Here is a 116,924-nt window from a genome sequence, read left to right on the forward strand (position 1 = left end):
ACGCATCAGACAAAAGACATCGGCTCTGGAATCTGTGGGAAAGATATTCTCCACTAGTGGAAGCAAAAAGAAACTTCTATCGTTAAAACACATAATCAGCCTACGCTAAAACATTCACAAAAAGAGCCATGAAGCAACAGTAAGCCGCAGGCCCCCTCCCACTTCGGCCGCAGTGGTGGGCGGGGCTTGATTCTTGGCCACGCCCCTTGCGCCTGGTCCCCGAGGGGCGCGGCCCACCCCAGCCACTGGCCCGGGCGCTGGGCGAAGCCGGTTTTGCCCCTCCTTCCCTGCTAGAGCGCGGAGGGACAGTTCTTGCGCCTGCGCTGGGCGCCTCAACTCGACCGCCTCCCGCCCGCGCCGCCAGCCCGAGGCCCCTTTGTGCGCCTGCGCGCTCGCGCTTCCGCCCTCTCGCGGCGCTCGGCTAAGGCAGTCTGTCTGTCGGACTCTGTCCTTGGAGCACAGAGAGGCAAGGCGACTTCGGAGAGCCAGCCGCCCGATTGTTTTCTTTTCCCTCCCTCTCTCCCGTCCCACATCGCTATTCACCCCTCTCCCGCCTTTGCTCGCGCAGCCATGGCGGAGCCGTCGGCGGCCACTCAGTCCCCATCCGTCTCCTCGTCATCCTCCGTGGCCGAGTCCTCTGCGCCCGGTGGCGGCGGCGGGAGCCCGGGAGCCTGCCCCGCCCTGGGGGCGAAGAGCTGCGGCTCCTCCTGTGCTGGTGAGGCGCGCCGGGGGACCCCGACCTCGGGAGGGTGGGGGTCCTTCGGGGTCAGGGACTGCAAATCACCCTCGCGTACTGGAGGCTTCAGCCCCCGGGAAGGAGCGTTTGGCAACAGGGGTAAGGGGGAGGGGAGCGTCAGGTCTTGCAGGCGGTGAGGAAATAACGGGGTGTGAGGAAAACAGGTTGGGGGAGGGGAGATACTCTCGAGAGTGGGCGTTAACGCCGAGACTGGGCAGGTGGGGAAAGACACGGGTTCGGGGGGAGCCGTCCTCTGAACCGGAGTGATTTAGTGGAGGATTAGAGAGATTGAGCGGATTGGGGCAGGTTGGTGGTAGGAGAAATGACTCCTTACGATTTTGAGGGGATGGTGGTGAAAGGGTTGGGTTGCATTGCAGGTTTTGCAAACAGGTGTTGACATAATCAGCCATTCGTAATCTTCCAGAAAGCATGGATTTTTTTGGTTGCCCGTGGGAAAGATGAGGAAGTTTAATGGAAACACTGAGGTCGTTTTCTATACTGTTTTCATCTGCCTTTAATTTTTTGTGGTCAGACACCGAATGCCCGATTTTTCTGAGGCGTGATGAGAATAGCTCAGGGAAGATTTGGGAGGGAGCTGCTGATGGTCCAAGATGGATCCGTGGCTGCATCTGCAACACAGCCTGCTCTTCACTGGCGCGGCGTGGGGGTGGGGACACGAGGGTAGCTGCTTATATTCTAGAAGATAATAGGTAGAGTCATGCCAAGCCATCAACATATTTTAATTTCATGCTTTTTGTCGGCTATTATTGATCGAAATATAACAAAAGGGGGTGTTTCCCGCAGACAAGGGGGAGGGGGAGAAAAGTCAGACAAAGCAGGGGCTGGTTGAACCCCCTTCTCCTCCCATCTCTGTGAAAGACTAGGAGGGAAGCTGCAGGCCGCTTTCAGTTTCCATTGTATAATGCGTCTGCCTGGTGGTGGGAGCTGGCTGGCAAGCTCCCCTCGTGCAGAGATCTGCAGTGCAGATGCCTTCTTGAGGGGGAAAAAAAAAAAAAGCACCACGAGCAGGTGGTGGTTCTTAAAGGAACTCAGTCTTCCAAGAAGAAGACAAAAAAAAGCTTTTTGTCTAAAGAAGGGCCATAAGCTTGGCAGAGTACAGATAATTTTGCTGTTTATTTAGTTACCTTAAAGGATTTTGAGACGTTTTAAAATGCTTCATCGTCTCCTTTGCCAGAATCTTGGGTTGATTGTTCTAAAGAACAAAATTGATCTTAGCTTTAAATATATTCTCTACGTGTTTTTCGAACAGTGGATTTCCACGTAAGAACTTTGGTACTCATTTGGATTTTCCAGTGTGGTTATGGCCATTTCAGTCGAAACAGTATCAGAGGAAGCTTCTGCAAGGCCAAGATTAGCTGTCCAGATAAAGGAATGAGGCAGCAAATTTAGAACCCTTGTCCCCTTTAAACTACCACTGTTTCTCCTCCAAATTTTTGTGTTCTGGGCAAAGGTCCAGATGAACAGCAGCTTCCTTATATATTTAGCAACTTGGTGTTTTGGCTCTAATCACGTGTCATTGGTTACTCTTTGGTTGTTGGCCCTTTTGTGCATACCTTTTGATTTTTCTTGGTTTGAAATTTTGATACAGTTGAAAAATAAATTAGATACTCTTTCCACCTTAAAGTCTTACCCACTGCAAATATGTATTAATATTATGTAAAAATCATTAATACAGTTTTAGTGGGTTCAGTGCAAGATCCTCATTTGTCAGGTCACTACTGGAAAAGTTTAGCTTAAGACACTGCAGTGTATAGTCATCATTTCATTGCAGAAGCTCTTCCTCCTTGCAGAATGCTTTCTCCATCTCTCAGAGGAAATGTCTCAAGCTTTTGCACCATGAAAATGAGATGAAGTCTGTTATTCCAAAATTTGACTCATTTAAAATGGATTCTTAAAAAATATACCTTGTTTTAAAAATCTGTAAGTGTTGATGTCAGCCTTTAGCTTCACTTTCATTCACCAAGCTCCACTTGGTTTTAGAGACTTTAAAAAATAAAAAAAGAAGAGGAAGTGGTCACTTGGTGTCTGCAGGAGACAATTGTGTCTTGACTGACCTGTCCAAATTTTAGAGATTTAGTTCCTACCTAAAGGTGATTAGCAATAGCACTCTCTCTTCCAGTGCATCGGGTGTTAGTGCAGCTGGCAATGATGTACGCTTGGAGAAGGTCGCTTGGAGAAGGTCGCTTGGAGAAGGTCGGGGCCAGGCTTGGCTTCCCAGATTTCTGCCTTTGAAGTAAAGCGAGGATTTCAAAGGCAGAAATTTGAGGTTGAGGTAGAAAATACGTAAATAATTAGTGCTCTTTTCAGGATGAGGGTTGCCTTATTAGACATCAAGTATAGATACCTGTCTATTGTCTGAAGTTTAAAAGTGCTTTAATAACTTGTTGTCTATAGCCTTTGAAATTCTATAACTTGCTAGAGACTGTTCTTTATTACTGCTCTGAAAATCATGGTGTTAAAATAAAGCTACATTTCTTGTGTCTGTTTGTGGAAGTTAGCTTAAAGCAAAAACAGCTTGGACAAGTAAAAACTATTTTAATGCTTTAAATACTTCTTTTTCACTCATGAAACTGAGTTGTTCTGTGTACTTTTTAAGGCATCATTTTTACGCTTTGTTCTAACACGTCAATCAATCATATGATTATGTAACTTGTATTTTCAGTCTTAACTCTTAAGTAAAAAAGAACTCTGACCACCTGTTCAATACTGACATCTGTATTGTATTCATGTCAGATTAGCAGTGACAGTATAACATGGTGATAAACACACAGACTTGAGCCCCAGAGACACCTAGATTTCAGTCCTGTCTCTCTCGTTAATTGTATGACCTTGTGCACATCCTAAACCTCAGGAATGTGACCTAGACAAATTTGCTTTGCTGCCCTTAGATCCTAACTTTGATTGAATAATGATACCTAGTACTTGATACATCTATTTGCAGGTTTGAAACACATAGATACAAAAAACAGTTGAATTACAAGTGAGAAATCATTTAATCTTCCTCCCAGTAAAGGATGCTCTTATATCTTTTTCTGCTTTCTAAAAGCGAGTCAGTTGTTTCAGCTTTTGACCCCTCATATTAATAAGAGCTGCGACTCCTTTCACTCACCTGATCTGTTAAAGAAGTTGGGAGGGAGCCAGGATGTTTCATAGGTCGCTTGGCATCAGTATGCTTAAATACTTTCTGCAGCATTCTGACCATAAGTATAGTTATGATACATTGTGAAACTCCTATCAGTGGAAGCAAGAGTACAGGAGACAGCAAGAATAGTCATGTCAGTATGGTTCACAAATGCCTGTTGACTAAGGTGGTTTTTATTCCCCAGGAGTAGAAGATTTCTTTTAATGCTGTTTTCTTTTAGAGTCAGTTCACAAATAGTTTAACGACTATGATCAAACAAACCAGTCTACATATATTTAACACTTAACACCTTCCTTAAATTGAAATCTCTTGGGAATTGTTTATGTAGTAGCTGGTAAGAACATCAGTGTTTTTATTTTTATTATTTTAGTGATGGTCTGAAAACAAAATAAAACTAATATTATTGCTTTTATTGTATTCTGTGGTGAGGAAGTTATATACTGGTCCTGATATAGGAGGCACCTGTTTAATCCTGTGCAGGTTACAAGCATTTGTAAACAAAGCTTGGTAGTGAAGGAATTGGTGACGTGCCATTGAAGGGCCAGGGGAAAGTTAAGGTTTCCAGTTTTGTGTGAGCCAAGAGGTTGTTTGTTCTTTAGAAGGGCACTTCTCTTTAGACTAGCCATAAACCTAGAATTTACCATTTTTGTAATTCTGAGCAGAATTACAAAAGCTCCAAATAAATGGTTAGCTATGCATATTTGTTGCGTGTACCTAGCTTATAGTTTGTGTTCAACTTTATTGTTAATGATGAATTTATAACTGCCTCCTAAACTGTACAGACTTGTGAAAAATATATAAATTTCATAGGAAAACTTTTAAAATAAAAACTACCAAGTCGATATTATGTTCATATCATTTAAGACATTCAGGAGTTGTGCAGGAGACTGACAGCTTTTATTCTGTTTATTCATAACAGCTATTCTAGAATTAATTTGGATCATTGGGTATGTTATAGGTGTTTTGAAAAAGTACGTATGCTACATAAGTTTAGCTGTAATCAGTATTGCTTGTGATTACATCATTGAAGTCTTTTACTGCATATCTGACTAGTAACATTTGTTATTAGAGTATGACATGTTACTCTGTAATACTGCAATTTCAGAGAGAATCCCTTTATTTCTTTTTTTTGGGGGGTGGGGGGCGGCGGGGGAGGCTACACTGAACGGCTTGTGGGATCTTAGTTCCCCGACAAGGGACTGAACCCGGGCCACGGCAGTGAAAGCGCCGAGTCCTAACCACTGGACCGCCAGGGAATTCCCAGAGAGAATCCCTTTAAATACTGTATAGGATTTGCATTTCTGTTTTACGTTTTGGGGGGGGGGTGGTAATTGTTACCAGTTAGCCTCCTCTTGTGATGGTCTCTTTAAATTTCAAAGAAATATTCGTATCTGTTTTTTCCAATCTACTGGTTTAGTTTTGCCTGTAAGCACATCATCATAACCTAGTGGGGAGGGGGGTAGGAGAGTGGCAAAAGGAGCTGTTTGACTTGTTCCTCACTGGCAGTTTGCCCTTGAGGGTATATTGAAGGGTATTCTGAAAAACATATTTAGCAAAACTAATACAGAGCCACCTGAAGGCATTTCATCAGTGAGCATTGTCTTCTTTTTACATAAAGGTGGAAATATTTGATTTTTTATACCTTACCTTTGTGTATTGCTTTATGGTTTAATTTGTGACCATACATTAACTTAATTCAACAAATGTTTGAGCATACATTAAAGCTCTTTGTTAGGTGCTGTGCGTACAACAGCTCTCTAAGAGGCTGTATTCAATAGGAGAAAGACTTATATTTTTTATCTGTGAGGTGGGTAGTGAAATAAATCTCACTTTACAGATGAAGAATCAGAGAAATTAAGTGATATGCCCAAAGGTTTGTGTCTGTGAAGTTGAAGATAGGATAAAACAGGGATTGAGGACCAACTCAGTTCTTTCAAATATGTACACTGCCTCTCTTTGAAATTTGAAACAACATGCGATAAAAACGGTTTAGTCACCCTCTTGAATTCAGTTACTGGTGAACTGAGTCCAGTTAACTTAGAAACCGTCACTTCTGGTCCCATGGTTCCTAAGCCGGGTGCCTTTTTGCTCCAAAGTTCTACAGAAACATCTCTTGTCAAGTTCACCAGTTATTTTCCACATTGTTAAATCCAGTGGTTACTTCTCTTCCTCATTTTATTTTATTTTATTTTTTTTAATTAATTAATTAATTTATTTATTTTTGGCTGCGTTGGGTCTTTGTAGCTGTGTGCGAGCTTTCTCTAGTTGTGGCGAGCAGGGGCTACTCTTCGTTGCAGTGTGCGGGCTTCTCATTGCAGTGGGTTCTCTCATTGCGGAGCACAGGCTCTAGGCGCGTGGGCTTCAGTAGTTGTGGCACACGGGCTCAGTAGTTGTGGCGCGCAGGCTCAGTAGTTGTGGCACACGGACTTAGTTGCTCCGCGGCATGTGGGATCTTCCCGGACCAGGGCTCGAACCCGTGTCCCCTGCATTGGCAGGCAGATTCTTAACCACTGCGCCACCAGGGAAGCCCTCTTCCTCATTTTAAATGCCCTTGATTCCTCTCTTTCCTTCATACAACAATCAGCAAATCCTATTGATTCTGCCTTCAGAATATATTCAGTGACTACTAGTTTTCTCAAGTTCCAGTGCTACCACCCTGGTCCAGGCTGTTATCATAGCTCTCCTGGATCAGGAGAGCAGTAGAGGCAGTTGCCTCCTAAGTGGTCTCCAGACTTTCTCCCTTGGCTCTCTTCAGTCTTTTCTCTGCACAGCAGCCAGTGTAAGCCTGCGAAAAATTTAAGTCAGATTATTTCACTCATTGGCAAATGCTCCAGTAGCTTCTGATCCCACTCAGACTGAATGCTGAAGTCCTTAGAAGGCTTATGAAGCCCTACAATATCTGGTCCCAGCCTCCCCCTTGCTCACCCAGCTTTAGCCACACTGATCTTGCTGTTCTTCACACCAGGAATACCTCTCTACCGCAGTCTTATTTGCTGTTCACTGTGCCTAGAATGCTCTTCCCTCATACATTCTTGCAGCTCTTCACTCTCTCACCTCCTTTAGGTCTTTTCCTGGCCACCTGATCTAACTTGCACAAGAGAAAACACACCTTATAGGCCTTTCCTGCTTTATTTCTCTTACCACTTGTCATAATCTATCTTACAGTATTTGACTTATTTATTTTGTATATTGTCTGTCTGCCACGGTAGAATATAAGTTCCATCAGAGTGGAGATTTTTGCTGCTTTATCTATAACCCTGAGCCTATTTATATTGGTAAACAGTTTCCTCTTTGATATGCCTTAGACAACTTATTTTTTAGTGGAAATTAATATAAAGAATTTCTTCTCCGTTTCATTCCCCAACCAAGTGGCATTTCATGTAGTCCTTCAGTCCTTTGATTTTTGCTTCTCCAGTCTCCAACATCCAATGACCAAGTACAGGCCATTCTGTCCTGTCGTATCTATCCCCTTATTCCTATCCTCACTGCCTTAGTTAAGCCCTCATGTCTTGCCAAGATTATGTAGTAGCTTTTCATTTAAGTCCATACTCTACCCTGCTGCCAGAGTTCTCTTTAAAATACATGTGATATTGTGAATCCCTTACCTTCAGTGATGCCTCATTATACATAATATAATCTAAATTTCATTACATGACATTTAAAGCCATTTGGAATCTGATCAGTTGTTCCTTCTCTCCAGAATGCCTTCCCCTGTCTTGTTCACCTAATGAACATCTCTTCTGCCTCTGCTGCATTCCCATAATGCATACAGTTTTACTGGTTTGTCTTTTTCAGTTGCTTGTGCACAACCATCATCTCTGTGCTAATACAGTGCCTAGACCTAGCTACTTGAAGATAACGTTTGATTTAATTAATAGTATTTGAGCATTAAGGTTGCCTTTTTTGGGTTCAGTTGCCTGTAGCATAAATGTGGCATATGAATACAACATGGTTTTGTAAGTTAGAAGACCTCATGCAATATTGTTGCAAACTACTACTTTTTATCTGTGTTCTGTATCAAAATAGATGCTATTGCATAAAACTTTGTATGTCGAAATTTTCCATTAGGAGGGGTGTCAGGTGGAGATGAAAGGTTCATAGGATCTTTTTTGTCATCAGGCTTATTTAGCATTTGGATTTTCAGATTTGTTCAGTTGGCAGAGATTTAATGTTGCAGATAATTGCATACAGAAGTGAACCCATCTGGGGGGCTTCCCTGGTGGCGCAGTGGTTAAGAATCCGCCTGCCAATGCAGGGGAGACGGGTTCGAGCCCTGGTCCGGGAAGATCCCACATGCCGCGGAGCAACTAAGCCCCGTGCGCCACAACTACGGAGCCTGCGCTCTAGAGCCCGTGTGCCACTACTACTGAAGCCCGAGCGCCTAGAGCCCGTGCTCTTCAACAAGAGAAGCCACTGCAGTGAGAAGCCTGCGCGCCACAACAAAGAGTAGCCCTCTCTCACCGCAACTAGAGAAAGCCCGCGCACAGCAACGAAGACCCAATGCAGCCATAAATAAATAAATAAATTTAAAAGAAAAGAGATGAACCCATCTGGAAACATTAAAGAAATAGATAGAAATGCTTGCTTTAACAAGGAAAGGCGAACTGTTTTTCATTTGTAGGAGTAAATGTGATGCTTCATTTTAGGATAATTAAAAAGTAGTGAATTTTAAAATTCTGGTCTTGAGTTACTGAATTACTGCCTCTTGTCCACTAAATTCTGCCTTGGTGTTAACATGTTCCATGTCTGTTGACTAAATAGTTTGCTTTTTTTAACTGAAGTGTAGTTGATGTTCAATATTATGTACATTACAGATGCACAATGCAGTGGTTCACAATTTTTACAGGTTATACTCCATTTATAGTTACTATAAAATATAGGCTATATTCCCTGTGTTGTATTTAGATTAGTACTTACGGATATAGTGATGGCCCAGTCCTTTAAAGCAATCTTCTCATTTTAAGTGTATTTCTAATATTTGTGAAAACATTTTTATAATTGCAAGAAAAAAGATGTTAAGTGAAGATCAGTATATTTAGGGGCACTTTTGGAGGGTTTTGTTTTTCACGTGCTGTTTTAATTTTTTTTCCATTTTTACCAATGGCAATTTATATTCTGTTTGATTATTTTTCTTTTAAGGCCAAAGGTTGTAGTGAAAAGCAAATCTCCCTCCTGCCCCAGACCTCAAAGTCCCTTTTGTTGCCAGTTAACAAATGGAGGCACACTGTATGCACTTCAGTACTTTAGGTTTTTTTTGTTTTTAATTAATTTATTTATTTTTGGCTGTGTTGGGTCTTCGTTTCTGTGCGAGGGCTTTCTCTAGTTGCGGCGAGCGTGGGCCACTCCTCATCGCGGTGCGCGGGCCTCTCACTATCGCGGCCTCTCTTGTGCGGAGCACAAGCTCCAGACACGCAGGCTCAGTAGTTGTGGCTCACGGGCCCAGTTGCTCCGCGGCATGCGGGATCCTCCCAGAACAGGGCTCGAACCCGTGTCCCCTGCATTGGCAGGCAGATTCTCAACCACTGCGCCACCAGGGAAATCCCCAGTACTTTGGTTTTTAATTTAATATATCAACATATATAGCTGTACCTCATTGTTTTTCATAGCAGCAAGTATTCCATTATTTGGATGTAACTATTTAAGTAGACGTCTATTGATGGCTGTTTAGATTATTCCTAGATTTATAACCAGTGCTCTTATGAATATCCTTATATACATGTCTTTGTACATGTATGCAAATATATCTGCCAAGTTAAAGAATATGTGCAGGAGGTGTCAGAGAAAGTTTATGCATTTAAAATTTTGATATATGTTGCCAAATTTAGAGAAGTGTAATTTAAGAGATGGAAGATTTCTCATGTTGGTCCTATTTTCCCAGTGGATTAATTGTGATTAAAAGTATTTAATCATTAAAAGTATTCAGGGTCAATTTTACATATTTGCCAACTATAATGTTTAGTACTCATATTCGTGACTGACTCCTCAAAATGAAGTTGAAAATGGTTACAAGCAAAATCAGTACACAGATCCCTGTTTTTCCTTTCCCACATGAAGTTGCAGGCGAGCATTATCTTTCTTGAGGTTATACTTGTTTAAAAATGCTAGGGGTTCCTCTTTTCTTCCTTTGCAGGTGAGAATATTTGACCAAAAAATTGAATTGATTACCTTTTAGAAATGCATCTTGAAAATGAAATAAGGTTTTGCTGCCAGGTGAGTGAAAACAGTAATTGGAAGTATAGATTTGGGTTTTCTCATCTTGCTTAAACCCAGTGAAATTAAGGTGCTTGGCCAAAAAAAAAAAAAAGGAAAGTTAAAGTTCAAATTCCTGTGTGAGGTTGTCAAATTCTCACGCTGTATATTTTCTTTCAGATTCCTTTGTTTCTTCCTCTCAGCCTGTATCTCTATTTTCGACCTCACAAGGCAAGTCTGTCATTTTTTGTGTGCATTAATAAAAGAAAAATGTTGAGAAAGAGGCTGTAACTGGGGATACAAGGCGCAGGTTTTCTGTTACCCCCAAATCCCCTAAAATAAAAACCAAATCCAAGCCAGTGCTTTCTATTTAGCAGTTTCTAATGGATTTCCCGTAAAGCTTAATAAAATAGAATGAGGCTAGGTGGACCCTTTAACATAGCATAAGCTTTAGGTGTAGTTTTGAGTATTTTTTAAAAATTAAAAACTTGCCCACAGAACTTGGAGTAGATAGAATTGTGGCTCAGAAAACACACCACCTCCAGAATGCATTTGACCTATAGATTTGCGGTTATGTAACTGGTTTGGATAGGTAGTAGATTTGGAAAAACTTTTAAAGTGTGCTTCCACTGAACTAATACAGTGTCCTAGCTAGAATACTTTAGTGTGAACCTATCTGAGATTCGTCCCAAGAGGTAGGCCAATTCCAAATTGCCTAGGAACATTGAACAAGTCGGTTGAATTTTTGGCAAGCAGGGCTTGTTTTCCTAGAGATTAAGTTGTGGTGTTTTGGGGGGGTTGTTTGTTTGTTTTTAATCTGTCAACCAGTGAGGAAGGGAATCAGAGTCGTTAACTCTATGTTTGTAGGGGAAGCACTGCCAAGAACCTGGAAGAGAGAGTGTGCTTCTTTGATTTGCGCTAATAATAAAGTGCTGTTTCATTTGTGCTGTTGTGCTCCTCCTCTAGTATAGGTCAGCGGAAAAGCATTATTTGAAAAAAGGTAATTAAACTCACTAGATAGGTCTAAGAAGCCTTGTGCAAAGAGTTTATTGTCCTAGCTGGAATGCAAAGTCTGGGTGCTGGTTTGTTGGGAAGACTTTGACTTTATAGGAATAAAAACATAAATGGGATAAAATGAACATAGTAAATGCTTTTCAGAGTTTCTGCTTCTTAGGAAACATGATAGATAGATAATTTGTTGCTTTTAATTCAGACTGATAACATTCAGAGTCCCCAGCATTTCTGTAATGTGCCTCATTGTGTGAATTTGGATATCTTCTGGGTCAAATCATGACCTTTGAAATTAAAAAAAATTGTTTACATTAAAAGATATTTTGTGAATGTTAGAAAGTAACTCAAACATACAAATTGATCCTTGACATCTGGAACCCAACCAGATTTATATTTCTAAGGGTTCTTTTTTTTCCTCATGAGAAATTCAATAATTTAGGCAAATAGGTATTACATTTATTCTACTCTGGAAGATAAATCAGTAAAAATATCATAGTGTAAATAGAACAAACAATTGTATTTTCTCTGTTGTATTTCAGATCTTCTAAAATACATTCTTCATAGTCACTTTTTTCATACAGAAAGGGAATAATTAATATCCTAAATAGTGTAACAGTACAACCTAAGCACAACATACCTAATGTTTAGAATGTTGAGAAAGATAAGTGTCATAGTTTAAAAAATTACTTTAATCCCTGTTAGGAGAAATTACATATACACTCAGGTAAAATGGAGGTAAATAAAGAGGATTTTTGTAATTTAAAATGTTTAAGTAGGCTTCAGTTTCAGTGAGTATGAGAGTTTGTTAAAGAAAATAGATTTGTCATTCTTCCTTTTTCTTATAGTTATTTTGACCAGTGCAGATTCAGGATAGTCTTATTGTTAAAAGGGTATTGCATTGTAAAGAAGCATTTAAAAATCTCATATCCCTGAAGGTGTTCCAGTGTAGCCTCTATTACCAACATTTTCTCCTGCAAAAAAACATAATGGAAAAGCAACCCAGTTGGTGCTCTACTTCATTGGCAGGTCTAGAGATCAGCCTATTCAGTTTTTTGAGGGCGCTCCTTGGCAAGTGATTAGGTGTGTTCTAAGGTAGCCAAGTCTGGTAGCTTCTAGTCTGCCTTAATAAAACTAAGGGAAAGGAAGTTGTTGGTATATTTGGTTAACTGGATTAAAACCCCTGGAGAGAATAGCTAGGACCAGTTCCACCCAACCGCAGGCCTTTCAGAGTGACTGTCACCAGCAGGTACCTTGAGTCCATCATTGGCACTAACCCAACTAATCTGTCTCTGGCTTCCATATCCCTTAGCCATTTAGCCTTGGAGGATTGTGCCTTACTTTTATATATCTAAACCGTATCAAGCAATATGTAGCAGTAATTAAATAGGACATTTTCATATTTAAGAATGACATTTTTAATCCTGAAATATATACTTATCATTATTGGGCTTTAAGGAGATGCATGTACTGAAAGTTGTCTTTTTTTTTTTTTTTTTTTTTTTTTTTTTGGCCACACCTTGCGGCTTGTGGAATCTTAAATTCCCCAACCAGGGATCGAACCCAGGCCCACCGCAGTGAAAGTGCTGAGTCCTAACCACTGGACTACCAGGAAATTCCCAAAGTTGTCATTAATTTGGACTGAGAAGAAAGGGCAGTTAAATCTTTCAAAAGGAAATTATGTAATCTTTATTAAATTGTACTACCTTGAAGTATACAGCTACTTAAGCTAGTAAATTAAGCTTTTTGAAAACTAACGAATAGATTTGTGATGAGAATATCAATGGAATAATCAGTTCCTTCTTAAATAAGTTGTACTCCTGAGTAGGTGCTTTGCAGTCTTTTGCTTATTGAGTCCTTTTTTCTCATCAAGCAGAGTTTAATTTCAGCTTAATCCCCAAGCATCTCAAAATAGAGGAGTAACTTTTAATGATGTTTTCCTGTACTGTTAAATAAGAATATTAACAGAGGTATAGATGTGGTATGTGGCCAATTTTTTTTTTTTCCGAGCTTTTACTGTGCTCAGTACTTTATGTGAATCATCTCATTTAATCCTCACAGCCAATTTTATGGAGGAAAGGTACTACCTCTTTTACTAATTGAGGAAACTGGGGTTTAAAATGGTGAAATAACTTGCTCAAGGTCACGCAGTAAGTGACACACCTAGGACTCCACCGTCCATGCGCATAACCACTACCTACAGTAAAGATGATATATTAGTTGTATTTTAGGGTTTACAGGTATTTTTAGAGATGTCATTTTGAGGTTAATGTTAAAATCATGAGAGCAGAAGAGGCAGAAATTACTATTTTAACCATATTATTGCTATTAGTGATGTAATTTAGTATCATCTGGGGGATGTACTCCATCAGACACAAAATCAAACTGAAATTTGGTTTCTACTTTTGAGATCTTTGATAAAAAGTGGAGGCTGGAAAATACTACAGTTTTCTTTAGAAAACATTGGAAGAAAAGTGGGTGAAAATAAGATTAGAAAGAGAGGATCTACCCACCATGTAGAATTGGAAGTACATTTGCAGTAATGAATATTTGTGTTCAGTTTGAGTAATGCAGTAGGCATCTGGAATAGGAAGTTAAGCACTGAACTTTGGGGCAAGCGTTGAGGAGAAAAAATATGCCAGTTACAGCCTTTTTTTAAACAAAAGCAAAACATTTTTCTTTGTACAAAAGAGACTTTTTGTTTAGGATCTAGCTTGGCTGCAAAGTGTCTGCTGGCTAACTTCCTATTTTGATGCTTTGGCTGAAAGTTGCTGATACTGTTTTGCACGATAATTTGTCTTTCCCTCTTGTTTTGTGAACATGAGAAAATTCAAGTGTAGAAAAACCTATACCTGAATATTTCAAGCCTCCCTTGTATGAATATGCATAGTATGTATGTGAAAAAGTAACTTAGTGGTTTACTATAGGCTGGCACCCTTTCTTCACTGATGTGTATGCTTTTTCCTTGTTACAGGTATCCTTTGAGTTAAAAGAAATGAATTTCCTGAGGGGGGGGGTAGTAACCAAATGGTAACTCCAGTATAGCATAATTCTAAGGTATTCACTCTTTTAAGGAAGAAGTCTCATATAACATTCATTATTGCTTACTTGTTTCTAGATCACATTGTGTTTTCATTATTAAGTTATAAAACACTTGAATAAAAAAGTACTAAACCTTTTTCTAAAAGACAGTTTGGGGAATAAGAAACAAAGTAAAGAGAAGGGTGTTTTTTGTTTGTTTTGTTTTGTTTTTTGCCACGCTTGTGGGATTTTAGTTCCCTGACCAGGGATGGAACCCAGGCCCACGGCAGTGAAAGTGCCGAGTCTTAACCACTGGACCGCCAGGGAATTCCCTCAAGTTACTGTACTTTAAAATTAGTATATGGAAGTATTTAAAGCAGGCACAAAAGGATCACCCCTGCCCTATGCCCTACTAACCTGTAAGTTGTGCTCCTGGACAAAGAGAATCTGTGGTGAGTGAGAGTGAAGAGTGCCAATCTCTACACCTGTGGAATTTTTACAGGGCTAAAGTTCTGAAGTACAGCTTGGCTTTTCTACCCCTCGAAAACTAATAAAACGCTGTAAAGCTGCGGTTCCCAAACAGGGTTCATTACTGGCAAACTTGTAATGTAGATTCCTGAGCTCCACCCTACTCAGTCAGAGGGATAGAGCCCATGAAGTACTAGTAGTTGTTCTAAAGTTTGAAAAGGACTATAAAAGATAGTGCCAAGGGCTATTTTTATACTAGGTTGTTAAATTGTTCAGCTAGTTGTACGTTGAACTAAAATATACTTTGATGATAGTAAAGATCATTTGCTGAAACATTTTGTTAAGGAAAAGTTCTTTTATCTTTCAGCATTGACTTAGAATTTTTTATATGTTGGGTTGTACTAAATGTCTTTATCCACATAGTACTTTGCACAATTCTTGGAATATCACAGGCATTTGGTTTGTACTAGATGATTCAGAAGTTGCATCACCCAAAATTTTGAAGTAGATAAAAGCTCTTTAAATTACTTCCTTTTATTTATGGCTGGTTGGAGGGAAAGTGTCTAAAACTCTAAATGAGGATTTTCTTTATTATATACCACGTGAAGGTGGTTGTGATTTGGCACTATGCCTTTTTTCTCTCCCCAAACAAAAAGGCATATGGTCTGGAGTCTCTATGTTAGGAGATACTTTTTGGAGAATATGGTGTTTGGGGACATTTTTTGAAGATTTATTAAGTGCCAGATCCTGTTCTAAGCACTTCACATGTATTAACTCATTTAATCCTCACAGCAGTTCTCAAGTTAGGTGCTTTAGTATCCCAATTTTCAATTTTCAGATGAGATTAAGCAACTTTAAGATTAAGGAACTGAGATTAAGGCCACACGATTAGTAAGTGTGATGAAAGGATTTTGTATCTTTTTGGTTTGGGGTTTTTTTTTTTTTTTTTTTTTTGGCTGCATTGCGTCTTCGTTGCTGCGCGTGGGCTTTCTCTAGTTGCAGTGAGCGGGGGTCGGGGGGTGCTCTTTGTTGTGGTGCGCGGGCTTCTCATTGCAGTGGCTTCTCTTGTTGCGGAGCACGGGCTCTAGGCGTGCGGGCTTCAGTAGTTGTGGCACACAGGCTCAGTAGTTGTGGCTCACAGGCTCTAGAGCACAGGCTCAGTAGTTGTGGCTCGCAGGCTCTAGAGCACAGGCTCAGTAGTTGTGGCGCACGGGCTTAGTTGCTCGGCGGCATGTGGGATCTTCCCGGACCAGCGCTCAAACCCATGTCCCCTGCATTGGCAGGCGGATTCTTAACCACTGTGCCACCGGGGAAGACCGGATTTTGCATCTTTTAATAGGACTTTTTGGTTTGGGAGTGGTCTAGAAATTTAGAATATGACTGCCAACTTAAATTCCTAGTCTTATTTAAGATAATATACTTAAATGGAGACTTCTGAATATTTAGAGTTTAAGAAGAAATTGAGTAAGCAAGGAGCTCAGTACTAAATACATTTGGGAACATTCTCATGATCGTTGCGGGGTTATGACATTTTTCATCTCTTACCATATATTGATTCCCTTTTTGACAAATCTATTAGATGTGTAACTCTTGCTTGTATAATTAGAATAATGCTATATTTTTAAGTAATTAGACTTTTTGAAAATGAATGTGCACATTAAATTGCATTATAGCAAATAACTAATCTAGAAAATATTCATAATGAGATTTTTGACATTTGTTTTGAGTAATGTTGAAAATATCTTGTAGTGCATGTGAAGGGCTGGATGTTTTGAAAAAGGAAAGGTAGTAGACGTTTTCTGAGATGTAAGATAATCCAGAGTTATTCCATCAGGCAGTTTTGCAGGGTATAGTATTTTTAAAAACTAACACCCTTCAAACTCCCTGGAGTTTTCTGCTGTTTTGCCAGGTACAGACTTTGACTAACACTAATGACTATTAAGTGTCATACTGACTAATTGGAAGAGTCTTTACTTATGGGAGCTTAGTTTCTAAAGGCTTATTAGATTCTGGTCTTTGTTTTATTTAATGTTTTCATGCCATTATAAGTTCTTTACTTCCAGACCAGTTTTTTCCATTGTCTTTGTACAAGTCAGCTCTGTTCAAGTTTGTGAGGGTTTCAACTAGCCAAATAAACTTCTTTCCATTTGCTGAAATTCTAAACAAGATAATTATTAAAATTAAAACAAAGATGAGGATGCTAACTTATTTTGCTACATGTGGAAAACCTTGATTGACAATCATGAGAGCTAATATCTGCATCTCACAATCACTGAGGAATGAATGCGACATCATACTCTGTTTACCCCCTAAACCTGTGCCCTGAAAACACTATCCACTCCAAGTATTAAGTCACAAAATTGTTAGGGAACATGATTAAAGTTCTTTTGTATATATAATAGTTACATCATATTGACAGATCTTTAGTAAAATGTTTGAAGTCTGTCAAGCAGTCATGGCATTCAGTACAGAACTTGTTATTCTGAGAATACGATTTCTAACCTAATCTTCTAGCTTTACCTCAGATTATTATATACCTAACTCGAAACTTTTGGAGTATTAAGAGTTCAAGGAGGGACTTCCCTGGCGGTCCATTGGTTAAGACTTCACCTTTCAATGCAGGGGGTGCGGGTTCAATCCCTTGTCGGGGAGCTAAGATCCCACATACCTCTCAGCCAAAAAACCAAAACAGAAGCAATATTGTAACAAATTTGGGCTTCCCTGGTGGCGCAGTGGTTGAGAATCTGCCTGCCAATGCAGGGGACATGGGTTCGAGCCCTGGTCTGGGAAGATCCCACATGCCGCAGAGCAACTAGGCCCGTGAGCCACAATTACTGAGCCTGCGCGTCTGGAGCCTGTGCTCCGCAACAAGAGAGGCCGCGACAGTGAGAGGCCCGTGCACCACGATGAAGAGTGGCCCCCACTTGCCGCAATTAGAGAAAGCCCTCGAACAGAAACGAAGATCCAACACAGCCATAAATAAATAAATAAATAAATAAATAAATAAATAAATACTACTTCAATAAAAAAAAAAAGAAAAGAAAAGGTGTTACAAGGTCCCCATCCAACAGTCTCAAAGTTTAAAAAAAAAAAAAATGCAGGTTATTGATCAGTAAATTTAAAAGAAAAAAGTATATTGTAACAAATTCAATAAAGATTTTTTAAACGGTCCACATCAAAAAAATCCTTAAAAAAAAAAAAAAAAAGAGTTCAAGGAAGTTAGAAAAGAAACAAGGCTTAGAAAACGGAAAAGTTTGTGTCCTGACAAAGCAAAACATGTCTACCATGATTTTTTTTTTGGCCGCACCGTGTGGCTTGCGGGATCTTAGTTGCCTGACCAGGGCCCACGGCAGTGAAAGCACCAAGTCCTAACCACTGGACCGCCAGGGAACTCCCTACCTTGCTTTTTTGGTTTGTAGTACTGTGTGCATTCTTTCATTAGCATTCAGTGTAGGTTGCTTTCTTTTTCATTTCATCGAATCCACCTCCACATCATCATCATTTTACTTATTGATTTTGCTTATTTTCTGTCTCCCGCTCTGTATTGTAAGCTCCACAAAGGCAAGGATTTTTTTCTGTGTTGTTCACTGCTTTTAATCTAGTTTCTAAAACAGTGTCAGGCACGTGATAATGGCACTCAGTAATTACTAATGAATTTTACTAATTCATTTTGTCCACTTGTTTCTGTAAAATGACAGGTCTAAATCTTCTGAAATCTCAGTCTCTATAAAACATAAGCGGAGCCTTCCCTCTGAGGTGGAGTCAGTTTTGCTCACCTCAAGGTTCCATTCCTGTTTGTTTGTTTGTTTTTAAATTTTGGCCGTGTTGGGTCTTTGTTGCTGCGCGCAGGCTTTCTCCAGTTGTGGTGAGCAGGGGCTACTCTTAGTTGTGGTCCACAGGCTTCTCATTGCGGTCGCTTCTTCTTGTTGTGGAGCATGGGCTCTAGGTGCACGGGCTTCAGTAGTTGTGGCACATGGGTTCAGTAGTTGTGGCTCGCGGGCTCTAGAGTGCAGGCTCAGTAGTTCTGGCGCACGGGTTTAGTTGCTCCGCAGCATGTGGGACCTTCCTGGACCAGGGCTTGAACCCATGTCCCCTGCATTGGCAGGCGGATTCTTAACCCCTGTGCCGCCAGGGAAGCCCTGTGGAATATTTCTGATTTAAATGTAGGCCATAGTTCTTTAAATTTCAGGTTTTTAAAAACATTTTAACCTACAGTGGTGAGCTTCATTTATCCTTAATCCAATCTTGCTGAGTATCCATACTATACAGTGATAGATGCAAGCCATGTTTACTGCATTAGAACTAAATATGAATTACAGCTTACTTCTGTCTCACTGGTACAGTTTGTACTACCAAACTTTATTTTTCCTCAATTTACAAAGACTTTCCCTCCCCCCCTCCCACCCCCCCCCCACCCCCCACCCCCCCCCCCCGCCTCCGATGATTACAGTTACACTGTTCTAAAAGTCAGAGATCCTATTACATCAGATTTCAGTGATGTGTTAAAATAGGGGAACTTTATCTGGCATTTGGAAACATTTTTATAATAGTGGAATTTTATTTCTTGCAATAAGATATTATTTCTTTTCATCTTTATAAAATGGTTTTGAATAAATCATAATTTTGCTTTTGTCTGGTTATTTTTCAGCTTCTCACTGAAAAAGAGCATAAGCTGAGTAAAAGTAATCCCAAAGCTTTTTCTCTTTCACATCTTCCCAATTACTCATTCACACTCAAGGAAGGCATTGCTGTCCTGAGCCTACTTAGGTCTCATCTGACCAAGCTGAATCTTTGATTCATTCATTTGGAACTATTTATTTAAGACCTACTTTGTTCCAACTCCAGAGATACAACAGTGTGTAAGAAAGATAGTGCCTGCCCTTGGGACAGTTGTTTTGAGCTTTTCCCCAGTAAAAACTTCCTAGATTGGTTAGTTGGAAAACAGTGTGGTAAATCAGTGGCTACTGTGATATTAAAAACTGTTAAGACTTAATTAATGTATTGCTTTTAGGGAGATATTTTCTGTTTTAAAAGGATTTCTGAAGTTTACTCTTCTTCATAAAGGAAACCAGTTTACACAGTTCAGTTTTGTTGGAATTGGCAAGGTGGTGCAAGAGATTTTGGAACAGACCAACCTTTTCAGTGCCCTTTAGTTTAAGACATTGAGGCCATCTGTACCTGGGGCCCATCTTCCCTGTGGATGGAATAGACTACTTCCAGTCTGATTTTTAGGCTTAGGAGGGGTCCGCTATATCTCTGGGGGTGGGGGGGAACTCTGGTCACTTCTTTTTTTCCTTATCAGACTGTCATACTCTAACAGTGGTTTTATAGAAGGTGTGTGTCCTGAATTGTTCCCCCTACAGATGAGAGCATATCAGTACTTCATAATATCAAGTTGTTTGTTTTATATGGATTACATTGTTTCTGTTGAATAGCTATACCAAATACCAAAGGAAAAACACTTCCCCAGATTATCCATCTTACTATACCCTTCTTCATGCTTTACCATTAAAGGGAAAAAGTAAATTGAAAAGTATTTTGTCTTGAAAATTTTTTGTCTTTTGCAATTTGTGGCATGATAAGCCTTTTCTGTTTCACTGCTGACAATTTTATGCATGTCTTATAGGATAACTGTTGATCATTGTTTTGTTATATATTTATGTGTGTGTATATATACATCCTGTGTGTATATATACGAATTTAAAAAATAAAAAGCATGCTGCTTGGCCTGACTAGCTAATGTGTAATTGTACCTGGTAAACAATTGTTTTTTCTTTGATATTCTGACCATAGAGGGATTGAGCTCTCTTTGCTCTGATGAGCCACCTTCAGAAATTATGACTTCCTTCTTTTGTTCATCTTCTGAAATATATAATACTGACCTTACAATACTACATGGAGAAACAAGCAAAGTGTTAGGCAGCCAGCCTATTTTAGCCAAAGAAAGAAAAGACTGCTTGGCTCTTCTAGATGTGAAAAAGATGGAAAAGCCTCAGGAGACCAGTAAAGACATAGCAGACTCCCCAGTTTCTGTTGCAGAAGGAGTTCACTGTAACCGTCCTTCCATCCCAGACAGTTTCCCAGATCATCCTGCTTTTCTCTCAAAGGAAGTTGGTCAAATGCAACAGCAGATAAATAAAGATCAAGAGTCCAAGAACCCAAATGAGGTACCAAGTAGGGACGACAGAACTGCCTTGGATGCAGATGACAAATTCACTTTGCTAACAGCCCAGAAGCCACCCACTGAGCAGTATAAAGCAGAAGGTATTTGTACATATTCCTTGTCCCCCTCTGAAGTTTCAGGAGGTGGTATTATGGAAAAGGATTCCCCTGAATCACCATTTGAAGTAATTATTGACAAAGCAGCATTTGACAGAGAATTTAAAGACGCATATAAGGAAAACGTAAATGATTTTGGTAGCTGGGCAGTGCACACTGATAGAGAATCACCTGCAGACATTTCTGAGTCTAATGACAAAGTATTTCCACTGAGAAATAAAGAAACAGGGCGTTCCCCAGCTTCTGCCTTGCTCACTAGGCAGTTTTCACACACAACTGCAGCATTGGAGGAGGTATCTAGATGTGTAAATGATATGCATAACTTTACTAATGAAATATTGACTTGGGATTTGGTTCCCCAAGTAAAACAGCAGAGTGATAGATCTGACTACATCACAAAAGCTGCAGGACCTGACATGGGTGAATATATTTCAGAAATTCCAGTTGTAAGTCTTAAAAGTAACACTCATCAGAAAATTCCTGTATGTTCTATTAATGGGAGCACTACTATCCCTAAATCAACAGGTGATTGGGCAGAAACATCTCTCCCACAGGAAAATGCTATGCCAGACCGTCTCAACTCTACACAGGAAATCAGTATCAAAGGTGTGCGAGGCAATGTGCAGAAAAGAGATGACACACTTTCAGAGTTACCTGGATCTCCATTTGAGAAATGTGTCTCTCTTGGTTCTGGAGTGGCCACAGTGAAAGTGGTTTTACCTGATGGCCACCTGAAAGGTGCAATGAACTGGCAGACCTCTGTGTTGGGAGAAGTGACAGAGGCTGGTAGTTCTGGTGAGTCTGATGACACGGTGATAGAGGACATCACAGCAGATACTTCATTTGAGAGCAACAAAATTCAGGCTGAAAAACCTGTTTCCATCCCAAGTGCTGTTGTAAAAACAGATGAAAGAGCAATCAAAGAGATTCTTAATTGTAATAGGGAAGACAAAACATCTGGAAACTTTGACGGGTCCATCAGTGACTCTGCGCCACGACAAGTTCAGCCTGATGTTCTTGGAAGGAGTCCAGCTGGTGAGGCAGCATGTTCACAAGTACCTAATATGAATGTCACGTCAGAAGATGTGAAGCAGTCAGATAGTATGAGTGTAGTTGCTCCTGAAAAGCTTGTTGCAGCTGAGAACCCAAAACTTCCTTCAGAAGCATCTCCAAAGGTTTTTAATGATAAGACAGAATTCTCACGAAATGTGACAACCTCTGCCTATTTGGAGTCATTGCATGAAAAAAGTGTTAAAGATACAGATGATTCTTCCCCAGAGGACCTGATAGCAGCCTTTACAGAAACCAGAGAGAAAGGAATAGTAGGTAAAGGTGAAGGAAATACCTTCGAAGCAACATCAGAGAAAACTAAGGACTTTAAAACAACTCTTCCTGTAGATGTTTTACATGAAAGTGAGTCAGGTGGTTCTGAAATTGAAAACATAGAAGGCAAATACAGTGAACAAAGCAAAGAAACAGATAGGAGTGAGCTTCTGGATGTTTTCCCTACCCAGGGTACCCCAGTGGCATCTCTTGACTTAGAGCAGGAACAGCTCACAATCAGAGCACTGAGAGAACTGAGTGAAAGGAAGGTTGAGAAGTCCGCTTCTGCACAGGATAAAGTAGAATCTCCCGAAGAAATACTCAAGCAGACTTCAACATTTGCTCCAGAATCTTGGCCACAGAGATCCTATGATGTCCTAGAACACAAAGATGTCAAGACTGGATCTGATCTCGGGATTTCCAAGAAGCCCACTATTACCAAAGAAGCTACTAGGGTAGATATCACTTCCAGCCTTAGCAAGACTGAACTGGTAAACAAGGATGTCCTAGCAAGACTTCTGACAGAATTCTCAGGTAACTGTTTACATTAGAAATACTGCATGTGGTTAATTCTGCTATGATTGATTATTTAGAGTGCTATTTTTTTAGTCTCTGATCTATATCACCAAAATTATAGCTAGAATAAAAATATACAGTAAAATGGGGAAAGGTAGATTTTTTTTAATGGTTGCTTGATTTGGTTTTCTTATACAAATATTTTCCAAAGCAGTAGACTACTTGTTAAAATTAATATTCTCCTAAAGAAAAAATTTTATGGTCCAGTTTTTTCAAGGTTCTCCTTTCCTTATACGTTGGCCCTAGGGGAGATTGCTGCTTTTAAGAATATCGCTAGGCTCTTATTTATTTACAAAGCTTATTTTTAAATCTCCGTAATAGTAGCACCGCTTGGCACTTGGGTTTTTTGCTATGGGCCTTGGAAAATCTATTTAGCAATCAAAGATAAAGGAATCCCTGCTGGGAAGATAGTAAATGAAACTTTTAATTAATTTGATCTTACACCACAGAGATTTTATGCTCTGAAAGTAGGTAACCAGTATTGTAGTACAACTTTGTGAGTAATACTTAAGAGAACTCATGCTTTCTTCTACTTTGGACCTTGTTTATCGTGCTTCAGGCCAAAACCCAATATATGGTACTAGAAGCCCTTCCCCTTGTCTTCTATTTATTTGAGTGATTACTTTCCTAGCAGTTGGCCTTCAGTTAAATTATTTCAAATGCTGTCTGTTCTGGTGTCTTAGAAAGTGTAATGAAAAAAGGATATATAAAACCCTCCAAAAGTGACCCGCAACCTCTAATCTGATACCAAGGTCTGCACTAACTGTATGGTCAGTGTTAGGTGCTATGTAGGACTCTGTGGTTTTCCAAACTTTTTAAACAATAGATCCCTTCTTTCAAATGAAATCATATGCAGAGTTATAATATTTAAAACAAAAATCAGATTTTTGTTAGGATAAATTTATAAGTGAGATTATACAATTTACCTTTTTTTTTCTGTAAAGGTTTTTTTTTTTTTTAATTATTAACACCTTTAATCATTATTTATTTGGCTGTGTTGGGTCTTCGTTTCTGTGCGAGGGCTTCCTCTAGCTGCGGCAAGTGGGGGCCACTCTTCATCGCGGTGCGCGGGCCTCTCACTATCGTGGCCTCTCTTGTTGCGGAGCACAGGCTCCAGACGTGCAGGCTCAGTAGTTGTGGCTCACGGGCCTAGTTGCTCCGCGGCATGTGGGATCTTCTCAGACCAGGGCTCGAACCCGCGTCCCCTGCATTAGCAGGCAGGTTCTCAACCACTGCGCCACCAGGGAAGCCCCTGTAAAGGTTTTATTATGCAGAGTAAGGAGGGGGGCTTAGTCCTTAGCAGCCACTTTCCTCTCCTCATAGTATCCAGAACACTGCCCAGCTCCTCCTGCAGGGCACTCCTTGTAAGGAGTGAAGCCCCACGCCTCTCACAGCTTGTCCCTCACTAACTTGCTTTGCTTGGTAAGGTGCCCTGCTGGCATCTGTGGGTCACCTTCCTTGCTCACGTTCTGGGTCACCTTGAAGCCCATAGCCATGGGCTGCTGCAGAGCCATGGCTGCTGCCCTTAGTGCCTGCAGCAGAAAGGCACTGTTTACTTTTTATAAAGACATTTCCTTACTGAAGACCATGGACAGATTATTTAATCTTACTAAATTTTAATCCTTAAAATAGAGGTAATAATGGTGCTTACTTTATAATAATAGTGAGAGGGTTACATGTGAAAAGACAGGTAATGCGGGGCCTAGTATATAGTGAATATTCATTTAGCACCAAGTACAGGACCTGGCATATAGTAGGTACTGGATAATTATTTGTTAGTGAATGAATTGTTAATAATTATCAGTGAAAACATCGAGGCTTTTTTATAAACTCAAAAATTTGAAATGGCAGTTACGGATAGCTGTTATACTCTAGTAATTGAAGATTGTTGAACTTGGATAAAAGAGAGCTGAATTATTGTTGCTTTACAGTGCCTAGAAGTGTGACTTTAAACAATTACATTAATCACCTTTTGGGACCTCAGTTGTAAAGTGAGGATGTTGAAGTAGGTGATCATCGATATCATTTCAATAATATGATTCTCTGACTCTGGTATATTCTAGCTTTCTTCATGAGTTGTTGTCAAAATTCTTAAAGGTAATTCTTTTGAGTGATGAGGCATGTAGAAATTAGGCAACAATCCAGAGTCTAATTCTGGCAAATACCTGCTTTAGTGTGACCTTAGACAACTGGCCAGATTGGTTTGGCATCTTCCTGTGTTAATATTGTGGTAGTTATTTTGCCCTGCTTCATAGTGTTGTAGTAAATAAAGTACTGTGTACTAATTATCAGTAAATCTCAACTGAGTTATTTAATTTAGTATGAGAGGTAAAAAGGGGTATGGAAGTTTAGGATATTTGTCACTGACCAAATTCTGTGATTAGTAGATATTTTTAGATGATAATTAACAAAGACTAGTATAATTAGACCAAGAAGCTAAAAGGTCTTCCTTAAGGTTTCAGAATTGAAAACCTTTTAAAATTGTCTTCATGAATAAATCTTTTAAAATATAAACTATAGCAAAATATACCAGAGTCTAGTTCTAAGTAGTATATCTCAGTAGTCTTCCTTTCTAAAGTAAAACCAGTTCTGTAATTATGTCCTGCCTAAAGTTGTTGGGGAAAATAGGCAAAAGAAACAATGAAAAAATTAATGGTATTTTATTTTTCTTTTGCTGTTTTATGGTATATATGACAGTATATAACAAAGAACTAGAAATGACCTAGCAATTTTGTTTCTAGGTATGTATTCTAAGTTAAAAAAAACCAAAAAACATTTATGTGCAAAAACAACTACAAAGATGTTCTTTGTAGGGCTGTTTATGATAGTGGCAGATATCTCAGTATCTTAACAATTAGAGATTGTTTGAGTATCTTTTAATATATCTGTGCAGTCGAATACTACATAGCCATTGGAATTGTTATGGGTTGGTGTTTCATTTTTTTTTTAAGAAATGGAAAAATATAGAAAAGTACAAAAAGACATACACTTGTATTTCTATATATTAGAATTAACTCTATTAATTGTTAATTAGTGATCATATTTGCTTCCAAACTAAAGGACCCTTTGATTACCACCTGACCCACTTCTTCCCCTTGCCCAGAGGGTAACTACCGTCAGTGGAGCTGATAACATCCTTCCACTACATTTTAAATTTGTGCATGTGTGGTATTGTTTTGTACTTTTAAAGCTTTACTAATATTATTTTTGTTACGCAACTTGTTTCATTCAACATTAGGTTTTTGTAACTCTTTTCATGTTGAAATATGTATAATTCTATTTAACAGCTGTTAGTAATCCATTTTATTACTATGTTATTTCCCTTTTAATTAAGATTTGGATTATTTTCCATTTTTTACTATTATAGACAGTGCTGAAGTCAACATCCTTGTACTTGCCTGTTTTTACACACATGCACATATTTCTCTAGGGTCGTTGTGCCACTGCTTATCAGTTTCACTTCTGGGTATGTGCCTTATTTTTCTAGTTACTGTCAATTTGCTGTCAAAGTTGAAGTTTCTTCTGTTATGTGAAAATGTTCATAATTTATTAATAAAAACTATTATTGAATATAGCAGAGTTTTTATTACATGATGAATGCTTAAAGTAGAAAAAAAACAAGTTAGAAAACAAGGTTTTCAGAATATTACCTACTTTGGTATCATTAAAAGTGAATCTGGGGACTTCTCTGGCAGTGCAGTGGTTAAGAATCCGCCTGACAATGCAGGGGACACGGGTTCGAGCCCTGGTCTGGGAAGATCCCACATGCCGCAGAGCAACCAAGCCTGTGTGCCACAAGTACTGAGCCTGCGCTCTAGAGCCCGCGAGCCACAACTACTGAGCCCGTGTGCCACAACTACTGAAGCCCGCGCACCTAGAGCCCATGCTCTGCAACAAGAGAAGCCACCAGCCCCCCGCTCACCACAACTAGAGAAAGCCTGTGTGCAGCAACGAAGACCCAACGCAGCCAAAAATAAAAAGATAAATAAATAAATTTATTTCTAAAAAATAAATAAATAAAAGTGAATCTGTATACTTACACACAGTGATTCTGAAGTAAATTTTTAAAAACAAGATCACGATGACTTTTCTTGCAATATGGCCAAGTAGGCTTTCACTGGACCTGATCTTTCTGCATGTGACTATGTCCTCTGGACAAAATTGTGGGGGCAGCGAGGGAGCCCTGGAAACACTGGAAAACAAGCAAAAGCAGACAGATTCTGAAAACGGGCTGACACTTTCAGGAAGAGATAGCATGAAATTAATTTTCCATTTTTACTGCTTTTAGCCAGAGGAAGGCTGAAGTTGGCACCTGGCAGCTTGGTTTAAAACTTAATAGAAAACTTACCAGAGGAAAGAATTCAGGTCAGCCACAGCCATTCGATCACTGAAAAGTAAGGGGAGGCGGAGTCCTGGAAAGGAGAGATCTAGAGAGTGACAGCCTAAAATTCTGAGTATAAGCTCTCTATATAAGCTTCTGTTTAATCCCTGAACCACAAAGATAAAAGAACTGAACTAAGATTTGAGGTATTGATTGCCCAGAGAGTTTGCAGTTTGGGTCTAGCCAAATTTAACTGCATACTAAAACAGAAATATCAGTACTCTCCAGAGGAATATAACAGAGCCCAGAGGCTATACAGCATAATATTCACAATGTCCAAGATATTATCTATAACTACACAACATTTTAAAAACCGGGAAAATATAACTTAGTCTGAAGAAAAAAGACAACCAACAGAAACTAACTTCATATGTTAGAATTGAGAAACAGGTTTTAAGGCAGCTACTATAACTGATCAGTTGAAGTAAAGGAAAATATTCTTGCACTGAATGCAAACAAAGGAAATCTCAACTGAGAAATAGAAACAAAAAAGAGCAAAGTGGAATTCTATAATACAGCAGCTAAAATTAAAATTCACTGAGTAGCCTTAACAGTAAAACAGAGATGATAGAAGAGTCAGTGAACTCGATGATAGATGAACAGAAAACTACCCAACCTGAAGAATAGAAAGAAAAAAATATTACCAAGCTTCAGAGAATTTTGGGACAATATTGTAAGAGCTAACATGTATAGTTGGAATCCCAGAAGAGAGGAAAGTGAGAGGCTGGAGAAGAACATATTTGAAGATAAAATGGCAGAAAAAAACCCTGCAAATTTTATGAAAAACATATTTACTGATTAAAGAAGCTTAGCAAACACCTACTAGGATAAGGATGAAGAAAACCATACCTTGGTACATGTGTCAGAGGTTCCCAAGACCACTGTCAAGCTCAATGATTTGCTAGAAGGACTCACAGGATTCAGAAGCTGTTATACTCACTGTATACAGCAAAAGGACACAGATTAGAATTGACAAAGGGGAAAGACACATGGGATAAAGTCCAGGAGGAACCAGGTGCAAGCTTCCAGGTGTCCAGTAGAGTCGCACAGAGCTGTCCTTAATTCTCCCATCAAGGACACATGACAGCATGTGCAAAGTGCTGCCAACTAGGGAAGCTCACCCAGTCCTGGGTGTTCAGGATGGCACGCAGTACCCCCATGACTGACCTCAGCTACTCAGCCCCCAGCCACCTAGAGCAAGAACAGGTGTTTGCCATAAATCATATTGTTCAGGTAGACTTAAGTGGTCATGCTGCTACAGCATGGCCCAAGGCCCCAGGTATGCAAAAACACTTATCAGCCGGAATATGCCAAGGGCTCAGAGTTCATCTCCCAGGAGCCAGGCAAAGGCCAGTCCTGAAGACAGACCTTTCTTTGGCATGTTCAGGGTTTGAGCATTCCAGAACTGCCAAGTTAATCCTTTCCTTCCCAGTATGTCTTAGTCAAATTGCTGAAACGAAAGATAAGGAGAAAACTGACACATATAAAGGAATGACAATTATAATTAGAGCTTACTTCTTACCACTAACCACAGATGCCAGAAGACAGTGAAATAACATCTTTTAAAGTGCCAGACAGGGAAAAAAGTCAACCAGGATCTCTGTTCAGCAAAAATACCTTGCAAGAATGAAGGCAAAATAAAGACATTTTTAGATAAAAGAAAACTAAGAGAATCTATCACTAGAAACCTGTACTACAAGAAACAGTAAAAGAAGTTCTTCCGATTGAAGGGAATTGATACCAGATAGAAACTTAGACCTTCAGGAAAGAATGAAGAGCATTGAAAATGGTAAATAGCTGAGTAAATATAAAAGACTCATTTTTTTCCTCTTCTTTAAAATATGTAAGACTGTTTAAAGGAGAAATTATAATGTATGCAGAGATTATAATGTTTATTTCATATGACAATTTATAACAAAAGACAAGAGTATGTGAATCTATACTATAGCAGGGGTTCCTACATTTTTTATGAAGTGGTACAATATTTTAAGTAGATTGAAAAGTCAAGGGTGTATGTCTCCCAAGAGGTGGGAGACTTGGTGCAATCACTGTGTTAGTGGACTGAAGACCACAATCAGAGTGACAGACTGCATAAAAATGCAAGACCTACTTATATGCTAACTATAAAAGATATGTATTAAATGTAAAGACACAGAAGTTGAAAGGAAATGGATGGAAAAAGGTATACCAAGAAATATATAAATGTATGCCATGCAAAAGTAAGCATAAGAAGACAAAGGGTATTACCAGAAGTAAAAAGTGACATGTTATCATGAGAAAAGATATCAAGACGTCTTGACAGTTGTAAATGTATATGTGCCTAATAACAGCTTCAAAATAAATGAAGCAAAAATTGACAGAATTAAAGGGAGGAATAGGGAGTTCTTTAATCATAATTACTGGTTTTAATACCTCTTTCTCAGCAATTGATAAACCAGCTACACAGAAACACAAAGATCTGAACAGCACAATCAACCACTTTGGCCTACATGATACTTACAGAACACTGTGCCCTATAGCGGCATAATACACATTCTTTTCCAGATGCACAAGGTATACATTCACCAGTATAGACAATATGCTAGACCATAAAACAACTCAGTAAATTTAAAAGATTAAGGTCATACAAAATATGTTCTCAGACCATAATGAAATAAAAACTTTAAACAATGAAAATAAGATACCTAGGAAAATTCCCAAATATTTGGAAACTAAGCAAGTCACTTCTATATAATCTGTAGCTCAAAGAAGAAATCATGAGAAAAAAATTTAAATGTTTTAAACTGAATGATAGTGAAAATATAATATATCAAACTTGTGGAATGTAGTGCTGAAAGGGAAATTTATGGTTCTAAGTGCATGTATTAGAAAAGAAAAATATCTAAATTCAGTGATCTAAGGTTTCAACTTAAGCTGGAAAAAGCAAAGCGCATCCAAAGGAAGTAGAAGGAAAGAAAGAATAAAGATAAGAGCAGAAATTAAAGGAATAAAAAACATTAACAAAGCCAAAATTTGGTTCCTGAAAAAGATTAACAAAATTGATTTCTTGACTGATCAAAAAAAAAAGCAAATACAGATTACCAATATTAAGCATGAAAAGGGGGTTATTTCAGATCCTACAGGTATTAAAAGGACAATAGAATATTATGAAGAACTTTATGCCAACTTAGATGAAACGAATTCCTTGAAAAATACAATTTACCAAAGCTAACACAATTTCTATTAAATCCATTATTAAAAATCTCACCAAAAAAAGTCGAGGCCTAGTGGTTTTACTGGGGAGTTTTTTCAAGCATTTAAGACAAAAGGAGGAGAGAACACTTTCCAACTCATAGACTAGTATATGTATAGTAATACCAAAACTGGAGAAAGACACCACAAAGAAAATTATAGACTAGTATCCCTATGCAACATAATAAGATGAGAAATCCTTCACAAAATATTAGCAAATCAAAAAAAAAAAAGTTAGCAAATCAAATCCAGCACTCTGTCAGATACAGAAAAGGTATTTGAAAAAGCTCAACATCCTTTTCTGACAAAAATTTTCAGCAAACTAGGAATAGAAGGTAATCTCCTCAGTCTAATAAATGATATCTATTGAAAACTATAGCTGACATTATGCTTAATGCCAAAATATTGGACACTTTGCCGTAACATTGGATACAAGGCAAAGATGCTCACCCTCCCCGTTTGTATTCAGCATCGTACTGGAGGTCCTCCCCTTTGAATTAAGACAAGAAATAGAAATAAAAGGAATGACTATTGGAAAAGAAGTTGTTAAGCTGTCTTAATTTGCAAATTACATGCTTGTGTACATAGAAAATCCTAAGGAATCTATTGATACAAAGCAACTACGAAGACTAATAAGTGAATTTAATTTAGCAAGTTTACAGGATTTTAGGTTAATACACAAAACTCAGTTTCGTTTGTTATATACTAGCAACAAATAATCAGAAAATTAAAAAGTTTTAAAGTTCCATTTACAATAGCACCAAAGCATAAAATAGGAATAAATTTAACCAAAAGAAAAAAATGTGTAAGACCTCTATACTGAAAATTACAGAACTGCAGAGAGGAGCTCAAGAATTGTCTAAGAAGAGAACCATGCTGTGTTCATGGATTGGAAACCTCGATATCGTAAAGAAGTCAGTCCTACCCAAATTCACCTATGGATTCAGTACAGTTCAAAGTCCTAGAAGAATTTTTCAATAGAAATTGACAAGCTCATTCTAAAATTTCTTTGGAAGTACACAGACCTAGCAAATCCAAAGCAATCTTGAAAAAGGACAAAATTGAGGGCTTGGAATAGTCCAAGACATTATAAAACTCCAGTAATAAAGACTGTGGAACTTGCAAAAAGTCAACAAGTAGATCAAAGAAACAGAGAATCCAGAAATAACACATTGCCAAAAATTTGGCAACTTAGCACAACTTTATTATCTCACAGTTTTCAAGGGTCAGGAGTCCAGGCATAGGTTAGCTGGATCCTCTGCTCAGGATCTCACCAGACTGAAATAAAGTGTGATTCTGAAATCACCAGGTGTGAACCAGGGTTGAGATCTCATCTGAGGCTCTGGGTTCTCTTCCAAGCTCACTGATTGTTGGTAGAATTCAGTTCCTGCAGGTTGAAGGACCGGATCCCTCTTTTCTAGCTTGCTGGCGGTGGGGCGGGGCTCGTGCTCAGCACCAGGAGGCTGCACTCAGATCCTGGTCTTGTGGCCCTCTCACAACATGGTAGCTTGCTTCTTCAAAGCTGTCAGAAGAATTTCTCTCTAGTCTGCTGCAGGATCTTACATAACTGAAACTTAACCACGAGAGTGACTATCCCATCATATTCACAGGGTCTGCTCACATTTGGCGGTAGGAGGAAGTATTATATAAGGCATGTACACCGAGGAGTAAGAGTCTTGGGGCCATCTTAGCGTTCTGCCTACCACAATCCCTACTTCATATGATATGCAGAAATGAACTTAAAATGGAACATTAAAAACTAAAATCATGAAACTTTTAGAAGAAAGCGTAGGAGAATATCTTCATGACTTGGAGGTAGACAAAGGTTTCTTAAGTCACAGAATGCACTAGCCATAAAATAAAGGACCGATGAGTTAGACTTCATCAGAAGTAAAACTTGCTCATTAAAAAGACACCACTAATAGGCAAGCCATTGACTAGGAGAAAGTATTTACAAAACATGTGTCTGATGAGGGACTGGTATCCAGGAAATATTTAAAACTACATTTCTACAATAGTGCAAACAACACAATAAAAGAAATTGGGCAGAAAAGATTCTGGTACTTTACAAAAGATATACAAATAACCAATAATCCAATGAAAATGTGTTCAACTTCACAAGTCTTCACGTAATTAAAATAAAAATAAGTTATCACTACACATCCACCTGAATGGCTAAAATTAAAGACTGACAACAACTAACTCTCAAACTATTGGTAAGAGTGCAAAATAGTACAGATATTTTGGAGAAAGGTTGGCCAGTTTCTTAAGAGAACTAAACATGCATGTGTCCCATGACCTAGCAACTCCACTGCAGAGAAATGAAAACATTCATACAAACACTCGTATATGTTCATAGCAGTTTTATTCATCACAGCTCAAAGCTATTCATCGATGAAGGAGTAGATAACCTGTGGTATAGCTAGTTATCTTTTGATACTTGCAACAAATACGGATGAATCTCAGAAATTATGAATAGTGGAAGCAGCAGTACAGAAAGGATTCATACTGCATGATTCCATTTATATGAAATCGTAGAACAAGCAAACTATTCTATGTAGGGAAAAGAACCAGAGCAGTGGCTACTTCTTGACGTGTTGGCTGGGAAAGAACATGAGAAAACTTTTTGGGGTGATGATAATGTTCTGTAGTTTGATAGGGTTACATAGGTGTGTGCATGTGTCCAAACTCAGTGAATGTATTGTATATTTCATCGTATGTAAATCTTATATCAAAAGAAAAACAGTAAATATTGAACTTTGTTAATGATATGCAAGCTGAAGATGATTTCCTGATATTTGTTATTTACTTTGAAATATATTTTAAAAAATTGGGCTAGTGAATAAGAGGAACAGATACATAAGTATAGTAAAACATTAATGATCATGGTGATGGTTATGCAACAATGAATGTACTTAATGTCACTGAACTATATACTTAAAAATGGTTAAGATGGTAAATTTTATGTTACGTATATTTACCACAGTAAAAAAATTAAAGTAAGACATTGCTAGTATTGAATAAAAATCTAGGTAGTGATTATATGGGTGTTCACTCTAAACTGTTTTCAACTGTGCTATATGTTGGGAGGAAGTTAAATGTTGGGGGGAATAAGGCAGAGTGGAGAAAAGCTGTCCCAGTTACCGACCAGATTCCCATTTTTTCCGTGAGGGAAACACTCAGTAGAGCTCCCAGGAAAATAGAATGAGATCTCAGAAGTCAAGGGTATGTATATTACCTAATACTTCATTTTTAAAATTTCTTTTGCTTATTACTGGTAAAGATTTTAGAGACTATGAGCTGTTTTTTAGAAGAAAATAATTTTATCACTTATTACGATAGTCTGAAACCATGTCACTTACCTGCATTACTTAACAGACTGTCAAAGAAGCATGCAAGTCCAAGTGTATTGTAACCATAGGAGAAGTGTCATGTTACCAATAACAAGACTAGCATCGGAAGATTGAATTAGAAATAAATGTGTGCAAAGGGCATAAAATCACTTTTTAAGTTTGGGCTTTCACAGTTATTAGCAATTAGCTAGTGTTTTGTTTAATTTTAGATTGGATCTGGTTATCTTCTGCAGACTTAAGTCTACACTTTCTTAGTTGGAGAATGAAGTAGTTTTCAAACATGTGCAAATAACCAACTGTACCTAGAAGAAAAAAAAAGGATAGAAAACTAAAGCCAGAGTTTTGTGCCTTTATCCTTTCCATCATGATTCAGCACTGCATTTATTATCTTTAATTATATTCTTTAGATAACTTAGTTCAAAAGTTCACATTTTCAGATCCACCTAGTTATTCTGTTGGGCAAGGGTAGTCAAGGCCATTTTGTCTTCTGTGCTTTTAAAATCTGAAATTGAAAGCAAGTGGGGTTGTTAGGTTATTTTAATGAATGAAAAACTTTTTTCTTGACAGTCTTTGAGAAGAATGCTAGCTTGAAAGGGGTTCCTACAAATTTCTTTGGCCTGCTGCCAGGTGCATCCGTGGCCAAAGCATGTATGTTTGTCTTTGACAGTGACAGTTTTGTATTCTGTCAGTGATCCTTCTGTGCCATTTTGAGCGGAGTGTCTTTGGTAAGCATAAATCTGTAGTAGAGCAGACTATTAACCCATTTCAGCAGCCACAGAATTTGGATCTGAGTTTATAAACACGTTATCCACAATGTCTTCTGCAACTCAAAAAGTGGCTTCACTTATTATGAACTATTAATGCAAAAGTGACCAAAGAAAAGAATTAATCAATGTGAAAATGTCTGCATACTTTTCTTTACATAAGTAATTATTCATATAAAAAACTGAACTGCCCATTCCCATTTCCCCTTTTATTACTGAACAGTTTTTTGTGGTCATAAATCCTTTTTTTATTTTTTTTTCCTTTTAGCTCTTTCAGTTACATTTAAATCTTAGAGATGTATATTTACAAATTTTGAAAAATTAGTGCACAGAAGATAGAACATGTTGTATGGATGCTTAGTTGGTGATTTATTCTTGAAAATGAAAAAGCTGATAGACTACTAAACCTTGAAATTTCTTGCACATTTATTCCTTTTCAGAATAAGCATTTGAGCAGCCTTTCTTTTCTTCCTTTGAGGTGTATACTTGGGAGAGTAAAGTTTGAGAATGGCTTTGGGAATGGTTGAAGTTGTCATGAAACCAAGAGATTTCCCCAAATTTAGGAATGAAAATCAATGGTGCTGCTGTTCTTTGAATTGGCAGGAACCAATTTTTTTCCCTCTGCCTTGAGATTACCTTTGGATGTGTTAGTGCCCTCTTTTGGTGTAAGGACGGTACTGCATCTTTAAATAATACGGGCAAGAGATAGACATCCTTAAAAGTTTTTAAAATAAAAAGTATGCTCACATTATAGAAGATTTGGAAAATAGAAGGAATGAATCAGTCATAATTCTACCAGCAATATAAACACTCTTGGTGAATACATACATTCATTGTCAGATGCTTTATCTGCCATTAGCAAAATAATTAAGGTAACTGAGAAATTATTGACTTTACTTACATAAACTTATACAAAAAAGCTGTATTATATATTGATGGATTCTAAGAAATACTTAGTACAGCACAAGACTTTAAACATATTGAAACATAACTAGAAAAAAGGGTCTTTCAAATGAAAATAAATTTTAGGTCATGTGATAATAATGATAAAGTTATAACTGGAAAGTAAGGAAAACACTGACTTTGCACTTCTGAGAACTTTTGGCTTTCATTTTTTTCCAGTACCCATTGAACTAGCTTGGGTCAGTACTCAGGACTTTGGAAGAGGCTAGCCAAAGCTTAATTCTGTCTCTGGCAGGTAGTGTACTAGAGTGGCAGTTTGTTAGCCCACTGGCTCTCAGTTAAGATATTCTTTTCCTGTGGATAGATTCAAGGAGGTAGACTTTGTCAGGCCACAGTGTTTGGATGTGAGGGTGAGGGAGAAGGAGTGGTGAGCCCTGTTTCCCTAACTCTGTCTTGGGTTACTGCATGGAGGGTAGAATAAATGGGGTTTGAGGTGTTATGAGATGCCTCTAAGTGATCTCTTCTGTTCCCATGGCTTTAGGTTTCCACCTCTATGTCGAAACCTCCTGAATCTATGCTAGTCCAGCCTGCCCTGTAGGCCCACCTGTCATATTGCATTTACCTCCTGGCCCTCTGCCGCCCTCTGACCTTTCACAGGCCTTTCTCTTTATTTAATCGTAGTGCTGACAGTGCAACTTCTTTTTCATTGGAAATTTGATGTGGAAGCTTGGTATGTAAAATAGATCAAAGGAGCTGATTTGGTTGAAAGGGTCCCTAGTAATCCCCCAATCTTAATTTCTTAGTATCATAGCAACAAAGAGGAAAGGAAAAAAACTTTACTTCTCTGTAGCAGATTTTAACTTTAGTTCTTCAATTTTCCATTTTAATTGTAGCAGGAATTGGCAGTCAAATGAATAATAATAATAGCTAACATTTGTATTACTACCTAATCAATAGTGTTCTGAGCACTTCTACAGATTAACCCATTTAATGCAGGCAGCATCCCTAAAAACCAGATACTGTATGATTCCATTTTGCAAATGAGGAACCCAAGGCACAGAGAGGTTAAGTGTCTTGCTCAGAATCACACAACTAGTAAATGGAAGAGGATGCAAACCCAGGCAGTCTGGAACAGAGTTTGTTCTTTGCTGTACTTGTACTGACTCTAAAGCTGGGGATAAAGCGTGTCACCAAGTAGGGATCTGGAGCCAAGTGGAAGCCAGGGGGCATGAAGGGGCTCCAAAGAGAAAACTGGAATAAACCCTAAAATAAACATCGCTCAATTCACAATTGTACCTAAAGCTGGATCTAATTAATGCCTTTCATAATCATCTCTGATGTTGCCTTAGCATCCAGGACCATAGGTTGCTCATCTCTGACACAGTAACCAGATTTCTAGAGTAAAGTTTTCTTTGTTGGTAATTTTTAAATAAGATTTAATCTTTGTAAGTATGTGTACATTTGTTGTTTATAAATAGTACTTCTGAGTCGTTTAAGGGGTTGGGAAACTGTTCTGTTATTTATCAGACATTTATAGACGATACAGCGGTAAGCTTGGGCTGGTTAGATTATTATGAAGTCTGAATTCATAGTAAAAGACTTCAAATTAAAAAGGTTCTACTGTACATTATTCTTCCTTTTCCTCTGATTCTGTCTCATGCATAATTGTTAAGTTTTTAATTTGTTAGGATAACCACTTGGAGACCAAAAATGATATATATTACCTCGTGGTCATTTACGTTTTTTTAAAAAAACAACTTTATTGAGGTATAATTGCTATGCAATAAATTGCATATATTTAAAATATACAATTTGATAAGTTTTGACATATGTACACACCCATGAAACTATCACCACAATCAAGATGAACATCTCCATCACACAAAAATTTCATTGCTCCCTTTTTTAATCTCTCCCTCCTGTCAGACAACCACTGATCTGCCTGCTGTCACTAGATTGGTTTGCATTTTCTAGAATTTTATATATATGGAATCATAAAGTATGTGTACTATTTTTTTTATCTGGCTTCTTTAACTCAACCTAACTTTTTTGAGATTCATCCATGTTGATGAGTGTATTACTGAGTAGTTTTCCATTGTATGGATATACCATTTGTTGACAGACATTTGGGTTATTTTCAATTTTTGCTGAATTTTTGAATTTTCAGTTTTGCTTATTTATTTTACAAATAAAGCTGCTATGAACATTCATGTCTTTATATGGACACAATGTATTCTTTTCTCGGGTAAATACAAGTGAAATGGCTGGATCATAGGATAGTCTTATTTAACTTTGTAAGAAACTGCCAAATTTTTTTCCAAAGTGGTTTGCATTATTTTATATTCCAGCCAGCCATGTATGAGAGTTGGCGGTTCTTCCATGTCCTCACCAACATTTGGTATGGTCAGTCTTTTAACACTAGACATTGTGCCAGGTACATAGTAGGCTCTCATTGTGGTTTTAATTTGCATTTCCCTAATGACTAATGGTGGTAAGCCTCTATTCATGTATTTACTTGCTATCCATATATCTTCTTTGATGAAAAGTCTGTTCAAATTTTGACTAGTTTTTATTGTGTTTGTTTTTGAGAACGGGTGTGTGTGTGTGTGTTTATACACATTCTGGATACAAGTTGTTTATCAGATACATTCTTTGCAAATACTTTCTCCAGTCTGTGGCTTATCTTTTTATTCTTTTAACAATGTCCTTCAAAAAGAGCAGAAGTTTTTAATTTTGATGAAATACAGTGTTTCAGTTTTTTCTGTTATGTATCAAGTGTTTATTGTTGTATATAAGAAATTTTTCCCAATTCCAAGGTCACAGAGATTTTTGTTTGTTTTCTTCTAGTAGTTATATAGTACTAGGTTTACATTTAAGTCTGTGATTCTTGTGTGTTAATTTTTACATGTCATGTGAGGTATTGATAAAAGTTTGGGGATTTTTGCATATGTATATTCTGTTGTTCTGGCACCATTTGTTGAAGACTCTCATTTCTCCCCTGAATTGACTTTGCAACTTTGTCAAAAAATAGTTTGTCCATATATGCGTGGGCCTGTTTGTGGACTTTGTATACAGTGTCATTGCTCTGTTGCCTGTTTTTTTTTTTTTTTTTAATTTATTTATTTATTTATGGCTGTGTTGGGTCTTCGTTTCTGTGCGAGGGGTTTCTCTAGTTGCGGCAAGTGGGGGCCACTCTTCATCGCGGTGCGCGGGCCTCTCACTTTCACGGCCTCTCTCGTTGCGGAGCACAGGCACCAGACGCGCAGGCTCAGCAATTGTGGCTCACGGGCCTAGTCGCTCCACAGCATGTGGGATCTTCCCAGACCAGGGCTCAAACCCGTGTCCCCTGCATTGGCAGGCAGATTCTCAACCACTGCGCCACCAGGGAAGCCCCTGTTGCCTGTCTTTAAGCCAGTACTACACCATCTTGATAATGGTAGCTTTATATTACCCTTGAAATCAGACAGTGTTAGTCCTTCAACTTTGTTCTTCACAGTTGTTTTGGCTCTTCTAGGTCCTTCACATTTCCATAGGAATTTTAAAATCAGTTTGTCTATTTCTATTTTAAAAAGCGTACTGGAATTACTTAGAATTATAGATAAATTAACACCTTAGCAATTTTGAGTCTTTTAACCCCTGAAAACAATATAGCTTTCCATTAATTTAGGTCTTCATCTGTTTCTCTTAGCAGTATTTTATAGATTTCAGTGTACAGGTCTTACACATCTTTTGTTAGATTTCTGCCTAAGTATTTCATATTTTCATGCTAGTTTAAATGGTGTTTTTAGCTCAGTTTCCTATTGGTTAATACTAATATATGGAAATATAGTTAATTTTGTGTCCTGCAACCTTGCTAAAACTTATTACCTTTTTTGTAGATTCTGTCAGATTTTCTACATAGGCAGTCAAGGCATCTGTGAATAATGACAGTTTTACTTCTTCCTTTCCAATTTGATGCCTTTTAATTTATTTTTCTTGATTTACTGCACTGGCTAAAACCTCTAATACAGTGTTCAATAGAAGTAGTAAGAGAGAATATCCTTGCCTTCTTTCATTAAATATGATGTTAGCTCTACGTTTCTTGTAGATTACCTTTATCAAGTTGAGGAGATTACCTTCTATCACCTAGTTTGCGGAGAGGTTTTATCAAAAGGGATATTGGATTTTGTTTTTCCGTATGTTTTGAGATGATCATATGGTTCTTCTTCTTTAGTTTGTTGATATGATGAATTATATTGACTGATTTATGAATGCTAAACCAGTCTTGCATTTTTGCAAAAAAAACACTTGGTCATGATATACTCTTTTTACATATTGTTGGGTTGCATTTGCTAAATTTTGGTTAAGAATTTTTGCATCTATGTCCATGAGCAATATTGGTCTATAGCTTTCTTTTCCTGTAATGTCTTCATCTAGTTTTGGAATCAGGGTAATGCTGGCCTTATAAAATGTGTTGCTAAACATTACCTTCTCTTCATTTTCATGGAAGAATTGTGTAGAATTGCTATTATTTCTTGTTCAGTGTTTGGCAGAATTCCCCAGTGATGTAGAATTCCCCTGGAGTTTTCTGAATGGGAAGTATTTTATCTATAAGTTTTGTTTCTGTAATAGATACGGGACTATTCAGTTTATCTATTTCTTGAGTGAGCTTTGATAGTCTGTGTCCTCTTCATCTAACGTGTCTAGTTTATTGGCATAACATTGATCATAATATTTCCTTATCCTTTTAATGTCTTTAGAATCTGTAGTGATGTCACCTCTCTGATTCCTGATATTGGCAATTTGTGTATTCTTGCACTTTTTTTTGGTCAGTCTAGCTAGAGTTTTATCTATTTTATTGATATTCTCAAAGAACCAACTTTGGTTTCATTGATTTTTCTCTGTTGTTTTTCTGTTATCTGTTCATTGAGATCTGCTCTGGTTTTTACTCTTTCCTTCCTTCTGTTTACTTGGCGTTCAAGTTGTTCTTTCTCTAGTTTTTTAAGGTTGAAACTGAGATCACTGATTTCTCATCTTCTTTTCTAATATAGGCACTTGGCTGGATCCCACTGATTTTGATTTTCATTCAGTTCAGAATACTCAGTAATTTCCCTGTTGATTTTTTTCTTTGGTCTGTGAGTTGTTTAGAAGCGTATTTAGTTTATACAAAGTTTATTATTGGTTTTCCCAGTATCTTTGTGTTATTGTTTCTAATGTAATTACATTATAGTCAGAAAACATGAAAGTGTCTTGAATCCTTTTCAAGACCCAGAATTTAGTTTATCTTGGTAAATGTTCCACATGTATTTGAAAAGAATGTATATTCTGCTGTTATTGTGTGGAGTGTTCTTTCAAATGTCAAGAAGGTCAAATTGGTTAATAGCGTTCAAGTCTTATATTCTTATTGATTTTCTGTCTACTTATTCTGCCAGTTATTGAGAGAGGTGTTGAAATCCCTGACTATAATTGCAGGTTTGTCTGTTTTTTTTAACACCTTTATTGAGATATAATTCACATACTATACAATTCATCCATTACAGTGTACAGCTAAATGGTTTTCTGCCGTCACCACTATCCAATTTTAGAACATTTTAGTCCCCCCACAAAAAAGAAACCCCATACCTGTTAGCAATCACTCCCCATTTCCCATCACCACCACCACCACAGCCCTAAACAACCACTCATCTACTTTCTCTCTCTACAGATTTTTTTTTTTAATTTTATTTATTTATTTATTTATTTATTTATTTATTTATTTATTTATGGCTGTGTTGGGTCTTCGTTTCTGTGCGAGGGCTTTCTCTAGTTGTGGCAAGTGGGGGCCACTCTTCATCGCGGTGCGCGGGCCTCTCACTATCGCGGCCTCTCTTGTTGTGGAGCACAGGCTCCAGGCACGCAGGCTCAGCAATTGTGGCTCACGTGCCTAGTCGCTCCGCGGCATGTGGATTCTTCCCAGACCAGGGCTCGAACCTGTGTCCCCTGCATTGGCAGGCAGATTCTCAACCACTGTGCCACCAGGGAAGCCCTCTACAGATTTGCATATTCTAGATGTTTTATATAAATGGAATCTTACAATATGTGGTCTTTTGTAATCAGCGTCTCACACTTGGCCTAATGTTTTCACGTTTTGTCTGTTGTAATATGTAGCATCAGAACTTTATTCCTTTTTATTGACAAATAATTATTGCATTGTATGGATATACTACATTTTATTTGTCCATTCATCAGTTAATGCATGTTTGGATTGTTTCCACTTTTTCCCTGTTGTGAATAACGCTTCTGTGAACATTGGCGTACACAGATTTTTGTGTTGTATGTTTTTATTTCTCTTGGCCATTTACTTAAGAGTGGAACTCCTGGGTCATATAATAACTCTATGTTTAACTTTTGAGGAACTGCTAAATTGTTTTCCAAAGCGGCTGCACCATTTTTCATTCCCACTAGGAATGCATGAGGTTTCTAATATCTCCACATCCTTGCCAATATTTGTTATTGTACTTTTTATTACAGCCATTCTAGTGGGTTCACTGTGGTTTTGATTTGCATTTCCCTAATGACTAATGATGTTAAGCCTCTTTTTATGTGCTTATTGGCCATTTGTATATCTTTGGAGAAATGTCTATTTGGATCCTTTCTCTTTTTTTTAACATCTTTATTGGAGTATAATTGCTTTACATTGTTGTGTTGGTTTCTGCTATACGTATGCTTATATCCCCATATCCCCTCCCGCTTTTGTCTTCTCATTTTTATTATGTTTTTTATTTTTTTCATTTAGGCTGTTCTTTTTATTATTGAATTATAATTCTTTATTCTTATATATATTTTGGACACAAATACCGTATCAGATAAGTAATTTGCAAATATATTCTCATTCTATGAGGTTTCTTGTCATTTTCTTGGTACTACTTATAGCACAAAGGTTTTTAATTTTGATATAGTCCAATTTATTTTTTCTTTTGTCATTTGTGCTTTTGGTATCATATCTGAGGAACCATTGCCTAATCCAAGATCAGAAAGATGTGCTCCTGTGTTTTCTTCTAAGAGTTTTAAGACACTTTCTCAATTTTCTGAAACAACATTTCATATCTTTTTCTCTCTCCATAAACCGTCTTCACGCCCCTGCCCTCTTCCAGCTGATGACCTCAGCTCCCTTTTGTTGAGAAAATAAAAACATTCAGACAGGAGTCCCTCCTCTTCCATTCTTCAGATCCGTGAATGGGCCTGTGTCTGTGTCTCTTCATCATCTTCACTACGTTACTCTAACAAGGATCAGTCCCTTCATCTGGGCTCTGGATCTCCATCCGTCCTTTCTCCGGGACTTCACGACTTCTGCTCCCTATCTTCAGTCTCCCTTTGCTTGTGACTGCATAGAAGCACGCTTTAGTGTTTCCCATCTGTTAAGCCATCCCTTGGCTCTGAATGTCTCTACTTCCCTTCACAGCCAAACTTCTCTCACACTGCCTCCGTGTCTCACCACTGATTCCTCTTCAGCCCCTGCCAGCTGTTCACTGAACAGCTTTGATCAGATCACCAACTATCTCCATATTGCTAAGTCCATGATCACTTTTTTCCTTATTCAACCTCAGCAGAATTGGCCCGTTTCCACAAAGCACTCCTTTCTCAGCTTCTATGATGCCATACTCTCCTAGTTACCCCCTGCTTCCTTGGTTATTTCCTCTGTTTCCTTTCTCTAGTTCTTCTACTTTTACTCAGCTACTAAATATTGGAGTACCTCAGAATTAAGACTGGGCCTTCTTCCCTATCAATACTACGTAACCTCTTCCATTTCTGTGACTTCCTTTTTTTTTTTTTTTTTTTTTTTTTGGCGTAGTCGGCAGTCCATGACTCTTAATATTATTTGTGTGCTGATGATTTCCAAATGTGTATCTCCAGCTCAGACTTGTTCTGTTTGCTCCCCACTGGTAGATCTAACCACCTTCTTTATGGATGTCTCTAGACATCCATCCCAAAACTAACATGGCCTATACTCTGCTCTTTCTCATCTCAGTAAATGACACCACATCCATCCATTTGCTCAGGCCCCAAAACTAGGTCTCATCCATATTTCTTTCCCCCATCACCTCCCATATCCAGTTCATCACCAAGTTCTGTCTGTTCTGCCTCCAAAATATAGCCTGTCCACTCTGCTCCATCCTGACCTAATCTAAATGACAATCATTTCTTATTGAAGCCCCGTGTTAGCCTCCTAGGGAATCTCTCTGCCTGTACTCTTGCCCCATCCCAATCCATTTTCTATACAGCAGTAAAAGTGTTCCTCTTTTTAAAATATATCATGTTGGGGCTTCCCTGGTGGCGCAGTGGTTAAGAATCCGCCTGCCAATGCAGGGGGCACGGGTTCAAGCCCTGGTCTGGGAAGATCCCACATGCCGTGGAGCAACTAAGCCCCTGCGCCACAACTACTGAGCCTGTGCTCTAGAGCCCTCGAGCCACAACTGCTGAGCCCGCACGCCTAGAGCCCGAGCTTGTGCTCCACAACAAGAGAAGCCACCGCAATGAGAAGCCCGCGCACCACAAGGAAGAGTAGCCCCCGCTCGCCGCAACTAGAGAAAGTCCGTGTGCAGCAACAAAGACCCAATGCAGCCAAAAATAAATAAATAAAATAAAATAAATTTTAAAAAAATATATATATATATCATGTTATTCCCCTGCTTGGCATTCTTTAGTGACTTCCCATTTCACCTGAGGTAAAGTCCAAGCTCCTTACTTTGCTCTGTGAAAATACTCCATGATCTAGTCCCTGCCAGTCTCTCCAGCCTTATTTCACGCCGCTCTCCCCTTCACTCACTACATACCATCTACACTGGCCTTCTGCCCTCACCTAAGGAATGCCAAAGCCCACCACCACCATCCCCAAGAGCCTGTGCACATGAATCTTCTAGCCTAGAATACCCTTCCCCTGGCTTTTTGCATGGCCTGCTTCTTATCCTTCATGTCTCACCTTTAGTGTCAACTCCTCAGAGAGGCTTTTCCTGACCACTCTACCTACAGTAGTGCATGTGTGCACACACATTACTCTCATTATAGCACAATGGGTTTATATTCTTACCGGCCTCGGTTACAAGTGACGTGTATCTTGTTTGTTATTCATTGCTTCTCTTCCCCACTGGAATGTGAGTAAGGACCTTGTTTGCTTTGTTTACTGTTGTGTTGTATTCCCAGTTCCTAGCACTTGCCTGGCACGTGGTAGGCACTAAATTAAAGCTTACTGAAAGAGAGAAGGATGGGAAAGGAAGGAAAGAAAAAAACACATTAAAAATAAGGAATTTCCTGTTTTAAAAAGTCTTACACTGACGTAGTAAGAGCAGATGAATAAAAGTAGAAGAGAAAAAGAACATTTCATGGACTTGAACCATTGCAACCTCTTGCTGGTTTCCTGGTTGTGAAATAAACACTAAGTCTAGTGGCTTCACATTTTAAACTTTTGGCATCTGTCTCCTTTCTTGCTTTTCCTACGTGTGTTTCATCCTCCTAACTCTCCCTCAAGGATCAGAGAGGAAAATGTTTGCAGACTATGCCTGTTTCCTTTCTTTGATATTGTGTACTCAGAATCCTTGGTCCACTGTACTTGGTAGGAGTTAGGTGCAGAAACTTGACTGCATTGAGAGGGATTATCAGAAAACAAAGTTGTGATTATGCCATCTCTTGGTCATTAGCTTAGTTTAGCTCATGTTTAAGTATTCAACAACAGCTCTGAAGAGCCTGCTATGAATAAATAAAGTGACAAGTGCTCTGAAGAAAAATAAGGCAGAATGAGGAGATAGAGAGTGATGAAAGGAGAGGATGTGAGACAGGGTGGGCAGTCTCTGAGGCGGTATCCCATGCACCAGGACCTGAATGGGGTAAAGGAGCAAATTGTGGGAAGTTGTGGACAAAGGGCATCCCAGAGGTTTGTTGTGTTGAACCATCTTTTCCTAGCTTTCCCTCTGTTAGCCCCCTTCTAATCAGTATGTTCCTGCTTCTAGCCCAGACCACAATTCTACCGTTGTTTTTAAGGCCGAGCCCAGGGCCTTCCATACTGTTATGCAGTTTGTATACTGCACACCTGTAGGGGGCACCAGTCACATGTGTTATCATTGTAGGTTTGACTGTTTCGTCACAATTTTCCAGCAGATGGCAGTCAAGTTCACGAGGAAGGGTGGCTTTTTCTAATTTGCACAAAGGTAGATTTGCATTTAGGCTAACGTTTTTATGCCTTTTTCCTTCTCTAATACGTTAAGGTCTTTTTCTCTCTAGGCCCAGCCTTATCCTCTAAGCTTTTCTCTTTCTGTCCTTCTTTCAAATATTTCAAACTTAAATAGTTGTAAGCATAGTACAAAAAACTCCCGTATAACCTTTGCTCTAGTTCACCAGTTTTTAACATTTGACCACTTTTGCTTTATCACTCCCTCCTTCTCTCTATAGAACATGTTTTTTCCTGAACCATTTAAGAACTGCTTGCAAACGTCCTTCCCCTTTACCCCTAAATATTTTGGAGTATGTTTCCTTCAAACAGAGATTGTTTGGAATTGTTTTGCGTAGCCACAGTATATTTATTGAATTTAGGAAATCCAACATTGATACAGTACTTTTATCAATTATATAGTGTACATTCAATTTTTTTCACTTGTCCCAGCGATGATCTTTATAGCTGTTTTTACCCGCTTATCCAGTCTATGATCACAGTTTGCATTTATGTGTTGTCAAGTCTCTTTACTCTCCTTTAATCTGAAAAAGTTCTTCAGCTTCTTCTTGTCTTTCATACCATTGATATTTTTGAAGAATACTGGTCAATTGTTCTGTAGACTTTTATCAAACTGGTTTTATCTGGTGCTTTCTCATTAGATTCAGGTTATATGCTTTGGCAAGAATACCATTGAAGTGATGTGCCGTTCTCAGTGCATTACATCAGGAGGCACATGGTATCTGTTGGTCCATTACTAAGCATTCTGTGTTGAAACGGTTCTTGTAGTCGTATGAACTGTGACATACATATATGGATTATAGTTAAAATTTGAGTGTTTACCATGTGTTGTGTACAGTGCTAATAAGCGTTCTGCATACATTAGCTTTATATGTTCCTTAAGACAACTCTAAGAAATAGATGTCACTTTCTTCATTTTATAAATGAGAAAACAAAGGTTTAGAAGGGTTAATTAAGGTAACATGGCTAAAAATTACCAGAACTCAAACTCCTGTCTCTCCAATTCCAAAGTCCTTACTCTTCTTTAAAAGGAAAGAGTAGCACAGAAGAAACTTGCATAGGGCTATGAGTGTTGAAGTTAGACTTCATGGATTGAAATTCAAATGTTGTGTCATTGCTAGATTGGGGGTAATTGCTAGCCCTCACACTTGGAGTTTTTGAGGTGTCTTTAAGGAGAAGAACTTAGATTTTTCCAGTTTGGATTTCCCAACCATAAGACCCACTTGCCTGAGACAGTCTTGGTTTATACCTGTTTCCTAACAGTTATTAATAGTGTCCCCATTCATTTTCAAAAGTATCATCGTTTAGTAATTATATGGTCTCCTACCCATAATCCTTCCTTGAGTTCTCTTCAGATCAACATAGAGACTGGTGTTTCATTGTAACCAACACTAACAGAACTTGGTATGTTTTTATAAGCATGGTTTGCTTAATTTAGTCAACAGTTAGCAAGATTTTCCCACAGTTGCTCTACTGAAACATTTAAAGTAAATGATATTTTACCCCATCGTACTTCAGTAGCCATGACTAAAAAATCAGTTTCTAAGTTTCTGTAAACCTATCCAGAAACCAGAGGTACCTTTGGCAGTGTGAATCATCATCCCTGATGTAATTTGATTTTCATTTATCATTGTCTTAAGGAGGGGGTGCACCTGTAGTTGCATGCTAGTGTAATGCTTCTCCAGTGTGCAGGACACAGCCAGGGAGAACAGTCCTGGCCTTGTGGCTCATGGGTATTCATATAACTTATGTTCCGTTTTCTTTTGGCAGTGCACGACTTAATTTTCTGGCGAGATGTGAAGAAGACTGGGTTTGTCTTTGGCACCACACTGATCATGCTGCTCTCCCTGGCAGCTTTCAGTGTCATCAGTGTGGTTTCTTACCTCATCCTGGCTCTTCTGTCTGTCACCATCAGCTTCAGGGTCTACAAGTCTGTCATCCAAGCTGTACAGAAGTCAGAAGAAGGCCATCCGTTCAAGTGAGTTGAAGTATCACAAGTAACACTCTACAATTTAAGGAAGGGATTCACTGAGGCTGGTCAGATCTAAATCAGACCTGATTAAAAATTAAGAATTATAGGGCCTAATACAGCCGATCAGTGGCATGAAACATCAGCTTGAGACCGCCTTATGAAGTGAACAAGTTGGGAGCCAGGAACTTTTTAACAAATTAGAGGCTCACCAAAAAGGACTGTCTGAATTCCTGAGCAGGGTCAGTAGGGAAAGCAGAGCATCTAGGACAGCACTCAGATGGGGTCCCAAGTACATGTTTAAGCCGCCACATAGTTAACTCTTAAAACAGCCTTGAAATCTTGGTGTTGAGGCTGCATTCTTGGCGATACCAGAACTCAGTGTGTTTACTCTTGGTTTTATTACTGATTTCCTTCCTATCTCTCCTTTAGTTTCCTTAATACCAGGGGCAGGTCTTGATTAAGTCAGTAGCTCATGCATTTCTAGAACCAGTTGCTAACCTTTCCTACTGTGCTATGACTTTAACAAATGTTTTCCTCACGCTTTTCCTCTTGAAAGTCTTAGGCCATAAAAACTTTAACATCAGCAAACGACAGGTTTTTTTTGTTTGTTTGTTAGTTTTTAATTTACTTTCAAAATGACAGTTTTTTAAAACCCCTTCTCATGGAAAAAGAAACACTTCTATGATCTCTCAGAACTATGACAGAATAGGTGTCTGGCTGCAGCTCTGCTCCTTGTATTTTCTCCTGGTGAAAATAGAAGCAATAATTTAAACTATATATGACATTAAAAAAGTTATTTGCAAATTAGTTTTAACAAATCAATAGTTGTTGGTTGGTTGAGTGGATAAATTTTACTGTTTTGCCACAAGTTCCAATGTGTTAGCAGGGTTTTTTTTCCCTTTTGCGTGACACTGTTGTGGATTTATAAAATGCGTTTTACTAATAAGTTGTATTAATTACAGCATCTAATTTTTATAACTTTTGTATTTGGTAAATATTTTCTTAATAAATAGGAAAGAAAAACATGTCTGTTACTCTTCTGTTTTTCCCACAAGACTATCGGCTCTTTAAGGCAAAAGCAGTTTTATCTTTCCTGATATCCCTACACCTAGCAGAGGGTCTGGTACTCAGTAGGCGCTCAGCACGTACTGAGCGAATGAACAGATTATGAGCAGATGGTTATATCTCAATTCTGTAATGCGTCTGGGGACAGAACCCAGGTCTTTTCGGTTTTTTAACAAATATTTTATAACGCCTCCTTTATCATTTTGAAATGAAATTCATAGATAATATACCATATAATATAATGTTATATAATATACCATTTTAACAACATTTTAAAAATTGATCATTATTATAAAGAGTGATAAATAGAGAGCCATTGACAATGAAATAATATGTATTCCAGTCAATATTTAATTGCTGGGACATAACTACACCAAAAAAAGCCCCATAATAAAGACTTGCACATACATGTATAATCTCCCTTACAGGTGTGATTTTCTAAAATGATGGAAAAAAATCTTAGTCAGGTTTTAGCATAAACAAAATACAGTTTTAGACAATTCAGGATATGTTAAAACTGGGGGAAAAAATACTTTGCTTTTATATGTTCTGGGCTCTTGATAATTATAAATAGGTTCACCTTCATGAATATCCTATGAGGCAGTAAAAGTTATGCAGGACATAGGGCAGTTCTTTTTTGTGCATGACACTCCCACACTGCAGACATCTGGCAGCTTTGTCTCTGCCCACTAAATGACAGTGGTGCCCCCACCCCACCCCATGGCAGCAAAAAATGCCTTTGCAGATTGCTGAAACACACCCTTGGGGGAATTTCACACTCTAAAGAACTTCTGTGCTAACAGAAAGAGATCTTCTCCTGCCATGTCAAATGTGTGACTGTTGTTTCTTCTTCTGGAAGAGCCTACCTGGATGTAGACATCACTGTGTCCTCAGAAGCTTTCCATAATTACGTGAACGCTGCCATGGTACACATCAACAGGGCCCTGAAACTCATTATTCGTCTCTTTCTGGTGGAAGATCTAGTTGACTCCTTGAAGGTTAGTTGCCTCTACAGCTTTTGGTGGTGAGGCTGAGGAAAACCAGGGACTAGGTTATAATTCAGAGGAAAAGCAGTTAATAGGGTTTTATCAGACAAAAGCAAATGTATGCTTTTCTCAATCAACCTGTAAAAATGGGGATAGGAGTTAGTAAAGGAGGTACCTCTGCGCCTGGAGAACTAACATCAGAACAAGGCTAATGTATTGATAATTGACAGAAATGCAGTTACAGTCTGTTTGGGGGCCTGAGAGAACTATAGAATTCTCTTATGCACCCTCAAATGTATAGTACAAATGAGGTAACCTTCATTTTGAAATTATTTATGGCATACATCACTAAATTTATGCAGACTCAGTTAGCTAGAGAAGAATGGCATCAGTTAACCTGAATTTTGCATTACGATTATTCCTGCTTAACCCTCTGATGTTGGCCTTCACAGCTGGCTGTCTTCATGTGGCTGATGACTTACGTTGGTGCCGTTTTCAATGGGATCACCCTTCTGATTCTTGGTAAGATGGCAAGGAAAATGTCTCCAGGCTCTATGAAGTAATTGGTAAGAGTAAGAGCAAAGAGAGTTCTCAGCATGGCTCCAGTCCTTCCACATTGGCCCAGCCTTTAACATCCATAGAGACCTTGACCTCAGAGGAATCTGTGTGTATGGCCACAGGTTTATTAAATGGTCCTACCTATAAAGAAATATCCAGACAGCTAGAAATAAAGGAGAGTTTTCTAGATTTGGTTTAAATATGGGGATCTTATTTGTAGAAATCATTTTCATAATTTGGAAATTATTTGTGGTACAAAGAAGGAAGCCTGTGTACCTGTATCTAACTGTCCTTAATTGAGAGCTCTGGCCAGGATTTCTCATATTGAAGAAGATCTGTGTTTCCCTATATTTTATGAGGAAAAATGTTCCTGTTACTTGTGTCTTGAGACTTTGTGACCATCTCACATTTACACTTGCCATGTCTCATGATTCTGTCTTACAGCTGAACTGCTCATTTTCAGTGTTCCAGTTGTCTATGAGAAGTACAAGGTAAGCATTTGTCTGTTTCTAATCAGATATGCCAGTTGATGTACGACTAATTTTAGTTCATTTTTTAGGCATTGAAAGTTCAGAGCAATCATTTTCTAACCATTTTTACAGTCTAATTTTGTAAGTCGGGTGCCTGTAAGAAACTGGTAATAGTGGTTTCCTTTAAGGAGAGAAGCTGAATGTCTAGGAGAGATAAGGGTAGGAAGGGAACTTATACCTTGCTGTGTGCCTTTTGAGTTTTTTGTTGTTGTTTTTATTTGGTTGCGCTGGGTCTCAGTTGCAGCAGGCGGCCTCCTTAGTTGTGGCATGAGAACTCTTAGTTGCGGCATGCATGTGGAATCTAGTTCCCGGACCCAGGGATTGAACCCAGGCCCCCTGCATTGGGAGCACAGAGTCTTATCCACTGTGCCACCAGGGAAGTCCCCACCTTTTGAGTTTTTATCACATGGATCTGTTCCAAAAAAATAAGCTGAAAAAATGCTTAAATAAAAGCTGGTGTCTAAAAAGAAGCTTAAACTGTTAAGGCTATTGTGGGAATCCATCAGTATGAACAGATGTTTGCATTGTAGAGTGGTGTATACAGAGTATACTAGATGCTATGAGGTTATTCTTGATAGATTAAATCATGCATCAGCAGACTTATTCATGGCTTTTTTTTTTTTTTTTTAATTTATTTACTTTATTTTATTTATTTTTGGCTGCGTTGGGTCTTTGTTGCTGCGCCCGGGCTTTCTCTAGTTGCGGTGAGAGGGGGCTACTCTTCATTGCGGTGCGTGAGCTTCTCATTGTGGTGTCTTCTCTTGTTGCGGAGCACGGGCTCTAGGCACGCAAGCTTCAGTAGTTGGGGCACACGGGCTCAGTAGTTGTGGCTCGCAGGCTCTAGAGGGCAGGCTCAGTAGCTGTGGTGCACGGGCTTAGTTGCTCCACGGCACGTGGGATCTTCCCGGACCAGGGCTCGAACCCGTGTCCCCTGCATTGGCAGGCGGATTCTTAACCACTGCGCCACCAGGGAAGCCCTATTCATGGCTTTTTGACATTAAATGAATTAGTCTCACCCAGGAGTCAAAACACATTTCTGATTACAGAATATAGATTAGACACACAGTTTCTAGTATTCAGAAAATGCTATATACTCCAGTGTCTCTGAAGGAAATACCTAGCAAGTACTTTTTAAAACTGAGCACTATTTTCATTTTCCAGAATATTCCATAGTGTTTTTTAAAAATGGTTAAAGTAGACAAAAAAAATTACCTTCAGGAAAATTGTTAATCTGTGTGTTGCCACAACTGAGTCGCTTTTCTTCGTTAAAGATCCAGATTGATCACTATGTTGGCATCGCCCGCGATCAGACCAAGTCAATTGTTGAAAAGTGAGTATGCTTAGGTTCCACATTTCATTATGACATGTGCTTTTTTTCCCCCCAATTATTTTTAGTCTCCTGTGTAAAATGCTAATGCCAAAGAAAGTAATTTTTAACCTGGGGAAAGAGAAAACCTTGGTTAGTAGTTTGATTTTACTAAAAATTATTTCATCTGCTTCTTTGTAAAGCATTCCTTGTATCTTAGACTAAAAAGGATCAATGGAGTTAGGACCACTCTGCCTTTTTGAACCGGTTTTTAAATGTTCGTGGTTGTCTACTCACCTTCATTTATTTTCACAAATATCAATTTTATTTTATTTTATTTATTTATTTTTTGGCCGCGCCACGCGGCATGTGGGATCTTAGTTCCCCAACCAGGGATCGAACCCACACCCGCTGCAGTGGAAGCGTGGAGTTTTAGCCACTGGACCAAGAGGGAAGTCCCCAATTTTCACAAATATCAATTTTAAGCCAAACTCTTCCCTCCCTTTTCAGAAATAAAAATTTTAGTAAATCAATGTATTAAAGTTCAAAGCTACCTTTTTTTTCTAAGACTACCAAATACTTCTGTTTTAACCAATTTAATATTTAAATCAAGTAATAAAATGTTGGTAGACATTTTTATGACTCCCTATATCACGGAACTGTTTCTCTTTATTTTCAGTTATTTGTAACAAACACTATGGAACCCAGCACTTTGAATTAAAATGTTAATATTTTTCCATATTTTCCATATTTTCTTCAGATATTCTTTAAGAGACAAAACATCACAAGCATTTAAATCCTCTTTGTGCCCACTCCCACCTTTCATACCCCAAATTTTAGTGCTTTTTCCAGCTTTGATGAGAGGAAATCTTGACTATAGCCAGACAGCTCTGGCTTGATGGCAGGGTCTTTACCTACTCTTTTGCTTTCTTAGATAGACATTGCAGCTCAAGCCAGACAAGGGCAGTTAGGACAAATTTGTATATGGTTGCTGTTTACTCCTTATTGTAAAAGATGATCATAACTTAGCTTTTTTTTTTTTTTTTTTTTTTTTTTCATAACTTAGCTTTAAACCTAAAGTCTTGATTAGCAGCGTGAGCTGATTTGGCCCACTCTGGGATGTGTCGTTTGTGGGGAGTAGCTTCGACATTAGCTGAGGGATGTGAATGTCCCTTGGTACCCTTAGTGATGGGTAACCTCAGTGCACAAAATAAAGGACAGCTTTAGTGTCCTGTGAGGGGCGGGGAACTATTGCCAGCTCCTGTAGTTTTTTTTATATGTGACCTTGACCCTTGACTCCTGGTTCCTTCTGTGACACTAATGGGTAGGTAACCTGGCATTCCAAGAGAAATGGGCTCTTGCACTGCCATCATGTAGAGCACAGTCAGCAGGCATTAAGCCTAGATACATCTCATTCTTCTCTGGAAGCCCAGTGGAGGAGCCGGGAGGTTCAGGCAGTGAAGGACAGGCAGCAGGCAGGGGGACGGGTCTCGGTGCACTCAGCTCATCCCAGGCCAGGCCCAGCCCCTGCCGCTTGTCATCCAGAGGAAGCCCTGTGGAAATGGGAGTGTTTTTCACATGGCTCCGGTAAATCCAGGAGTGTCTTCCAACATCAGTGTTAAAATAAAAACCTAGAACTAATGTCTATATTTTCACCCTTCTTTTTTCCTTTTCCTCAATAGGATTCAAGCAAAACTCCCTGGAGTTGCAAAAAAAAAGGCAGAATAAGTACATGGAAACCAGAAATGCAACAGTTACTAAAACACCGTTTAATAGTTATAATGTTGTTACTTGTACTATGAAGGAACCGTGCTCAGTGTCAGCTTGAGCCTGCATTCCAAGCTTTTTTTTTTTAATTTGGTGTTTTCTCCCCTCCTTTCCCTTTACCCTCAGTATCAAGCACAAGAATTGTTGGACTTAAAAAAGAACTGATATCTTAGAACCCAAAAGAATAAAGAAAGAATCAAATTAATAGGATAAATCAATACCTTAATGATGGTGGAGCTTTACCTGTAGCTAGAAAGGAGGGGAAAGATTGGAGGTAAAGGAGAAAATGGAAAATAAAACACATCTCTTGGGTTCTTCTATTCAAATTTCAAGGACTAGTCAGTCTTACATAGCTTTCCATCATAGTTTTGCCCTTATTTTTAAGTTAAGAAATAATGATTAACTTATGAAGAAATTATCTGGGGACAAGAATGGGATTCTTTCCCTCTTTTTTGTTGTTGTTGTTGTTTTGTTTTATTTTGTTTTTCGCAGCCCTGTGATCCCGTCTTCCTGCCCCACAATGTGAGCAGCTACCCCTAATATTCTTCTTCATTTAACGATACAACTTTCAACTCTATGAATAACTTATAGTTGATAGTGATAATTCCTGATTCTCGGAATGCCATCCGATAACCAAGAATGGAAAGTGGGATGAGAAGGAGCACCCAGGGGTGCTGCTGCGACTCCCGCTCACGCTTAGGAGAGGAAAGGCTCCGCCATGTGGGACGGTGGGGTCTGTGTCATTTCTTTCGGACACCAGTTCTGAGCTTTAGTTTGAGAGCTTATTCCTGAATGGGCTTTCCTCCCTCTTTCCTACCCTCAAGTTTAATAAATATGGTTGTACTTTTCTTATTATAAAATAAATGTCTGTAACTGCTGTACACTGCTGTAAACTTGTTAGAGAAAAAAACTAATCTGCATGTGGGCTCCTCAGTTATTGAGTTATTGTAATCCTGTCTCAGTCCGTGGTGGGGAGACATTCTCAAGGGGTGAACTACAGAAACACAAAGGCCTTTTTTCTCTTTTCTCTTTTCCTCCTGCACATGGTACATCTTTAACCTGTGCTCATCGTTTTCCCCTAAGGACCAAAGCTGAGCTGGCTTGAGAGGAGATTGTGTCTGTGGTTAAGAGATCACAGATTAGTGTAAGGAAGTGCATTTTGTGATTCATATGGAGTTTTAACTTGGAGGCTAGCTTATTGGGTGTGTGTTGTTTGAGGGTTCCTTTCATTTTCAGGCACATAAAATGTCTTGGCACCTCTACCATGGTACAGGGTGCTCCTTTTGAGAGTGTTTTCCAAGAAGCTTTAGGTAAGGGTGATCAGGCAGGGCCAGATTGTGTTGACAGGCTCCGTGCACAATTAAAAGATAACAAAACAGTTCATGTTGACATCAGATGGAGGGCGTTTGGGAATCTTTGATTCCCATTGGAGACTTATAAGTGTCTTTCTCCCTTTCCAACATGAAAATTCAGTAAATCTGAAAGAAAATCATCTGTGAGTTCCTTCAGGTTGTAACTCATAGTCGTGATAATCCAGAGGGAATATGCACTGGTGACTTTAAAGGCTACAATCTTTGACAGTCCCAAAGTAGTGCAGCTCTGTAGAAGGTAGTGGAAGGAAGTTTTCCTTCTACTTTGTTGAGGAAATTACTTAGGAATTTAGATGGGTAAAAGGTACCCTTGCCTTACTCCACTCTTTTATTTTCTTAGCCCCCTTTCCTTTTGAAATGTTTAACTGATTTCATGTCATAGTAGGGAATGCATTCTCCATCCCCATCCTTTGCCCTCCCAGGAAGTTAAGTGTACTGATCATCTTTTTGGGCTTCCCCTCCAAAGGACCTTTTTCTGCACTGGAAGCCCCCACACCTAGCTCTTTGTTTTGTTAGTGCTGTGTTTAGATTAATTTGGACAGATCTTTGTGCCACACAAGAATTTTTTGTTTTTTTAAGAAAAATCTATAGGTGAAAAATTACTAATGAAACTGTGTGTGCGTGTATGTGCGTGCAACATAAAAGTACAGTAGCGCCTAAGGAGCTTGAATCTTGGTTCCTGTAAAACTGCAAATTGATGTGGTATTAATAAAAATAATAATAATAAAAAGAACACAGTGACTGTGGTGTCATTCTGCTAACTTTATTCTTTATACACAGTTTGGGTAAAGTAAGAACCAAACAAGGCTTCCACTGGCCCCCATCCCCACTCCACTTTTGAGGCTTTAAAAAGCGACTAATAGTTGATACTGGTAATGATTTCCAAGACTGTAGAATTTCCATAGTAGAGCAAAACTGTGCATTTGGTTTCTGAAGGAAAATAAGAGACCCTCTAAGAGGTGACCTTAGGAGAAAGATGATGAGTGGAAGGGGGCCAGAGGGGTCTGTTGTCCCAGTTTACACCAACCTAGGAAGGTTCCCCCACCTGCAACATGAAGCAGCCTATAACTCAGTCACAATGTACTTAAAATGAGAGTCAATCACCATGGCAAATGGAAACTTTTCCATCAGGTTTTTGCTGAAAGAACTTGTTGTCTCGGATTAGCTCTTTCCCAAAACTAAGGCTGCCATGACCCTTAAGCTGGATTTTTAAAATTTATTCAACCATACCTCTTAGAAAACTTAGGCTGAAATTTTTTAAAAAATAACTGATGCAAACAACTTCACAAATACGCATACAAATGTTCAAATAATATCACTAACATGGTATATAAATATGTATTCAGAGTAACATTTACATATTGGCCATAATAGCAAGCATACCATTAACAAAAAAATTCATGAAGAAACTTCACCTGTTCATGTCAGACTCCCAAGGCAAGGAGGAGGCACCTAGAGATGGGGACCACCTCATCTCCTAACTCATGAGGCTATAGCTGCAAAGTAGTCATCACTACAGTGGCACTTTCTAGATCAGTGGTGCTCAGAACTTCAGCGTGCCTCATGATCACTGGAGGGCTTTTCAAAACGGACTGCTGGGCTGCACCCCAGTTTCTGATCTACAAGGTGGGGCCCAAGAATTTGCCTTTCTGCTAAGTTCCTAATGGGATGATGCTGTTCTGGCGGCCACTTCTGAGAACCAGTGGAGTGCTTGGGGCTGCTGCTTAATAAAGACACCCACTCCTGCCCTCCCAAGTCCTCTCCCTATCAAGGGGGAAAAACGTTCCCACCCTGCTCTCTGCCCTGGCTTACCTGAACTTCGGCAGAGGGCTTGGATGACTATAATAATTGCCACAGTTTGCCTACTGTTTTTGAATAGGCAGAGTAGCAAAAGTGGCAAAACACTCCTTCTGGATCTGAAAACAACATGCATGAAGGAAAATAAAAGAATGGCAGTATCCAACCTGGTGCCATCCATAATCCCTGTTCTGAAGCTTTTAATACTGTCTCAACAAACCTGGAGGTTCAGACACTCTAGGAATTGACTTTTCAGTCAACTGACAGCCCATGCAGTATTTCCTGAACCCCTGGTGGCATCAACAACACAACACCAGAGCCTTGCCCAGTAGAGAGGCCTTGGGCCAGGCGGCAGTCAGCCCTACTTCGGGAGTTCTGATGGAGAAGGCTGCTGCTGGTGCCCTCCAGCTGAAGCCAGTGGTGGCAAGACTGCCCTGTAGAATACTCATTCGTTACAAGGAAGTGTGCTGTTCTTTGCCATCCCCCGGAGGCCACAACTGCGCTGAGGGCCTGCAGCACCCAGCACAGGTCATCCTTCGGCAGGCCTAACGGTAAAAGAAATTTTAACTTACCAGAGATTGGGAAGCCGTGTAGTGTAGTGCAAAGAACACCGAATTGGGAGTTGAGATTTTTATTCTAGTCTTAGTACTTACTATTCCTGCCTGGTGTGTGATAATTTCAGTTTCCGGGCTTCATTTTACCTATCTGTGAAAGGGGTGGGGGCAGGTACTAGATCTCCAAGGTCCTTCCAACTCAGACAATCTTGAATTATATAAAAATGCTATAAAATCCGTGGTATAAAATTCAATTCCCAATCAGGAAGAGTCAAAGGGACTGGGCCTGAGGCACTTGAACCTTGGGCTCTGGCCTGGGGGCACTGGGATGAGAGGAAGGGCTTCTTTGCTGTCTGCTTTCCCACCCACAGAGGCAGCTCCTGGCCCCAGGTGCCAGGGCCCCTTCCCCTCCAGACCCAGCCCGGAAGTCCCAACCCGCTGACCTCCCCACTCTCAGGCTTTAAGACCAAAGGAACTGGCCTATGTGAAGAGCAGACAGTGGGTACCAGAGACTCCGAGGAGGGGCCCGGTGAGGCACACATTAGTCTGTGATGTTTGGGGTCCTCCCATCCGCGCCTCCTCGCACCTCCTCCCTTTAGGTCCTTCCTCCACCACCTCACAGCTTATCTCTGATACACGCATAATAAATAAGACATTTGCACATAAGGGTGACGGACAGCTCTCTTCCCGCCCCTCCCCCTCTCATATAAAAGCATTAAATACAGTTTCAAAATAAAATACAAAGAGCAAAAAGGGCCTGATCTTGGGGCCACCTGTTCTCCACAGGAGAATGAATCTACACATCCCTCTCGGACCTGCCTGGGAGATCGTGGGGCCCACTCCCGGCCCCTCAGGACCTGGCGCTGCCGCGGGGAAGAGAAACGAAGGCCGAGGCCCGGCCCCAGGCCCTGGGGGCTGAGAACGGGTGGCGCGTCCACCGCGTACAAAAGGGGACAGGAACAGAACGCCAATTGCCGGGACCTCCAGTGCCCCGGGCTCGGACTGACGGGCGCGCCTGACTGAGCTCAGGGTAAACGGAGGCCTTCGGAGCAGGAGAGGAGCAAAGGAAAAAGTGCTAATCCCTTTACAAGATCTCGGTGCGGGCGGCCGTGGTAGGGGCCGGGGAGGCGGGTGGGGCGGTCCCCGGAGAGCCCGCCCCGGAGGCAGGCACAGAAGGCGGGGCCCGGCCCAGCTCCGCCCCCGCCCCGGGCCACCGCCCCGCCCGACCACCCGCGGTACTACGCGCCTTCACCGCGGGCTGGCTCCCCAGTCCCGTTGCCTCTCCTCCCGAGGAAGGCCCTCGTCCGCAGTCCTGGCCCCGAAGCGGTCGAGAAAGCCAGTAACGACTGGGCAGCAGCCGCCCCGACCCGGGAGCCGTGCCTGTCGACGTGCAGCTCTGAGAGCTGGACCCCCGACCGTGAAAAGGGGTCGGTGCGTCCTTTCTGCCTCCCCCACCTACTTGGGGCCCTAATACTGACTGTCGGTGCCCCCGTCCCGGCCTGGCACAGGATCGCCTCGCGGGTGCGGCCGGGGCCCGGAAGCTCTCCGTGCAAACGCTGTGGCTTCTCAGGAACGTGGGGCCCTGAGCGGCGAGGGCCTGGGCTCCGGGTCCGAGAAGAGAGCGCGATTCCTGCGGCGCCCCGACTAGCCTGGGGAGCTCTCTGGAACCCAGCGCAAGCCGGAGACCCCCACCCAATCCCGAATCTCCGCCCGGCCCGGCCAGCGGGGGGCAGCGGCAGCGGCCAGGGCCGCGGGAAGCTGGGGCTCCCAGCCGTACAGCCAGCCGGGCACGGCCCCTCGAGTGCGAGTCCTCTACGCCCGACACACGGCGCCCGCCTTGAGGTCCGCGCCGCCGTCGCGCGGCGCCGGGGCGGGCGGTCCAAAGCCCTCGTGGCCGTAGCAGCGTAGTGCCGCCTCCTCGTAGGCCTCCAAGATGGTCTGGCGCTCCTCGGGCGTGAAGTCCATGGAGAAGGGGTGCACCTGCAGAATGTGCCGCTTGATGGTGCTGACCTTGAGCGTGGCCAGCGCGCCCCCGCACACCATGCACACCAGGCCGCGCCGGCTGCCGTCGTAGTCCATCAGGTACTCGCCCCGCCAGCGCGGCTGGTAGTTCCGCCGCTGTTCTCGGCTGCGGGGCGGGGGCGGCGGCGGCGGCGGGGGAGGTGGCGGCGGCAGCGGTGGGAAAGCGAGTCCCCCGGGCTCTGGGCCGTCCTCATCGTCCTCCTCTTCCTCGGCGGGCCGCTCCGACGGTTCTCCAGGGGAAAGCGGGACGTCGCCTAGGACGGAGCAAAGGACCTCATTGGAGCGTCTGGGCTTCGTAACCCCCCACCTTTGCCCTGTCCCACCCTCCCCTCTCCCCTTCGACCTTCCACTCTCCCCACCCCCTTCTACCCTGGCCCCTCTCCCTCTCCACCTGCTCTGGCCCTCCGCCAGCTCACCCCACCACTCCTCCTCCTCCTCTGGCTCCTCCTCCTCTTCCCCTCCCCCCTCCTCGGAGGCTGCGGCTGTGCTGGGGGCGGCAGGGTCCCTGGGGGACTCGGGGCAGGGCAGCCCCAAGGCCAGCAGGTGGGCGGCCTTCTCGCTCCACTCCTGGGCGATGAGGGCCCTGACTGGCCCGCTGAGGCGCGTGGAGCCCGGGTGGCGCTGGCGGATGTGCCGCTTGATGGTGCTCATCTTGAGCGAGGCCAGCGCGCCCCCGCACACCATGCACACCAGGCCGCGCCGGCCGCCGTCCAACTCCATGAGGTACTCCAGCCGCCAGCGCTCCTGGTAGTGGCGGCGGTGGTCGCGGCCCCGCGGAGACCGGCCCGGGATCCCCACCCTCTCGCCCTCCTCCAGCTCCTCCTCCTCTGCCGGCCCGGGCCTCTCAGGGACCCAGCCAGCCTCTTCCTTTACGTCTGGGGGGCTGAGATCCTGAGAGGAGGGGGCTCCAGCAGCGGGGGCCGAGTCCCGGCTCTTTCTGGTCAGGTCCTGGGGGACGAGGTCATCGTCTGTTGGGGAAGGGGTGAGGGAGAGGGGCTCAGCCTGCTGGCTGGGTTGCCCTTACCCACACAGAGGGGGTCCCTTGCTCCTCACCCCAGAGAGAGGGAGAATGTGTGTGTGTGCGTGTGTGTGTGTAGGGGGGGGAATGAGTCCTCCCGGTTGTGTGTGTGTGCGTGTGTGTGTAGGGGGGGATGAGTCCCTCCCGGTTCTGGCCACAGACCTCACTTTGCAGCCCTTATATGGAGGGGTCCTGGCCCTGGGATGGGCCTCGCACCTGGTGGGGAGGGCTGGGTGAGCTCAGACAGTGCCTCAGGCTGGCCACCCCAGGCTTGCAGCAGGGCGCTGCGCTGGGGGCCGCTGAGCCCCAGGGAGCTGGGGTGCACCTCCAGCACGTGGGCACGGATGTCATCCAGGTGCAAGCTGGGTAGCGCCCGGCCACAGGCCATGCACACCAGCCGGTTCCCCCGCGGGTCATAGTCCATGAGACACTCTGCCCGGAACCAGTTCTGCAGGGACTCCTTCAGCCTCCGCTCCAGGCGCCGGGCACCCAGCCCCCTGCTGCCCCCAGCCCTCCGGGAGGCAGACAGGCGCCGACGCCGAGCCCGGGGTGCCCCTGGGCCCCCTCGCCGCTGGCGCCGGCCGCCCCCACCAGCTGGGGCTTTGCCTGAAAGGGTTGGAGGAAGGGAAGGAACTGAGATGCTGGCCCTCCGGGGGAGCCCCCGCCACCGCAGCCAGGTCCTCCATCCATAAGCCTCTCCCTCACACTGACTCTGAGACCTCTGCCTAAGCTTTACCCTTCCTTCCCTTCCTCTCCCCTCAAGTCTTAACCCTGCCATCTCCTAATCCTCCTGAACACAAACCCTCAGCCCACCCGCCTCCTCCCCCAGACCCAGATTCTAGCCCCTTCCCTAGACTTCACGGTCAGTCATACCTTTCCAGTACCCTCTGCTCCCAGACCTTCCCCTGCCTCTCTCCCCAGCCTCCACTCCCTGGATCCTTCTAAAACCACAGAATGTCAAAGCTGTCAGGGACGCTGGAGACCCCCTCATCCCACTGTCTCTCCCCCACTATTGTCCAATAAACAGACCTCACCCCAAAAAGGAGCAATAACTTGCTCCAGAAAACCAGCTAGTTGGCTAAGAAGCCCAGGCTGTCCCCACCTGGCCCCTTCCACCACCCAGGCCCTTGCTTCCCCATGTCCTACATTACCTGGGCCCTTGGGAGGGCAAGACTGGAGGCCGGCCCCTTCCTCCTCCTCTTCCTCCTCCTCCTCCTCCTCCTCCTCAGCCCCCTGGGCCCCTAGGCCCTCAGCCTCTCCACAGGCCCCCAGCCCCAAGTGGGCATCCCAGCTGTTGCTGATGACTTCCTTCTCCCGGGGACTCCAATGCAGGGAGTAGGGGTGCTTTTGGCGGATGTGTCGCTTGATGGTGCTGAGCTTGAGAGTGGCCAGGGAGCTGCCGCACACCATGCACACCATGCCGTGACGGGCAGGGTTGAAGTCCATCAGGTACTCCAGCCGCCAGTGGTCGTGGTAGTAGCGCCGGTGGTCACGGCCAGGGATGCGGCTCTTTCCAGGCCTCGAGGCCCGGGCCTCACAGTGGTCTGAGTATTTCCTGCCTGAGGATGCTGGTCCCCTGGCCCTGGAGGAGGGCAGGGGGGCACTCCCCCAGGTCCCCAAGGCACCCCCTTCCAGCTGAAGATCTTGCCCTGAAGAGGGGGAAAGGGAGACAGTTTTTCAATCTCCGATTTCCAGGGAAAGAACCTAGGGCTTCGATTTTGCAAGAGAAGGGAGGTGGGAGAGAGGTCATTCAGGGGCAGGAAAGGGATGGCAACAGCAATAAAAGGGAGGTGGTAGAGCAGGGCGTCAAAACATTGGTCCTTTACAAAGAGCAAGACCCCTTTAAGAGAGGATCAAGAACAAAAGAACGCAGGGCACAGCTCTGACTTTTTAAAAAATAAGGTGAAGGCCAAGGAGGCAGCAGGCTCTGCAAGGCACCCTTTTTGGATGAGGGCTGTAGGGGTACAGCCAGGAGAGCAGCATGCCGTGGCGGTTACAGCCGCAGCAGGGTGAGAAGAACAAAGGGGGCATCTGTCTGCATCCAGGGCTGCACACAGGACCCACTGCCCAAGGCCCCAGCCAGGAGGGCCCCACCCAAAGATGATCTTCTCCCTTTTTCCAATAATGCCTCAAATACACCCTCCTGAGAATCCCATTTTAAGGGGCACTAAGCATTGTCACTTCCCCAAATTGAGAGACCCACAGGAGGGATCCCCATGACAAAGCTGTCAGCACCTCCAGAGAAAGGAGTTTTTAGGACTCTGACTTTCCTAGAGTCTGGGAGAGCCGATGACTGAAAGGGGATGACGGCAGGAGGGCCACCAGAGTGGCTACTGAAGACTATGCAGCAGGGAGTGGCCACCACCCACTGGAGTCCATTAAGTCTTTCTGGGGATTTATTTTTTGCTCTGGCCGGGAGCCGGCCACTGCCCAGCAATCAGAGGGCAGTCAGTGGAGAGGCCACCAACCCAGTGGTGTTCCCTTTTGCCAAATAGAGACACTGAGCAGTCCCCCACTTTCCCTACAGTTTGGACCTTATTTTATTTAGAAAAGGGTCTCCTGGACAAATAGGCTGAATAGACAGGTGTGGTCATTCTCCCAGTGGAGAATCCCCCGGTCTGGGAAACAAAAGGCAGGATCAGAGAGGGCTCCTGTCATCACTGTGTTTTTGTTTGGTTTTGGTGTAAGTAGATCCAAAGAAAAAGAAAACACTAGTTTCAGAGTCAGAAACCTGGGTTCGACTCCTGGCTTCACTGGTAACTTGCTCTGTGACCTCTGACAGGTCATGTCCGCTCTCTGGGCCTAAGCGTCTTTGTCTGCTAAGGCACTGGATAGCTAGCTGGTCTCTGAGCATCCTTCCAGCGCTGGATCTGTTAGTCTAAGGTGGACTGGCGCTTTAAGAGCCGAAAAAAGGGGAGGAGCTGGGATTCTTTAAAAACAAAAGGGGATGGGGAATTTCTGGGAGGGGAGCTCGGGGATTAGGGCTGAGTCTCCCTAGCCTGGACAGAAGCTTCATGGGTCTTAAGGCGTTGACCCTGAAGCAGAGGGATGAAGAAAAACAGTCTCCTTTGAGAGCAAACTAAGAGGACTGGCTGGTCCCCCTATAGCTGACAAATCGTGGCAAAATTTCTGAAAAGAAGGGAGGGGGTAACGCGCGGACAGGAGGGGGTGTATGCCTTTGTGGGCGAGCCCATCCCTTTAAGAACTGCCCGCCGTGGGGAAGGTACTGGTAGGTCCCCAAGAGGCGCAAGCCGTGCTCGTTCCCAGGGAGAACGTAGGGAAAAAGAAAAAGGGTTCCTTTCTCTAAGCAAGGCCACAGAGGAGAGGACAGCCCAACTTAAAACAGCGGAGTCCCCAGCTCAGTTCCTCTGGTGGGAAGCCCGGAAAGGGACCCAAGGTCTGGGCAGACTTTTAAGAGACAGCCGGATAAGGGAGACCACCTGGGAGTCAGAAAGAGAAAGGGGCGGGGGCCGCAAGTCCAAGAGCCTAGAGCGCGAGCCCCGCGGCGCCAGGCCAGGCCCTCTGGGGCCCCTCCAGCTGGGCCTCCAAGGCGGGGGCCGCGGGGCCCTTTAAGGGGGAGGGGATCCGCCCGAGCCCCGCGGGCCAACCCCGGGAGCTGGGCGGGGGGCTCCCCCGCTGGCCCTGCAGTCGCCATCCGCGCCCGCCAGGTGGCGCCCCCGGCCGCCCTGCCCGCGTCCCCCCCTTTGTTCGGCGGAGGAGAGGGGCCCGGAGCCCGGAGCCGCAGCCCTCCCCTCCCCCATGCCGGGGCCCCCGCCCGAGCCGCCGGCCCCAGCCAACTCTTACCGCCGTCGTCCTCCTCGGGCTCCGCGCCGCCGCTCGATCCGGCGGGCGGCAGCCGTCGGCCCCGTGCCGAGGCCGCTGCTGGCCCGGGGCCGCCCCTGCCGCCGCCGCTCCGGCTCCGGTGGTCCCCGCCAGGCTCCATGCGCTGCGCTGCGGAGCGGGGCCCCGGGGCGGCAGGCCGCGGGGCCGCGGGGCCGGCGGCGGCCCGCGCGCGGCGCTCGGTGCGCGGGGCCCCGGAGCGCGGGGCGCATGCACTGGGCGGCCGGCCGCACGGACGGCTGACTGCTAGCTCGGCGGCGCGGGCTGGACCGGGGTGGGGATTCCTGTCTGGGGCCCCTGGGGCTCCTTTAAGGGCTCCTGGGTAAATTTAAAGGGACCGCGCGCTATTTCCTCCTGCCAGCTCGCGGGGGGCTGGGGGGAGAGGCGGGAGGCGACCAGCCCGACCAAGGCTCCACAGCCTTCGCCCGCCGCGGACGTTAGGAGCACGGACCTCGCCGTCCTCGCGGGCCCGCGCCGCCGCCTCCGGGGCTCGGGTCCCGGTTCCTGAAGGGTCACCGAGGCGGCCAGGGGCGCCGCGTCCGTTGCGACGCGCTTCCACCCAAGCTTGTCTCACAGCCACTGCCCCCTCGGGGCATCTAAGCGCCCGGCTCCCCGCACCGGCGCTGGCAAGGGGGTCGCCCGGTGGGGAGGCCCCGGTCCCTGCCAGGGACTGCCTCCTACCGCGCGAGCTAGGCGCGGGCCCCAGAGCGGACACGACTGGCAGGGGCCCCAGATGGCCGCGTCCCCGCAGAGAGGGTGGAGCCGCGGGGGCGGCCGCGCCCCCTCCCGCGGGAGCCGCCCGGGAGCGCTGGGAGCTCGGGCTTCAGCACTGGAGGGCGGACGGGCCAAGCTCCCCCGGAGCTGGCCGGGGCGGGGACCGCGGCCGCGGAGACTCAGGCGGAGGAGAGGGGGCGCGCAGTAGACCGCGGAGAGCGGGCTGCGCCGGGGCCCGACGCTGCCGGGCGGAGGTGGCCCCAGGATGGAAGCCGAGAGGGGAGGGCGTGCGCCGCCGTGACTCAGGCTTCTGCCCCCGCAGGCCTGGGGGTGCGACACGAGGCCCTAGACGCGGTCCCGGACCCTCTGCCCCGCACGAGGAGGGGAAGAACGCTGACCCCGGGCGGGGAGTCGGGCACCTGGGGACCCGCGCCACCACGGCTGGGAAGCTCTGGGGCGCACCCTGGTTGCGAGCCCCGGGATGTCTCGGAACCCCCAGGTCCCACGAAGCGGAGAGAAGGGACCTGGAGAAGCAGCTAGGGGCACGGCAGCCTGGGGTCCTTCCTCGAGGACCGGCTGGAGAAGCAGGTGCTTTCTGTGCCTGTGGTTGGTCGCCCACAACAAAGGCGATTCCTAGAGATCCAAATTACAGGGTGCGGGAGGCCATACAGGGTCTCATTATTTAGAGGTGGGTTTTATTCTCTTCTTCGGCGAGGTGCCCAGCAACCGGTTAAAGAAGTCACTCTTGACACATTCATTTGCTCACTCTACACCTATTGTGTGCCAGCATGCTCCCAGGCGCTGGGCAGACAGCAGTGAGCAAGATGCGCAAGTCTGATACTGTTTCTGACTTAGCACCCACAGCTTATAAAAAGGAAACGATTCCAGTCCTTGGGGAGCCATGGGAAATATTAAATTACTTGGAACACAGGAAGCCTGCTTCCTAAGTGTTCGTGAAGAGGGACCAGGAACTAAAATTTTTGAAGTGTCTAAAAGGTGTCTGTCCCATTGGAGATGTTGTCCCATCTCTTCCTCAGTCCCCATGATGGCCTGCGAGAGACATCACCCTGGGTAAACAGAGTCTCCGTCCTACAGCTCTGCTCTCTCCACTACTGGCCTTGCTGCACTCCACCCACTTGGGTGCCCACCAGGGGCCCTGGTGCTGATGTGGTGCCAGATGGGACCATGAGATGGGGGATTCCCTTATTCATATGTCCTTCACCTACGCCCGGCCAGGGACACAAAAGGAAAATAAGACACAGACCTGGCCTTCACATGTTCCTAAGTATGTTTTTTAAACAATTACAAAGACAACCCATGTTCAGAGCTGACCACTGAGAGACACTTTTGGTAAATGTCCTTCCGGTTCTTTTTCTCTGTGTATAAATAGGATAATTTTGCTTGTTACCAACAAAAAGGTATCGACACCACCTAGAGCCATTTTTAACAACCTCTGGCTCCTCTCCTTGCTCACATCCTGCGTAGCTTCAGGACCGGCTCCAAGCTCCACAGGTCCAAGGCATCTTCCACTCACCATCTGATCCTCACAGCCACCCTACAAAGATGAAGCTTTGCTTCGCAGATGAAGAAACGGAGACTCAGAGTCAAGAGTCTCACTCAAGTCCATTCATTCATTTACTTATCCACTTATTCAGAAAGCATTGACTGAGCCAGCCCTGAGTACGTAGCACTGGGCTGGGGATACAGAGGTTTAAAGATTACATAGCACAGCCCTGGGAGGTTCCATTCCCCACTTCCTAGGAACTCAGTCTACTGGGTGGACAATGGCAGTCAGGGTCACATTAAGACTTTTCATGGGTCCTAGGTACTTTTGCCTCCATGGGCATCTTCCTCTAAAAAAAAAAAAAAGAAAAAGGAAAAAAAAAATGATTTAATGGATTTTTATGGGCCCTACAATTTTTTTTTTCTGGTGTGAGAAAAAATAACACATCTTCTTTGACCCTTAAAGTTCTGTTTTTCTTCTGATTTTTAAATAAGTTAAAATATTTTCATGAGCCCCTAAGATTATCAAGGGCTCTAGGCACTGTGCTCCTGGTGCCCAATGCCTAGCCAGCCTTGATTGCAATACAGGGTGACAAGTGCCAGGGGAGAGGCTACCCAACCAACTGGGGAAGACTTCTTAGGGAAGGTATGGCTTGAGCCAAGTCTTGAAAGGCCAGGAGGTATTGCCAGGATGAGAAATAGAGGCAGGGAAGCTCGGGTGAAGGAAGATTAACGGTGGGAGAGGCAGAAAAGGAAATGGAAAGAGCAGGGACAAGAGTCTCGGGTGCCTTGCTGAGAGTCCGCGTTTGTCCCGGAGGCCTGGGGAGTGCCTGGAGCCGGTGTGCAGGGCAGTCAGCAGGCAGCCCTGAGAACACAAGGGAGGAGGGCGAGAAGAGAGAGAAAGACTGGACACAGTTGGAGCCGTCCACGCCAGCCACAGAAAGGCTGTAAGGCAGCAGCTACAGGGTGGATGGAGAGGAAGCCAAAGATTTGAGCAGGGTCCCAGCACATTGTGGTGCCATCTTCATTGCACACAGAGACACTGGAGGGGGGTGTGAAATGCCACCTGTGCCCCCAGCTGAGCCAGGAGGAAGGTGCACCTCTTCTTACCCACAAGCTATTTGTTAGCCAAGCGTGTACCTGAAAGCTGCCTCCACCTAGAGCGAGCATCTTTTCCTATTTCACTAGCACAGAGAAGCACCCCACCCTTTTTAAAATGAATGTGATTTTTAAAAATATTTATTTATTGTATTATTTATTTTGGCTGCGCTGGGTCTTAGTCGCGGCACGCGGGATCTTCGTTGTGGCATGAAGGATCCTTCGTGGCGGCATGCAGGATCTTTAGTTGTGGCGTGCGGGCTTCTTAGTTGCAGCATGCGTGCGGGATCTAGTTCCCCGACCAGGGATGGAACCCGAGCCCCCTGCATTGGGAGCGTGGAGTCTTACCCACTGGACCACCAGGGAAGTCCCCAGAGAGGGCCCTTTTAACTAATTTCTAACAAAGGCCCTGTAGATGCCAGTTGTGGCCCTAGATTGAGCTATATTAAGAGGGTAGAACCTACAGGACGTGGTGACTGATGGAATGTGATGGCAAGAGAAAAGCCTGGCTAACTCCCAGTGTCTGCACTGGAAGGGCAGGGTTAGAAAAAGAAAGACAGATTTGGGGGCGGAGACAGAATGAGGTCACAAGTGGAGAACTTGGAGCCTGTATGGAAGCCAGAACTCCTCGTTTTTGCACCAGGCCACTTCCCCTCCATTCTCTGACACAGAGGCTTAGGCCACCGTCTGTGGTCCTCAGCCGGCAGCACCGCAGGCTCCTTAGGGTGGCTGGTCCCAGCCTGCAAGAGCAAGAGTCTCTCGGGGCAGAATCGGAGTGTCTTTCCAGGGCCTCAGTGGCCCCCTTGGAGTCCCATTGAAGGAAGGGCCTCCCTAGTGACTAGCAGGGGGTACTGTGGAGAGCGTTCCTAAAGGAAGTTTTTCAGGTCGTAAATACCATCCACCTCACTAGACCCAAATTTGCCACTAATTCTAGATTCTACTTTTCGAAATGTCTCAGAACTATAAAACGGGTTCAGAAAAGTAGGTTTTCAGTGTTCTCTGGGGGGCAGACCTAAACCCTTTCAAAGAACAAAAGTCAATGGGTCATATAGTCTATGAATGTCAAAGGGACTTTCCATGTAGACTGTACATTAAATCATCCCTTGTAAAACCCCAAAGGAATTTTCAAACCTAAAGATTATCTCCAGGTGTAAGGTAAACTTCAAACTTTATATGTGCGTGTTGAGGGGAGAGAGAGGGGAGGAATTTCAACCCCAGGCACTCAAATTTGCAAATAAAACAGCCAATGATGTCTCTGTTTTTAGAGAAGAGAAAACTGGCAAAAGCTGTTTCCCAATGTTAACTTAGTCGAGTGTTCATTGCAGGTGAAGAGGATGTGACATATCCCAAGAAGGAGAGTCACAGGTGGGAAAGGAAGTAACTTGTCCAAAACACAGCTAGTAATTGGTGAAAAGAAGACTTAAACTCCAGCCTCCCGGTCTCTAAAACCCTGACACTTAAAAACACTTTTTTTAATTATAAAATATTTCAAACATACAGAAAAAAATTATGTAAGTACCTATGTACATATTCTCATACCTCCCAGCTTTAACAACTCAACATTTTGACGTATCTGCTACATAACATTTTTTAAGAAAGAAAATATCACAGAGACAGTTGAAGCTCCAAGGCAAGCCTTCCTGCTCCATCTCCTCCCTCCCTCCCCAAGTTCGCCCTTCCTGAAGCTGGTGCTTAGCCTTCCCATACAAGTTCCAGTACTTTCACTGCCCACGTATTCATAAACAATATAAATCAATGAGTTACATGTTTTTAAGCTTTAACTAAGTGGAATTACTCCATACGTATCATTCTGGAACTTTCAAAGTTTCTTGTACTTACCCACACTACACAGTTTATTCTCAAACACATTCATTTATTCATTCATTCTTTCATTCAACTCTTGTTTATTGAATGTTTGTTACAGATATCACCACTGAGGTTGACTCACAGATGAAAACCCTAGGTCTCACCTTCTGATTTCTGATTCTGATTCTGGAGGAGCTGGTCCAATGAAACATTCTTTTATTTGTTTGTTTTTAAGTTTAAAAATTTTTTGTTTTTATACAGTGTTTAAAGGTTACTTTCCATGTATAGTTATTACAAAATATTGGCCATGTTCCCTGTGTTATACAATACCTCCTTGAGCCTGTCTTACACCCAATAGTTTGTACCTCCCACTCCCCCCACCCCCAGTGAAACATTCTTAATGCCCAGGCTGTATAACTATTTATTGGGGTGACGTGATCACTCAGAAAATACAGGATAGCATTCATGTTCTTACCTGTTGGTGCCAAAGGAAGAATAATTCTAAGGACCATGGCTCAAGTGGCTTGAGTTCCCACTAGTGCAGAAAACCATAGATGCATCAAAAGGTCCTCAGAACCAGCCTCAGATGCTGGCCTGCTGCTGGGTCCCCAGCTCCTCATTGTGGGGATGTCTTCAAGATGGTCTCAGTGTCCTACCCTCCTGATCTGGTATAAACATTTGAGGATTTTAGTCTTCCCTCTACTTCACGCCACTAAGGAGAGACAAGTCTCATAATGGTCCAACTCCCTGACCCGTCCATGAGCAGAAACAGGGAACAAGAAGTAACTGAGGGACTTCCCTGGTGGCACAGTGGTTAAGAATCCGCCTGCCAATGCAGGGGACACGGGTTCAAGCCCTGGTCGGGGAAGATCTCACATGCCGCAGAGCAACTAAGCCTGTGCGCCACAACTACTGAGCCTGAGCTCTAGAGCCCACGAGCCACAACTACTGCAGCCCGCGTGCCTAGAGCCTGTGCCCCACAACAAAGCGAAGCCACCGCAATGAGAAGCCCACATACTGCCACAAAGAGTAGCCCCTGATCGCCGCAACTAGAGAAAGTCCGCATGCAGCAACGAAGACCGAACGCAACCAAAAACTAAATAAATAAATAAATCAAAAAAAAAAAAAAAAAAAAGAAGTAACTGACCAGCAAGGCCTTCATCCCTGTCCCTCTTTAAATGTGTCAAAACCAGACATGTGGGAAACTTCCCTGGTGGTGCAGTGGCTAAGAATCCGCCTTCCAATACAGGCGATGCAGGTTCGATCCCTGGTCAGGGAACTAAGATCCCACGTGCCACGGGGCAACTAAGCCCGCCACAACTACTGAGCCCACGCGCCACGACTAGAGAGAAGCCTGCGCGTTACAACGAAGAGCCCCCGCGCCACAATGAAAGATCCCATGTGCTGCAACTAAGACCCGACGCAGCCAAAAATAAATAAATATTTGCTTTATAAAATGCTTGCTTTATAAAAAACAAACAACATCAGACATGTGGGATTTCTTTGTCCCTTTTCTATAACCTGTCATCCAACACAGAACATTCCAGTGGTTACTTAATGTTTCATTAATCCTGTCTCAGTATGAGTCAGCACACTTTTATTGGTAAATGATGGAAAACACAACTTAAATTTGTTCAGTATTTTTTTTAAGGCGGGGAGAGGGTGTATTTGTTCATGGGACTGAAAACTACAGAAGAGCTGTCTTCAGATGTGACTTGACCCAAAGCTCAGCAGTGTCACCATGATCTTAGTGTCTCTGTCTCTCCCCCTCTTTGTTTTTATTTTTTTATTAAAAAAAAAACATTTATTTATTTATTTGGCTGCGCCGGGTCTTAGTTGCGGCATGCGGGATCTTTATTTTATTTTATTTTATTATTTTTTTTTATTTAGCGGAACTGCTGGGTTTTAAGTTTTTGAACTGCTTTTGGAAGTGGCTACACTATTTTACATTTCCAACAACAACGTATGTTCCGATTTCTCCACATCCTCACCAACATTTTCTATTGCCCATCTTTTTTATTATAGCCATCCTAGTGGGTGTGAAATGGTATCTCATTATGGCTTGACTTGCATCTCTAATGACTGATGATGTTGAGCATCTTTTCTTGTGCTTATTGGCCATTTGGATATCTTTGGAGGAACTTCTGTTCAGATCCTTTGTCCATCTTTTTTTTTTTAATTAATTAATTTATTTATTTTTGGCTGTGTTGCGTCTTCGTTTCTGTGCGAGGGCTTTCTCTAGTTGCGGCAAGCGGGGGCTACTCTTCATCGCGGTACACGGGCCTCTCACTATCGCAGCCTCTCTTGTTGCGGAGCACAGGCTCCAGACGCACAGGCTCAGTAATTGTGGCTCACGGGCCTAGTTGCTCCGCGGCATGTGGGATCTTCCCAGACCAGGGCTCAAACCCATGTCCCCTGCATTGGCAGGCAGATTCTCAACCACTGCGCCACCAGGGAAGCCCATGCGGGATCTTTAGTTGCAGCATGCGGGTTCTTAGTTGCGGCAAGTGGGATCTAGTTCCCTGACCAGGGATCGAACCCGGGCCCCCTGCATTGGGAGCACAGAGTCTTAATCACTGGACCACCAGGGAAGTCCCTCTCTCTTTGTTCTTACCCTGCTTCCCTGGTTCCCTTTCGGACAGGTCTTTCAAATGATGGCCCCTAGCAGTTCCAGACCTGTTACTTCGCCACTTCAAGGCCCTCAGAAAAGAAAGATCTTCCTTTCTCCAGCAATGTGAACAAAATCCCAGGTCTAACTCTCATTGGCCTGAATTGGATCACATGCTTAATCACATGTTTATCCCTCAACCCATCACTGTGGCCAAACACATGGGATGTGCCACCTCCCTATACCTGGGGTCAGATGCCCTTTCCGGGAGGAGTCAGCATGGGGACTGAGAAGGGTGGATGCTATAAGGAAAAACCATATGAAGTTAACAAAAGAAGGGATGCTGAATGGCAGAAACAAGATGTCTAGTCACTCATGTTGAGAATATATTGTCATTCCAGCTACTAACAAGACACCAGTAATACAGGGGCAAGGTACATTTGGGGGGTCATCTCTCCTATTCTATCCATCACAGTCCTGCAGGAGCTGGCTGTCCTCTGGCTCTCTGCCCAGCTCACCCCTCCCCACCCAGAGTGGGAACCCCCAGCAGCCATCTTTCCTCCATACATTCCAGCTTAGGAGCCTAGAGGTGACTGTCCAGTGGAAGTGTCACCCTGACCCATGCAAAGCCAATCAGATCCTCTCTCCTGACACTTTTCGGGATTTCATAGACAGCTAGATGATGTCTGACGGTGGGTGGCTGAAGCTGCATCGATCAGGACCAGGCCTCTCCCACTATGCGGAACAGAGTGAGGAGACCCAGACTGTAGAAAGGGGAAAAGATGCTGCCTGCCCTTCCTGCTTCCAAACCCTGAAGAGGTCTCATTACATGCATACTTGGGTCCCCTGGGATACATCCCCTTTTTCATTTCCTTAAATTAATCTCTGATTCTTGCAACAAAAAGCACCTACTATGTGCCAGCAGTGACTATAAGACATAGCCCTTCCCCTCACAAAGTTACAGGGTCTTACAATTCAATAAGAAAAACTCATCATACACTTAAAAAAAAAAAAAAAAAAAAAGGTCAAAGGCTAAGAATAGGCAGTTCATAGTCCAGGAACGACAGATGGCCAGCAAAGCGTAGCTCAGCTTTACTTGTATTCAGGAAACTGCTGATTAAACAGCAAGATATTGTCAGTCACCCAATTGATTGGCAAAGATTTTAAAGTTTGATACTATCAGGAATGGGGAGGGTATGAGGAAAGGGGGACACACAGCTGGGAATGTGTCAACTACTAGGGCCAATTTGTTTTTGTTTTTTTAATTAATTAATTAATTTATTTTTGGCTGCACTGGGTCTTCGCTGCTGCGTGCGGGCGTGGGATTTCTCTAGTTGTGGCAAGCGGGGGCTACTCTGTTGCAGAGCACAGGCTCTAGGCGTGCGGGCTTCAGTAGTTGTGGCACGCGGGCTCAGTAGTTGTGGCTCACAGGCTCTAGACGGCAGCCTCAGTAGCTGTGGCACACGGGCTTAGTTGCTCCGCGGCATGTGGGATCTTCCCGGACCAGGTCTCGAACCCGCGTCACCTGCATTGACAGGCGGATTCTTAACCACTGCGTCACCAGGGAAGCCCCACTAGGGCCACTTCAGAAAGCAATTTAACCAAATCTATTGAAATCTAAAAATGCACTGACTCCTAAAGGCAATGTGGTATCCTGGATTGGATCCTGAAACAGATAAAGGACATTAGTGGAAAAGCTAGTGTTATGGACTGAATTGTGTCCCCTCCTAAATTCATATGTTAAAGACTTAACCCCCAATGTGACTGTATTTGGAGACGGCCTTTAGAGTGGTAATTAAGGTTAAATGAGGTCATAAGGATGGGGTCCTAATTCCATAACACTAGTGTCCTTCTAAGAGGAAGAGATACCAAAGAGCTCTCTCTCTCTCCCCATGCGGGTGTGCACAGAAGAAAAGCCGTGTGAGGACACAGGGAGAAGGTGACCATCTGCAAGCCAAGGAGAGAGGCCTCATAAGACAACCCTGTTGGCGCCTTGATCTTGAACTTCCAGCCTTCAGAACTGTGAGAAAATAAACTTATGTTGTTTAAGTCACCCAGTCTGTGATATTCTATTATAGCAGCCTGAGCAGACTAATACAACTAATGAAATCCAAATAAAGTCTAGAGTTTAGTTCACAGTAATATGCAAAAGTTGGTTTCTTAGTCTTGACAAATGTACCGTGATAATGTAAAATGATAACATTAGAGGAAACTGGGTGAGGGATATATGGGAACTCTCAGTACTCTTTGCAACTTTTCTATAAATCTAAATTTATTCCAAAATTTTAAAAAGTTTATTTGCAAAATGCACATACCCTCTGATCCAGCGATTCTACACTAGAGAAACGTACATGTACAAGAAGACATGGATAAAGGGTGTTCCTTGCATGTCAGGTAATGACAACCCAGGAATTACCTAACTGTCCTTCAGTAGGGAAAGAGCTGAATAAGCCAGAGAATGTTCACGCTATAAATGCTATATGGCAGTCAAAAAGAATGAGGTAGAGCTATGTGTATTAAAGTGATAAAAGTAAGATGCAGAAGGATTTAAGTTATTCAATAAAATACTATCATGAGAAAAAGAGGAAGAGTTGGGGGGAGATGGAGCAGCTTGGAGGCTGCTGGGGCTTTCAGGTGGGTGGGCACCTCTGCCCCCTTGGCCACTCAGTGCCCACTGCCCCTTGGGCACGTCTCCTCCTTCCTGTTTCTCTGTCTTCTTTCTTCCCCTTAACTGTTCACTAAAAACAGTCATTGTATTTCATTGGGTTATATTTGCCCAATTCTTAGAGAAAGACAAGCACTTTTCTGATTATCTCCCCACTTATTCATGCAATATATACACAATTACTATTTCTTGCATGTGGCCTTCAGGAAGTTCTATGAAACAGCAGCCATGAAATGTCATGTTCTCTATAATCAAGGACTCGCCCAGTGTGCAAAGCTGGCAGCAGTGCAGGGATACATAGAAGCTGCCGCCTGAACTATTGGGACATTTACATCCTTTGGGGGGTCCTATCGGTTTTATAATGTTGGGGAATGTGAATGGTCCCCAACATTCCATGTCCAATCACACAAATGCCTTTAGATTCTAACTCCTAAGCGTCTCTCCCTTGCTGACCGAACTTTCAGAGCCTGTTGTTAAAAGGTATTGAGGCGGGACTTCCCTCGTGGCGCAGCGGTTAAGAATCCGCCTGCCAATGCAGGTGACTCGGGTTCGAGTCCTGGTACGGGTAGAACCCACATGCCACGGAGCAACTAAGCCCATGCGCCACAACTACTGAGCCTGCGCTCTAGAGCCCACGAATCACAACTACTGAGCCCACGTGCCACAACTACTGAAGCCCGCACGCCTAGAGCCTGTGCTCTGCAACAAGAGAAGCCACCGCAATGAGAAGCCCGCGCACCGCAACGAAGAGTAGCCCCCGCTCGCCACGACTAGAGAAAGCCCACGCGCGGCAACGAAGACCCAATGCAGCCAAAAATAAATAAATAAATGAATGAATAAAAATTAAAAATAAAAAAAAAGATACTGAGGCACATTAAAATTTTAGGAATTTATTTGAGAAAAAATACATCCAAATTGGTCATCATCAAATGGGAAGTGGTTAGAAGCACTCCACAGATGGGAGCTGGGGAAAAACTTTTATAGAGAAAAGGTGGAAGCAAAGTAAGGAAATTACTGATTGACTATAGCTTAAATGCTATTTGGCTGTTAATGACTGGTTGTTAGGTTTTGCTTTCATAACCCCGAGGTATTTACAGGTTAACATTTTGGTTTGCTTACGTAGGTGCTGAGGCACTAGAGCCACCTCAGTCTAATGGTCTCTTTGTTTAATTTAACAATTCTCCCTTTTGATCATCCAGAGGATGAACAAAAGTTTAGTGTTAGCCCCATTCTCAGTCACTATGAGAGTTAAATTGCTCTTATCAGGTTATGATGTCAGATCCATAGAAGAATTGCTTTTGCTGTTTATCCCATTGTACATCTTGTTTCTGTTTCTCCAAGCACAGTGAGACCATCTGATTTGCTGCTGATGGCTGCAAACATGCATTTGAGATCTTTGAGGCAACACAGCCCACCAGGGAGACTGCGATGATGACTACTGGGGGATAATACCAAAAGGCTGAAGTATACTCCTTAGCCAGGGCCCCCATGAACCAAACCAGTTGGTATCAAGTAAATCAAGGAATGTACCTGATGTGGTACCAATCTGTTTTAGCCAAGTAGCTTGTTTGTTAATTTCTTGTATTTGAGTTTTTACAACACCAGAGGTGTTAATTCAGGTACAGCAGGAGGTGTTAGCTATGGCACAGACCCCTTGTTCAGCCAACAAATAATCTAAAGCAATTTTACTATCTAAAACCACCTTAGCTAGAGAGCCTAGGTACTTTTGTTGTGCAGCCAAGGCCTTAGCGGTAGACTCAGCTATGGTTGCCAGAGTTAAGAATAAGTTTCTAAACATATGTTTGTTTGTACTAACTCCAAGCCAAGGAAGAACGGACCATCCAAATGATGCCCATCCAGAGGTGTTAACATCTGCTGACAAACTTCTTTTTGGTCCATAGTATAAATTCAAGGGAGTGGCCAATGTTGAGTTTCTGAGGTATTATGAAGGGACAATGGAACACTAAATGCAGCAAGAGCACAGTGCCCTGGGACTTCCCTGATGGTCCAGTGGTAAAGAATCCGCCTTCTAATGCAGGGGACACGGGTTTGATCCCTGGTCAGGGAACTAAGATCCCACATGCTGCGGGGCAACTAAGCCCACGCGCCACAACTAGAAAACCCACATGCCACAACTAGAGAGAAGCCCGCGCACCACAGCTAGAGAGAAGCCCGTGCGCCCCAACGAAAGATCCCGCATACCGCAACGAAGATCCCGCATGCTGCAACTAAGACCTGACGCAGCCAAAAATAAAAATAAATATTTTTTTTAAAAAAGAGCACAGTGCCCTTTCATCCTCCAGCTGTCAAGACAATGAGTTGCTCAAGCATAGAGGCCAATACCAAAACTTCCACATATAAAGCCATAGCCAGGAAGTGTACAGAGGGCTCCCTCATAAGTATTAGCATCTGTGGGCTCATTGGTTGGTACAGAGGTGTTAGCATCATCCTACCAAGACCCAACATACTGAAAGACCACCTAAATATATGGGCCTGTCAGCAAGCCTATAAATGGTCTGATTTACATTGGCTGCTCTGCAGTGTTTTTTATGTATATATATTGAGTGAATCTCATTTTCCCATCCCAGGGTTGGATTAAATTGAAGCAAGGAATGGGGATATGTAGATTTAGTATTTTTACCTTTATAAAAGGGAGCTGCTGAACAATTTAGGCACACAGTGGCATTTGGGATTTCAGTGAAATTACTTATAGGGTAAACTAAAGGGTCTCTCCCTTCATGTACTGATTTTGGTTTAGCATGACAAATCCAGCAGTTAGTTAAGTTTCCTGCAGTAGCTATTGTTTGTGAAATCCTAATTATAGTGTTATCTTTCCATGCATTAATGAAGAGAAAAAGCAGATAGCAAGTAGGTGAAAGGGATAAAGATTTCATATTGGAGATAAAGATCTTGATCTGTGATCTTGAGAGAGCTGTCCACCTCAAGATGTCATTTGTTTCTGGGGAGGAATCTCCCAATTTTAACTTTAGATTTCCGGCTAGTATGCAGTTCCAAGAGTTTGGAGGAGCCCTTTACAACTGGGAGGTGTGGACCCAAGGTTCAAGTCTCTGAAGTTTGGCTGCCATCTGGGTAGTGAGGAGAACCTGAATGGTCCCTTCTAACGAGGTTCAAGGGCAGTCTTTCTCAGGTGTCGTTTCCTGAGAAGAAGACCCACTCTCCAGGTTCTAAGTTGTAGAAGGCTCGACAATCTGTAGGAGGGTCATGGAAAGCTTCTTTTACCTGGTGGAAATACACTTTGGCATAATACGTTAAAGCTTTACAATATTGAATCATATCAGAATTTGAGTACAGGAGACAGATGTGGTTCTATCACCAAGGGCACAGGTTTTCCTGTCACTATTTCATAAGACATTACTTTATCCTTTCCCATAGGTGTTGATCTAATCACCATTCAACCGAATAGTAGAACTTTAGGCTAGGGCAGTCCAGTTGATTCTGTTAATTTAGCTAGCTTTAGTTTTAAGGTACCATTTGTCTGTTCAACTTTACCAGCTGACTAAGGACAACGATAATGCCATTGAGTCAACAGTGCTTTATTTGTTTAATTTTTTGTCTGGTGAAATGAGTTCCCCTATCATTGAAGATTTCTCTGGGGAAGCGTCATGAAGGAAATATATTTTCTAAAAGTTTCTCAGCCACAGTTGCGGCATCAGCCTTTCTGCATAGGAAGGCTTCAATCAATCCTGAGAACATACAAGCAATTACAAGAACATATCAGTAACCCATTGAGGGAGGCAAGTGAATGAAATCCATCTGTAAGTGTTCACATGGCCTGCCCAGTAGGTGGTGAGAACGCTCCATCTAATACCTTAATAGTCTTTCCAGGGTTATGGGTTTGACAAATCAGGTATTGGTGGTAAACCAAATTTGTGACCTTGGAGTAGTCATTCCACCAATACTTCTTCATAATTTGGATCATTTTATCTGTGCCACGATGAGTTGCAGAATGTAGAGCTTTTAGTAATGGCACTTTCAAGGATTCAGGAAGAACCAGGCAACTGTTCTGGCCCCCAGTGAATTGTTTAATAGGAAATTTGCACCCTTGTTGGTCCCAACATTGTTGCTCCAGCTCAGATGCCTGATTTTGTCTTTTATATAAATTATCATAAATAATTTGGTTAGAGTCAATCTTATGGAGTTCATTCAAGTTGCGTATTGGTACAGTTTTAGTTCTGGCTGATTTAGCATGGAAGTCTGCTAGAGCATTTCCCTGATACTCAGGTTCTGTCTTTCTAGTATGAGCTTCAGTTTTAATCACTGCAATTCAGTTAGACAATAGAATGACAGAGAGCTGTTCATTTACTTGGGGCCGTGGTTTGTTTTTTTCTTTTTTTTTTTGGTCACCCTGAGCAGCATGTGGAAATTCCCCGACCAGGGATAGAACCTGCACCCCCTGCAGTGGAAGCACAGAGCCCTAACTACTGGACCACTGCGGGAGTGCTACTTGGGGCCCATTTTTTTTTTTTAGATTTTTATTTTATTTATTTATTTTTGGCTGTGTTGGGTCTCTGTTGCTGCGTGCGGGCTTTCTCTAGTTGCGCTGAGCAGGGGCTACTCTTCGTTGCAGTGCACGGGCTTCTTACTGCCGTGGCTTCTCTTGTTGCGGAGCACGGGCTCTAGGCGCGCAGGCTTCAGTAGTTGTGGCACACAGGCTCAGTAGTTGTGGCTCGCGGGCTCTAGAGCGCAGGCTCAGTAGCTGTGGCGCACGGGCTTAGTTGCTCCGCGGCATGTGGGATCTTCCCGGACCAGGGCTCGAACCTGTGTCCCGTGAATTGGCAGGCGGATTCTTAACCACTGCGCCACCAGCAAAGCCCTGGGGCCCATTTTTGATCAGCCTTCCACCAGCAGTGAGGAACCTCTCTGTTTCCATAATATACCAAAGTCATGGACCGCCCCAAAGGCATATTTACTATCTGTATAAAGGTTTACTGATTTTCCTTTGAATAGCTGACAACTCCGAGTGAGAGCATGTTGTTCTGCTGGTTGAGCAAAGTTAAACTGGGGAAGGCTTCACCTTTCCAATAATTCCTATTGAGCTGCCATAGCACATCCTGATTGATTTTTCCCTTCCGCATTCTTAGCATAGGACCCAGCGACAAAGAGTATCAAATCTTGGTTTTCTAACGATGTGTCCTGTAAGTCAATGCAAGGGGTCAATAACCATGACACCATGTCTACACAGTTACAGTGGTCTGTACCATTGTCTGCAAGGGCAGCAGTGTTGAGAAAGTTGCAACGCTCAAGAAGAAGCTTAGATGTATAGCACAGGGAGAACAGCTTGATGCTTTGTGACGATATCGAGGGGTGGGATAGGGAGGGTGGGAGGGAGGTTCAAGAGGGAGGAGATATGGGGATATATGTATACATATAGCTGATTCACTTTGTTGTACAGTGGAAACTAACACAACACTGTAAAGCAATTATACTCCAATAAAGATGTAAAAAAAATATGTATATATATACACACACACATATATGGGAATGAAATAAAACTATAAAATGAAAAAAAAAACAACGATGGAGCTTAGAAAGTGAAAGGAGGGACTTCCCTGGCGATCCAGTGGTTAAGACTCTGCGCTTCCACTTCAGGGGGGATGGGTTTGATCCCTGGTCAGGGAACTAAAATCCCACATGCCACGCAGCTAGGCCAAAAAAAAAAAAAAAAGTGAAAGGAGAAGGATCTCATGTTAGTCGGCTTGCTGAAAAATGTTGAGTCTGATGGGAGTTTAATAGACTCTCAACAGCATGAGGTATAAGTCATACCCTAATATGAAATGGAAAAATTCTTAGAAAAGTACAACCTTCCAAGACCGAACCAGGAAGATATAGAAAATAGGAATAGACCAATCACAAGTAATGCAATTGAAACTGTGATTAAAAATCTTCCAACAGGGACTTCCTTGGTGGCACAGCAGTTAGGAATCCACCTGCCAATGCAGGGAACAGGGGTTCGAACCCTGGTCCAGGAAGATCCCACATGCCACGGAGCAACTAAGCCCATGCACCACAGCTACTGAGCCCGCGTGCTGCAACTACTGAAGCCCATGTGCCTAGAGCCTGTGCTTTGCAACAAGAGAAGCCACCACAATGAGAAGCCCATGACCCACAAAGAAGAGTAGCCCCCACTCGCCGCAACTAGAGAAAGCCCTTGCACAGCAATGAAGACCCAACGCAGCCAAAAAAACCCAAAAACCTTCCAACAAACAAAAGTTCAGAACCAGATGGCTTCACAGGCAAATTCTAGCAAACATTAGACAAGAGCTAACACCCATCCTTCTCAAACTGTTCCAAAAAATCACAAAGGGAGGAACACCCCCAAGCTCAGTCTATGAGGCCACCATCACCCTGATACCAAAACCAGACAAAGATATCACAAAAAAAGAAAATTACAGACCAATATCACTGATGAACATAGAAGCAAAAATCCTCAATGAAATACTAGCAAACAATCCAACAACACATTAAAAGGGTCATACATCATGATCAAGTGGGATTTATCTCAGGGATGCAAGGATTCTTCAATATATGCAAATCAATCAATGTGATACAACATATTAACAAATTAAAGAATAAAAACCATATGATCATCTCAATAGATGCAGAAAAAGCTTTTGACAAAATTCAACACCCATATATGATAAAAAAAAAAAACTCTGCAGAAAGTGGGCATAGAGGGAACCTACCTCAACATAATGAAGGCCATATACAACAAACTCACAGCAAACATCATTCTCAATGGTGAAAAACTGAAAGCATTTCCTCTAAGATCGGAACAAGACAAGGATGTCCACTCTTGCCACTATTATTCAGCATAGTTTTGAAAGCCCTAGCCACGGCAATCAGAGAAGAAAAAGAAATAGAAGGAATCCAAATTGGAAAAGAAGAAGTAAAACTGTCACTGCTTGCAGATGACATGATACTATACATAGAAAATCCTAAAGATGCCACCAGAAAACTACTAGAGCTAATCAATGAATTTGGTAAAGTTGCAGGATGTAAGATTAATACACAGAAATCTCTTGCATTCCTATACACTAACAATGAAAAATCAGAAAGAGAAATTAAGGAAACAGTCCCATTTACCATTGCAACAAAAAGAATAAAATACCTAGGAATAAACCTACCTAAGGAGGCAAAAGACCTGTACTCAGAAAACTATAAGATACTGATGAAAGAAATCAATGATGATACAAACAGATGGAGAGATATACCATGTTCTTGGATTGGAAGAATCAATATTGTGTGGGACTTCCCAGGTGGTCCAGTGGATAAGATTCCACGCTCCCAATGCAGGGGGGCCAGGTTCCATCCCTGGTGAGGGAACTAGATCCCACATGCATGCTGCAACTAAGAGTCTGAATGCCACAACTATGGAGCCCTCCTGCCGCAACTAAGGAGCCCACCTGCCACAACTAAGGAGCACACATTCTGCAACTAAGGAGCCCTGGAGCTGCAAATAAGGAGCCCGCCTACTTCAACTAAGACCCGGTGTAACCAAATAAATAAATAAATAAGTATTAAAAAAAAAAAAAGAATCAGTATTGTGAAAATGACTATACTACCCAAAGCAATCTACAGATTCAATGCAATCCCTAGCATGTTACCAATGGCATTTTTCACAGAATTAGAACAAAAAATTTTACGATTTGTATGGAAACACAAAAGACCCCGAATGGCCAAAGCAATTTTTAAAATTTTTTTTTGGCTGTGTTGGGTCTTTGTTGCTGTGCGTGGGCTTTCTCTAGTTGCGGCGAGTTGGGGCCTACTCTTCGTTGCGGTGCACAGGCTTCTCATTGCGGTGGCTTCTCTTGTTGTGGAGCACAGGCTCTAGGCACGCGGGCTTCAGTAGTTGTGGCTCGTGGGCTCTAGAGTGCAGGTTCAGTAGTTGTGGCGCATGGGCTTAGCTGCTCTGCGGCATGTGGGATCTTCCTGGACCAGGGCTTGAACCTGTGTCCCCTGCACTGGCAGGTGGACTCTCATCCACTGCGCCACCAGGGAAATCCGGCATTCACGCACTTCTGAGAGTTAAGGGCTTTCATACTTTAGAGTCTCAATTTCATCAATTCCTGCTTGCAGAGAGCAGAACACCTCAGGTTCAGGAGGGTCAGGAAATTCCTTCTGAGTTAAATTTTATGTAACTCTTTATTTTAGAATGCAAATCTCATCCTAACAGGCTTACTGGGGCCACGTCACGCAGAAGGAAAGTATGGTTTTCCAAAAATGGCCCTAGTGTCACCTGGGCTAGTTTAGTTTAGACACAAATACCCTTTGCCTTTGGCTAGAAACCCCCAGTATGGAAATACTTTACTCCAAGGGATTTGCTGTTTTGTGAAAGTCGGTTTTAATATAGATAAAGTGGCAATGGTAAACCCCAATACTGTGCCGTATTCTGCATTGTTTATCTTAGTTTCCCTTTTCTCATTTAGAGGAATCCTGGGGAGCAACTTACCAAAGGATCCCTCAGAGCCCCATCAATGCTTATTATTTCAGTAATCAAATTTTTTGAATTCCCCCAGTGGAAAGGCAGTCTGGACTAATAGGTGGAGGTCTCTTAAATGATGGGTTCAGCAGGGGCCATTGCTTTTTTCAGTGCCCCACTCGTTTACAGCAAAGGCAGACACTTCAGGGCACAGTATTCCTGAGTGGAGAATCTCTAGGTTCTGGCTTGAAATGTGTTCGTGGAGGTCCCCTTGGCCCTTGGAACTATTGTAACTTCAGGGCCGTAAATTGGTTGGCTTTTTGAATTCCATCTTGCTCCAAGGTTTTTTCAAAATGCTTAGCTAGGGCTATTAATTCAGCAAGAAAGGTGGCTTCCCAGCACAGCTTGTGTCTCTTTATTAGGCTACTTAGTTCAGCCAGAGCTTGCTAATGAATAAGGAAGTGAAGGTGTTTTCTGAGCCTTCGTTTAATAAAGCAAGCCCAGAATTTCACAAACAGGGCTTCCAATTTTGTCTTATGATCTGAGACTGCTTCATTCTTTTTTTGTTGTTTGCAAGATTGACCGATAGACCCGTCAGTCTTTTGAGGAAATACCTTATCAATACTTTCAAATAGGCACTTCCCTGGTGGCTCAGTGGTTAAGAATCCGCCTGCCAATGCAGGGGACACAAGTTCGAGCCCTGGTCCGGAAAGATCCCACATGCCGTGGAGCAGCTAAGCCTGTGTGCCACAACTACTGAGCCTGCGCTCTAGATCCCGTGAGCCACAACTACTGAGCCTGCACGCCTAGAGCCCATGCTCTGCAATGTGAGACGCCACTGCAGTGAGAAGCCTGCGCACCTCAACAAAGAGTAGCCCCCGCTGTCGCCGCAACTAGAGAAAGCCTGCGCGCAGCAGCAAAGACCCAACGCAGCCATAAATAAATTAATTAATTTAAAAAATTTTTTTCACGTAGGTCTTGGGCTATTTTTCTAGAGCCTTTTGGGCCATCCCTGGCAGAGCAGTTTGCATGTGGGTCTTTTTTTTTTTTTTTTTTTTTTTAATTTATTTTTATTTTTGGCTGTGCTGGGTCTTCATTGCTGCGCGCGGGCTTTCTCTAGTTGCGTCGAGCAGGGGTTACTCTTCGTTGCGGTGCTCGGGCTTCTCATTGCGGTGGCTTCTCTTGTTGCGGAGCACGGGCTCTAGGCACGTGGGCTTCAGTAGTTGTGGCACGCGGGCTCAGTAGTTGTGGCTCGCGGGCTCTAGAGCGCAGGCTCAGTAGTTGTGGCGCACGGGCTTAGTTGCTCTGCGGCATGTGGGATCTTCCCGGACCAGGGCTTGAACCTGTGTCCCTCGCATTGGCGGGCAGATTCTTAACCACTGCGCCACCAGGGAAGCCCTGCATGTGGGTCTTTAATGTCACTCTTGGGGTCTTCCCACTGGGCTTCAGTCATTTATTTTTGGGCATTGCTAGGTCCTAATGTCATATGAATAAACTGGCAGCAATCTGGGAGCCCATATCATAGGCTGCAATTAGAATTCTAAATTCCTCATAAAAATTTTGAGGATTCTCTTGAGGATTTGGAGAACCTTTTATGATGGCCCTAATTCAGCCTTTGACCATGAGAAAAGATGGTTACATTTAGTATTCAAGGCTCAGCAGAGGGCCTCACTTTAAAAGGCAATTGAGTGGGACTTCCCTGGTAGAGCAGCGGTGAAGACTCCACGCTCCCAAGGCAGGGGGCCTGGGTTTGATCCCTGGTCAGGGAACTAGATCCCACATGCATGCCACAACTAAGAGTTCACATGCCTCAACTAAGGAGCCCATGAGCCGCAACTAAGGAGCCCGCCTGCCGCAACAAAGACCCAGCACAACCAATAAATAAATAAATTTTTTGAATAAAATAAAAGGTGTAAAGGGATTGGTAGGTTCAGAAAATTTAGGGAGGGGAGGTTTAAGGGAAGGAGCAGTTGGAGAAGAGTTAGTCAGTGTGCACTTTTTAGGTTTTTTTAGATTCACTGTCAACTTGTTGCTTAAACTTTTCATTTGTGTTTTGTAAAGAATCTTTTAAAGAAGCAATTTTCGATTCATTGAGTTTCTAAGATGCTTCAGCATACCAGCAAAAAAAAAAAAATGCACCCCATTGTTTGGGGGAGATTTGGGACCCTTTTTTTCTCTAGAGCACCTTGTAAAGATATGCTTGTCTAGGTTAAAAGTTCCCTACTGTGACCACTGCAATTTAAGGTTATCTTTGGTAAGGTTAACCCACTGGTTCAGAAAAACACAGATTCTGGGCCCATAATTTTATACATATAGTTAGCCAGGATCCCAGACAGAGGAGTCCCAGATTTTTTGGACTCAGGGAACCAATTTTTCTCTTTTTTTCCCCCTTATTACCTGAGGCCTCACACTGGACCTGTTGCAGGAAGGGAGACCCCCTTCCAGGGCCCAAGAGTGGGCTCTTGTCTAACACTTGGAAATGAATTGTCCAAGGAGACACACGTGCTGACAAAGCAGGAGACTTTACTGGGAAGGGGCACCCGGGTGGAGAGCAGGAGGGTAAGGGAATCCAGGAGGACTGCTTTGCCATGTGGCTTGCAGTCTCGGGTTTTATGGGAGTGGGGTTAGTTTCCGGGTTGTCTCTGGCCAATCATTCTGACTCAGGGTCCTTCCTGGTGGTGCGTGCATCACTCAGCCAAGATGGATTCCAGTGAGAAGGATTCTGGGAGGTTGGAAGGAGAAATGGACAGGCGTCTCCTCTCTCCTTTGGACCTTTCCTGAATTCTTCCATTTGGTGGCAGCTTGTTAGTTCTGTGGTCCTTAGCAGGACCTCCTGTTTAAAATAACTCATGCAAGTGGTTACTATGTTGCCTGGCCAGGGAGGGCAGTTTCAGTCAGTATTTCCCCTAACAGACCCAGTCCAGCTTAAGTCAGACCTAATCTGACCCTGGACCCAGTCCAGTTTTTTTTAAGTCAGCTGGCCCCCAGACCCAGTCCAGAGAAAGAAATGCTCGAATAAATTCAGGGAGCTCTTTCAAACACAAAACCTGCAAACCTCAGACATGAAAGGAACTTACCCAACTTTCAGATGTAGCTAGAAAGCAGTGAGCTCAATGGGCTCAGCGGGTACCTCTGCCTGGTTGCTTGTTGCTCTTGTGGGCCATTTGGCATCTCCTTTGGATCCCACTTCTGACACCAGAACAGTTAAAAGATAAACTGAGGCATACTAAATTTTTAGGGAATTTATTTGAGCAAAAATCAATTCAAATAAGGCAGTGCCAAACTGGAAGTGGTTAGAAGTGCTCTGTTGATGGAAGCTGAAGAAAACTTTTATATGGAAAAACTGGAAGGAAAGTATTGATTGGCTATAGCTTAAATCCTAGTTGGCTCTTTGTGGTTGTTTGTCTTTACATTTTGCTTTCATAACCTTGAGATATTCACAGGCTTAGATTTTGGTTTGCTTCCATAGGTGATGTAGCATTAGAGCCCCCTCAGGCTAATGGCCTCCTTGCTTAATTAATTTCACACCGTCATCTCTCCTGCACCACTGCATCAGCCTCCTCCTCTATCTCCCTGCCCCAGTCTTGTCCCCTGCAATCCATTCTCCACACAGCACTAGAATGATCTTTCTAAAGCAAATCTGGTACAGTACCTCCCTTGCTTAAAGCCCTCTGGCTTCTCATTGCCCTCAGAATCAGAATCCATTCCTTCACAGCCCAGCTTACCCCTTATCCTCATCTCTAACTACTAGCACTCCAGGACCCCTCAAGGAGGAGGCTGTACACATACAGCACCTGGAATGCATTTCTCCCCCTGCTCCTGGTTCAATTGTCCTCATACTTTAGGTTTCCTGTAGGCATTTCAAGGACCTATGGTGGTCTGCTGCAAAACCCAGTCAGGAAAACACAAGAATATAATTACCTTCTTATTTGTATGTCAAAATAATGTACTGAAATGTTAATTTGTCTTCTGTTCTCACTGCTATGGAAGAATTAGCAGGTCATTGATTTGAAAGCCTGGGTTCACAGAAGCAAAGCAGATGGATTGTTCCAGAGGGGAAGGATCTCAGCAATTGAAGGGAATCCTGGCAGGATTCCAGGGGAAGCAGGGAAGAGATACCTGTGGACATCTCCTAGATCTTGAGAGCAATGGAGAGGGTCTCTGTGGACAGGAAAAGGTTCACCTGAGAAAGCCAGGATAAAGGAAAGATCTGAAGGCAGAGCAGGAGTGCGTCAGGGGAGTGGAGGTGGGGAAGATCATTCTAGGCATTCCAGCATGTGCAAAGGTCCTGTGGTGGAAGGAAACAGACTCATATAAAGAGGAAAGTGGCATGGATGAGATATGGCTTGAGGCAGGGCCAAGCATGCAGGGTTTTAAAGGCTTTGTTAAGGATTTTGGTCTTTTTTCTAAGAGTAAGAGGAGGTAACCGAAGGGTGTTTAAACATTGTGGGGGAGGTTGACATTATCAGATTTATATTTTGAAAAGATACCTGTGGAAAGATATTGCAGGGGAACAAAGAGTAGAGGCAGGAGATGGATAGAAAGCCTTTGAACTGGACCAGGAGAGAAAAGAGGAGCTGCTAGGAATACGACAGTGGACGCGGAAATGTAGAATGCAGGCAGATTCCAGAGTCACTGAGGAAGTTCAACAGAAATGAGGGAGGGACAGGGGGAGGAGAGGGAGGCTCCAGTGATGACGTTGAAGTTTTGATTTGCATGAAAGGAAAGGTGATGGTGTTATTTATTGAGCTGTGGGACATTGGGAGAAAAGCAGGCTCAGGGGAGGGAGCAGATGAGCCGGGGAGCATGTGGCTGCAAGTACCAGAAGGCAGAGGCTAAACGATAAGGCTGTTTATTGTTTACAGATGAAGCCCGGAGGTTGGAGTTTCCAGAGTTTTCTCAGACTCTTTCCACTCTTCAGCCCCGTCATTTTTTGCATGCTGGCTTTTTACTCCTATGTTTGTTGTCTCATGACAGACATAGCTCCATATATCATGTGCTCACACCAGCGTTCCAAGTAAAAAGTAGGGTGCAGGGGCACAAGGTCCTTCCCTTCAGGGGCTCTGTCTTTTTATCTGGGAAGCAAAATCCTCTCCAGAAACTCCCCAGCAAATTTCCCCTTGCCTCTCATGGGCCAGAACTGGCTGCATGACCATACCTGGACACAAAGGAAGCTAGGAAGATTTGTATCAGTGACAAAGATTCTTCCTTGACAAACTCCAGTCAGGCTCCTTTGAACTCTATTCTCAACTATGCCCTGACTTTTGGGCTTCTGTATTCATCTCTGCATCGTTCAGTTTTAGCAAGACTCTGTTAGGTCGCTTTAGCCACAATCCCGCCCTCACCCCTGAGGTTTCCATTTAGTAATTTTCCATCCACTGACCCCCACCCTGCTCCTTGGCTATAAATCCCCACTTTTCCTTATTGTGTTCGAAGTTGATCCAGATCTCCCTCCCCTAATACAAACCCTCATTGTAGTAGCCCCTTGAATAAAGTCTACCTGATCATCGTCAACAATTGTCATGAATAATTTTCTTTTTAACACCAGTCATTTGGCAAAAAAGAAAAGGATTATCATTGGTAGTTTACAGTAATCAAAATTTATCCCCCGGGGCTGAGGGCAGAGCCTATATTCCTAAAATCAAGGGAGTGCTATCTACTTCCTGTACCAAATGGGGATCTCTCAGCAGGGATAAAGGAGATGGGGAAGGGCTAATGGGTTGCAATGAACTGGGTGTGCACAGAGAGTATCAAGGTCAACTATCATTTGTGCAGTCCACATCCATGCTTCTTTCTGGAAACAGCACCTCCATTTTTCCTTCTGGAATTGTGCTTCTCACACTTAAACCAAGTGGTTTGGGTGTGGCTGATCTCATCCCCCACATTGTGGGACAGGTGTATGACCCAGGTAATGTTGCCAGATAAAGTACAGGATGCCTACTTGGGACATATGGATCTTCACATTTTATTCATTATTTATCTGAAATTCAAACGTAACTGAATGTCTCATATTTTTATTCATTAAATCTGGCAACTCCAGATCCAGGCCTACCAATAGGACACAGACATTGGTTTGGAAAAGGCCATGAGTCCTAAGCCAGGCAGATGAGAACCCCTTTCAAACATTTGATGGAGCGCTCAGGAAAGAGGCTTTTTTATTTCACTGGGTTGCAAAGCTAGCAGAACATAACTTCAGCTGCAGGAGTCAGCCTAAGACCTAGATCTGGCTCATCCAAAGATTCCTTCTCCAAATTACAATGACTGGTTCATAGCAAGGCATAAAACCCAAGCAAAGTCAGCAAGACTCGAGCCTGGAGTTGATGATGGAATTATTGGGAAAACAGAATCTCTGTCTGTCTGCTGGAGTCACTGAGCTGGAAGCATGTAAGCCTGTTGGTGCTGGTGACCATCTCACCCTAATGTGAGGAGGGTAAGCCTAGAAGTTAAGTCAGCAGAGGGAATTCCCTGGCAGTCCCGTGGTTAGGACTCCGCGCTTTCACTGCCGAGGGCCTGGGTTTAATCCCTGGCGGGGGATCTAAGATCCCACAAGGTAAGTCGGCAGAGAAAAAAGCAGAAGAAAGAGATGGAAAAACAGATACAGTGTCTTGTCAATATCATTGAGCCTCTAATATCAATCAGCCAGGCCTGAAGTCATCCTACCCCTGGACTTTTCAGTTAACTAAGCCAATAATTTTGCTTTACGGCTTAAACCAGTTTGACTTGGAGTTCTGCCACTTGCCACCAAGGGAATACTGATTAGGGGAAGATCCCTGGTTCAATTTTGGACATGTTGAGTTTGAGATGCCTCTGATGTCAAGTAGGCTGTTGCATGTGTGAATCTGAGCTAGAGGTTTAAATTAGTAAGCCTCCTTTGTATAGTTGGTGATTGAATATCCCATGCCTAGAACCCAGCCTGGCATAAGGTAGGCATTCAATGAATATTTGATGAATACGTGAATGAATGAATATAGCAGTCTGATAAATTCTTAGTAGCCCTTCAAAACCAGAAGTGCTGATCAGTCCAGGTAGATGGGATAAATAAAATGAATACAGCTGAAGAAAATATTAGTGAACTGGAAGACCAAATTGAATAACTTTCCCAGAAGGAAGATTCAAAAAAAATTAGAAAATATAAAAGAAATAATATAAGTTACAGAGTATTAAAGTAGAAATAAAAATATCCAGATAATAAGACTTCAGAAAGAGAAACAAAGTTGGAGAGGAGAAAATATTTGAAGAAATAATGAAAGTAAATTATACAGAATTTAAGAAAAGATCAAAAGACTTCTGTTTCCAACCAGGATATAGAGGTTTTCAGCAGACCAATGCTCCCACTGCAGAAATTAGAAGAAAAACAAAAAATTGCAAGAACCGTTTTTTTAAAGTCAGCAGAGAGCTATGACTGAATGAGATGAACTAAAATTCCAAAGAGAGAAGAGCCTTCATTCCTGAACAAGCTGAGGATCACTGGTCAAATATTTTTCTCTGGAGGCATTTGCCAATTCTGGACACAAAAGCTTAGCTCAGGCAAAGGAACATTACTGGGAGAAAGAGAAACCAGCAAAGATTTTGGTGGTCATGAGGAGCTGGAGGCTCCTGGAAGCCCCTAAAAGGTGGAGGGAGCAAAATCTTCTGCAGTTGCGTGGTGTTTAGGAGACAAAGTCCAATTACAGAAAGAGGGCCTGCCTGAAACAAAGGGGCCAGATTTTGAAGATATGTGGGGCGGGAGGTGGGAGAGTTAAACTCAAAACCTCCAAAAGACAGAATAAAACCTCCCACAGCCCACAGGCTGAGACAGAGAACGTCTAGGCTCTCATTCAAAAGCCCAGAAGACTCATGCCTGAGAAATGAGGATGAAACAAAGGTAGATAGAGTATTCATAAAACTGGAACTTATCCCCAATCCAGCTCAATAACTTGATGTGATCAATTTCTTAGTGCAGGAGCCCAAAGAGTAAATGTAGAACATCCTCTGGTGAAAGATTAAAGTCATCTGGATAAAAGATAATGGTCCTTTGGGTGTAGCACATAAGAAGTTTGGAAGTTGCTAGTCTGTCCTAACAGCAAATAAAAAGGTGAACAAACTGAAAAATCAGCAACTCTTCTTGATGTGTAAGAGAAGGGAGGTCACAAGTGACAGAAGGTCACAGAGGGCCAGGGACCTGTGACAGTGAGGTCACAGAAGTGAGGGGAGCAAACTGCCACGCCCCAAATTGGAGAGAAAGACAGGCAGATACGGAGAATCAGATCTACCCAAGCAGACACCCACAAGCTGAAACGTCCATGCGTACCAGTGCTGGGTAGGGAAACCTGAATTATAGTTGATGAATTGCTTGCAGCTCAGAGTGGACACTCCGAGTTAAAATCTCTAGGGGGACCCTGTCATAGGAGGATCCACTTATGGGAGATTTACCTCCAAGGGCTCTACCTGGTTCTCACAGTGAATATCAGAGGAAAAACCCTCATGCTCTGGCAAGGGGAGGGGAAAAGGAACCATTCTGAAATATGCCAAATATTCTGTTCTTAACAAGGTCTGCCTTCAGGAGAAAATGTTGAACCAGAGCCTAACCTGCTGGGGTTTTATCAGAACCTAACTGACCTTGAGGAAGGGAAGTACCCAACACCAGACAACTCTAGCCATCCTGTCCCACCCTAGAGGGGTAAAAAAATGAAGAAACACATGTGAAGTTCACAGTCCAGAGGCACAGGCTCACTAAAAGAGTGAGACCTAATCATGGGACTATAGAATGCTTCCCCCCCTCCCACACTTTATCACCACATTACTAAAGGCTGATTTACAGCAGTTCCTTTTACCTAGTACATTATGCCTGGCTATCAAGAAAAAATGACACGACATGCTAAAAGGAAAAAACAAAAACAAAACAAAAAAAAAACCCCACTACAGTTTGAAGAGACAGAGCAAGCATCAGAACCAACCTTGGCAGGGATGTTGGAAAGATCAGACCAGGAATTTGAAACAACTATGATTAATATGCTAATATGATGTCCAAAAGGACTCTAAAGGATAAAGTAGACAGCGTGCAAGAACAGATGGGCAATAAGCAGAGAGAAGGAAATCCTAAGAAAAAACCAAAAGAAATACTAGAGCTCAAAAACACTGTAATGTAAATGAACAGGCTTATTAGTAGACATGACACAGCTGAGGAAAGAATCTCTGGGGTTCAGGAGACATCAAGGGAAACCTCCAAAACTGAAAAAGCAAAAAGAACAAAGATGGAAAATAACAAAACAAACTATCCAAGGACCGTTGGACAACCATAAAAGGTATAACATACACATAATGGGAATAACAGGAAAAGGAGAAAGAGAAAGGAACAGAAGAAATATTTGAAACAATAATGACTTTTCCCAAATGAATGTCAGATGCCAAACCACAGATCCAGGAATTTCAGAGAACATCAAGCAGGATAAATCCAAATAAATAAATAAATAAAATAAAACTATACACAGGCATATCATTTTCATACTACAGAAAATTAAAGATAAAGAAAAATACTAGAGATCCTAAGCCAGAAAGGAAAAAAATACCTTACCTATAGAGAAACAAAGGTAAGAATTATATCTGACTTCTCAGAAACCATGCAAGCAATAGAAGAAAGTAGACTGAAATATTTAAAGTGCTGAGAGAAAAAAAAAAAACCAACCTAGAATTCTGTACTCTGTAAAATTATCCTTCAAAAGTGTAAGAGAAATAAAGACTTCCTCAGACAAAAACTGAGAGAACTTTTTGCCAGTAGACCTGCCATTTCTTTTTAAAAATGTTAAAAGAAATTCTTCAGAGAAAAGGAAAATAATATAGGTCAGAAACTTGGATCTACATAAAGAAAGGAAGAATATCGAAGAAAGAATAAGTGAAGGTAAAATTAAAACTTTCAGTTTTCTTATTCTTTTTTTAAAAATGCTATTCTATTCTATTCTATTTATTTATTTATTATATTTGGCTGTGTTGGGTCTTAGTTGTGGCACTCGGGATATTCGTTGTGGCGCGTGGGCTTCTCTCTAGTTGTGGAGTGTGGGTTTTCTCTCTCTAGTTGTGGCACACGGGCTCCAGAGCACGTGGGCTCTGTAGTTTGTGACATGTGGGCTCTCTAGTTGAGGCACATGGGTTCAGTAGTTGTGGCGCGCGGGCTTAGTTGCCCCGTGGCATGTGGGATCTTAGTTCCCTGACCAGGGATCGAACCCGCATCCCCTGCATTGGAAGGCAGATTATTTACCACTGGACCACCAGGAAGTCCCCCAGTTTTCTTATTCTTAATTGATCTAATAGATAACAGTTTGTTCAAATTAATAATAGTAACAATGTATACATATATAATGTATATTTATATATAAGTAACATGAATGACAGCAAAGGGACAGGAGGGAAGGGTTATGATTATTTTGCTATTGTAAGAAACTCATTACCCATGAGGTAGTATACTGTTATTTGAAAGTGGACCTGGATTAGTTGTAAATGTATATTACAAACTCTAGGGCAACCACTAAAAAAACTAAAAAAAGTAGTATAAAAAAAAAAAAAAGAAGTATAGCTGATATGCTAAGAAAGGAGAGAAAGTGGAATCATATAAAATGCTCAGTTAAAACCATGAGGGACTTCCCTGGTGGCACAGTGGTTAAGAATCCACCTGCCACTGCAGGTAACACAGGTTCGAGCCCTGGTCCAGGAAGATCCCACATGCCGTGGAGCAACGAAGCCCGTGCACCACAACTACTGAACCTGTGCTCTAGAGCCCGCAAGCCACAACTACTGAGCTCAGGTGCCACAACTACTGAAGCCACACACCTAGAGCCCATGCTCCACAACAAGAGAAGCCACCGCAATGAGAAGCCTGCGCACCGCAACGAAGAGTAGCCCCCGCTCGCCGCAGCTAGAGAAAGCCCAAGTGCAGCAACAGAGACTCAATGTAGACAAACATAAATTAATTAATTAATTAATTAATTTGAAAAAATAAAACCATGAAAGGCAGAAAAAGAGTGGAATATAAAAATAGGAATAAAAAAGAAGGGCAGGGCTTCCCTGGTGGCGCAGTGGTTGAGAATCTGCCTGCCAATGCAGGGGACACGGGTTCGAGCCCTGGTCTGGGAGGATCCCACATGCCGCAGAGCAACTGGGCCCGTGAGCCACAACTACTGAGCCTGCGCGTCTGGAGCCTGTGCTCCACAGCAAGAGAGGCCGCGATAGTAAGAGGCCCACGCACCGCAATGAAGAGTGGCCCCCGCTTGCCGCAACTAGAGAAAGCCCTCGCACAGAAACGAAGACCCAACACAGCCAAAAATAAATAAATAAAAATAAATTAAAATAATAAAAAAAAGGGCAATAAATAGAAAACAGTAACAAATATGGTCTAAAGGAACCAATCAAAAGACAGACATTGTCAGAGTGGCTCACAAAAGACCCAGTTATATTTTGTCTACAAGAAACCCACATTAAATATGAAGACATAGATTAAAAGTAAGTGGATGGAGAAAGATATTCCATGTTAACACTAATCAAAAGAAAGTAAAAAAAAAAAAAGAAAGAAAAAGAAAGTAGTAGTAGCTATATTAATTTTAGACAAAGCAGGGATAAAGAGGGGCATTACATAATGATAACATAATATTGTACATCAACAACATTTCAATTTTTAAAAATTAACACAAAACGAATCAAAGACAAGTGTAAGACCTAAAACTATAAAACTCTTAGAGGAAAATATAGGGCAAAATTTTCATGACGTGGCATTTGGCAGTGATTTCTTGGATATATCCAAAGTCACAGGCAACAAAAGAAAAAAAAGACAAATTGGACTTTACAAAAATTAAACATTTTGTGCACCAAAAGCCAATATCAACAGAGTAAAAAGGCAACCCACAGAATGGGAGAAAACATTTGCAAATCATATATCTGATAAGGGATTAATATTCAGACTATATAGAGAACTCCTAAATCTCAACAAAAACTAAACAACCCAATTCAAAAATGGGCAAATGACTTGAATAGACATTTCTCCAATAGAAATTTCTCCAACTAAATAACAAGTTAGGGACTTCCCTGGTGGTCCAGTGGTTAAGAATCCGCCTTCCAATGCAGGGGACGTGAGTCCAATCCTTGGTCAGGGAACTAAGATCCCACATGCCACAGGGCAACTAAGCCCGCGTGCCACAACTAGAGAGAAGACCGTGCGCTGCAAGCAAGAGCACATGCACAGCAATGAAGATCCTTCATGCTGCAACTAAGACCCAACGCAGCCAAATAAATAAATAATTTAAAATAAATAAATAAATAACAAGTTATTTAATGTGTATCAACAAACTGATTTTAACGTTTTTATGGAGAGGAAAAGATCAGAATAGCCAACATACTATTAAAGGAGAAAAACAAAGTTGGAGGACTGACACTACCCAACTTACTGTAAAGCTACAGTAAACAAGACAGCGCGGTATTGATGAAGGAATAGACAAATAGATCAGTGGAACAGACTAGAGAGCCCATAAACAGACCCACATAAATGTAGTCAATTCATCTTTGACAAAAGGGCAAAGGCAAAACAATGGATAGAAACTAGTCTCTTCAATAAATAGAACTAGACATCCACGTGCAAAAAAAAAAAAAAAAAGGAAAGAAAGAAAAAGGCACAAACCTTACACACTTCACAAAAATTAACTCAAAATGGATCACTGACCTCAATGTAAAATGCAAAAGTATAAAACTCCAAGAAGATAACATAGGAGAAAATCTAGATGGCCTTACGTTTCTAAATGACTTTAGATATGACACCAAAGGCACAATCCATGAGAGAAAAAATTGAAAAGCTGGACATAATTAAAATTTTAAAATTTCTTCCATGTAAAAGACACTGCCAAGAGAATGAAAAGACAAGACACAGACTGGAAGAAAATATTTGCAAAGTACATATCCGACAAAGGACTGTTATCCAACGTATACAAAGAACTCTTAAAACTCAACAATAAGAAAACAAACAACATGATTAAAATATAGTCCTGGGGGGCTTCCCTGGTGGCGCAGTGGTTGAGAATCTGCCTGCCAATGCAGGGGACACGGGTTCGAGCCCTGGTCTGGGAAGATCCCACATGCCGCGGAGCAACTGGGCCCGTGAGCCACAACTACTGAGCCTGCGCGTCTGGAGCCTGTGCTCCGCAACAAGAGAGGCCGCGATAGTGAGAGGCCCGCGCACCGCGATAAGAGTGGCCCCCACTTGCCGCAACTAGAGAAAGCCCTCGCACAGAAACGAAGACCCAACACAGCCATAAATAAATAAATAAATAAATAAAATCAAAAAAAAAAAAAAATAGCCACTAGGGAACCCAATGACCAGACACATAATGTTAGCAATAGGGATAATATTTTAAAAATAAATAAAATAAAATAAAATAAAATATAGTCCTGGGGACTTCCCTGGTGGCACATTGGTTAAGAATCCACCTGCCAATGCAGGGGACACGGGTTCGAGCCCTGGTCCAGGAAGATCCCACATGCCGTGGAGCAACTAAGCCCGTGCGCCACAACTACTGCGCCTGCACTCTAGAGCCCGCGAGCCACAACTACTGAAGCCCACGTGCCTAGAGCCCGTGCTCCGCAGCAAGAGAAACCAACGCAATGAGAAGCCCATGCACCGCAAGGAAGAGTAGCCCCCGCTCACCGCAACTAGAGAAAGCCCACGTGCAGCAACAAATACCCAATGCAGCCAAAAATAAAATAAATAATAAATTTATTTTTAAAAAACCTCAACAATAAGGAAACAAACAACATGATTAAAATACAGTCCTGTCTTAGTCCACTTTGGCTGCTACAGCAGATCATATATTGGGTGGTCTATAAACAACAGAAATTTATTTCTCACCGTTCTGGAGGCTGGAAGTCCACGATCAGGATGTGACTATGGTCAGGTTCTGGTAAGGACCTGATTCCTGGTTCATAGATAACCATCTTCTCACTGGAACCTCACATGGTGGAAAGGGAGAGAGAGCGCTCTGGGTCTTCTTTATAATGGCACTAATACCATTCATGAAGGCAGAGCCCTCATGACCTAATCATATCCAAAGGCCCCCACCTCCTAATGCCATCACATTGGAGGGTAGGATTTCAACATATGAATTTTGAGGGTATGCAAACATCCGGTCTACAGCAGGGCCAAAGACTTTAACAGACACCTCACCAGAGAAGATATAAAGATGGCAAATAAACACAGTAAAGGATGATCTGCATCATTTGTCATCAGGGAAATGCAAATTAAAACAACAATTAGATAACACTACCCATCCATTAAAATGGCGAAAATTCGGAACACTGATAACACCAAATACTGGCAAGGATGTGGAGCAACAGGAACTCTTATTCATTGCTGGTGAGAATGCAAAATGGTACAACCACTTTGGCAGTTTCGTACAGATCTAAATATACTCTTACCATATGATCCAGCAATTGCACTCCTTGGTACTTATCCAAAGGAACTGTAAACATATGTCCAGACAAAAACCTGCAGAGGGATGTTTATAGTACCTTGTATCATAATTGCCAAGACTTAGAAGTAACCAAGATATCCTTCAGATGAACAGATAAAAACTGTGGTGCATCCATACAATAGAATATTATTTAGCACTAAAAAGAAATGAGCTAGCAAGCCATGAAAAGACATGGTGGAACCTGAAATGCACATTACTAAGTGAATCTAAAAAGGTCACATACTGTAGGAGTCTAACTATATGACATTCTGGAATAGTCAAAAGTATGGAGACAATAAAAAGATCAATGGTTGCCAGAGGTTAGTGAGAAGAGACAGGGGGATGAATAGGTCAAGCACAGAGGATTTTTAGGACAGTGAAATTACTCTGTATGGTACTATAATGGTGGGTGCATGTTATTATACATTTGTACAGCACCAGGTGGGAACTCTAATGTAAATTATGGTCTTTGGAATGATAATGATGTGTCAATGTAGTTAATCAGTTGTAACAAATGTACCACTCTGCTGGGTGATATTGATAATGAGGAAGGCTACGCATGTGTGGGGACAGGAGGTATATGGGAAATCATGGTAACTTTCTCTCAGTTTTGCTATGAACCTAAAACTGCTCCAAAAAACAAAGTCTATTTTTTTTTAATTTATTTATTTGGTTGCACTGGGTCTTAGTTGTGGCAGACAGGCTCTTTAGTTGCAGCAGGCAGGCTCCTTAGTTGTGGCTCCAGGGCTCCTTAGTTGTGGCATGTGAACTCTTAGTTGCACCATGCATGTGGGATCTAGTGCCCTGACCAGGGATCAAACCCGGGCCCCCTGCACTGGGAGCACGGAGTCTTACCCACTGCACCACCAGGGAAGTTCCTAAAGTCTATTTTTTTTAAAAAATAATTGTTCTTTTGTACAAAATATCCAACACACAATCAATATTTACAAGACATGCAAAGAGGCAGGAAAATAAGACCAACATTCAAAAGAAAAAAAAAAAGAACAGAAATTAGAAGCAGAGTCACAGATAATTCAGAAATTGCAATAAGTAGACATAGACTTTATCATTAATATGTTAAAGAAAATACAAGAGAAGAGAAAATGGATGAAAAGATGTAGCAGAATTTCCCTAGAGAATCAGAATCTATTACCAAAAAAGTCCAATGGACAAATATAATTTCTGAAATTAAGAATGCATTGGATGGACGTAGTAGTTTTGTGTTGTATTTTTGGCTAAGATGGAAATACATATTTCAAAACCCCCCTTTCTTTTGTGGTCCTGAGTCAGAGTTGGCCCAAAGAGACAATTGTGAGAGTTTGAGGAAGCAGAAGTAATGAAGCAGCCCTTGCACTTTGGTTAAAGATGCCAGTGGATCCCAGACTGTCCAGCTCTTCTTCCCACCCGCTGGCCCTGCTACCCAACAGCAACACCCAGCCCAGCACCGGATGCAGAGGCAGCAGCGTTCCCTAGACATCTGTACCAGCTATACTTTCTGGTCCAAGTCTGGCAGCTGATGTGCCCGACTTCCCAGATTCCTATGGTGCCTACTCTAATACATTGCCTCTTCTCTCTCCCTATAGCCTGATAGGGTATTCCTATGAGCAGCTAACCAAGGAAGAGAAACTTTGGGCCTGGTTTACAAGCGGTTTGGCATAACATGTTGACACTGTCTGAACTTACACAGCTGCGGCACTACAGCCCCACTGAGGGCTGGTCCTGAAAGACACTGGTGAAGGGAGATACTCCCAGGAGACAGAAACTTGAGAAGCACACTTTGTGGCTCACTTTTTCTAGAAAGAGTGATAGCTAAAGGTACAGACCTACACTGATTCATTAAGAGATAACCATGATTTAATTGGATGGCCAGGGACTTGGGAGAGATGTGATTGGAAAATTGGTAGCAAGGAGGTCTAGGAAAGAAATAGGTGAATGGACCTCTCTGAAGTGGCACAGAATGTGAAGATATTTTGCTCTGTATGAATGCTCACTGAGAAGTCAAACAGCCCACTAAAATGGGCAAAAGGCTTGAACAAGTTCATCAAAAAAGAGGACATTCCAGGGAATTCCCTGGTGGTCCAGTGGTTAGGACTCGGCACTTTCACTGCCAGGGCCCAGTTTCGATCCCTGGTGGGGAAACTAAGATCCCGTCAGCCGTGCCACACGGCCAAAAAAAAAAAAAAATTTTGCACTTTATTGCACACATTTTAGCCTCAATTTTAAAAATTAAATTAAAACCTTACAGAAAGCATCATCCTAAAAAGAAAAACGTTAGAATTATTCCCCTGGAAATCAGGAGTGTCTTAGTCAACCCAGGCTGCCATAACAAAATAATAGAGACTGGGTGGCTTAAACAACAGACAATTATTTCTCACAGTTCTGGAAGCTGAGAAGTTCAAGATCAAGGTGCTCACAGATTCAGTTCCTGTGAAAACCCTCTTCCTGGCATGCAGATGGCTGCCTTCTCACTGTGTCCTCACAAGGAGGAGAGGGAAACCTGGTCTCTCTTCTTCCTCTAATTAGTACACTAATCCCATCATGAAGGCTCCACCCCCATGACATCATCTAAACCTGATTACCTCCCAAAGGCTCCACCTCCAAATCCCATCATATTAGGGGTTAGGGCTTCAACATGAATTTTGTGGGGACACATTCAGTCCATAACAGAGCCCAACTGTGTCTTTAATAGATTCACTTAGGCTGCATTTCCCCCAATTTTCTTCCTGTGCTTTTTTAAGCTCTATTAAAATAAACCTAAAGGAGCACAAAGAATGAAATCAGTAAACCAAATTTCACGGCCTGCTGACTAAGCAAGACTTCTCCATACTAACTGGTTGCTGTCAGGGCAATTCCTTGGCTTTATTGCTTTTCCCACTTGCTTCTGTCCAGCAGGATCCCAGTGATGCCTATGGCAGCCAGGCCCACTCCTAGGATGCCTGCTGCCACACTTACTATCATGACCATGTCAGTGACCTCCAGCAGAAGAGAAGGAAAGGTTCACACTCAACATCGGGGGTCTGATCATGGATACATACACTCATCCTAAAATCCAAATAGAATCTCAAAGAGCTCCAAATAGCCAAAACAATATATTTTTAAAATTTATTTATTTAATTTATTTATTTTTGGCTGCATTGGGTATTCGTTGCTGTGCGTGGGCTTTCTCTAGTTGTGGCGAGTGGGGGCTACTCTCTTTGTTGCAGAGCACGGGCTCTAGGCGTGCAGGCTTCAGTAGTTGTGGCACACAGGCTCAGTAGTTGTGGCGCACGGGCTTTGTTGCTCCACTGCATGTGGGATCTTCCTGGACCAGGGCTCGAACCCATGTCCCCTGCATTGGCGGGCGGATTCTTAACCACTGTGCCACCAGGGAAGCCCAGCCAAAACAATACTGAAAAAACAAACAAACACACAAAAACAAAAAACAAAAAAAACCCAAAGTTCTAGGACTTATACTTCCCAATTTCAAAACTTACTATAAACCCATAGTAATCAAAACAGCACGGTATTGGCATAAAGATAGACATACAGATCAATGGAATAGAATTGAGAGTCCATTAAAAAAACATATATCTATGGTCAACTGATTTTTGACAAGGGTGCCAAGAACATTCAGTGGGGGAAAAAATAGTCTCTTCAAGAAATGGTGCTGGGGCAGCTCGATATATCCACATGCAAAAGAATGAAGTTGGACCCTCACTTCACACCATATGCAAAATTTAACACAGAATAAAACATGTGGGTAAATCTTCATGACCTTGCATTTGGCAGTGATTTCTTAGATATAAAACCAAAGGCACAGGGCTTCCCTGATGGCGCAGTGGTTGAGAATCTGCCTGCCAATGCAGGGGACACGGGTTCGAGCCCTGGTCTGGGAAGATCCCACGTGCCGCGGAGCAGCTGGGCCCGTGAGCCACAATTACTGAGCCTGCGCGTCTGGAGCCTGTGCTCCGCAACAAGAGAGGCCGCGATAGTGAGAGGCCCGCGCACCGCGATGAAGAGTGGCCCCCGCTTGCCACAACTAGAGAAAGCCCTCGCACAGAAACGAAGACCCGACACAGCCATAAATAAAAAAAAATAAATAAACAAATACTTAAAAAAAAACAAAGGCACAGGAAACAAAAGAAAAAAATAGACAAATTGGACTTCAAAATTTAAAACTTTTGTGTATCAAAGAACACTATCAAGACAGTGAAAAGACAACCCACAGAAGAGGAGAAAATATTTGCAAATCATACCTCTGATAGGTCTAGTATCCATAATGTATAAAGAATTCTTACAACTAACCAACAAAAAGAAAATACTCAATTAACAAATGGGCAAAGGACTTGAATAGACATTTCTCCAAAAAAGATATACAAATGGCCAAAAAGCACATGAAAAAAATGTTCATTGTCATTGGTAAGTAGGTAAATGCAAATCAAAACCACAATAAAAACCACTTCACATCCACTAGAATGACTATAATCATAAATACAGAAAATAGCCAAGTGTTGGCTAGGATGCAAAGAAATTAAAACTGTTCTACATTGCTGGTGGGGATATAAAATGGTGCAGCCACTGTGGAAAACACTTTGGCAATTCCTCAGTAAGTTAAACACAGAAGTACCATATCGTTCCACTCCTAGGCATATACTCAAAAGTGAAAACAGGTGTTCAAACAAAAACTTGTACATGAATGTTCATAGCAGTATTATCCACAATAGCCAAAAGGTGGAAACAACCCAAATGTCCATCGCTGATGAATGGGTAAATAAAATGTGGTATATCCATACAGTGGAATATTATTCAGCCTCAAAAAGAAACGAAGTACTGATACATGTTGCAACATAGATGAACCTTGAAAACATTATGCTAAGAAGCCAGATACAAAAGGCCACATATTGTATAATGATTCTATTTATTTGAAATATTCAGAATAGGCAAATGCAGAAAATAGAGCAGGGATGGCCAGAGGCTGGGGCAAGGAGAATTGGGATTTCCTTTTGGAGTGATGAAAATATTCTGGAACTAGCTAGTGGTAATGGTTTCATACATGGTGAACATACCAAACACCACTGAGTTATACACTTTAAAGTGGAGCTTGGCAGACACAGATGAGAGACACCACCGGAGCTTCGTTGTTGTGCTTCTGGGGACTTATTCCCAAGAGAGCAGAGCCCCTGAGGAAGAGTCGGAGAAGCAGGAGAAAGAGGAAGAGGAGGAAGAAGGAGAAGGAGCAGAAGAAGGAAAAGAAAAATCCAAACAAAAGGCCAAGCTGCAAAGGACCGCTTGAAAAAGAGGATGCCACGACAGGAAAAGGCCAGCCACGAGCTAATTCCCCTTAAGGATTTTATCACGCCTGTGAAGTTCCCAGGGAAAGTGAGACACCGGCCTGCGGTGCAGCTCCCCTTGGAGGAGAGCGAGCAGAGAGCTCTGCTTCTGAAGAAGTGGTCGCTCTACAACATGGAGACGGAGGAGGACGCCGTCAGGTCCATGCTTGAGGCCCGGCAGGGAGTCTGCAGGAGCTGCGGCTCACATCCCCGGAACGCCATGAGGCGGCCACCGAGCGGGACCCCAGTCTGTTCCCCTTTGAGAGACAGGGGCTAGAGTACACGCCGCCGATCTCCAACTACCAGCCCCCGGAAGGCAGGTACCACGACATCACCAAGGTGTACACACAGGTGGAGTTCAAGAGTTAGAGCTGCAGGCAGCTGTCCACAGAACACGCTGGCCCTGAGAGCCGGAATGACCAGGGCTCAATGCTTGACTTGGGCCATTTGGACATCTCAGAACATATTGATCTATTATAGAGGGAGTCATTCTGATTGCACAGGATGAGCAAGAAATGTCTAGTACACTGGAAGCGTGGTAAGATGCATGCAGTTTTTGTTGTGTTTTTAATTGAGGTGTAGTTGATGTACCATATTGCGTGGGTTGCAGGTGTACAGTATAGTGATTCACAATTTTTAGAGGTTGTGCACCATTTATAGTTATGGTAGAATATTGGCCATGTTCCCTGTCTTGTACAGTATATCCTGTGGCTTTCTTTTTTTCATTTTTCTTTTTTTGGCCATGCCACGTGACTTGTGGGGTCTTAGGTCCCCGACCAGGAATTGAACCCGAGCCCTCGGTAGTGAAAGAGCTACGTCCTAACTACTGGACTGCCAGGGAATTCCCTTCATCTATTTTTTTAAATTGAAGTATAGTTGATTTACAATGTTGTCTTAGTTTCTGGTGTACAGCAAAGTGATTCAGTTATATACATATATTATACACACACACACACACACACATACACATATACATATTCTTTTTCAGATTTTTTTCCATTATAGTTTATTACAAGATATTGAATATAGTTCCCTGTGCTATACAGTAGAACCTTGTTTTCTAATCTATTTTATATGTAGTAGTGTGTATTTGTTAATCCCAAACTCCTAATTTACCCTTCCTGTTCCCTTTCCCCTTTAGTAACCAAGACATGAAAGCAACCTAAGTGTCCATCAACAGATGAATGGATAAAGAAAATGTGAGATATATATATATATATATATATATATATATGGAATATTACTCAGCCATAAAAAAAGAATGAAATAATGTCATTTGCAGCAACATGGATGGACCTGAAGATTATCATGCTAAGTGAAGTAAGTCTGACAAAGACAAATATCATATGATATCACTTATATGTGTAATCTAAAAAAATGATACCAATGAACTTATTTACAAAACAGAAACAGACTCACAAACATAGGAAACAAACCTTGTAGCTTATTTTATACATAATGGTTTGTACCTCTTGATCCCCTGCCTCTGTGTTGCCCTTCCCCACTTCCCTCTCCCCAATGGTAGCCATCGGTTTGTTCTCTATATCTGTGAGTCTGTTTCTTTTTTGTTGTGTTCACCAGTTTGTTTGTTTTAGATTCCACTTATGGGTGATATCATACAGTAAAAACAAACAAACAAACAAAAACAAATAAAATAAATTGGTTAAAATGGTGAATTTGATGTTTTGTGTATTTTAGCACAATTTTTTTTTTAAGTCAAGAGAAGGTACTAAGTTTGGGTAATTCAGCTTCTCAGCAAAGGCAGATTGATGCATTGGCTTCTCTGTGAATCTCACTTTCTCTTCATGGTTTCAAGATGGCTGCCACAGCTTTAAGCTTCTCATCTTCCCATGACAATATCCAAAGAAGGTAGTCAGAGGCTTCTCCTTGATGTCCTCACTTATTTTCTCAGGGAGGAAAATATTTCCCAGGAGCCCTCCAGCAGCCTGCCCCTTAGATTCTCATTGGCTAGAGCCAGGTCACATGCAGACCCACAAACCAATCACTACAATAGGGATGGGATTCCAGGCCTTGGGTTAAACCAATTATGATTCATCCCGAGGCTGAGTGAGGGGCTCTCCTTCCCTTATCATCTTGCTGCCTAAAAAAAATTTGGACTCTGTTAGCCAGGAAGAAGAGGAACACAGCTGGGACTTCCCTGGTGGCGCAGTGGTTAAGAATCCGCCTGCCAATGCAGGGGACACGGGTCTGAGCCCTGGTCCGGGAAGATCCCACATGCCCTGGAGCAACTAAGCCCGTGCGCTACAGCTACTGAGCCTGCGCTCTAGAGCCCGCAAACCACAACTACTGAAGCCCATGCGCCTAGAGCCCGAGCTCTGAAACAAGAGAAGCCACTGCAATGAGAAGCCTGTGCACCGCAACGAAGAGTAGCCCCCGCTCTCCGCAGCTAGAGAAAGCCCGCGCACAGCAACGAAGACCCAACAATGAAGACCCAATACAGCCCCCAAAATTAATTAATTAATTAATTAATTTTTTAAAAAGAGGAACACAGCTATTTGTTAGGCGATGGTGTATGCCACATCCTCCTCTTACAATAATATCATCTCAAATATCCTTTGGAAATACCCATACATCACTCTCAAAAAAGTTCATTTGGGGTGATCCCATCCCCAAAGCATCAGAAGTGGACAATAAGCCAAAGGTTGGTACAAGGATGGGTATATGACCTAGCCTCACTAATAATAAGCATCCTCTGAACTTTCCTAGGATTTACTGGACAAGTTGCATTCACTCCCTGCTGAGCTTGATAAACTACCAGATTATAAACCTGAAGTCACTATGTGTTCATCTCTGCCACCACATAGTGGATTCTCCCTGAAAATGAAGCCAATACAGAGGACAGAGCCTGGAGATAGAGAGAAATGACATTCCCCAAAATATGTGTGCTTCTGAATCCAGCTGTGCCTGAAGCCAGTGTAGCTCAGGACTTTTCATATATATGGGCAAATACTTTCTCTTTTTCACTTGACACAGTTTGCATTTGGTTTTTTATCATGTGCAGTTGAAGAGTCCTTAATAATACAGGAGACCAGCAGGGACCAGATCATAAAAGGCTTGAAAGTGAGGCTAATAATTTTGGACTTTATCCTTGAGTAACTGGGAACCATGGATGAATTTTAAGTAAGGGAAAGACATGACCAGATATGTGAGACATGGTCCCTATTGTGGAAACTGGGGAGTCCTTCCCTCTGCCCTAGAATAAGCCAAAGTCAGATCGGCCACATGTTATACTGTTTAAATCAGGAAGAATTACCAAATCCCCCAACCCCACCACTACCAACTTTATCAGAGGGAGACTCTAAATCAAAAGAACTTAATGAAAACTACTCCCTGGGTCATAAGTCAAGCAGCCATTGAAATTGGGTATGGATTGGGACTTCCCTGGCAGTCCAGTGGTTAGGACTCCGCACTTCTACTGCAGGGGGTGTGGGTTCGATCCCTGGTCGGGGAACTAATATCCCACAGACTGTGCAGCGCGGCCATAAATAAACAAACAAATAAATAAAAGTGGGTATGGATTAATGATGCCCCCAAGACCCAAGCAGTGCAGGAAGGAATACTTTCTGAAAAGAGAGACAGCCATGCAAATGGGGAAAACATTTTTTTAGACATTTATCCTTACTGCTTCCAGAAACTTTTTGGGGGTCTTTGAAAGATGTGCATACCTAGGAATAAAATCTAATAAGGGAACCAGCAGGCCCTGCAGCTTTCACTCTTCCAACTGAGCTAATAAAATTGGTGGGCCCACTATAGGCATCCTTGCTCTGGGTCCTAGAGGCCGTTCATCACCCATAGCTTGCTGGGCTGGCAGGAAGCGAACATCAGTGCCCTTCCGGCTGAAGCCCAGGACCCTGCTCTCTTTAGACAACAGGATGCAGGAAGGTACCCAGAAGGAAAACCTCCTCCTGTGGAAGAGGGCTGGAGCCTTCCTTAGGAAGAGAGAAGTCGTCTTACATAGAGACTAAGAAGGAAGTTCAAGTACACATGCTTGGCGCACCTGAGGACGGGAATGCCAAGTCAGAAGAGGAAAAGCATCCATGAAGATGGAGACAGACAGTCATATAGTGCTTTTCTGTGTGATGCAAGGGAATGTTCAAGTGTGCCAGGGCTGTAATCTCTGCTCCTCTTATAATGTAAATTCCTTCAGAAAACACCCTAATTCAGTGTTTTGCAAACTTGTTTAGTGTGCATAGGAGTCACCTATAGGGCTTGTTACACGTATAGATTCCTGGGATCCTTCTATAGATTTTTTTTAGTAGAAAAAGTGGGTAGCTGTTGTTTATACCTGTTCAGTATCCTTCACCCCGTCTTTTGGTATCCTTGGGGAAACAAAGTGAAGGACAAATGTGTAAGCACTTATTCATTAGCTCCCATCCCTGTTGGTCAACGATGGCCCCAGGGGCATTCATTCCACCCTCTTCTAGGGTGCGCATATATTAGTGCTGAGTGGGTCTCCAAGCATCCCACACTGAGGGGTCAGAGAAGCCCCAGAGCAAGAAGTGAGAGGTGCAAAGTATGGGCAAGGTGCAGTCGGGCTGTACCTGTGCGAAGTTGGCAACAGTGGCTGGTAAAGAGGTGTGCCTGAGAAGATGTGAAGTAATGCACCAGAGTTTCCTGTATGGTCCACATCCTGAACTCTCAGATCTCTTCAGGCCCTCCATTAAGTCCAATCCATTACAAGAGCATATACAAGATAAGCTATATTAATTATCCTCCTGGTCTATACCCATTCTTGATTTCTCTCGCCTACACCCAGCATTGTGCTCACCTGGCAAGTGACCCTCAGGTGAAGAAAACACCACCATTAAGTGGTAGCACTAGTGGGCATTTGAACCCACACAGTTTGTCTCCAGAGCTTGGGCTTTTAACCACTACAATGCCTATAGCACAGTGTTGAGGAAAGTTTCAAGGTAGGTGGCATCCAGTTTCAGTGAGGAAAAAATGCCATAACTGCTTCGGGATGTCAACCACAAACAAGGAGGCTGGTAGACACACCACCAAAAGCAAAAGTGACCAAAGAAAAATAAATTGGACTATATCAAAATTTAACACTTTTGTGTTGCAAATTAAGAGAGTAAAATGACACTCCACAGAATAGAAAATATTTACAAATCATATATCAGAGAAGGGTCTAGGTTCCAGACTGTATAATGAACCCTTACAACTCAACCATACAAAGAGTAATAACCTAATTTAAAAACAAGCAAAGAATTTGAATAGACATTTTCCCAAAGAAGATACACAAATGGGGAAAGAGCACATGAAAAGATGTTCAACGTCATTAGTCATTAGGGAAATGCAAGTCAAAACCGCTATGATATACCGCTGTGCACCCACTAGGATGGCTGTATATAAAAGACGCACAATAACAAGTGTTGGCAAGGACGTGGAGAAATTGGATTCCTCTTACGCTGCCGGTAGGAATGTACCGTGCAGCAGCTGGGGGAAACAGTTTGGCAGCTCCTCAATAAGTTAAACATAGAATTACCGTATCACTCAGCAATTCCACTCCTAGGCATACACCCAAAAGAACTGAAAACAGATGTGCAAACAAAGACTTGTACGTAAATGTTCATAGCAGCACTATTCACAGTAGCCCCAAAGTGGAAACAACCCAAATGTCCACTACTGATGAAGGGATGAGTACAATGTGGTCTATATATACAACTGAATATTGTCCAGCAATAAAAAGAAATGGAGCACTGATACATGTTACAACAAGGATGAACCTAGGAAACATGCTAATTAAAAGAAATCAGCCACAAAAGGCCATACTGTATGATTCCATTTATATGAAATGTCCAAAATATGCAAATTTATAGACAGGATGTAGATTAGTGGTTGCTGTGGGATGGGGGGTGGGGACAATGGCTAGTGACTGCTGATGAGTCTGGAGCCTCTTTTAGGAGGGACAAAAATGTTCTAAGATTAGATTGTTGTGACGGTTGTACAACTCTGAGACTATACTAAAAAAACATTGAATTGTACACTGTAAATGAGTGAATTGTATGGAATGTAAATTATATCTCAATAAAGCTATTTTAAAAAACCTGCAAGCCCCATGTCCTAGGAAACCCCTCAATCACTCAGGCAAACCAAGAGGGTTTGTCCCCCTAATGCCACCCTCAGCCATATAACATTTTTTTCAAAAAAGAACAAGGGGATTGGGGAGAAAATGCAGGGTCTGGAGTGTTATTCAGCTTCTTGCTGTGGCAAGGCTGTGTAACAAACAACCCCAAAATGCAGTTGTTTAGAAAAGCAAACACTGGGGACTTCTCTGGCGGTCCAGTGGTTAAGACTCCGCACTTCCACTGCAGAGGGCTCGGGTTTGATCCCTGGTTGGGGAACTGTGATCCCGCATGCCGCGTGGTGCAGCCAAAAAAAAAAAAAAGAAAAGCAAACATTTATTTCTTGCTCACAGGTCTGTGGGTCAACTGTGCCTCTACTGGGCCAGCGGGACTTGGGTGTCTCCCATTCTAGGACCCAGGCTGAAGAAACAGCATTTCCCTGGGGCATGCTCTTCTCATGGTGGATGGCACAAGCAGAAAAGGCCAAGGCATGTCACACAAACATGCATGAAGCCTCAGCTAGGATATAGCTTACCTCATGCCCGCTTACACTCCATTGGAGAAGGCAAGTCTGCCAAGCCCAAAGTCAGTGGGATGGATAAATACTCACTGCCTAATGAGAGGCACTAAAAAGTCTCAAGGCAGCGGGGCTGGGCGTGTAATCTTATTATGGGGGGAGTGGAATAGTTGGAAATAAGCCAATCTACCACAGCCAATGGGCCAAATACTTGCCATTCCTGCACTATGAGACATTTGTCTAATGTCTGCTGCATTGGGAGCCTTTTTTCTTTAATAGAAATGACTGTATATTAAATTCTGATTGTAAAAGTAAAAAAATCAGACAATACAGAAAACTTTAAAATGTAAAAGCTATAATCCCACCATTCAGGGTTAACCAACGTTAACAGCTTAGTGTTTATTGTTATACAATTTCTTACATATATATAATCACACTGATGTTATTTTTAACATAATTAGGATTACGATATACATACCGTTTTGTAATCTCTATTGTCAGTTAAAATTTCATGAATACCTTTCTATATAAAAATATGTCATCGCAATTTTTTAAATAAATTTATTTATTTATTTATTTTTGGCTGCGTTGGGTGTTCGTTGCTGCGCAGGGGCTTTCTCTAGTTGCGGCGAGCAGGGGCTACTCTTCGTTGCAGCATGCAGGCTTCTCACTGCGGTGGCTTCTTTTGTTGCAGAGCACGGGCTCTAGGCACGCGGGCTCAGTAGTTGTGGCACCTGGGTTTAACTGCTCTGCGGCATGTGGGATCTTCCCGGACCAGGGCTCAAACCCGTGTCTCCTGCGTTGGCAGGCGGATTCTTAACCACTGCGCCACCAGGGAAGTTCCTATCACCGCTATTTTTAATGTTTATATTTTTTCACCAATAATTCTGCCATCATAGCAGACTTATTTCCATTTCTCATGTTTAATTCCAATCTGTAACAATGTTATTCAATTTTTTGCTTCAACATAATCATAGTGTACAGGTGGTCCCTGGCTCACGATGGTTTATGATTTTCGACTTTATGATGGGCGGAAAAGGATATACATTCAGTAGAAACCATACTTTGAATTTTGAATTTTGATCCTTTCCCAGGCTAGCTACATGCAGCCTCTCTCGTGATGCTGGGCAGCGGTAGCCACAACTCCCAGTCAGCCACATAATCACAAGGGTAAACAACCATTCTGTACTCAGACAACCATTCTGCTTTTCACTTTCAGTACAGTATTCAATAAAACATGAGATATTCAACATTTTATTATTAAATAGGCTTTGTGTTAAATGATTTTGCCCAACTGTAGGCTAATGTTTAAGAAAGGCTAGGCTAGGCTACGATGATCAGTAGGTTAGGTGTATTAAATGCATTTTCTACTTACAATACTTTCAACTTGAAACAGGAAGGAAGGGGGCAGGGCACGATCTTTAAAAGAATGACATAGCCATAGGACATAACAAAAACTGGTTAGAACCAACTAGGTCCAAGATGGCGGAAGATTCGACTTCCAGTAGAACTTGAGCCTCATTATGTGCTCATTGTAATACATTAGCATATGCTAAATGACACACCCACCAGTGCCATGGCAGTTCTGAGGCTAACCATAAAAAGTCAAAAAGTGGGCAGTGTCCCAATCCCTTTTTTGCCCCTTCCCCAAAATAGTCGGAATAATCCTCCCACTCGTTAGCCTATGAAATTACCCAGCCCATAAAAACTAACCACAGCATAAATATTTTGGGGCCTCTCGCCTTCTGAGATGGCCCACACTCTGTCTATGGAATGTGTATCTCTCTAAATAAGTCCACTTCTTAATAAATCGCTTTGTCTCTCACTGAATTCTTTCTGTGATGAGACATAAAAAACCTGAGCTTCATTAAGTCCTGAGGCCAGCTGTGTGATCTCAATTAAAAGACCGTGGGTTCAAGTCTGAATCTGAGTTGCACGGTTTCAAACTTAGGATGGGTTTATGGGGATGTAAATCGAGGAAGATCTGTGTATGTTTGTGGGTTTGCACACTTAACATTATTCCATAAATGATCTTCCATGTTGTTACAATCTGGAAATTTGTTCTTTGTGGTGCTACCACACCATCATTTAATTAGCCAATTCCTATTATTGGGCGTTGTGGTTATTTCTAGTATTTTACTATTATATTAATTCATTCCAAAAATTCCTGTTGCATTCGATTGGCTGAGTTTTTTCTCCCTTTTTTCCACCATTCTTCCCCTCATGTCAAGTGGAGGAGGGATGGCCATTGGCAGTTCCCAACTGTTGAGTTCAGTAGCGGTGTAGTAGTTCGGTAGCAGGAGCTTGCTGGTATAGATGTGTATCGTTCGTAGCCACTTCCCTATACAGTTACTGATAGCTGTCCTGAGTAGGGATGGCTTCCAGAAATTCTCCTAGTGCCCACTAAGCTGACTCAGGTCACTTTGTGACACCAAAGTGCAAGCCCAGAAGTCATCTGGTGATAGAAGTGTGGTCTACAGCGCCTGGCACCCGAGGCCCATGTGGGCAGTGGAAGAGAAACAAGGTTTGAAATGTACTGAGCTAGAAGCTAGTGGATGGGAAATGGTGGGAAATCTCCTGTTAAATGGGAAAAAAAAAAATCTAACAAGGAGAGAATAAGGCTGATGCACAGAAAGAGGCGGAGACCAAGATGGAAAGATCGTACTGGTGGCGTTTGCATCCTGCCTGTGTCCCTGCCCTCCCCATGATCAGGCGTTCAGCCCTTCCCTGAATTCATGAGCCAATAAATTCATTTTGTTTGAACAAGAGCTTTGCGGTGTAGACACCGAGCTGGTGCTAACACCATAGCTCCTGGAACAGTGCTGGAACTAGAAAGGTAGATGAGAAATAAACCTGCCCTCTGGGAACCCACAGACTGAGGAACTGGGAGATGCTGACAAGTGATTATAGCACGAGTTACACAGCAGAGGTGTTGAAGCTGACTCAAGAACCAAGAGAAGGGGACCCCGGGCTACATGCAAGAACTGAATAAGATTTCAGCAAGGAGTGAGAGTCTAAGTTTTAGGGAATGAATAGTTCAAGCAGTGACCGCTACTATGACACTTTTGTTAGGTTATCATTTTTCTGCTTTCAGATGACTTTAAGGTAACCTATGGTAATAGGATTATTGAGCTAAAGAGCATGGACATATATTTATTATGGCTTTTGTAGACTGCTACAAAATGCCAAGGAAGTTAGGAGTGAAGCCACACCCCTCCTCTTAGCCTTCAAACAGCCCTCTCTTCATCTAGCTTCATTTCCCACAGCAGCCCGCCCCACCCACCCCGCCCCGTCCTGTCCCGTCTCATCACCAAGGCCCCCAATGCCAACAGTAAGAGCTGCATCAAAAGGAAATGCTTCCATTCCATATCCTGTAATAACCTATCATGGAAAAGTATATAAATGTATATATATAGGGGCTTCCCCGGTGACACATGCCAATGCAGACGGGACACGGGTTCGAGCCCTGGTCCGGGAAGATCCCACATGCCGCGGAGCAACTAAGCCCGTGAGCCACAACTACTGAAGCCCGCGCACCTACAGCCTGTGCTCTGCAACAAGAGAAGCCACCGCAAAGAGAAGCCAGCGCACGGCAAGGAAGAGTAGCCCCCAATCACCGCAACTAGAGAAAGCCCACGTGCAGCAACGAAGACCCAACGCAGCCAAAAATAAAATAAAATAAATTTATTTTAAAAAACAAATAAATATATAAAAGTCACAACAACGATACCCATTTTAAAAAATATATACTGAACAATAAAATTTGAAACAGTTTGAATCACTTTGCTGTACACCTGAAGCTAACAACATTGTAAATTAACTACAATTTTTTTTTTTTTTTAATGTTAAAAAAAAAAAAAAGGCAATGCTTCATCCCAGCTTGGGCCTCCAACCCAGGGGATGATGTGGGGAATGGGCTGGAGCAGCTAATTACTGCAACAGAGGCCACTGTTTTCAACTCTCCTATCTCTAGTCTGTCCTTCCCCTGTTTTAGGAATCTCATAATCCAAGGCCAAACTCACAAGTTGCAGACATACCTGTCTAGTAAATCTCTACCCTCTCTCCTCCACACGGGGCTAGCTCAGCAATTAAAATTCCAATTCCTTCAAAAAGGACTCAGCACGGACTACATAGCTGGGATGGGAACTGGTAACAACTCCATCTAAGATGGTCCAGAGTTTCCCCTCGGATGCTTGGTGCAGAGAGGGCTCCCTCAGCAGCAGGCATGATGGAAAAGAGCTGAAGCTTTGCAGTCAGAATCGCTCTGTGACTTGCAAGTCATTTGATCTCAAATGACTTATTTCTCTCGGATTCAGTTGTGTGTGTGTGTGTGTGTGTGTGTGTGTATAAAAGCTAATAATATCTACTCTTTCATTCATTTAACAACTATTTAAAGTTCACTGTGAGGCAGCGTGGTGGTGCTGTAGTGGAAAGAGCAAGGCCAGGGAACTGGCAGAACCAGAGTTGAGTCCTGCTTTTGCAACTGATTGGATTTCATTCAATCTAGGGAAAGATGCAACATGAACCATTATTTTAGGCAACCCTAACAAAAAATGCTGCCAAGTTCTGACACAATAATTTCTTATCTCTTGGAATTGTATTTTATAGTTATTAAAAGAGGTCTTTAGACTTACTGATATCTTGAGGTAGATTTTTATCATATATCATTCTTCATATATCTAAAAATAGAAAATGTAAGCAAAATAAATTGGTTAAGGTTGTCAAAGCCCTTGACCAAAGACCACCAGAAACACACTCATAGTCAAAAAAAGTCAGGTTTATTTAACTTGAAGCAGTAAGGAGAGTGCATCCTGGCGACACCCTTGTGTGTTATCTCCTTAAATCTGGGCCTTTGTTCCACGGTTCTGCGGAGGGATTAGGGAAGTGGGGACCAGTTCTGGATTAAATGCTGTCAAGAAGAAGAGGCAATTCAGACTGGGTATCTTTATAATGCTTACCTAGGAGGCAGGAGGATTCACGGAGGGCTAGAGTTGTATCTTTGGTAAAGAAGCACCAATCGGGAATTTCCTGGTGGCCTAGTGGTTAGGATTCCGGGGGGGCCCAGGTTCAATCCCTGGTCAGGGAACATCCCACAAGCCGCGTGGTGTGGCCAAAAAAAAAAAAAAAAGGACCCAGTCACTCAGAGAAAGGCGAAGTCATTTTTGTGGTCACAAAGTGGCCCCATCTGAGCATCTAAGCATTTCTCATTCTAAGCACTGATAAATAACAAAATTCAACTGAAAAAATCTGAAGATTTAACTGGCTTTATTTAATGATTCAGCATCCTATCCAGTAAACAGAAAAGTGCTCCACGAAATTGTACAAAATGGAAGGGTTTTACAGAAGGAAGGACGGGTGGCTAGGGAAGTTATCAGCAAAAGGAAAGAACTGTTTCAGGCCAGGTCATATTCTTTTTTGGGGGAAGGGGACGGAAGGGGTCTTTATGCAGATTACCTCACTAGTGCTGATCAGGAAATTTCAGATTATCTGTTTATAGGTCACATTCCTGGGAGAGATTAAAACTGCAATTAAGTCTTGGTTTGCTGTCATGGGGGCAAATGACTCTGTTCTGAGGCCTGTTGTTTCTTCTTCTTCTTCCTTTTTAACAGCATGGTTTATGTTCTGCTGGTATCATCACTATCTGAATATCAGAAGGGCCATCTTACACTTTCTTAGCTCTGGACCAGGGATCCAACCCACGCCCCCTGCAGTGGAAGCACGGAGCCCTAACCACTGGACCGCCAGGGAAGTCCCCATCTTACACTTTCTTGATAGTCTTAAAACTTCACATTGATGTCCATTAGAGAAAAAAGCACCCCCATTTCAAAGATGTTAACATGTAGGGGAAAATGCTCATGCTAGATTTGATGAAATAGGATTCATGCTGTATTACCCTGGGCAAGTAATTTAACCCTTTAAGGCTCAACTTCCTGCTCTGTAAAATGGGAACAACACAATCTACTACATAAGACTTGTGAGGTCTAAGAAATAATGTCTACAAAGTGCCTGGTATAATACTGGCTGTATCGCTCAGGGTCCAACCAGGCAAACAGGAACCACTCTAAGAATGTAAAAACAGAGAATTTAATGCAGGGGATTGGTGACACGGGTGACAGGGGTGATGGAAGGGCTGAGGAGTCCAACAGCAGACAATGAGGCAACCCAGAGATTAGCAAAAACCAGAAGCTGCCCACACTCCTTAACTGGAGGGACAAATAGAGGAGGTGGAATTAGTGGAGCCTGGCGGGGAGGACCACCATCGGAAGTTGGAACCACAGCAGCCTATCCAGTAGGAGGTGGTGCCACAGGGGAGCCTCGCCTGCTGCTGGACACCTGCCAGAGCCCGAGCAAGAGAGAGAAAGAGAAGAAATAACCTGGCTTTTTCATACCTCCTAACTTCCAGTCTCCTGCCACTGTCTCCCATTGGCCAAACCCAAGCCTGAAAGGCAGCTGTCCTGGAAGCCTGAGAAACTACACCCTGCAAGGCAATACAGAGCAGAGCAGAAGCGCAAGGAAGGGATCTGCAGCAAAAGGGTAGAGAACAACCATTAGATAGAAATAGGTTAAACAGGCTTGGTAATGCCTTTATTTGTGAAACCTTTAAAGTACTGGATACACGTGAAAATAACAAAATCATTCACTTAAAACCATACTGTAATCCACATAAACTAGTTCACATCTCCCCTCCCACCCCAACCTACTACATTATTCTGATTACTGCTGTGTCTGGTCTAATACAGTGACATTTTAAGACGGATTTTCAGTGTCAGGCATGTTCTCCACTGAAATCTCATGAGGGCTTCTACAGCAGAGGGAGATGCCCATTCTATGTCACAGAGGTCAAAGCTCAGCCACAGTAGAATTATGATGCAGCAGCGTCATGGCAACTGGACGCTGATCTTGGAGCTCTCAAGGACTTCTGCGAGACCTGTGGGGAGGGTCACAATCTCTGGACTCACTTTTAAAAAATGGAAATCACAACCCTCGGGGTGGTTTACGCGCGCCCACAACAGTCCACTTGGCTCTTCATCTTTCCATTCCCTTGTCCAGAAGGCTCCACAATGTTTTTTGAAATAAAGGATAAACTTGTCTAAGAAAACAGATAACGTACCCAAGATCACAGAGCTAGCAAATCGGAAGGAATTCATTCTCTACTCTTCCCACGCCAAGGCGCTTTCCGCTCCCCCACCGGTTCTTTTCGCGCCCCGGACATCCTCTGGCGGTGGAAGGCTTGTTCAGGGAAAGGCAAGAGAGACCCCGCTCAAAATCCTGGGGCACTTGGTAGCGCTCTTCGTGCAGCCAACGTGCCCGACTGGCGTCTCAATAGAGGGCGACCCGCCAGGCTCGGCCGGC

General features: G+C 42.8%; 2 protein-coding genes across 3 annotated transcripts; one reads left to right on the top strand and one right to left on the bottom strand.

Moving 5' to 3' along the window:
* The first annotated feature begins 379 nt into the window (after window positions 1–379).
* On the top strand, window positions 380–55,862 carry RTN3 (reticulon 3). 2 transcript variants are annotated; one of them, XM_061201911.1, is made up of 9 exons: window positions 380–715; window positions 10,269–10,319; window positions 20,379–22,721; window positions 47,346–47,553; window positions 49,472–49,610; window positions 50,051–50,120; window positions 50,601–50,647; window positions 51,958–52,016; window positions 53,675–55,862. In XM_061201911.1, the coding sequence occupies exons 1-9, from the start codon at window positions 571–573 to the stop codon at window positions 53,718–53,720; spliced, it is 3,108 nt and encodes a 1,035-aa protein (XP_061057894.1). In that variant the 5' UTR covers window positions 380–570; the 3' UTR covers window positions 53,721–55,862. The 2 variants fall into 2 exon arrangements, with proteins under 2 accessions (XP_061057894.1, XP_061057895.1); XM_061201912.1 differs by lacking the exons at window positions 10,269–10,319; window positions 20,379–22,721 and having other exon boundaries at window positions 389–715.
* A 3,345-nt stretch (window positions 55,863–59,207) lies between these two features.
* On the bottom strand, window positions 59,208–64,463 carry ZFTA (zinc finger translocation associated). The gene is made up of 5 exons (XM_061201913.1): window positions 64,325–64,463; window positions 61,672–62,169; window positions 60,737–61,126; window positions 59,919–60,470; window positions 59,208–59,756 (listed from the first exon to the last, which is right to left on the bottom strand). Exons 1-5 carry the CDS (start codon window positions 64,461–64,463, stop codon window positions 59,293–59,295), a joined length of 2,043 nt encoding a protein of 680 aa, XP_061057896.1. The 3' UTR covers window positions 59,208–59,292.
* Window positions 64,464–116,924: the final 52,461 nt, after the last annotated feature.

The sequence above is a fragment of the Eubalaena glacialis genome, chromosome 10, assembly GCF_028564815.1.
Source record: "Eubalaena glacialis isolate mEubGla1 chromosome 10, mEubGla1.1.hap2.+ XY, whole genome shotgun sequence".
Taxonomy (NCBI): Eukaryota; Metazoa; Chordata; class Mammalia; order Artiodactyla; family Balaenidae; genus Eubalaena; species Eubalaena glacialis.

Bases quoted from the DNA above. Each gene is read 5' to 3' on its own strand.
- RTN3 (XM_061201911.1), top strand. From the start codon at position 571: ATGGCGGAGCCGTCGGCGGCCACTCAGTCCCCATCCGTCTCCTCGTCA. The intron at 716-10,268 runs GTGAGGCGCGCC...ATTTTCTTTCAG, and splicing joins CTGCGGCTCCTCCTGTGCTG to ATTCCTTTGTTTCTTCCTCT. The intron at 50,648-51,957 runs GTAAGCATTTGT...TCTTCGTTAAAG, and splicing joins TTGTCTATGAGAAGTACAAG to ATCCAGATTGATCACTATGT.
- ZFTA (XM_061201913.1), bottom strand. From the start codon at position 64,463: ATGGAGCCTGGCGGGGACCACCGGAGCCGGAGCGGCGGCGGCAGGGGC. The intron at 62,170-64,324 runs GTAAGAGTTGGC...CCCCCTCTTCAG, and splicing joins GCCCGAGGAGGACGACGGCG to GGCAAGATCTTCAGCTGGAA. The intron at 61,127-61,671 runs GTAATGTAGGAC...CAACCCTTTCAG, and splicing joins TTGCCCTCCCAAGGGCCCAG to GCAAAGCCCCAGCTGGTGGG.